The sequence below is a fragment of the Pecten maximus genome, chromosome 16 (assembly GCF_902652985.1).
Source record: "Pecten maximus chromosome 16, xPecMax1.1, whole genome shotgun sequence".
In the NCBI taxonomy this organism is placed as follows: domain Eukaryota; kingdom Metazoa; phylum Mollusca; class Bivalvia; order Pectinida; family Pectinidae; genus Pecten; species Pecten maximus.
Genome location: NC_047030.1, coordinates 29,039,768 through 29,165,290, shown reverse-complemented (window position 1 = coordinate 29,165,290; position 125,523 = coordinate 29,039,768). Strand labels below are relative to the sequence as shown.

General features: G+C 38.8%; 2 protein-coding genes across 5 annotated transcripts; both read right to left on the bottom strand.

Moving 5' to 3' along the window:
- Positions 1-7,926: 7,926 nt before the first annotated feature.
- On the bottom strand, positions 7,927-38,624 carry LOC117314817 (polyhomeotic-like protein 1). Of its 3 annotated transcripts, XR_004529610.1 has the most exons (14): positions 38,367-38,611; positions 36,339-36,627; positions 35,593-35,827; positions 32,664-32,827; positions 31,938-32,163; positions 25,749-25,801; positions 24,559-25,371; positions 24,013-24,210; positions 21,314-21,446; positions 18,371-18,535; positions 15,031-15,131; positions 11,857-12,030; positions 9,164-11,317; positions 7,927-9,046 (listed from the first exon to the last, which is right to left on the bottom strand). XR_004529610.1 is itself a non-coding variant. In XM_033868922.1 (13 exons), exons 2-13 carry the CDS (start codon positions 36,573-36,575, stop codon positions 11,120-11,122), a joined length of 2,646 nt encoding a protein of 881 aa, XP_033724813.1. In that variant the 5' UTR covers positions 36,576-36,627; positions 38,367-38,624; the 3' UTR covers positions 9,691-11,119. The 3 variants fall into 3 exon arrangements, 2 of the variants coding, with proteins under 2 accessions (XP_033724813.1, XP_033724812.1); XM_033868922.1 differs by lacking the exon at positions 7,927-9,046 and having other exon boundaries at positions 9,691-11,317; positions 15,082-15,131; positions 38,367-38,624; XM_033868921.1 differs by lacking the exon at positions 7,927-9,046 and having other exon boundaries at positions 9,691-11,317; positions 36,351-36,627; positions 38,367-38,622.
- Positions 38,625-54,233: 15,609 nt separating this feature from the next.
- LOC117344468 (procollagen-lysine,2-oxoglutarate 5-dioxygenase 1-like) lies at positions 54,234-123,106 on the bottom strand. Of its 2 annotated transcripts, XM_033907212.1 has the most exons (21): positions 122,840-123,106; positions 112,322-112,410; positions 111,138-111,274; positions 110,823-110,937; positions 80,765-80,816; positions 80,434-80,546; positions 79,152-79,215; positions 78,758-78,781; positions 76,385-76,482; positions 74,119-74,220; positions 72,059-72,190; positions 71,454-71,575; positions 69,206-69,307; positions 68,539-68,664; positions 67,912-68,044; positions 67,640-67,753; positions 67,202-67,270; positions 66,516-66,626; positions 65,587-65,733; positions 57,669-57,797; positions 54,234-55,629 (listed from the first exon to the last, which is right to left on the bottom strand). In XM_033907212.1, exons 1-21 carry the CDS (start codon positions 122,928-122,930, stop codon positions 55,474-55,476), a joined length of 2,226 nt encoding a protein of 741 aa, XP_033763103.1. In that variant the 5' UTR covers positions 122,931-123,106; the 3' UTR covers positions 54,234-55,473. The 2 variants fall into 2 exon arrangements, with proteins under 2 accessions (XP_033763103.1, XP_033763104.1); XM_033907213.1 differs by lacking the exon at positions 78,758-78,781.
- Positions 123,107-125,523: the final 2,417 nt, after the last annotated feature.

Here is a 125,523-nt window from a genome sequence, read left to right as displayed (position 1 = left end):
GTTCCTTAGTGCTGTTCTGTCATCTAAGCTTAGTATGTAAGTACATTAATTCTGCAAGGCCCAATATTTAGCAGATTTGATATATCTTGTGGGACTAAGGGAGTTGGAATTTTTCTGAAAGTTATCATCAGCACTAATATTGCAAAAAAAAATTAAAAAAAAAATTTAGAAGCATCAAAACCATTATGACTGAGCCCACAGCTTCATCATAAAGACAGGACCAAATCACAGCAAGTTTGTGAAAATGAAATTGGAACAGATATATTTCTTTCATAATGTTTTTCCTTTAATAAATTGGCAAGAAACTCCAAACAATTTTGGAACTCTTCTTTTTTTAAGCACATCAGAGAGCAAACAAAAGCCACCTTAATAGTAAATATTGCTAGGCCAACTGACAGTACAGGGTCGACATCTTAGATCTACACCATCCTAATTTCTGCTAAAACTTGTCTTTTTTTTTAATATCATTGAAAGGGTGGAAATATGATAGGGCATGTGAAGAGCTTTAGTGACCTAGTTTGTATATGAGTCATATAGACATCTGTTGCATGTCAGTGTGGCGAGGGATGTGCTAGGCAGGTGTATTGAGTTACAAGGATGCATGTTACATTTTACATAACTATTGCGTATCCACAGATATATTCATTATTTCATTGTGTTTAACTAATTTTTTCATTGGAGATTTGTGACAGAGTGATTTATCAGAATCTTTTTTTTTCATCAAATTTTTCATAGTTTTACCTGACATTTTATAAGGAGTCTTCATCTAACTCGGTATACTTAGGTAATCTTCACTATGGTAATCATCACTAAGGTAATCATCACTAAGGTAATCATCACTAAGGTGTCATCACTAAGGTAATCATCACTAAGGTAATCATCACTAAGGTAATCTTTACGAAGGTAATAGTCGTCCCTCCAGATAGTTTAACAATAATATATCCTTCCACTGGGACCAAGACTTTTATTTGGTATTTATGACCTGAAAGGTAATTATTCTAACATATTACACAGGCGTCAGGACAAACATTCTGTAGGTTCACCATGATTTGTTTTTATTACAAACAACATCAATATTTTGATATGAAGTTGTTTTTATCTGTTTTCGTTTTTGGAAATGTAAACTTATATATTTTCATGGTATTTATATTACTTGACCTAATTCTTTGACATTTTATCAGGGGTAATTTGAATGATATCACTGTGATGTGTAAAAACATTCAATAATACATTTTAAGAAAGCCTGATCAGAAGTAGCTCTAGATTGATAAAAACGGGACCAAATACTCGGCTTTACTGAGTATGTTTGTAGTAAGTACAATTTACTATCAACTTCAAAGCATAGAAGATCTAGGATAAAATTGATGAAGTGAAGTAGCCTTTGGCAAATGTAAGGGAATGATTATGGTATCTAACTGATAACTTTGATAAACAAAAATAGGTATAGTGTACTTGTACACCACTTTTTGTGTGTATTTCAGGCCTAGTTCTAAAAAAATTGTCAAAAGCAGGTACCATTTCTGAAACATTTATAAAAAAAAAAAAAAAAAATTATAATACAAACAAACTAAAATACATTGAAATCGATAGAAATATTTACAGCATTCCAAATATGATGGTATTTACAACGTGTAGCAGTGATTGATTCTGACTTGTCCTGACTTTGATGTATCAGTCCATTAGACTGCCAACCTTCTGACCAAGTTACCATTTAACTTTAAATGTCTAATTGTGGGATCTAAGTCAATGACCTGTCTTTTTAAATATAAAAAGAGCATACATTTTTACATCACACAAGGTGTTGCTAAATAAAACTAAATACAACAAAATTATCAGATTTGGTGCAGAGATCCTTATCATTTTATAAAACATCAAAGATTTGTATACATTACAATCTAATTATCCTTACTGAATATGATTCCAGCAACACACAATGATCCACTTTTGATATTATTACTGTCATAGTTTAAATTTAGAAACAATTTTCTCTTGTTTAATGTTTGTATCATACCCTCATTGTTTATTTTACCTTCTTATGATGAAAAGTCAAAACAAGACCATGGACTACCAAGTGATGGTGATTAAGTGGTATAACAGAAACTGGAATATTACTACCTATGTGTGATATTTTATTACTATAGTTTCACATTATAAGGACTCTCAACCTTCTCATTGTGATGTTTCACATAGGACTCTCAACCTTCTCATTGTAATGCTTCACATTATAAGGACTCGACCTCCCATTGTGCTGTTTCACATTATAAGGACTCAACCTCCCATTGTGCTGTTTCACATTATAAGGACTCGACTTCCCATTGTGCTGTTTCACATTACAAGGACTCCCAACCTTCCCATTGCAATGTTTCACATTATAAAGACTCTTAACCTTTTCATTACAACGTTTCACATAGGACTCGACTGTATCATTTTTTACCAACGAACTGGGACTTGTAATGTTTGATTTTTTTCTCTACTCTAAGTTGTTAAACCCTGCAGACATATACCGACATTGTGTCTGTACACCATAGAAAATGAAGCATGGGCAAGAATGTTTTTAGGTTTTCCTTATTCATTTTGTCCAGAAGTTTTTTTTTACAGTTTTGAACTGGATGAATCAAAGATGGTCACTTTCCATATATAGATTTTCAGTTCACAAATAGGGACCAAGGGGATCGTAATAGGAAATTTGGTCCGAGATATTCCTGGGTACATATACAAACTTCAACTGTAAACATCCAATTCAAGATGGTCATTGAAGATACATACGGGTAAAATGAAATTTAGCTATATTTTTCATGTGTTTCTATGGAAACAGTGATAACAACAAATACTTACGGATAGAAGTTAGACTTATAGACCACAGATAATGGGCAGTTTGAATAGCTAGACCAGCATCTGATGAGGGTACAAAATCTTCATAGTTATAGAGAAAACGGGATGTCACTTTCAACATTTGATTCATTAGAAAACATGGCAGGTTTGTGTTGTACAATGCTCAAATAAGATATTGTCACCATATTAAGTGTATAAAACGGTGTAGAATATGAAATGAAATCATAATTTAATGTCTGGTACAATCAATCATACATCAATGTTTGTCTCTTATTGACTTTACATTCATCTGTTATGAATTTGTATACAACTTCCACACATCATTATACATGTACAATAGATTACTGATACAGGAAACAGGAGGTATGCAAGGTAAATGTGGCATATATATCATTATACACAATGATAGGTTTCCAGATCGTTACTGACTTTTTCTAATGTGTCACAGATAACTTAATTGTTTGTAGTAAGTTTTAACATACGGGGGACCTAAAACACTGTAGATGGTAGGAATCAAGTTATGAATGCTCAGGATACATGTTTTACACTCTAATGTATATATTTATATCATTTGTATAACATACCACTACATTACTGTTTTATTTGCTACAACAACTCAATATAATCACATTTTGTATTTTGATTTTTTTTTCCATTAAGAAACTCTTGCCAGTATAATTTCATCTTATGATGTGACCAAACAACTCAGTTACAATGGTTACAAATGATGTCACTTCCTGTATTTGTTACACATTATGATGTCACTTCCTGTATTTGTTACACATTATGATGTCACTTCCTGTATTTGAACACTGTAGGTAGTATAGATACAATGTCTTCCTGTCAAGTTATGACTTCATTATCATAACCATGTTAATCTTATGTTTTCCATTTTAATTCACATTTTGTACTTAAGATCATATTGCCTTTTATTTTGTCAACATATGTTGTTATAATTAATATTCAATCACAATTAAACAAAATATACTGTGAATTCCTTTATTGTGTTGGGAGAGTTTTTCTTGTGTTTTTCAGTCGATTAACAACCCTTGAAGTGTTAAACAACACAGATTTCAATATTGAAATGCATGTGACTTAATATCTAACACAATGTAAATGTAGGATAGGACCTGGCACAGACTCGCTTAAAATATTGATATAGACTTATTGTTCAGGTATAGCCGTAAACAAGTTAGCACTGTAGAGGAGTTATGATCCAAGGGAGATAACCTTTACACAAAATCTTTGTGATACGTACACCTTGACTTGGAAGCGTGGCACCCAAACAATAAAAAAAAAACTGAAATAAAATGTATACAAATATACAAAGAGCAATGACAATTTCAACAAGTTATATATGTTTATATAATTAGCAACAAAAATTGTCAAATTAAATAAAGCTCAGGAAAACACTATCAAGTATCATAGAGATCCCGATTCAAATATGGTCCTAAAAGCAAAGGGCAGTTTTAACTTTTGCAAAAATAGTCTAATCAAAATGCCACCAAGGAAAACAATACAAGAGGCCCAATGGGCCTGTATCGCTCACCTGCCTCTACACAAAATTGCAGTTGATTGAGGTCATTTCTACAGATACTATGCTGATAACAACTTTATTTAAATATCAGAGTAAGCCAGGTTAATTCATGTCAATATATTTTCTAGTCCTTCATTCCAGCATACTATTGGCCTAAGATCGGTTCTTGGAGACTCTTGATTCTAAGCATGCTACAGACAGGCCCAATATCAAGTCCCTGGGCCTCTTGGTTATTGAGAAGAAGTTGTTTGAATATTATAGCCTATTTGACCCATGTGACCTTGAATGAAGGTCAAGGTCATCTATTTGAACAAACTTGGTAGCCCTTCACCCCAGCATGCTACAGGCCCAATATCAAGTCCCTGGGCCTCTTGGTTATTGAGAAGAAGTCGTTTGAAGATTATAGCCTATTTGACCCATGTGACCTTGAATGTAGGTCAACATCATTTATTTTAACAAACTTGGTAGCCCTTCATCCCAGCATGCTACAGGCCCAATACCAAGTCCCTGGGCCTCTTGGTTATTGAGAAGAAGTCGTTTGAAGATTATAGCCTATTTGACCCATTTGACCTTGAATGAAGGTCAATGTCATTCATTTGAACAAACTTGGTAGCCTTTCACCCCAGCATGCTACAGGCCCAATATCAAGTCCCTGGGCCTCTTGGTTATTGAGAAGAAGTCGTTTGAAGATTATAGTCTGTTTGACCCATGTGACCTTGAATGATGGTCAAGGTCATTTACTTGAACAAACTTGGTAGCCCTTCACCCCAGCATGCTACAGGCCCAATATCAAGTTCCTGGGCCTCTTGGTTATTGAGAAGAAGTTGTTTGAAGATTATAGCCTATTTGACCCATGTGACCTTGAATGAAGGTCAAGGTCATTTATTTTAACAAACTTGGTAGCCCTTCACCCCAGCATGCTACAGGCCCAATATCAAGTCCCTGGGCCTCTTGGTTATAGAGAAGAAGTCGTTTGAAGATTATAGCCTATTTGACCCATGTGACCTTGAATGATGGTCAAGGTCATTTATTTGAACAAACTTGGTAGCCCTTCATCCCAGCATGCTACAGGCCCAATATCTAGTCCCTGGGCCTCTTGGTTATTGAGAAGAAGTTGTTTGAAGATTATAGCCTATTTGACCCATGTGACCTTGAATGAAGGTCAAGGTCATTTATTTTAACAAACTTGGTAGCCCTTCACCCCAGCATGCTACAGGCCCAATATCAAGTCCCTGGGCCTCTTGGTTATAGAGAAGAAGTCGTTTGAAGATTATAGCCTATTTGACCCATGTGACCTTGAATGATGGTCAAGGTCATTTATTTGAACAAACTTGGTAGCCCTTCATCCCAGCATGCTACAGGCCCAATATCTAGTCCCTGGGCCTCTTGGTTATTGAGAAGAAGTTGTTTGAAGATTATAGCCTATTTGACCCATGTGACCTTGAATGATGGTCAAGGTCATTTATTTGAACAAACTTGGTAGCCCTTCATCCCAGCATGCTACAGGCCCAATATCTAGTCCCTGGGCCTCTTGGTTATTGAGAAGAAGTTGTTTGAAGATTATAGCCTATTTGACCCATGTGACCTTGAATGAAGGTCAAGGTCATTTATTTTAACAAACTTGGTAGCCCTTCACCCCAGCATGCTACAGGCCCAATATCAAGTCCCTGGGCCTCTTGGTTATAGAGAAGAAGTCGTTTGAAGATTATAGCCTATTTGACCCATGTGACCTTGAATGATGGTCAAGGTCATTTATTTGAACAAACTTGGTAGCCCTTCATCCCAGCATGCTACAGGCCCAATACCAAGTTCCTGGGCCGCTTGGTTATTGAGAAGAAGTTGTTTGAAGATTATAGCCTATTTGACCCATGTGACCTTGAATGAAGGTCAATGTCATTCATTTGAACAAACTTGGTAGCCCTTCACCCCAGCATGCTACAGGCCCAATATGAAGTTCCTGGGCCTCTTGGTTATTGAGAAGAAGTTGGTTAAATGAAAAAGTTGACGCCGGACGGACGGCCGGACAGACGGCCGGACGGACGGACGGTCGGACGGCCGGACAGACGGACGGACGACGGACGCCGCATCATGGCATAAGCTCACTTGCCCTTCGGGCAGGTGAGCTAACAATACACAATGTATGGTGATTATGTAGCCTACCCAGTACAGAGCTCCTCGGACTTCCTTCTTTGCTGACTGACCCTTTCTCTGTCCTATCTCCCTAGATTACTCATCCCAATTGGCAGAATCCTGCTACATTCAAATAACTGACGGGTTTAAATCCTGCTATTTTAACTGATAATCAGGATCAGCTTATCCTACCTCAACAACTAATTATGTTACAGACTCTGATCCTGCCTCCACCAGACAACATGCAATCACTTCATAGATCTCCGGTCAAGATCAAATGCCATACCCTTCTTGTAATTCCATATACAGTTGTACATGTATATACCAGTTTGAAATACATTTACCTTTATAAATTATAGCAATTAAATTTGCCCCAGGGCAATATCATATTTTAATAAAACACCACAAGACCCTTCCTTGTCATAAGAACATTTGAAGTCCAACATATTTACCTGGAGAAGATTCTTGAAGTTTCAAATTATTTCGGTCAATTCAATCTCTTACCTACCCCATAGCCCAGGAACACGGACCATCAAATTGACGCTTTTTGTTCCTTTCTGGCCACAGAAAAGGCCTAAAGGTCATACATTGCCCAGGAACACGGACCAGCAAATTAATCCTTTTTGTTCTTTTCTGGCCACAGAAAAGGCCTAAAGGTCATACATTGCCCAGGAACACGGACCAGCAAATTAATCCTTTTTGTTCTTTTCTGGCCACAGAAATGGCCTAAAGGTCATACATTGCCCACTGCTTTCATGATTCTTTGTCAGAAGCTACAATTCTTTTTGAACATATCTGAACCATGTGACCTGGACTATTTCTATTTTGCTGACTTTGTCGATGTCCATCAGGACCCTTATTGTAACAAGCAAAATATCTTTATCTAGGCATTTTGGTTTATCAAAAGTTGTGGGCGTTTTAACAAATCAGACCCACATGATCTGGGATGTGGTCAAAGTCATTTCATTTTGTAAACTTATTAAGTCAATCAACATCCCAGTAACCTACCAATACCCCGGTATCTGGACTCTAGAGCCGATATCAACATCCCAGTAACCTACCAATACCCCGGTATCTGGACTCTAGAGCCGATATCAACATCCCAGTAACCTACCAATACCCCGGTATCTGGACTCTAGAGCCGAAGTGTGAAACAGAAATGTGAGGTCAGGACTCTAGAGCCGAAGTGTGAAACAGAAATGTGTGGTCTGGACTCTATAGAGCCGAAGTGTGAAACAGAAATGTGAGGTCTGTATTCTAGAGTCGAAGTGTGAAACTGAAATGTGAGGTCTGTATTCTAGAGTCGAAGTGTGAAACTGAAATGTGAGGGCAGACAGACACCAATGGCCACCATACATAACAGACAGATTAGAAAAGGTCACCATAGCAACAGTTTCCCTGCAGTAAAACATAAAGGAACAACAGGATGAATATTCACATCAGTGTTTAATGCCGTTTCGTTGTGTAAATATTTTAAGTACATAGTTATTTCTCCTTGAATAATTCGGTCGGAGGTTACTTCATAATGAGAATATTTCTTCAGTCTGTTAACACTTTTGTACAAAAATAACATCACATTCTATATCTGACGGATGGTGCAATATCTCGGACAACCTCAACCTTGGAATTCTTATTTGTTCTTTTACGTCTTCTATTTATACTACGTTAAATATTCATCACTTACAATAACAAAGTCTGAATTTAATGCCCATGATTACTCTGTCCTGTCATTCTGTTTTAATGACAAGATGGCAAACCTTTTTAACATTAAAATATTGCTGGAAAAATAATGAGGATATGGAGATTTTATGTAATTACCAGATAACAGCATCGCTTCAATTGTTAATGAAACATTAACAAGAAAACAATGGAGAAAACTTGATTTATAGAGAAATCACGACTCTTGACAAAAAGTTTACTACAGCTAAGATTAATATTACACAATATACATACAGCACTTGAGTCTCACAGCAGCCATTCATTAGCCGCCTCACTATCAAAACTTGTAACACTTTTGTGTAGAGTCACGCTAAATCTTAACACTCACCATCAACCTGCAATAGAATTGGTCACAATAACACACACCTACATATACAAAGTGCACTAGGGCATACATATCAATATGGTAATTTTTCCACACTTTTTCTTTTTGAACCAAACCTTACTTTTCCAAAATGAAATCAAAACAACATTAGGAGCAAGCTTCCAATTTGAAAATTTGTCATTTTGAATTTCTAATTTTCTTCAAAATTTCATTAAATTAACATCTTTTCAATATTTGCAACTTTTCAATGCATTTTTCTTGAACATAATTCACATTGAATTTATAATATAGATGATTTCTACAGTGGATATGCAAATGAGAACAAAACGGTCAATATTAATTTTGAGAAAGGTTAAGTGTATTTCCAGAAAAAGAAGATCCCTATTTTGGAAAAGAGAAAAAATATCCACAACACCGCGGGGGATCTTAAATTTTCAATTTCCAACGTTCTAACAACTAAAAGTCCATATGGATAAGGAAAAAGGCATGGGGAAAAATCAGACCTATTTAAAGAGAAGTTTTTATATTCTATAGAAAGGAATAATATATCAACAATTTGTACGAAATTACAACTAAAAGTCCATATGGATAAGGAAACAGGCATGGGGAAAAATTCAGACCTATTTAAAGAGAAGTTTTTATATTCTATAGAAAGGAATAATATATCAACAATTTGTACGAAATTCTATGTGATTGATCTATATAAACTTTGTGCAGTCACCACCCACTGTGTGTCACATCAAATAATCAGCATGATATTTCAGGAAATGGAAATTCATGAAGAAAAATTGTTTTCTACTGTGGTGGTAAATCTTAGTACTTCTAATATTAATTAAAGCCAGAACAAAAATTGTTGAGGAAAGGGGACTGGCCTAACTTTTTGTTGACAATGAAATAACAGTATCATTGTACCACACCCACACACTGGTATTTACACAATCTATAGACATGTTATGACGGTTATCAATACATAGAGAATTTTATCATTATAGATAATAAGCATACGCTTCTGGAATTATAAACATTTACGAAACAATTAGTGTGCACGTGGAAAACAGATTGGTCTGTTAGGAGAGAACAGTACAGGACTGGTCTGTTAGGAGAAAACATATATATAGGACTTGCCTGCGTGGAAAAAGTTTTTTTCCAGAAAAAACAAAACCTTTCTGTTGAACATAAATCATCCATTAAATGAAGTAATATAAAACAGTTATCCAGTTGTGAACATACTACTCCATTTAAAAAAAAAATGTTTTCCATGATAAAATAAGTTCAATCCTGCAGAATAATTTCTGTTAATTAACTTCTAATATAAAAATATTTAAAAAAAATATTTTTCAAAATGGTTAAAAATCACTAAATTAGATATTATAATAAAACAATGCCAATCCAATTCATAAAAAACAAAAGTTTATCTTGTTTTTTTTGGTCAGAAGTTGATCTAATCTGTTTTGGTTAGATACATAATCCTAATATCTTGGGCATGTTACATGTTATATATTTCTCTTTTGCTCTCGTTTGCATCGTCTTTCAAATCTAAATGATAATTCGGCATATATATTAACAAGACACATGTTGACCGGCCATCTTTAGACATTCTCACTTGTTTTTATCATTGACTATATTTTATAAACACATGAAAAAATAAAAGTAAAGTGAGAGGGCCTGGGCTCACATATATATACCCCATCTACTTCATCAATAAAATAAACCTGTCCAAGAGATATCTTGTAAAAACAATATTTCTTTTTTAAAAGTGGCTAAGTGTCACTGTCAACCTTTAATCTTGACTGATGACCACCGAAATTTGATCATGTGTAGAACTTGGTGTAAATATGTCCAGGTGTTATGAGATACACACATTTTACACTGACACAAACACATACAACATGATTACTATATTCCCACCTCACCCCTTACTAAGTGGGAGTAAAACAATGAGTCAATGGCATCCCGAAATATTCAACTTAACTTGACTGTTACCACTAGTACACTTATAGAAACACTGGTGTATATCTAGTACTATAGAGAGGGCCACACATTCCACTGTTGTAGTGATCAACTTGACACTTCATTTTGTATTATGTATATAGATTATGAAATTATGTGGAAAAGATAATTGCACATTAGATTTTATGGTTGTTTCGAGATTGCTATGCAAAGATTTCATTATTGTGTACACAACCAATTGCTATTTTTCTTCTCATTTCTGCACCAAGCTATAAACAATTCTTCTATACGAAGTCTTTCAATGTTCAACATGAAATATCAATAAATATCACTGAAAACTGATGAATCGTCTACATAACGACAATGTAGACCTTAGTGTATTTAATGGCACATTCAGTATGAGCACTAAGCACTTGTTTAAGACATCCTCCTAAACATAATGAAAATGTAAGTCATATCTCTCTTGTTTATTTGGTGAAGACTTTTCACGAAACACCTGATGAAAGTTACCACATATCATCACACAATCTCACGAATAACACAAATCATCTAACATCTGTGAAACAAAGTTTTCCATCTGAAACTAAAACTATTCCATGAAAATTCACAATTATGCCGAGTCTTCCTCACACAGCCTCATCCCGGAGAGTGTTGATGCGAGCACAGATCTTGAGAGCGGGTCCGAGTTTCATACTCATGGCCGTCATTAGGTGGTCCTCCTTAAGGAGCATAAGTGCCTGTCCGTCAATCTCCTGGGACCGGAACTCTTCAGCGTACGGTGCACAGCCCGGCATGGACTTGATAAACTCGTATACTTCCACCACCTGTGTAGACAAAGTCAAACTTAGATAGACTCATGATATTTTTTTCAAATCATCAATTAAATAAAGTATTGTTCAAGAGGTCGAAGTGTGAACGAAAAAAAACAACAGATTCCTTTTTACTGTAAAGTTCTAACTCTGAATCAAGTATCACTGTTTCATATCACTTTCCCTTCTTTGTATTTTTCTTCTTTTTTTTTATTTTCGTTTTTTTTTTGGAAAGATAAAAAATTCGTTATCATCAACATAAGTAACAACAGTCTTATGATTAAGTCACATAAAAACATTATTTTGACACTATCCAGCCATTCTGTTCAGTTTGGGGTATCAGGGCTTTTCATCATTTTAGGGGGTTTCTAAAAAAGACCTCTATAAACCCCACATAATTATATTGTACATTCAATAATTAATAAATCTGTTAAAATTTAAAAGAATTCCAGTCAATTAATATATGACAATTTCTGTCAGCCACTTGACATTATGACAGATTTAGAGATTGAAGCGTCTATGAAATAAGAGATCAGCTAAGGTTTGACACCTACATTCCAACGAGCGGGGTTGGACTGGGGTGTATCCTGATAGTCCCCGTCCCCTTGTCCCTGGACAGTTGTCGGAGAGTCCGGAGTCATGCTGCTCTCGTTTTCTGAGCTCGGAGAACTGCTCTGTTCTGCATGGTCGAACTGGCTGTTGTCATCCATGTCCATTTCTCCAGAGAGCTGTACACAAAATATAGTAATTGTAAGTTCATGGATGTTTTAAAATATAAATAAAGAAGGTTATCAACATTTTCTCACCTATAATGGTTACTATACATTATCTGTACGCAAATCTGTTGGGATTAGCCAATGGATACATAAGGATCCATTTGCTCTTTACAATGTATGGCTACTTGGGTTAAATGCTGTGGTTACATAAGGATCCATTTACTCTATAATGTATGGCTACTTGGGTGAAATGCTGTGGTTACATAAGGATCCATTTACTCTACAATGTATGGCTACTTGGGTGAAATGCTTTGTTTACATAAGGATCCATTTACTCTACAATGAATGGCTACTTGGGTGAAATGCTGTGGTTACATAAGGGTCCATTTACTCTATAATGTATGGCTACTTGGGTGAAATGCTGTGTTTACATAAGGATCCATTTACTCTACAATGTATGGCTACTTGGGTGAAATGCTTTGTTTACATAAGGATCCATTTACTCTACAATGTATGGCTACTTGGGTGAAATGCTGTGGTTACATAAGGGTCCATTTACTCTACAATGTATGGCTACTTGGGTGAAATGCTGTGTTTACATAAGGATCCATTTACTCTACAATGTATGGCTACTTGGGTGAAATGCTTTGTTTACATAAGGATCCATTTACTCTACAATGTATGGCTACTTGGGTGAAATGCTGTGGTTACATAAGGATCCATTTACTCTACAATGTATGGCTACTTGGGTGAAATGCTTTGTTTACATAAGGATCCATTTACTCTACAATGAATGGCTACTTGGGTGAAATGCTGTGGTTACATAAGGGTCCATTTACTCTACAATGTATGGCTACTTGGGTGAAATGCTGTGTTTACATAAGGATCCATTTACTCTACAATGTATGGCTACTTGGGTGAAATGCTTTGTTTACATAAGGATCCATTTACTCTACAATGTATGGCTACTTGGGTGAAATGCTGTGTTTACATTAGGATCCATTTACTCTACAATGTATGGCTACTTGGGTGAAATGCTGTGGTTACATAAGGATCCATTTACTCTACAATGTATGGCTACTTGGGTGAAATGCTGTGTTTACATAAGGATCCATTTACTCTACAATGTATGGCTACTTGGGTTAAATGCTGTGGTTACATAAGGATCCATTTACTCTACAATGAATGGCTACTTGGGTTAAATGCTGTGGTTACATAAGGATCCATTTGCTCTTTACAATGTATGGCTACTTGGGTGAAATGCTGTGGTTACATAAGGATCCATTTACTCTACAATGTATGGCTACTTGGGTGAAATGCTGTGTTTACATAAGGATCCATTTACTCTACAATGTATGGCTACTTGGGTGAAATGCTGTGTTTACATTAGGATCCATTTACTCTATAATGTATGGCTACTTGGGTGAAATGCTGTGTTTACATTAGGATCCAAAAACTCTACAATGGATATAATGTTAATATGTACTGTATTTACAACTTCAATATATATTCATTTAAATTTCATTAAAAAACTTTTAAAGGTGCATTAAGCCTAAAATAAGATGGTTTGGTTTGTTTTGTTTAACGTCCTATTAATAGCCAGGGTCATTTAAGGACGTGACAGGTTTTGGAGGTGGAGGAAAGCCGGAGTACCCGGAGAAAAACCACCGGCCTACAGTCAGTACCTGGCAACTGCCAAACTCGCAACCCAGAGGTGGAGGGCTAGTGATAAAGTGTCGGGACACCTTAACCACTCGGCCACCGCGGCCCCAGAAATAAGTAAGAACCATTAAGACTGAATTATAATTTGTAATCTACAACAAGGTATTAGTCTTTTAGGACAGATATGTTGATTACACATTCCAAGTGATGGTGAAACAATGGGTCTGTTTACATAAACCTCAAAATTTACATCAACAAGATGTAGTTGATATATAATACTTGAACCTTACAACGCAGAAAACTGTGATGGATACCGACATTGTAGGACAACTGAGACCTTACAACACTGAAAACTGATGGATACTGACATTGTAGGACAAACGAGATCTTACAACACAGAAAACTGTCATGGATACCGACATTGTAGGACAAACTAGAACTTACAACACAGAAAACTGTGATGGATACCGACATTGTAGGACAAACGAGACCTTACAACATAGAAAACTGATGGATACTGACATTGTAGGACAAACTAGACCTTACAAAACAGAAAACTGTGATGGATACTGAAATTGTAGGACAAACGAGACCTTACAACACAGAAAACTGTGATGGATACTGACATTGTAGGACAAACTAGAACTTACAACACAGAAAACTGTCATGGATACTGACATTGTAGGACAAACTAGACCTTACAACATAGAAAACTGTGATGGATACCAACATTGTAGGACAAAAGAGACCTTACAACACTGAAAACTGTGATGGATACTGATATTGTAGGGCAAACGAGACCTTACAACATAGAAAACTGTGATGGATACCGACATTGTAGGACAAACGAGACCTTACAACATAGAAAACTGTGATGGATACCGACATTGTAGGACAAACGAGACCTTACAACACAGAAAACTGTGATGGAAACTGACATTGTAGGACAAACGAGACCTTACAACACAGAAAACTGTGATGGATACTGACATTGTAGGACAAACTAGACCTTACAACACAGAAAACTGTGATGGATACTGACATTGTAGGACAAACGAGACCTTACAACATAGAAAACTGTGATGGATACTGACATTGTAGGACAAACTAGACCTTACAAAACAGAAAACTGTGATGGATACTGAAATTGTAGGACAAACGAGACCTTACAAAACAGAAAACTGTGATGGATACCGACATTGTAGGACAAACGAGACCTTACAACACTGAAAACTGATGGATACTGACATTGTAGGACAAACGAGATCTTACAACACAGAAAACTGTGATGGATACCGACATTGTAGGGCAAACGAGATCTTACAAAACAGAAAACTGATGGATACTGACATTGTAGGACAAACGAGATCCACGTCCACCCTGTCGCCAACCCTTCCTCACCCCAAACATTGGCTTCTTCTTAATCACCTTACCACCAGTCGCCAGAGAAGCTGAAAAAACAAAACAGTCAATCATCATTATCTCACAAGCCTGATCTACGTGTGGTTATGTATATCAGTTGTCCAGGGACACATAAATTAGGCTCTTAGTAAGTGAATATCCAGTCTAACATAGCTAGTTAACAGATTATATCCCTTACGTAGCTAGTTAATAGATTCCATCCCTAAGATAGCTAGTTAATAGATTCCATCCCTAAGATAGCTAGTTAATAGATTCCATCCCTAACATAACTAGTAGACAGATTCCATCTCTAAGATAGCTAGTTAACAGATTCCATCCCTAAGATAGCTAGTTAACAGATTCCATCCCCAACATAACTAGTAGACAGATTCCATCCATAAGATAGCTAGTTTATAGATTCCATCCCTTACGTAGCTAGTTTATAGATTCCATCCCTAAGATAGCTAGTTAATAGATTCCATCCCCAACATAACTAGTAGACAGATTCCATCCATAAGATAGCTAGTTTATAGATTCCATCCCTTACGTAGCTAGTTTATAGATTCCATCCCTAAGATAGCTAGTTAATAGATTCCATCCATAAGATAGCTAGTTAACAGATTCCATCCCTAAGATAGCTAGTTAACAGATTCCATCCCTAAGATAGCTAGTTTATAGATTCCATCTCTAAGATAGCTAGTTTATAGATTCCATCCCTAACATAACTAGTCAACAGATTCCATCCCTAAGATAGCTAGTTAATAGATTCCATCCCTAACATAACTAGTTAACAAATTCCATCCCTAAGATAGCTAGTTAACAGATTCCATCTCTAAGATAGCTAGTTAACAGATTCCATCCCTAACATAACTAGTAGACAGATTCCATCCCTAAGATAGCTAGTTAATAGATTCCATCCCTAAGATAGCTAGTTAACAGATTCCATCCCTAACATAACTAGTTAACAGATTTCATCTCTAACATAGCTAGTTAACAGATTCCATCCCTAACATAGCTAGTTAACAGATTCCATCCCTAAGATAGCTAGTTAACAGATTCCATCCCTAAGATAACTAGTCAACAGATTCCATCCCTAAGATAGCTAGTTAACAGATTCCATCCCTAAGATAGCTAGTTTATAGATTCCATCCCTTACGTAGCTAGTTTATAGATTCCATCCCTAAGATAGCTAGTTAATAGATTCCATCCCCAACATAACTAGTAGACAGATTCCATCCCTTACGTAGCTACAGTCAAACCTGTCTATAGCGACCGCCCAAGGGGAGGCAGAAAAACGGTCACTATAGACAGGTTGCCTTTATAGACAGGTAAAAAGTATTGCACCAACCAATTTACTTAAAACTGCCATAAATAAATTGTCATTGAACAGGGCATTCAGAAGACCAGTCAGAAGTTAAATAAATGCATAAACTTTATAAATCTGAAGGGTTTAATATTTAATGATTTTGTGGACCCAAACACAAAATATAACTCAAAATGGTCTTATGGATAATTTTTTTAAATATTTTGTTCTGAAATAATGCTAAATGTATCCATCAAATTATCTCCCTTTCTTTCATAAATAAAGAAAAAGAATACACAATAATTAATTAATTAATTATATTTGTGTTACTTCTAATTATTTTGTGTTATAGTCTTACTTCTTAAAACCAAAATGGTTTTTTTTCTGACCCAAATTGAAATCCGGATATTTGTGTCAGTTTACGACTTTTTATTAGTATTGACTAATTAAAGATGCCGGCAGTACAAACGCTAGTACCGACAGCTACGATTAAGAAAGGCATTATTGGCTTTCATGTGAGTAAATATTGATGACAGATATGACCAGTGTTTGTTGTTGAAGTGATGTATCCTAGTTGTAATCACAAAATTAACTGACTGTGTCAAATGAAGCCACCTGTGCACAGTTGTAATGTAATACCGACACGCATGGTGGCCCGACTCCTCTCTTACCGAGCCCCAGGCCAGGGCACCTACAGTAATTATAGGCTAACAGGTGGTAGGGGTCTTTTGTTTCTATAATCAGGCCAGGGTTGTGGTGATCCTTTGTTTGTATAATCAAGCCAGGGTCGATGTGTCTGAATTTTCCGGGGATTTTAGGGGAATCTTAAAACCGGTCGTTATAGACAGGCAGTCGTTATATACAGGGGGTCGTTAGAGCAGGTTTGACTGTAGTTTATAGATTCCATATCTAAGATAGCTAGTTAAGAGATTCCATCCCTAACATAGCTAGTTAACAGATCCCATCTCTAAGATAGCTAGTTAACAGATTCCATCCCTAAGATAGCTAGTTAACAGATTCCATCTCTAAGATAGCTAGTTAACAGATTCCATTTCTAAGATAGCTAGTTAACAGATCCCATCTCTAAGATAGCTAGTTAACAGATTCTATCTCTAAGATAGCTAGTTAACAGATTCCATCTCTAAGATAGCTAGTTAACAGATTCCATCTCTAAGATAGCTAGTTAACAGATTCCATTTCTAAGATAGCTAGTTAACAGATTCCATCTCTAAGATAGCTAGTTAACAGATTCCATTTCTAAGATAGCTAGTTAACAGATTCCATCTCTAAGATAGCTAGTTAACAGATTCCATCTCTAAGATAGCTAGTTAACAGATTCCATCTCTAAGATAGCTAGTTAACAGATTCCATCCCTAACATAGCTAGTTAACAGATTCCATCTCTAAGATAGCTAGTTAACAGATTCCATCTCTAAGATAGCTAGTTAACAGATTCCATCCCTAACATAACTAGTTAACAGATCCCATCTCTAAGATAGCTAGTTAACAGATTCCATCTCTAAGATAGCTAGTTAACAGATTCCATCCCTAAGATAGCTAGTTAACAGATTCCATCCCTAACATAACTAGTTAACAGATTCCATCCCTAACATAACTAGTTAACAGATTCCATTCCCAACATAACTAGTTAAAAGATTTCATCCCCAACATAACTAGTTATCGGATTCCATCTCCAACATAACTAGTTAACAGATTCCATCCCTAAGATAGCTAGTTAACACATTTCATCCCAAACATATCAAGTTAAAAGATTTCATCACCAACATATCAGGTTAAAAGATTTCATCCCTAACATAACAAGTTAAAAGATTTCATCCCTAACAGAAGAAGTACATTTTATTCCATTTTTTTCTGGATTCACTACTCATTTTTCTCATTTAACCCCTACGATTTTCTTATGTGGTGGGCCCTGAACCCTGAACAAGGATATGTCAATAGGCAATATTAAACCCCTACGATTACTTACGTGGTCGGCCCCGAACCCTGAACAAGGATATACGCCGTGAGCAGGCAACATTAAACCTCTTGGCACATGGCATTGAACAAAACCTATTTGATTTCTTAAATCTCGAAGATTGTTCATCCTTGCCGCAGAACTCACACTTGACAAAAGGTCTTCTTGTGTTTTCCCCTGTGAAATAGTTAAACAATTTTATTGTTATCTTTCTTTAGCAATGTGTGATCTTATCGGTAATGGTAACCAACAACCTAATACTACTTTCATCAAATTTCATTTCAAATCAAATTTTCCATGATTTTAGAAAACTCGATGAAAATTCACAATGAAAATTTTATTTTATGTTATAACTAAATATACCTCACATGAAATGAATGAAAATTACGAAAACTATTTTTTCCAGAGAACAAAAAATATTGTATTGTTACATCTAAAAGGATTTAGCGTGTTACTGAAACAACATGATCAAAGTTATGTCAAACAACACAATACCAGTCTGATGTATTATAACACAGCACCGGTCTGATGTATTATAACACAACACCAGTCTGATGTATTATAACACAGCACCAGTCTGATGTATTATAACACAACACCAGTCTGATGTATTATAACACAACACCGGTCTGATGTATTATAACACAACACCGGTCTGATGTGTTATAACACAGCACCAGTCTGATGTATTATAACACAACACCGGTCTGATGTATTATAACACAACACCGGTCTGATGTATTATAACACAACACCGGTCTGATGTGTTATATCACAACACCGGTCTGATGTATTATAACACAACACCGGTCTGATGTATTATAACACAACACCGGTCTGATGTATTATAACACAGCACCGGTCTGATGTATTATAACACAACACCGGTCTGATGTATTATAACACAACACCGGTCTGATGTATTATAACACAACACCGGTCTGATGTATTATAACACAACACCGGTCTGATGTATTATAACACAACACCGGTCTGATGTATTATAACACAACACCGGTCTGATGTATTATAACACAACACCGGTCTGATGTGTTATAACACAGCACCGGTCTGATATATTATAACACAACATCGGTCTGATGTATTATAACACAACACCGGTCTGATGTATTATAACACAACACCGGTCTGTCTGATGTATTATAACACAACACCGGTCTGATGTATTATAACACAACACCAGTCTGATGTATTATAACACAACACCAGTCTGATGTATTATAACACAACACCAGTCTGATGTATTATAACACAACACCAGTCTGATGTATTATAACACAACACCGGTCTGATGTATTATAACACAGCACCGGTCTGATGTATTATAACACAACACCGGTCTGATGTATTACAACACAACACCAGTCTGATGTATTATAACACAACACCGGTCTGATGTGTTATAACACAGCACCAGTCTGATGTATTATAACACAACACCGGTCTGATGTATTATAACACAACACCGGTCTGATGTATTATAACACAACACCGGTCTGATGTATTATAACACAACACCAGTCTGATGTATTATAACACAACACCGGTCTGATGTATTATAACACAGCACCAGTCTGATGTATTATAACACAACACCAGTCTGATGTATTATAACACAACACCAGTCTGATGTATTATAACACAGCACCGGTCTGATGTATTATAACACAACACCAGTCTGATGTATTATAACACAACACCAGTCTGATGTATTATAACACAACACCGGTCTGTCTGATGTATTATAACACAACACCGGTCTGATGTATTATAACACAGCACCAGTCTGATGTATTATAACACAACACCGGTCTGATGTATTATAACACAGCACCGGTCTGATATATTATAACACAGCACCGGTCTGATGTATTATAACACAACACCGGTCTGATGTATTATAACACAACACCAGTCTGATGTATTATAACACAACACCAGTCTGATGTATTATAACACAACACCGGTCTGATGTATTATAACACAACACCGGTCTGATGTATTATAACACAACACCGGTCTGATGTGTTATAACACAACACCGGTCTGATGTATTATAACACAGCACCGGTCTGATGTATTATAACACAACACCGGTCTGATGTGTTATAACACAACACCGGTCTGATGTATTATAACACAGCACCGGTCTGATGTATTATAACACAACACCGGTCTGTCTGATGTATTATAACACAACACCGGTCTGATGTATTATAACACAACACCGGTCTGATGTATTATAACACAGCACCGGTCTGATGTATTATAACACAACACTGGTCTGATGTATTATAACACAACACCGGTCTGATGTATTATAACACAACACCGGTCTGATGTATTATAACACAGCACCGGTCTGATGTATTATAACACAGCACCGGTCTGATGTATTATAACACAACACCGGTCTGATGTATTATAACACAGCACCGGTCTGATGTATTATAACACAGCACCGGTCTGATGTATTATAACACAACACCGGTCTGATGTGTTATAACACAACACCGGTCTGATGTATTATAACACAACACCGGTCTGATGTATTATAACACAACACCAGTCTGATGTATTATAACACAGCACCAATTCGATTAAAATAACTTTGTGAAAGCCAGGTTACATTAACAACAGCTATCTGAATGATTAATTTTCAGGAAACTTCATATACAGTGAAACCGTATTTTATGACCTAGCCAATGTGTCAGATACGACAGTGTGTCGGTGAAGTTAGTGTTGGCAATGACAGCCGACCATGTGTCGTTCTGGTGGATATGGTCAGATGTTCCAGGACGTCGATAAAGTTAGTGGTCAGTAAAGACTGTATATTTAACTGGTAAAAATGTAATAATTGAATACTATTGGAGGTAGTTTCCTAAGCCTTGTATAATTGATTATTGTTTTGATAGCTATATAGAATTTACTGACCAGGCTTACTGACTAAAGACGAGTGACCACCTTCCATGGATGATTCTCCATCTAGGTCTGCCTGTTTATCCTCCGACAAGGTCTGTCCAGGTTTGGGTGGGATAAACTCTGTCAGGAGTGAGGAACGCTCCACCTAAACAACACAAATTTAAATCTAACAACACAAATTTAAATCTTTCAGGATTAAAGAACACTCCACCTAAACAACACAAATTTAAATCGTAAATCTCTATTAGGCAAATCTCTGTTCTAAGCGACCATTTCAATTCCCCCAAATTCAGGCCCCTCCTGCATGATAAAGCCCTCTATCACGTGGAGGTCAGAACACAGTTACTTACAGGGAACGGTTCAGGCCCCTCCTGTATGATAAAGCCCTCTGTCATGTGGAGGTCAGAACACACAGTTACTTACTGGGAACGGTTCAGGCCCCTCCTGTATGATAAAGCCCTCTGTCATGTGGAGGTCAGAACACACAGTTACTTACTGGGAACGGTTCAGGCCCCTCCTGTATGATAAAGCCCTCTGTCACGTGGAGGTCAGAACACAGTTACTTACAGGGAACGGTTCAGGCCCCTCCTGTATGATAAAGCCCTCTATCATGTGGAGGTCAGAACACAGTTACTTACTGGGAACGGTTCAGGCCCCTCCTGTATGATAAAGCCCTCTGTCACGTGGAGGTCAGAACACAGTTACTTACAGGGAACGGTTCAGGCCCCTCCTGTATGATAAAGCCCTCTGTCACGTAGAGGTCAGAACACAGTTACTTACAGAGAACGGTTCAGGCCCCTCCTGTATGATAAAGCCCTCCGTCATGTGGAGGTCAGAACACAGTTACTAACAGAGAACGGTTTAGGCCCCTCCTGTATGATAAAGCCCTCTGTCATGTGGAGGTAAGAACACAGTTACTAACAGAGAACGGTTCAGGCCCCTCCTGTATGATAAAGCCCTCTGTCATGTGGAGGTCAGAACACAGTTATTTACAGGGAACGGTTCAGGCCCCTCCTGTATGATAAAGCCCTCTATCACGTGGAGGTCAGAACACAGTTACTTACAGAGAACGGTTCAGGCCCCTCCTGTATGATAAAGCCCTCTATCATGTGGAGGTAAGAACCCAGTTACTTACAGGGAACGGTTCAGGCCCCTCCTGTATGATAAAGCCCTCTGTCATGTGGAGGTCAGAACACACAGTTACTTACAGGGAATGGTTCAGGACCCTCCTGTATGATAAAGCCCTCTATCACGTGGAGGTCAGAACACACAGTTACTTACAGGGAACGGTTCAGGCCCCTCCTGTATGATAAAGCCCTCTATCACGTGGAGGTCAGAACACAGTTACTTACAGGGAACGGTTCAGACCCCTCCTGTATGATAAAGCCCTCTATCATGTGGAGGTCAGAACACACAGTTACTTACAGGGAACGGTTCAGGCCCCTCCTGTATGATAAAGCCCTCTATCACGTGGAGGTCAGAACACAGTTACTTACAGGGAACGGTTCAGGCCCCTCCTGTATGATAAAGCCCTCTGTCATGTGGAGGTCAGAACAAAGTTACTCACAGGGAACGGTTCAGGCCCCTCCTGTATGATAAAGCCTTCTATCACGTGGAGGTCAGAACACACAGTTACTTACAGGGAACGGTTCAGGTCCCTCCTGTATGATAAAGCCCTCTGTCATGTGGAGGTCAGAACAGTTATTTACAGGGAACGGTTCAGGCCCCTCCTGTATGATAAAGCCCTCTATCACGTGGAGGTCAGAACACAGTTACTTACAGGGAACGGTTCAGGCCCCTCCTGTATGATAAAGCCCTCTATCACATGGAGGTCAGAACACAGTTATTTACAGGGAACGGTTCAGGCCCCTCCTGTATGATAAAGCCCTCTATCACGTGGAGGTCAGAACACAGTTACTTACAGGGAACGGTTCAGGCCCCTCCTGTATGATAAAGCCCTCTATCACGTGGAGGTCAGAACACAGTTACTTACAGGGAACGGTTCAGGCCCCTCCTGTATGATAAAGCCCTCTGTCACGTAGAGGTCAGAACACAGTTACTTACAGAGAACGGTTCAGGCCCCTCCTGTATGATAAAGCCCTCCGTCATGTGGAGGTCAGAACACAGTTACTTACTGGGAACGGTTCAGGTCCCTCCTGTATGATAAAGCCCTCTATCACGTGGAGGTCAGAACACAGTTACTAACAGAGAACGGTTTAGGCCCCTCCTGTATGATAAAGCCCTCTATCATGTGGAGGTCAGAACACAGTTACTTACAGGGAACGGTTCAGGCCCCTCCTGTATGATAAAGCCCTCTATCATGTGGAAGTCAGAACACACAGTTACTTACAGGGAACGGTTCAGGCCCCTCCTGTATGATAAAGCCCTCTATCACATGGAGGTCAGAACACAGTTACTTACAGGGAACAGTTCAGTCCCCTCCTGTATGATAAAGCCCTCTGTCATGTGGAGGTCAGAACACACAGTTATTTACAGGGAACGGTTCAGGCCCCTCCTGTATGATAAAGCCCTCTATCATGTGGAGGTCAGAACACACAGTTACTTAAAGGGAACAGTTCAGGCCCCTCCTGTATGATAAAGCCCTCTATCACGTGGAGGTCAGAACACACAGTTACTTACAGGGAACGGTTCAGGCCCCTCCTGTATGATAAAGCCCTCTATCACATGGAGGTCAGAACACAGTTACTTACAGGGAACGGTTCAGGTCCCTCCTGTATGATAAAGCCCTCTATCACGTGGGTGAGGATGTGGGGTTTTACAATAGCCCGCTGTTTCTCAACCACAATCGGTGCTACAGCGACTGTTTCCACTTTTTCATTGGTATCCATCTGGTCTTCTGATTGGTCTGTTGTTGAGTTCACCAGATGAGGATCTGAAGGGGGCAGTTCCTTAAAATCATAAAAATTTCAAGTTTAGTTTTCTCCATATAATTCACAATTTTAGTACATCTTTGGCAATGGAAATTTCTGACAAATTTTACAGGTGGAACATGACAATAAATAGATTTGACCTTACAGGTGACCCAACAATAATTATCTAAATCTTGACTGAAATACAATCTGAACATTTTCTATAACTCTACCTTAGTTTGATCGAAATCAAGATATGCTTCTGCAGTTATGACACTAAATTGGTTCACAAATTAAATAAAATTAAAATCATATTTTAAATTACCTGTACATGTATTGCAAAGTTGAAACACTTTCTTTTCAAATAATAAACAATGAAACCTTTACCTTTGGTCCGACCTCTGCCTGGCTGACCTCTGTGATTCCATTACTAGATGTTTCAAGTGGTGTGACTTTCTTTGCAGCTTCTAATTCTGAGTCAGACTGACTCTTTGCTGGTGTGGTCAGGTTCACAACTTGAGTTGTGGGTGTGGCAGGTTTTGATTGACTTGTTGCTGCAGCTGTGGCCTTTAAAGCTGATGCCACTGTATTTGTGGCAGCTGTGGCCGTCGTTACTGCTGTACTCTTGTTTTGGTTTCGTGGCCGGCCCTTTGGTGTACGAGGCAGACTTGGTATAGATAGCTTTGTCCGCTGTCCAACCATCTGAGTTGGAGGAATTTTGGCAGTATTACTTTTCCCCAATGACGGCAGGATAGCTTTGCCTGCTGACTGAGCCCCAGCTGCCTGCTTTGACAAGGCCACTGACCCGGGATTGGACTTGACCTGTAAGTTCTGTGGCATCTCCATACGACCACCCTTCATCGTTGGTCCGATTGTCTGGACACCAGTGGCAGTCATCATACCCTGTTGTGCTGGGATCTGGCTGGCAGGCCTTAGGAACAAAGACTGTCCTGCTGATAAGATAGTCGGTGATTGGCCTGGAGCAGAGAGGAGCTGCTGATGAGCCAATGGAATGCCCTGTTGCTGTAGACTAGCCATGGCCTGAAGGACTGCCTGATTGGCCAGCATGGGCTGGACATGAGATGAGATTATCTGACCAGTACTGGATACAATCTGGGGTTGAGAGAAGCGTATCGGTGCCTGCGTGTTGATGAGCTGCGACTGACCAGCCTGGCTCAGAGACATTGACTGTCCTTTGGTCTGAAAAATTAAACCACATTTTTTATGTAAATAATAGTCCAAACTCTCCTAAAAATAAACACACAAAACATGAATACATTAAAAATTCCTGATCTGTGTTGTAGCTTTTATATAACAAGAATAATTTTATCCTCAAATGGAAAAAAATTTGTTATCTTTTCCACAACCTCATTTAAATATGACTCCGTAGATCTGCACGTTGTATAGATATTTCAATTAATTATATATTGATAAATTCTGAAAAAAGGTCAACTCGGCAGAGTTATCATAGCATAGGCATATTGGTACAGCCCTATCATATACTAGGCAGAGTTATCATAGCATAGGCATATTGGTACAGCCCTATCATATACTACTAACATCGCACATTAACTTACATGTCCAGCAACGAATCCCTGCGTGTTAGCCACTGGTGGGTTCGGGAGTACACCTACAAATTTGTAAATGTTAAAAATCAGTTAAGTAAGATCTAAGCACAGTATTATACAACATTCATTAATACACGACGACTGATTCTGATACACTTTGTATACTAGGAGGGGATACTGCCATCTTTTCAATATGGCGACACTTTATCCATTGCTGCAATATTCTGGAATGGACTTTGAAAACAACTTAGTCATATCAAAAGGATATCTGCATAATAATTCAAGCAGTAATTACAGTTACAAAGAAATGGAAGATACAAGACTTTTAAACCTGATATTTTAATCTCGGTCATTGTCTGGAATGTAACCCCAGTAAACACTGGCTTCTTCCTATCAAATTGCATAGAGATAATGTTAGAGTGAGCTAGTGGTCCTAGTTTAGTGAGCCAGTGGTCCTAGTTAAGTGAGCCAGTGGTCCTAGTTTAGTGAACCAGTGGTCCTAGTTAAGTGAACCAGTTGTCCTAGTTAAGTGAGCCAGTGGTCCTAGTTAAGTGAACCAGTTGTCCTAGTTTAGTGAGCCAGTTGTCCTAGTTTAGTGAGCCAGTAGTCCTAGTTTAGTGAGCCAGTAGTCCTAGTTTAGTGAGCCAGTGGTCCTAGTTTAGTGAGCCAGTGGTCCTAGTTAAGTGAGCCAGTGGTCCTAGTTTAGTGAGCCAGTGGTCCTAGTTTAGTGAACCAGTTGTCCTAGTTAAGTGAACCAGTTGTCCTAGTTTAGTGAGCCAGTGGTCCTAGTTTAGTGAGCCAGTGGACCTAGTTTAGTGAACCAGTTGTCCTAGTTTAGTGAGCCAGTGGTCCTAGTTTAGTGAGCCAGTGGACCTAGTTTAGTGAGCCAGTGGTCCTAGTTTAGTGAGCCAGTGGTCCTAGTTTAGTGAGCCAGTGGTCTTTGTTTAGTGAGCCAGTGGACCTAGTTTAGTGAGCCAGTGGTCCTAGTTTAGTGAACCAGTTGTCCTAGTTTAGTGAGCCAGTGGTCTTTGTTTAGTGAGCCAGTGGACCTAGTTTAGTGAGCCAGTGGTCTTTGTTTAGTGAGCCAGTGGTCTTTGTTTAGTGAGCCAGTGGACCTAGTTTAGTGAGCCAGTGGTTCTAGTTTAGTGAGCCAGTGGTCTTTGTTTAGTGAGCCAGTGGTCCTAGTTTAGTGAGCCAGTGGTCCTAGTTTAGTGAGCCAGTGGTTCTAGTTTAGTGAGCCAGTGGTCTTTGTTTAGTGAGCCAGTGGACCTAGTTTAGTGCGCCAGTGGTCCTAGTTTAGTGAGCCAGTTGTCCTAGTTAAGTGAGCCAGTGGTCTTTGTTTAGTGAGCCAGTGGTCCTTGTTTAGTGAGCCAGTGGTCCTAGTTTAGTGAGCCAGTGGTCCTAGTTTAGTGAACCAGTGGTCCTAGTTTAGTGAGCCAGTGGACCTAGTTTAGTGAGCCAGTGGTCTTTGTTTAGTGAGCCAGTGGTCCTAGTTTAGTGAGCCAGTGGTCTTTGTTTAGTGAGCCAGTGGTCCTAGTTTAGTGAGCCAGTGGTCCTAGTTTAGTGAACCAGTTGTCCTAGTTTAGTGAGCCAGTGGTCCTAGTTTAGTGAGCCAGTGGACCTAGTTTAGTGAACCAGTGGTCCTAGTTAAGTGAGCCAGGGTTTGTTATAATTTTCACTAGCTACATACCAGCCTAGGCTTGTCAATTAACTGGTTACTTGTCTGTACGTCCGGTGTAGACTGACACACAAGATGGTACTTACTGAGTTGTGACAATACCAAGGGTTGAGTACCACTAGTCTGTACGTCTGTATCCTGTGTAGACTGACACACAAGACGGTACTTACCGAGTTGTGACAATACCAAGGGTTGAGTACCACTAGTCTGTACGTCCTGTGTAGACTGACACACAAGACGGTACTTACTGAGTTGTGACAATACCAAGGGTTGAGTACCACTAGTCTGTACGTCCTGTGTAGACTGACACACAAGACGGTACTTACTGAGTTGTGACAATACCAAGGGTTGAGTACCACTAGTCTGTACGTCCGGTGTAGACTTGTGACACAAGATGGTACTTACTGAGTTGTGACAATACCAAGGGTTGAGTACCACTAGTCTGTACGTCCGGTGTAGACTTGTGACACAAGATGGTACTTACTGAGTTGTGACAATACCAAGGGTTGAGTACCACTAGTCTGTACGTCTGTATCCTGTGTAGACTGACACACAAGACGGTACTTACTGAGTTGTGACAATACCAAGGGTTGAGTACCACTAGTCTGTACGTCCTGTGTAGACTGACACACAAGACGGTACTTACTGAGTTGTGACAACATAAAGAGTTGAGGACCACCAGTCTGTACGTCCTGTGTAGACTGACACACAAGACGGTACTTACTGAGTTGTGACAATACCAAGGGTTGAGTACCACTAGTCTGTACGTCCGGTGTAGACTGACACACAAGACGGTACTTACTGAGTTGTGACAACATAAAGAGTTGAGGACCACCAGTCTGTATGTCTGTATCCTGTGTAGACTTGTGACACAAGACGGTACTTACTGAGTTGTGACAACACCAAGGGTTGAGGACCACCAGTCTGTATCCTGTGTAGACTTGACACACAAGACGGTACTTACTGAGTTGTGACAACACCAAGGGTTGAGGACCACTAGTCTGTACGTCCGGTGTAGACTTGACACACAAGACGGTACTTACTGAGTTGTGACAATACCAAGGGTTGAGGACCACCAGTCTGTACGTCCGGTGTAGACTTGACACACAAGACGGTACTTACTGAGTTGTGACAACACCAAGGGTTGAGGACCACTAGTCTGTACGTCCGGTGTAGACTTGACACACAAGACGGTACTTACTGAGTTGTGACAATACCAAGGGTTGAGTACCACTAGTCTGTACGTCCGGTGTAGACTGACACACAAGATGGTACTTACTGAGTTGTGACAACACCAAGGGTTGAGGACCACTAGTCTGTACGTCCGGTGTAGACTTGACACACAAGACGGTACTTACTGAGTTGTGACAACACCAAGGGGTGAGGACCACCAGTCTGTACGTCCTGTGTAGACTTATGACACAAGACGGTACTTACTGAGTTGTGACAACACCAAGGGTTGAGGACCACCAGTCTGTACGTCTGGTGTAGACTTGACACACAAGATGGTACTTACTGAGTTGTGACAATACAAAGGGTTGAGGACCACCAGTCTGTATCCTGTGTAGACTGACACACAAGACGGTACTTACTGAGTTGTGACAATACAAAGGGTTGAGGACCACCAGTCTGTACGTCTGTATCCTGTGTAGACTTGTGACACAAGATGGTACTTACTGAGTTGTGACAACACCAAGGGTTGAGGACCACCAGTCTGTATGTCTGTATCCTGTGTAGGCTTGACACACAAGACGGTACTTACTGAGTTGTGACAACACCAAGGGTTGAGGACCACTAGTCTGTACGTCCGGTGTAGACTTGACACACAAGACGGTACTTACTGAGTTGTGACAACACCAAGGGTTGAGGACCACCAGTCTGTACGTCCTGTGTAGACTTGACACAAAAGATGGTACTTACTGAGTTGTGACAACACCAAGGGTTGAGGACCACCGGTCGGTACGTCTGGTGTAGACTTGTGACACAAGACGGTACTTACTGAGTTGTGACAACACCAAGGGTTGAGTACCACTAGTCTGTACGTCCGGTGTAGACTGACACACAAGATGGTACTTACTGAGTTGTGACAGCACCAAGGGTTGAGGACCACCAGTCTGTATGTCTGTATCCTGTGTAGACTTGTGACACAAGACGGTACTTACTGAGTTGTGACAACACCAAGAGTTGAGGACCACCAGTCTGTATCCTGTGTAGACTTGTGACACAAGATGGTACTTACTGAGTTGTGACAACACCAAGGGTTAAGGACCACCAGTCTGTACGTCTGTATCCTGTGTAGACTGACACACAAGACGGTACTTACTGAGTTGTGACAATACAAAGGGTTGAGGACCACCAGTCTGTATCCTGTGTAGACTGACACACAAGACGGTACTTACTGAGTTGTGACAATACCAAGGGTTGAGGACCACCAGTCTGTACGTCCTGTGTAGACTTGTGACACAAGACGGTACTTACTGAGTTGTGACAATACCAAGGGTTGAGGACCACCAGTCTGTACGTCTGTATCCTGTGTAGACTTGTGACACAAGATGGTACTTACTGAGTTGTGACAATACAAAGGGTTGAGGACCACCAGTCTGTACGTCTGTATCCTGTGTAGACTTGTGACACAAGATGGTACTTACTGAGTTGTGACAACACCAAGGGTTGAGGACCACCGGTCGGTACGTCCGGTGTAGACTTGACACACAAGATGGTACTTACTGAGTTGTGACAACACCAAGGGTTGAGGACCACCAGTCTGTACGTCTGTATCCTGTGTAGACTTGACACACAAGATGGTACTTACTGAGTTGTGACAACACCAAGGGTTGAGGACCACCAGTCTGCATGCCCTGTGTAGACTTGTGACACAAGATGGTACTTACTGAGTTGTGACAACACCAAGGGTTGAGTACCACTAGTCTGTACGTCCGGTGTAGACTGACACACAAGATGGTACTTACTGAGTTGTGACAATACAAAGGGTTGAGGACCACCAGTCTGTACGTCTGTATCCTGTGTAGACTTGTGACACAAGATGGTACTTACTGAGTTGTGACAATACCAAGGGTTGAGGACCACCAGTCTGTACGTCTGTATCCTGTGTAGACTTGTGACACAAGATGGTACTTACTGAGTTGTGACAATACAAAGGGTTGAGGACCACCAGTCTGTACGTCTGTATCCTGTGTAGACTTGTGACACAAGATGGTACTTACTGAGTTGTGACAACACCAAGGGTTGAGGACCACCGGTCGGTACGTCCGGTGTAGACTTGACACACAAGATGGTACTTACTGAGTTGTGACAACACCAAGGGTTGAGTACCACTAGTCTGTACGTCTGTATCCTGTGTAGACTTGACACACAAGATGGTACTTACTGAGTTGTGACAACACCAAGGGTTGAGGACCACCAGTCTGCATGCCCTGTGTAGACTTGTGACACAAGATGGTACTTACTGAGTTGTGACAACACCAAGGGTTGAGTACCACTAGTCTGTACGTCCGGTGTAGACTGACACACAAGATGGTACTTACTGAGTTGTGACAATACAAAGGGTTGAGGACCACCAGTCTGTACGTCTGTACGTCCTGTGTAGACTTGTGACACAAGATGGTACTGACTGAGTTGTGACAGCACCAAGGGTTGAGGACCACCGGTCTGTACGTCCTGTGTAGACTTGTGACACAAGACGGTACTTACTGAGTTGTGACAATACCAAGGGGTGAGGACCACCAGTCTGTACGTCCTGTGTAGACTTGTGACACAAGATGGTACTTACTGAGTTGTGACAACACCAAGGGGTGAGGACCACCAGTCTGTATGTCTGTATCCTGTGTAGACTTGTGACACAAGACGGTACTTACTGAGTTGTGACAGCACCAAGGGTTGAGGACCACTAGTCTGTACGTCTGTATCCTGTGTAGACTTGACACACAAGACGGTACTTACTGAGTTGTGACAATACCAAGGGTTGAGTACCACTAGTCTGTACGTCCTGTGTAGACTTGTGACACAAGACGGTACTTACTGAGTTGTGACAACACCAAGGGTTGAGGACCACCAGTCTGTACGTCCGGTGTAGACTTGACACACAAGACGGTACTTACTGAGTTGTGACAACACCAAGGGTTGAGGACCACCAGTCTGTATGTCTGTATCCTGTGTAGACTTGTGACACAAGACGGTACTTACTGAGTTGTGACAACACCAAGGGTTGAGGACCACCAGTCTGTATGTCTGTATCCTGTGTAGACTTGTGACACAAGACGGTACTTACTGATTTGTGACAGCACCAAGGGTTGAGGACCACCAGTCTGTATCCTGTGTAGACTTGTGACACAAGACGGTACTTACTGATTTGTGACAGCACCAAGGGGTGAGGACCACCAGTCTGTACGTCCTGTGTAGACTGACACACAAGATGGTACTTACTGAGTTGTGACAGCACCAAGGGTTGAGGACCACCAGTCTGTATCCTGTGTAGACTTGTGACACAAGATGGTACTTACTGAGTTGTGACAGCACCAAGGGTTGAGGTCCACCAGTCTGCATGCCCTGTGTAGGCATGATAGGTTTCCCTCCAACCAAAGCTGTGGCCTGTGCCTGTTGTATCTGTCCCATCCCAGTTGTCTGCCCTTTGTTTCCATTAGAACTCCCTTTTCCATTTGATGACTGTACATTGCTGTTGGACACTTGTGATGTGACTGCAGAGCTGAAATTCATTCCGGGGTTTTGCTGTAATTGAAACATAAAACACTTTAATTTAATAATGTCAACATTATAAACACAAAATTAGTGATTCAAGCATCTGAAAAGTAAATATCTTATCATGACTGAAAGACTTGCTCAAGATCAGCTTATGAAGAAAACAAGTGGCTTAGTTTGATAAGATCACATATTTCTTTGGTATGACTACTAATATGTGAAGATGCAGCACCAGTAATCTTGAATTTTGCCATATTTTCAAACAATCAACGTTCACTTGATGCCATTTCATATTGTATCTAAATATATAAGTTTGTTGGTATCTGTTGGTATATCTCTGTTTTTGTTTAGATTACCTGTGCTTGAACTCTTAATTTGATTGATGCCATTTGATAAAGCATTCGATACACTTTGATAAAAATACATGTATTGACATTTCAGAAACATGTGGTAAGCTGATGACCAACCAACTGGGGTTATTTTCAGACCAACAGCTAAAACAACTTTCTGCAGAAATATCTGATACTTACCTGGGTTGGGGTTGTTGGGCTTGGTGACAGGAGATTGCCAGGACTGCTTAGGTTGTTATTGACAGACTGTGGCTGTCGCTGCATTGCCATGGCAGCCATGTTCATGTTCATGTTAAGTTGCTGTGGGTTCAAGTTCATGTTCATAGCACTAGCCTGCATGGCAGCTGAAACAGTTAAGTTTAACTCTTAATTTTCATTACATATAATTTTTAATCTGTGTAAACTTTTTTGATTTCATTACCTTTATAGTTTTTTTACCCGTGAAATATTGTTTATTTTTACTTTCCAATAAACCAATAAAACAATAGTACCACATTGCTGAACAACATACACCCCTTGATTGCCACATAGTGTTAATATATATTATCATGCAATGAAATAAGATTTCTATCATATTTTGTGGTTGGGTCGACAGCTACAATCCTCATCTTTCACTACAGAACACAAATTGATATCATGATTATAAAGCCTACTAAGTTTAAAGGAAATTGGTTGCAAAATTGAAGGAGGAGATCCCCAATCAAAAAATTAAATACTGAAATAAACAAAGGGAAATAACTTTTGCCAAAAACAGTGGAATCAATTGTTACTGAGAAAAACAGTATTTTATATCATGATTATAGCTGGAACACTGCAGTGTACTCCTGACAGTTTTACCGGGTGTATAAAAAAGACCACTCCTAGAAATTCACTCTGATATTATAGACCACTTTTAAAATTCCCTGTGGCAGTCACTTTCATGTTAACTGTAGCTATTTCAAGAATGTTCTTCAGTAAGAGACCACTTAAGGGGCTACCAGATAAGATCTCTGAACAGGGGCTACCAGATAAGATCTCTGAACAGGGGCTACCAGATAAGATCTCTGAACAGGGACTACCAGATAAGATCTCTGAACAGGGGCTACCAGATAAGATCTCTGAACAGGGGCTACCAGATAAGATCTCTGAACAGGGGCTACCAGATAAGATCTGTGAACAGGGGCTACCAGATAAGATCTGTGAACAGGGGCTACCAGATAAGATCTGTGAACAGGGGCTACCAGATAAGATCTGTGAACAGGGGCTACCAGATAAGATCTCTGAACAGGGACTACCAGATATGATCTCTGAACAGGGACTACCAGATATGATCTGTGAACAGGGACTACCAGATAAGATCTGTGAACAGGGGCTACCAGATAAGATCTGTGAACAGGGACTATCAGATAAGATCTGTGAACAGGGGATACCAGATAAGATCTGTGAACAGGGACTACCAGATATGATCTGTGAACAGGGACTACCAGATAAGATCTGTGAACAGGGGCTACCAGATATGATCTCTGAACAGGGACTACCAGATAAGATCTGTGAACAGGGACTACCAGATAAGATCTCTGAACAGGGGCTACCAGATAAGATCTCTGAACAGGGACTACCAGATATGATCTCTGAACAGGGACTACCAGATATGATCTCTGAACAGGGGCTACCAGATAAGATCTGTGAACAGGGGCTACCAGATAAGATCTCTGAACAGGGGCTACCAGATAAGATCTCTGAACAGGGACTACCAGATAAGATCTATGAACAGGGGCTACCAGATAAGATCTGTGAACAGGGACTACCAGATAAGATCTCTGAACAGGGGCTACCAGATAAGATCTGTGAACAGGGACTACCAGATAAGATCTCTGAACAGGGGCTACCAGATAAGATCTGTGAACAGGGACTACCAGATATGATCTCTGAACAGGGACTACCAGATAAGATCTCTGAACAGGGACTACCAGATAAGATCTGTAAACAGGGACTACCAGATAAGATCTGTGAACAGGGACTACCAGATATGATCTCTGAACAGGGACTACCAGATATGATCTCTGAACAGGGGCTACCAGATAAGATCTGTGAACAGGGACTACCAGATAAGATCTGTGAACAGGGACTACCAGATAAGATCTGTGAACAGGGGCTACCAGATAAGATCTGTGAACAGGGGCTACCAGATAAGATCTGTGAACAGGGACTACCAGATAAGATCTCTGAACAGGGGCTACCAGATAAGATCTGTGAACAGGGACTACCAGATAAGATCTGTGAACAGGGACTACCAGATAAGATCTCTGAACAGGGACTACCAGATAAGATCTGTGAACAGGGACTACCAGATAAGATCTGTGAACAGGGACTACCAGATAAGATCTCTGAACAGGGGCTACCAGATAAGATCTGTGAACAGGGACTACCAGATAAGATATCTGAACAGGGGCTACCAGATAAGATCTCTGAACAGGGGCTACCAGATAAGATCTGTGAACAGGGACTACCAGATAAGATCTGTGAACAGGGACTACCAGATATGATCTCTGAACAGGGGCTACCAGATAAGATCTGTGAACAGGGGCTACCAGATATGATCTCTGAACAGGGGCTACCAGATAAGATCTGTGAACAGGGACTACCAGATATGATCTCTGAACAGGGGCTACCAGATAAGATCTGTGAACAGGGACTACCAGATAAGATCTCTGAACAGGGACTACCAGATATGATCTCTGAACAGGGGCTACCAGATAAGATCTGTGAACAGGGACTACCAGATAAGATCTGTGAACAGGGACTACCAGATAAGATCTGTGAACAGGGGCTACCAGATATGATCTCTGAACAGGGACTACCAGATATGATCTCTGAACAGGGACTACCAGATACGATCTGTGAACAGGGGCTACCAGATAAGATCTCTGAACAAAGTTTCGTAGATTAATATAAAACTATATCACACCAACATATAACTGCCTCAAAGCGATTCAACAATTGGGGAGCATAAAGTTGGAGCTACCATTTTGGCACCGACAGCTTACACACAATTCTTGCACTGCCCTACTACAAACTCATTTAGAGCCAAGTCTACTGGAACATACTTTTATTAAGCTTATACAATTACCCTGCATTGCCGCATTCTGAAGCATGATCTGTTGTTGGTTGTACGGGAACTGTGATATATACGGCGGACTGTGCATCTGAGGAATGACCTGAACCTGTGGAATAGGGTTTCTTATACCTGCTGCCACCATGGTGGCCATAGTATTGGTTGCCATGGAAGTCATCGCTACAGAATTTGAGGTTCCCATATTCGATACAGAATGCATGGATGTCTGTGGCTGGCCAGACTGTTGCACCTATCACAAAACAGAAAATAAAACACATCAGGTAGGCCCTTACCAGACCAGAAAATAAAACACATCAGATAGGCCCTTACCAGACCAGAAAATAAAACACATCAGGTAGGCCCTTACCAGACCAGAAAATAAAACACATCAGATAGGCCCTTACCAGACCAGAAACAGTCTTTTTTCTCGTGATTTGGATATTTTACCTCCCCCAGCACCAGCATATAATTATAACCAAATCTATATTGTTAAAGAAGCATATATTAATTTGATATGGAATATATGTACATGTACGGTCAATAAAGGAAATCTGTTAAAGTATTTTGTATTTTCTTGCGTCCCATGTGATGAAATAAATTGTTTTTAAAGGTCCCAGTGGAGTTATATTTTAATTAGCTTGTGTCAAAGATGCAGAAAACCTGCATCCTGGCAACCCCTGGGACAGAGTATGTATAGTGCTCCCTTCACACGCATAAAGCTGAAGAGAAACAAAGGGAGATAATTATGTTATAACACTTACGGCCAGCCGTACCTGAGGCTGAGAGGACTGGGGCTGCTGGTGCTGCTGGTTTTGCTGAGGAACATGCTGTTGCTGTTGCTGCTGTTGTTGTTGTTGTTGAGGATGTGTCTGTTGTTGTCCTTGACTGGATTGTTGTTGGGGTTGTTGATGCTGAGGTGCTGTAGAAGGTGCATGTTGCTGCTGTTGAGGCGGCTGTTGTTGCTGCTGCTGTTGTTGTTGTTGCTGTTGTTCTGACATTTTTTATTATTGTTGAATTCAAATTCTCGAGTAAAATTGACAGTTTGAATTGCTGAAAAGAAAATGAAAAGTATCAGAAATAAGATTGGTGTTGAATCTATCCACACTTAACATTTTGCAGCCTAGATAACAAACAAAATCCCACTAATATTGTCAGGTGTTATTAATGTTATGACTAGTGGTCCTACAAAGACTCATCTATTTAAACCATGCATTACATGCACCTCCCTTTCTGATTGATGTTTCCAGCATCAATCATGCAATGTTGTCAGTTATCTACAAAAGTTTTAGGTTATTTCATCTATATACACATGTACTATGAAATACAGGTAATTTCCATCAAAGCACAGCAAGATTGTATTTCATACCAGAAAATTATATTTTCAAAAAAATGCTGCATAGTTACAACACAAAATTTCTCAAAAGCAGGACAATGATAGCTCTACTGTGGGTACATTCGTGCAATACTCAGATGGGAGAAAGACTAGGAAAGATAAACACTAGCTATATATAGGGGGCACAGTAAGAAATTGTACAAGAGGCGATCGCAATCAAAACCAATCTACGGGGAAATTCCTTCTCTAACAGAGTAGTGAACAAAAGGAATTCCCTACCAACATCTGTAGTCAATGTGCCAACCTTGAATACCTTCATGTCAAGATTGAACAAGGCATGAAGTGAACATCCTGTGAAATTTAATCCAGTTTGCTACAGAACGGGAACCAACCGTGAGTCCATACAAGTGTAATCAGTAGACACATCGATCATGATCAGACAGTAGTAGTCTTAGACTAATTATGAAGTTAACAACGGTGAGTTACTGTATATGTAAGGCAGCAATGCATATATATTTTCAGCGAGGTGTTTGTTTATCATATGAGAGTTAATTATTGCTAAAACAACTGAAATATGCAGAAAACAATACAGGAAAGAAAAAGTATTGTTAACTCGTTAACACTGTCAAATTGTGATTCAAATCCAGGACCTCAAATACCAATTCATCAGTTTTATTTCATAAATACAACATACACAAAAACATCAATGTATGATTTTTTAAGAAACTTTTTATATATCTGGTTCCTTGGTGACTTTCATATTAGTCATTCAGTCGTTACTTTGCTAGGTCCTACAGAAAATTGGAAAATAACTTTTTTTTTCTCTATTGCTGCAGTAACGCTATGGTTCTGGAGATTTGATCCAGACCGCGGACATTTTGGACATAATGGTCTGGCCTAGGCCTACTGTACGGCCAGTAACGTTAGCTTGAATCCGTCAAAATAGGAGAGGTCGTGGGTGTACATGCAATGAGAAAGTGATATTGACGACTTATGAACCAATTTCAAATGTATCGCCTACACGACCACTGGTAACAAATGTATCCGTTTCTTATGTCCTACTGTAAATTGAAGTTTGTTTAATGTTCGGCCCTACTGGTCAAATTAACGAACGATGGTTTAATGACCTACTTTAAAATTTAGTCACAGAAATAGACTGCGGTCAAATGTAAACCGACCGGTATGGAATTCAGATGTTAGATAGGACTAGGATAAAGTCTTGAAACACAAAGTTAACTGCATATGCTTAGAAGAAGGTAGGCCGAACAGTTGTTTGCCAAGCGACATGTTGGACAACGTCGGGCCCCCTGTCATGAAGATCAGCCACTGTCACAAAATATTCTTTTCTTTGTGTACCAACATCATTGCGTAGAGATTTCCTTCAATTTTTCAATGTATTGCAGAAGTGCATTCACATCATTTCCTTACCAATATGAAACCTGCGTGGTATATTTACCTATATTTGACTCCCACTCGTCTCCAGAACAGGAACAATTTTCTCATTACTCGTACATCAGTGCCATGTCTCGTCGCCCGTCCATGTTGTTGTTGTCCTCGGTATTCTCCGGATATCATCGGACATTTTCGGTACATCCGTACCAACAGTGTCTAGCGCGGGAAATGGTCAGATCCTTTTGGTCTGAACTAAAGTAGGAGCTAATAAAAAATCCTAGCCAGATACCTATATTAGATGCTAATGATAGTTTTATCAGTCTCTGTCCAAGCTACTTTAATAAAAAAAATATATCCGGATGAATAAAATAAGTGATGTTCAATTAATAACACTAAATCAGAGACATATATACAGAGATAAGTAACATCGCTATTTCCCCGTACAAGTGGTGGCTCCCTTTATTTGTGACCACTCAAGCATATCCCTTATCGAGAGCGCCTTGTCCCCTATCAAACACACGCGAGCACAGGTAAATCGGGCTTTGCGCATGTGTGTATCGATGTACTGGAACTTGTTCGACATGTTCTGGTTAATCCGCCATTACGTCAGACCAAAACATCGTCAATTTTAAATACACACAAAAAGCACATCGTTTTATTTAGGCCGCTACAAAAGTTACCACATTAACAAAAAAACTATCATACTTATGGGATATAGTCTTATAGTCCGTGCACATTGTTGTCATTTATCCGTATTTTCGAAAATCCATTGGGTCCTATTCGACATGTCCAAGTTTTGTAATTAAGCAGCCATTACGTCAGACCAAAACATCGTCAATTTTAAACGCACATAAAAAGCACCTCGTTTTATTTAGGCCACTACAAAAGTTACCACATTAACCAAAAACTATCATACTTATGAAATATGGTCTTTTTTATCATGCACATTGTTGTCATTTATCCGTATTCTCGAAAACCCCATAGGGACTTTTCGAAAATTACGGATTCCCGCCGATCTTTCCTGCGGTGTGTTTGACTTTCATACTCAAAATACAAACACTTGGACAGCAAATTGTGATATATTTCATATTGATGACACTTCTGCACTTTGATATTAATAAAAATAAAGCACATAATTGGATCTTGGTGATGATTTCAAATAGAAATTATCGATAATTATGTGTGTGGTTTTCACGATTTCTCTAATCAAGTCAAGTGAAGACTGAACCGAGCGACCGCAAAGGATTGTGGGAAGGTCAGGGGCCACTATATGTTAACACAAGGCCAAATAGAGAGTGACAATGCAATCTCTCTGTATATATGTCTCTGACTAAATGCATAGAATTGTAATTCTAAAGATTTAAATATTTTGTTTAATACTTTTTTCATGACACAATACATGTAAAACTTCTGAAGCATATCAAATTGATATTATGAGAAATAAATGTATATTACAATACTTGGACCTATAGATCTACAGAGAATACACTAGCACGTAAAAAAATCAATCAGTAAAGTGCATTGTACGTGATATGTGCCTGAAATGAAAATACTAAAGTAAAAAGCATACTAAGAATATTTCGCACTCGACATTGGCTGATTGAAAACATGCATACACATCTAATGAAACCATCGTTATCACAGTAACTGTTGTCATGTACATGTAACACTATGTGATAAATAAAATGCTCTTGTACTTTATGACTAAATTGAGAAAATGGGATGCTACGTCGGCGTTTTGGATAACATCAACGGAACCGGTCTCCCAAATTGCAAGTGGTCCTTCAGTTAGTTAAGGCAGAGAAGTGTGGTCCTTCAGTTAGTTAAGGCAGAGACGTGTGATATATAAGGCAGAGACGTGTGGTCCTTCAGTTAGTTAAGGCAGAGACGTGTGATATATAAGGCAGAGATATGTGATATATTAGGGAGAGACGAGTGGTCCTTCAGTTAGATAAGGCAGAGACGTGTGATATATAAGGCAGAGACGAGTGGTCCTTCAGTTAGTTAAGGCAGAGACGAGTGGTCCTTCAGTTAGTTAAGGCAGAGACGTGTGATATATAAGGCAGAGATATGTGATATATTAGGGAGAGACGAGTGGTCCTTCAGTTAGATAAGGCAGAGACGTGTGATATATAAGGCAGAGACATGTGATATATTAGGGAGAGACGAGTGGTCCTTCAGTTAGATAAGGCAGAGACGTGTGATATATAAGGCAGAGATGTGTGATATATAAGGCAGAGACATGTGATATATAAGGCAGAGACATGTGATATATATGGGAGACACGAGTGGTCCTTCAGTTAGATAAGGCAGAGACGTGTGATATATAAGGCAGAGACGTGTGATATATAAGGCAGACACATGTGATATATTAGGGAGAGACGAGCGGTCCTTCAGTTAGTTAAAGCAGAGACGTGTGATATATAAGGCAGAGACGTGTGATATATAAGGCAGAGACGTGTGATATATAAGGCAGAGACATGTGATATATAAGGCAGAGACGTGTGATATATTAGGGAGAGACGAGTGTCCTTCAGTTAGTTAAGGCAGAGACGTGTGATATATAAGGCAGACACATGTGATATATAAGGGAGACACGAGTGGTCCTTCAGTTAGATAAGGCAGAGACGTGTGATATATAAGGCAGAGATGTGTGATATATAAGGCTATATAAAGCAGAGACATGTGATATATAAAGCAGAGACATGTGATATATAAGGCAGAGACGAGCGGTCCTTCAGTTAGTTAAGGCAGAGACTTGTGATATATAAGGCAGAGACATGTGATATATTAGGGAGAGACGAGTGGTCCTTCAGTTAGTTAAGGCAGAGACGTGTGATATATAAGGCAGAGACGTGTGATATATAAGACAGAGACGTGTGATATATAAGGCAGAGACGTGTGATATATAAGGCAGAGACGTGTGATATATAAGGCAATATAAGGCAGAGACATGTGATATATAAGGCAGAGACATGTGATATATAAGGCTATATAAAGCAGAGACATGTGATATATAAAGCAGAGACATGTGATATATAAGGCAGAGACGAGCGGTCCTTCAGTTAGTTAAGGCAGAGACTTGTGATATATAAGGCAGAGACATGTGATATATAAAGCAGAGACATGTGATATATAAGGCAGAGACGAGTGGTCCTTCAGTTAGTTAAGACAGAGACGTGTGATATATAAGGCAGAGACGTGTGATATATAAGGCAGAGACGTGTGATATATAAGGCAGAAACATGTGATATATAAGGCAGAGACATGTGATATATTAGGGAGAGACGAGTGGTCCTTCAGTTAGTTAAGGCAGAGACGTGTGATATATAAAGCAGAGACGTGTGATATATAAGGCAGAGACGTGTGATATATAAGGCAGAGACGTGTGATATATAAGGCAGAGACGTGTGATATATAAGGCAGAGACGTGTGATATATAAGGCAGAGACGTGTGATATATAAGGCAGAGACGTGTGATATATAAGGCAGAGACATGTGATATATAAGGTAGAGGCGAGTGTCCTTCAGTTAGTTAAGGCAGAGACGTGTGATATATAAGGCAGAGACGTGTGATATATAAGACAGAGACGTGTGATATATAAGGCAGAGACGTGTGATATATAAGGCAGAGACGTGTGATATATAAGGCAGAGACGAGTGTCCTTCAGTTAGTTAAGGCAGAGACGTGTGATATATAAGGCAGAGACGTGTGATATATAAGGCAGAGACATGTGATATATAAGGCAGAGACGAGCGGTCCTTCAGTTAGTTAAGGCAGAGACGTGTGATATATAAGGCAGAGACGTGTGATATATAAGGCAGAGACGTGTGATATATAAGGCAGAGACGTGTGATATATAAGGCAGAGACATGTGATATATAAGGCAGAGGCGAGTGTCCTTCAGTTAGTTAAGGCAGAGACGTGTGATATATAAGGCAGAGACGTGTGATATATAAGACAGAGACGTGTGATATATAAGGCAGAGACGTGTGATATATAAGGCAGAGACGTGTGATATATAAGGCAGAGACGAGTGTCCTTCAGTTAGTTAAGGCAGAGACGTGTGATATATAAGGCAGAGACGTGTGATATATAAGGCAGAGACATGTGATATATAAGGCAGAGACGAGTGGTCCTTCAATTAGTTAAGGCAGAGACGTGTGATATATAAGGCAGAGACGTGTGATATATAAAGCAGAGACATGTGATATATAAGGCAGAGACATGTGATATATAAGGCAGAGACGAGTGTCTTTCAGTTAGTTAAGGCAGAGTCGTGTGATATATAAGGCAGAGACGTGTGATATATAAGACAGAGACATGTGATATATAAGGCAGAGACGAGCGGTCCTTCAGTTAGTCAAGGCAGAGACATGTGATATATAAGGCAGAGACATGTGATATATAAGGCAGAGACGAGCGGTCCTTCAGTTAGTTAAGGCAGAGACGTGTGATATATAAAGCAGAGACATGTGATATATAAGGCAGAGACGAGTGGTCCTTCAGTTAGTTAAGGCAGAGACGTGTGATATATAAGGCAGAGACGTGTGATATATAAGGCAGAGACGTGTGATATATAAGGCAGAGACATGTGATATATAAGGCAGAGACGAGTGGTCCTTCAGTTAGTTAAGGCAGAGACGTGTGATATATAAGGCAGAGACGTGTGATATATAAGGCAGAGACGTGTGATATATAAGGCAGAGACGTGTGATATATAAGGCAGAGACATGTGATATATAAGGCAGAGACATGTGATATATATGGCAGAGACGTGTGATATATAAGGCAGAGACGTGTGATATATAAGGCAGAGACGAGTGATATATAAGGCAGAAACATGTGATATATAAGGCAGAGATATGTGATATATTAGGGAGAGACGAGTGGTCCTTCAGTTAGTTAAGGCAGAGACGTGTGATATATAAGGCAGAGACGTGTGATATATAAGGCAGAGACGTGTGATATATAAGGCAGAGACATGTGATATATTAGGGAGAGACGAGTGGTCCTTCAGTTAGATAAGGCAGAGATGTGTGATATATAAGGCAGAGACTTGTGATATATAAGGCAGAGACGTGTGATATATAAGGCAGAGACGAGTGTCCTTCAGTTAGTTAAGGCAGAGACGTGTGATATATAAGGCAGAGACGTGTGATATATAAGGCAGAGACGTGGTATATATAAGGCAGAGACGTGTGATATATAAGGCAGAGACGTGTGATATATAAGGCAGAGACATGTGCTATATAAGGCAGAGACGTGCGATGTTTCGGTATCATTTGGCTCTGGGTCTGAGTAGTCCCCCGAAAGCGTTTTGGATGCGCATTACCTTGTTGGTGGCCTGGTCTCCTTGAAAACGTGAATGATGCTAACTTCAGTTAGTTGTGCCACCCTTAGATGAGGTTAGTTGTCCTTGACCCCAGTCTCATAGTGGTTCCAGAGTTGTTGGTTGTCCTGGGACCCCCAGTCTCATAGTGGTTCCAGAGTTGTTGGTTGTCCTGGGACCCCCAGTCTCATAGTGGTTCCAGAGTTGTTGGTTGTCCTTGGGCCCCCGGTTTCACAGTTGTTCCAGAGTTGTTGGTTGTCCTGGGACCCCCAGTCTCATAGTGGTTCCAGAGTTGTTGGTTGTCCTTGGGCCCCCGGTTTCACAGTTGTTCCAGAGTTGTTGGTTGTCCTGGGACCCCCAGTCTCATAGTGGTTCCAGAGTTGTTGGTTGTCCTGGGACCCCCAGTCTCACAGTGATTCCAGAGTTGTTGGTTGTCCTGGGACCCTCAGTCTCATAGTGGTTCCAGAGTTGTTGGTTGTCCTTGGGCCCCCGGTTTCACAGTTGTTCCAGAGTTGTTTGTTGTCCTGGGACCCCCAGTCTCATAGTGGTTCCAGAGTTGTTGGTTGTCCTGGGATCCCTCTGTCTCATAGTGGTTCCAGAGTTGTTGGTTGTCCTGGGACCCCCAGTCTCATAGTTGTTCCAGAGTTGTTGGTTGTCCTGGGACCCCCAGTCTCATAGTGGTTCCAGAGTTGTTGGTTGTCCTGGGATCCCCAGTCTCATAGTGGATTCCAGAGTTGTTGGTTGTCCTGGGATCCCTCGGTCTCATAGTGGTTCCAGAGTTGTTGGTTGTATTCTATCGGCAACCTCCACGCGGTCCAATGGAACAAGGGGCAGTACAGCGGCTCACTCTACCAGTAACATGACGTTGTCACTGTTAATTAGTATCTAGAGAAATACCGGTGATATCTATGATAATTTAGTAATTATGATTTACTCATATCTACCAAATTAGCTCTTCCAAAATAATGACCTTATTTGATGTTGTTTCACAGTATTTAATCATTTAAAACAGTGAAATATCTTTATCATAAATACTTCTTTTACCCAAACTGTCTTCTGCAAATCTAGTTGATGGAAATGGTATATGGTTTGAAAAAAAATGATTAGATAGTGATGGAATTAGATGAATTCAAATTTTATTTTAGGTAAAAACATGTGATGTAGGAGATTACAGGTAAATTCAATGTTATGTAGGAGATTATAGGTAAAATCAAGGTAAAGTGGGAGAACACAGGTAAAATCAAGGTAAAGTGGGCGAACACAGGTAAAATCAAGGCAAAGTGAGAGAACACAGGTAAAATCAAGGTAAAGTGGGAGAATCCAGGTAAAATCAAGGTAAAGTGGGAGAACACAGGTAAAATCAAGGTAAAGTGGGAGAACACAGGTAAAATCAAGGTAAAGTGGGAGAATTCAGGTAAAATCCAGGTAAAGTGGGAGAATCCAGGTAAAATCCAGGTAAAGTGGGAGAATCCAGGTAAAATCAAGGTAAAGTGGGAGAATCCAGGTAAAATCAAGGTAAAGTGGGAGAACACAGGTAAAATCAAGGTAAAGTGGGAGAACACAGGTAAAATCAAGGTAAAGTGGGAGAATCCAGGTAAAATCAAGGTAAAGTGGGAGAATCCAGGTAAAATCAAGGTTAAGTGGGAGAATCCAGGTAAAATCAAGGTTAAGTGGGAGAATCCAGGTAAGGTATATATGAAGCAGACTATAATGACTGTCACAACCTGCATCTATGTTATTTTTTAAAAAGTGGGAGAAAGGAGAACACACTGATAAGACATGATCAGGAAATAATGAACCGATTGTCATGGAAAATGACAGGAGTGATCTATGAACCACTATTTACTTTGTTGCATAAAATATTTTGCATTTCCATGCTAATTTTCTCAGCATGTAGACATTTTGGAGAAAACATGCATTAAAAAAACAACAAGAAACCCATGACAGCCGTTCACCCCAACATGCCATAGACCCATTATCAGGTCTCTAGGCCTCTTGGTTAGGGAGAAGACGTTATTTAAAGATTTTAGTATATTTGACCCCTGTGACCTTGAATGAGTTCATGCAATGTCATTCATTTTAACAATCTTGATATCCCTTCCCCAAAGCATGCTGTACGCCTAATATCAGGTCTCTAGGGCCTCTAATTTTAGCATATCTGACCTTCATGACCTTGAATGATGATCAAGGTAATGTAATGTCCACTCTCCTTACACACGGGACGTGAAAGTTCTTTTTGGGATGGTTGTGGTGCGATAAACATAATTCAACACAGGATATAAGATTTACTTATATTTAATAATCCACATGAAAATCCCGAAAGTACAATTTAATCCTATGACGTTTCATCCATCTTCCATACTATCGCCGGCGCATTCACACTCATGTACATCCAAACGGCACTAAGTCCGCTTAGTCTGAAAACTACTGAAAAACTGCGTATGCGAAACGGCCAAGTCTTTTTATATCCCCTGAGAGTTAATTGAAATGTATTATTTGAAGATGTGGTCAATTGACCAATCCTGACCATTTTACCCTGAAATATGGGCGTCTCTAAACCCCTATAACGTCATTTCTAATTACAGCTCTAGTCACTGATCACTGGTCCCACGGACCGTGTGCTACATAATAACGACTGACTTTCAGGTGCTACCGTTTGCTTGTAATTTACTAATGAATGCATGGTGTAAACTTAACACGGGTTAATTAAACTACTAATCTAAGGGAAGCAACTCAAACGTAGGCTTTCTACTCTAGGTAACTTTGAACACATCACATATAAAACTTGTCTATTTCCTAGTTCACTACAGTAATTCATTTCAGCAATATTGATAGCCATTCACCCCATCATACTATATAGGCTCAGGTCTCTGGTCCTCTTGCTTAATGAAAAGATGTTGTTTAAAAATTTCAGCATATATGACCTCTGTGACCCTAATGGTAAAGAACTCTTTAGGGAAAAAAAAACCACTGTAATTTGTCATGAATGAATAATATAACATTTCTTGTAGTAATATATTAAGTTTTAGATGAATAAAAACACTAATTAGAATTAGACTTGTAATTTCCCCTAACATTAATTAGATTGAATAAAACATTACCTTGATACCATGAATATAACAAGAGGCCCAATGGGCCTATATCATTCACCTGATTCTACAGCAACTTTGAAGTTGATCTAGGCCATTTCATCAGATACTAAGCTGATTACCATTTTATTGAAATAATAGAGAGTAGATCTAGCTAGGGTAGGTTTATTCAAGTCAAACAATTTTCAAGTCCTTCGTTCCAGCATACCATTGGCCATCAGATCTTGAAGTCTTTTTGCTATCGAGAAATCATTGTATAAAAATTTTAGCCTATTTGACCCATTTGACCTTGAATGTAAGTCAAGGTCATTCATTTACCCCTTTACCCCAGCATGATACAGGGCCAATATTTAGGTTTAAATGGAAAAGTTGCTGCCGGATGGATGGCCAGACAGTCAGACGCTGAGCCTCATCATAAGCTTACTTGCTCTTCAGGCAGGTGAGTTAAAAATAATACAACACATTGTTATTTTTCTTTTTATCACACGAAGGGGAGTTATCTCCCCTATATATTTCATCACATACCTCTGACTACATCTAATACCTATCCGTGCTGAAGGGCAGGAATGGGTGAGGGGGTGTTTAACACTTCCAAGGTATAGGTCTGACGTTTGATTGGAAATCTTTTTTCTTGGGAGATAGCATTTTATGAGTATTTCATATCCCATTAAAGAGGACATTCTGGGAAATTTTATATTTAAACGATTATTTAGTTTGAACCTAGTTTGAATTAATTTGTTTTTCCTGAGCAAAATTCCAGGAAAGGTGCATACACTCATTTGTTTTCTATTTAATTGGTGATAATTAATTGGTTAAAACCTATCATAATCAGAATTCATATGTTTACAAGGTAAGTAAATAGTTTGATGTCAATAACCTTATGTTAAAAGCTATATATGATGTTGTCACCTTGTTAGATTTTAGTTAATTTTACCATTGATTGTAAAGGACATTGACAAATCATGTGATACAAGAGGCCCAATGGGCTTGTATCATCATCATTTAATGCAACTCTGAAGTTGACCAAGGTCATTTATGTGGATTCTAAGCTGATTACCATTTTATTCAAATGTAAGAGTATGGTAGTTTTATTCATTCAGATACATTTTAGGTCATGGTCAGTCATTTGAATAAATCTTGACACCTTTATTCCAAATATTTACTAACCCTTGGTCTCTTGGTTGATCAGTTAAAATATTTGAAGACATTTGACCCCTGTGATCTTGAAAGTGTTGGTTATTGAGAAGTTGCTTAAAGGGAAAGTTGAATCTAGATGGATGCTGTACCACAGAATACAGATCGACCTTCTCAAATAGGTTCAAAAGATATCGTATACACACTTACTCAGTATAAGTAGGCCAGTAAACAAGAGGCCCAGAGGGCCTGTATCACTCACCTGGTTTCATGAGATATGAAACAAGAATGATGCTTAACTATATTTGTTGCTGGTATTGCTATATCAATATATATCATAAGCATTTTATATGGGTACATGTACATTGGTTTTATTTTAATACTAAAAATGCCAAAAAGTGCATTAATCCATGAAATAAAATCGACTTTTGGCGCGACCCCATAGGGATTCTACCACACAAATATGAGTGATATCCATTGCTTAGTTTCAGAGAAGAACTTGTTTAGACCAATTGACCCCTTTTGACCCTGCTCTCTGCCCCCTGGGGGGTCAGCTTCTTCCTTTATACAATTTTGAATCCCTACCCCAATAGGATGCTATCAGTCAAACCATTGCTAAGTTTCAGAGAATAAGTTGTTTAAATCAATTTAGCAAAATTGACCCCTTTTGGCCCAACCCTCAGCCCCCTGGCGGCCCGGGTCAACCCCATCATTTGTACAATTTTAAATCCCCACCCCATAACCATGCTACCATACAAATGTGAGTAATATCCATTGCTTAGTTTCAGAGAAGATGTTTTAACAAATTGACCAATTTTGGCCCCGCCCCTCAGGCCCCTGGGGGGGGGGTCAGCCCCATTATTTGTACAATTTTGAATACCCACCCCATATTGATGCTACCAGGCAAATATGAGCGACAGCCATTGCTCGGTTTCAGAGAAGAAGTCGTTTATATCAATATAGCCGAATTGACCACATTCAGCCCCGCCCCTCAGGCCCCTGGGGGGTCAGCCCCATCATTTGTGCAATTTTGAATCCCCACCCTTCGGACCAGGTGAGCTAATAAAAGGTTGATAGACAACAGACAGAATGTAGAGTGGTTGTCATGGAACAATTCCCCGACAGGTATAGGATCACCTAGTTTCCTCGTTCTCCTGTTCCCTCCCACAGACCTCTCACGTGCTTCGATCAGGGCCAACAAGTGTGATTAATATAAGTTGATATAACAACTAAAGAAATCCAAGACTGCAGCCTTTCAAAAACTTTTGAAAATGCACAGGTCAAAGGTCAAAATTTAGGTCAAAGTGACCACTTTTGATACATGACACACTATCTCTCTATGACGAATGATGTTACAGTGACTATAATAGGATGACTTTGGTTTGGACTCGAGCATCAACTATTTACTATTGTCAAGCTGTTCCTTCTAATGTGTTTAAACAACAACCAATCACTGCCATGCTTCCAAATGGTGAGGCATGTGCAAACGAAGCATAGTTGCTGTAGTCGGAACTCTTCTAACTCAGGGTCGGCATGGGTTGATGGAGTCGGGTTATATGACGTCACTATAGTCGGAACTCTGGATGATCGATTGTTATAAGAGTAAGTCAAATCTCAACTTGAGTCCCAACCAAAGTCGCCCGTAGTGCAGGAGATAAAACCCATATATACTTTTTCTTTGATGTAGGTCAAAGGTCAAAAAGTAGGTTAAAGTGACCACTTTTGATACATGACACACCGTCTCTCTATGACGTATGTAGTTACAGTGACTTGTAGTGCAGGTGATATAAAGCCCATATATACTTTTTTTTTTTATGTAGGTCAAATGTCGAAAAGTAGGTCAGAGTGACCTATACATAAGGACAAGCTGAAGTGGGGAAGGAGGGAATGACGGACAGTTCCCATTTGGGGACTATTCACCAAGAGGTGTATTTTCAATCAAGTATGAAATCCAAAACTTTGATGTTTTATATTAGGTGTAGTCAATCATAAACAAGGTTGTCTCTCATCAAGACTTTCCAAGAGAGTTCCCACCCTGTCCTCTTCTTTCATCTTCCTTCTGTTCCTTTTCCTAACATTATCATACTCTCGCTCAAACATCATCTTCTGCTTGATCATGTGGTCCGTATTTGTAGAGATTGTCTGAAAGTTCTGAATAACAGGAACTCGAATACATACATAATGTATTAACATTGTCATATGATTATTGATAAAACAAAACATTTTTAAATGAAATAACATTTTATTCTGCAAAAATATGACAAAATTTAGGCTTGTAACATCAATCAACATGGCACCAATTTTCATGAACCTTCTCGAAGATCAATGAACAAATATTCAAATTGAGATTCATTTTAAAAAAATAACAATACTTTGACTAGATATATAAATTTGACAACTGGACCCAGATAAATACTGACACATACTTAGTTCAAAACCTACAGTACTCTGTACACAAGATTTCTGGCATCACAATGTAAGATTAACGAAATTTACAAAAAAAAAAAAAAAAATCCAGAAAAACTTATTTTTCAATATCTGTTATTACATGAAAGACATTTGATATAATCATATCACACAGATGTAATTTTCATTCAGATTAATGTTCATTGATCTACTGAAGAAATATATACTGACCCCTCAACATTCAGCAGTTCTCCGACAAGAATTCTCTTATCAATAACAAATATAGCGGGGGTAACTGTTAACAGGACGACTATAATAATGTCCACTCCCACCAACACAGACAACCCAAAACATGTAATCAGTCAGAATTGAAATCCATAATTAATCATTAGATCTTCTATAAGCAGTAAATGCTACATAAATATTGCATATATTTCTTAGATATACAGTTTATTGAAACATCTGGCTATTAAAACATCAATTATATGTTAGCAGGTAATGCATGAGAGGTGAGCAGATTCACCTTTAAAACAGTTGTCTTCATGTGAAGTGTGAGATGGAATTCAGGCAAACAGGAAAATTCCTGTTAAGTATCGGATAGAATTCAGACAAACGGAAAAAAATCCTGTTAAGTGTGAGATAGAATTCAGACAAACGGAAAAAATTCTTGTTAAGTGTCAGATAGAATTCTGACAAACAGGAAAATTCTTGTTAAGTATCGGATAGAATTCAGATAAACAGGAAAATTCTTGTTAAGTGTCAGATAGAATTCTGACAAACAGGAAAATTCTTGTTAAGTATCGGATAGAATTCAGATAAACAGGAAAATTCTTGTTAAGTGTCAGATAGAATTCAGACAAACAGGAAAATTCTTGTTAAGTGTCAGATAGAATTCAGACAAACAGGAAAATTCCTGTTAAGTATCGGATAGAATTCAGATAAACGGGTAAATTCCTGTGAAGTGTCGGATAGAATTCAGACAAACGGAAAAAATTCCTGTTAAGTGTGAGATAGAATTCAGACAAACGGGAAAATTCCTGTTAAGTATCGGATAGAATTCAGACAAACTGAAAAATTTCTGTGAAGTGCGGGATAGAATTCAGACAAACTGAAAAATTCCTGTGAAGTGCGAGATAGAATTCAGACAAACTGAAAAATTTCTGTGAAGTGTCAGATAGAATTCAAACAAACGGGAAATATTGCACCAACCTAATGATCAGTTATATAGAAATTACCTCTTATAATAAAATTCAACATTATTCTTTTTTTGCCTGAGAAACAAAACTCTGTCAAAGAAACTATTAAATACAACTACTGTATTACACTTAAAGTGCATGGGAAAGTAATTTTCATGTGAATTAATAGTCTGATTCAGGAACTAGGTCATTCACAAATATGAATTATATTACAATACCCGCGGTAACTAAGCACCCTCTCCATTATTGAGGCAATTATCTCACAAATCAATAACATTATATTGGGGAGATCAACCGTCTCAATGTAAATTAAATCTTAAGTGAATTAAGTAATTTATGTAAATGTAAATTTTTTTTTTTAAAAATCTGTTTATGCTTGGGGAAAATAGATCATTTAGACCAATGCCAGTTCTAATGATAATACCTCCTGTATAAAACTACCTTGAGAGAGATTAACATCAGAACCTCATGGTACCCTGTAAACATTAATGATCGAAGCCACAGCAGAGTAAGCCATAATAAACTTAAGTATTACTGGACGATACACCTTTATTATAAACATGTAAATATAATTACAATGCACCATATCAATACTATATATTATCACTATTAGATTTTGACCAATCAGAGACTGTGGCAGCTATCTTTGATTTTTTTGGGGAAAAAAAAGTAGGAAGAAGATATGGGGACTTAATAAACTGATGGAAGCTAATTATGACATTGTAAATAGAAAGATGACAAATATCATACCTAGCTTGTGAATTATGTTAACTAGTACATTTATACAGCAATAAGCACACCCAATTCTGTAACCATTGTAAACAAATATTTTAGCATTGTCCTCCGATAAGCCCATCCCCACAATTTAGATCCTTGTATTAGTGTCTGTGCTTATTACATGATAAATACTGCTAATTAAATGAGATTTTGATTGCTACCGCACATATTAATTCTAAAAAATCTACTGTATGCTATATACATATCATCTGGCAGACAACAGCAGCTTTTACAATTTGTAATTATAAAATGTTTCTAGTAAGTATTTGAATAGTAAACATGTCACCCAATGCCTTTACAACATGTCCAATATCTTGTGGGATACTTTGTGAAAATAATAAACTTTATTTAATTTATTACTAGGCTAGTACCCAATACAAATAGTAAACGACAACATGGAAAGCATTAATTTGTGACAAATTTTTGATATGAAACCAATTGATTGAAAAATATGAAAATTCAACTAAACATTTTACACAATATAATTTTGTTTCAGAGACACCACAGATCACTGATTATTTCAGTAAAATATGAAGAGATCCATAAAACTAACAGCAAAGACAATTGGTGGGGAAATGTTATCAGCCAATCAAAGTAAAGTCCTACAGTGGATGTCTGTAAAGTCCTACATCAGAGGTCTGTAAAATCCTACATCAGAGGTCTGTAAAGTCCTACATCAGAGGTCTGTAAAGTCCTACATCAGAGGTCTGTAAAGTCCTACATCAGAGGTCTATAAAATCCTACATCAGAGGTCTAAAATCCTACAATGCCGAGAGGTCCTGGTAAAGTCCTACATCAGAGGTTCTGTAAAGTCCTACATCAGAGGTCTGTAAGTCCTACATCAGAGGCCTGTAAAGTCCTACAGTAGAGGTCTGTAAAGTCCTACATCAGAGGTCTGTAAAGTCCTACATCAGAGGTCTGTAAAGTCCTACATCAGAGGTCTGTAAAGTCCTACAATCAAGGGTCTATGAAGTCCACAGAGTCCTTAAAGTCACATCAGAGGTCTGTAAAGTCCTACATCAGAGGTCTGTAAAGTCCTACATCAGAGGTCTTATAAAGTCCTACATCAGAGGTCTGATAAAGTCCTACATCAGAGGTCTGTAAAGTCCTACATCAGAGGTCTGTAAAGTCCTACATCAGAGGTCTATAAAGTCCTACATCAGAGGTCTATAAAGTCCTACATCAGAGGTCTGTAAAGTGCTACATCAGAGGTCTGTAAAGTCCTACATCAGAGGTCTGTAAAGTCCTACATCAGATGTCTGTAAAGTCCTACATCAAAGGTCTGTAAAGTGCTACATCAGAGGTCTGTAAAGTGCTACATCAGAGGTCTGTAAAGTCCTACATCAGAGGTCTGTAAAGTCCTACATCAGAGGTCTGTAAAGTCCTACATCAGATGTCTGTAAAGTCCTACATCAGAGGTCTGTAAAGTCCTACATCAGAGGCTTCTGACTGGAGGTCTGTTTGGTCTCTGAGTGGAAGTCTGTTTGGTCTCTGAGTGGAGGTCTGTTCTGAGTGGAGGTCTGTTTTGAGTGGAGGTCTGTTTTGAGTGGAGGTCTGTTTGGTCTCTGAGTGGAGGTCAGTTTGGTCTCTGAGTGGAGGTCTGTTCAGTCTCTGAGTGGAGGTCTGTTCTGAGTGGAGGTCTGTTTTGAGTGGAGGTCTGTTCGGTCTCTGAGTGGAGGTCTGTTTTGAGTGGAAGTCTGTTTGGTCTCTGAGTGGAAGTCTGTTTGGTCTCTGAGTGGAGGTCTGTTCGGTCTCTGAGTGGAGGTCAGTTTGGTCTCTAAGTGGAGGTCTGTACGGTCTCTGAGTGGAAGTCTGTTCTGAGTGGAGGTCTGTTTTGAGTGGAGTTCTGTTTGGTTTCTGAGTGGAGGTCTGTTCAGTCTCTGAGTGGAGGTCTGTTCTGAGTGGAGGTCTGTTTTGAGTGGAGGTCTGTTTGGTCTCTGAGTGGAGGTCTGTTCTGAGTGGAGGTCTGTTTTGAGTGGAGGTCTGTTTGGTCTCTGAGTGGAGGTCTGTTCTGAGTGGAGGTCTGTTTGGTCTCTGAGTGGAGGTCTGTTTGGTCTCTGAGTGGAGGTCTGTTCGGTCTCTGAGTGGAGGTCTGATAGAAATGTCAGCAGCAGAACCTGCAAGGTCAACCTGAATATGGTGAGCAGATTAGGAAATATATTCAGGTTTCCATTACAACAGGTAGATAGTGATGGACGGCAGATATAGGTAGCATTAATAAAACATCTATATATGGCAGTGAAAAATCTACAATATACATATATATGGTGTGTTAGCTAGAAACTTCAAAAACAGAATGTACCACTTCTGTAGAAATACTGCTGTGTGTATATACATATACAGAATCTATCTTTGTAAACACTTGATACTATCTTACTACAGCTGTGTGAACAGCCTCTAACTAGGTATATTACATACATATACAAGACAGAAATATATCTCTGTATATATATATGGTTTGTTTTTTGTTTTTATGGTTTTTTGACAAATGTGGTCTATTTCAAGAATAAAAATTCCCTACAGAATCTTTAAAATATCAAAATTAACACTTTTGAAATCTACTGTAGTAGTTGTGACTCTATATTGACCAGTATCTAACATCTTACACTCTATCACTTCACTTTCATCATATTGCAAGATAATACAAATTTAATCATTATCTCTTTTATATATCAAATAAAATCAGACATAAACAGCAGAAAAATGATTTCACAAATATCACATTCTTAACTGAAATTTTTATAAAAATATAATAAACGATTGTAAACATCAGTGAACACTTGTCCACTGTGTAGATATTGTATTTGATGGTAAGTATTCTTAATAAATAACCTCCCGACAAGTTAATCTCTCTCTTTTCCAAGACATTTTTATGACACATTTCATTTAGTGCAACATATGGTACATCTGTGTAAAAAGCAAATACATATTGATGTTTCTTAAGTCAGCTATATTTACTACATAGAGAAATTCAACCCCAAGCTGACCAGTTTATAGTATAGAGATTGACGCAATTTACCAGAAAATGTGAAACTTTATTTATGGTCCGATTATTACCTTTTAACTGTGATTAATAATTTAAGACATTACATATGAAAGCTTGTATTTAAGGGTCTATGAAAAAATAAGCAGTTTATGAATGACACCATGACATTATGTTGTTAACAGATCTATGAATGACATCATGATGTCCCGTTGTTTATGGTTCTATGAATGACACCATGACGTTATGTTGTTTATGGGTCAATGAATGACACCATGATGTAACGTGTGCCTTTTGTGGTATGCAGTCCTTCATGGTAATGTGTCAGCCTTCCTGGGTGCATCAACATCCAGCCTTTTTTTGTTGATTGGACGCTGCAGTTGTACCGTATAAATCTACAGCCACCTCCCTGTGGAAACAGAATCAGACTTATAAACGGCCACAAACAATATATGTAACTAGAGATCAACAACGCCCCACCAGGCTACTGTATAGACATTCCTAGTATCAACAACGCCCCACCAGGCTACTGTATAGACATTCCTAGTATCAACAACGCCCCTCCAGGCTACTGTATAGACATTCCTAGTATCAACAACGCCCCTCCAGGCTACTGTATAGACATTCCTAGTATCAACAACGCCCCACCAGGCTACTGTATAGACATTCCTAGTATCAACAACGCCCCTCCAGGCTACTGTATAGACATTCCTAGTATCAACAACGCCCCACCAGGCTACTGTATAGACATTCCTAGTATCAACAACGCCCCACCAGGCTACTGTATAGACATTCCTAGTATCAACAACGCCCCACCAGGCTACTGTATAGACATTCCTAGTATCAACAACGCCCCACCAGGCTACTGTATAGACATTCCTAGTATCAACAACGCCCCTCCAGGCTACTGTATAGACATTCCTAGTATCAACAACGCCCCTCCAGGCTACTGTATAGACATTCCTAGTATCAACAACGCCCCACCAGGCTACTGTATAGACATTCCTAGTATCAACAACGCCCCACCAGGCTACTGTATAGACATTCCTAGTATCAACAACGCCCCTCCAGGCTACTGTATAGACATTCCTAGTATCAACAACGCCCCACCAGGCTACTGTATAGACATTCCTAGTATCAACAACGCCCCACCAGGCTACTGTATAGACATTCCTAGTATCAACAACGCCCCACCAGGCTACTGTATAGACATTCCTAGTATCAACAACGCCCCACCAGGCTACTGTATAGACATTCCTAGTATCAACAACGCCCCACCAGGCTACTGTATAGACATTCCTAGTATCAACAACGCCCCACCAGGCTACTGTATAGACATTCCTAGTATCAACAACGCCCCACCAGGCTACTGTATAGACATTCCTAGTATCAACAACGCCCCACCAGGCTACTGTATAGACATTCCTAGTATCAACAACGCCCCACCAGGCTACTGTATAGACATTCCTAGTATCAACAACGCCCCACCAGGCTACTGTATAGACATTCCTAGTATCAACAACGCCCCTCCAGGCTACTGTATAGACATTCCTAGTACATGTAAAGAGAAACACAGAAACCTGTGTTTATTGATTCCATTTCATTATCACATTCTTATTATATAAAATTTGATATTGTCACACAAATATGGTTTATAAATACAAAACTTTAAAGTTTTGATGAAATTCTACTTTTAGTTACAGGGCAAGAAATAAAAACAAAGGCTAGATGGCCCAGTTGGTTTGGTCTGTGGGCTAGTAAATATTGGTGATTACTAACCCGATTGGCAAGTGCAATTTTTTTTTCCTTTCCTTAGAGTACATGTAATTTAAATACTACTAATTCAGTTAAATTGGCCCACTATGATTCTTTTGAATGCAAACGTAACTCTGACATTTTTTCCTGTCTTAAGTTACAGTGACCTTGACCAATGATTGACTACACTGATTTGGTTTGTTTTTGTTTAACGTCCTATTAACAGCCAGGGTCATTTAAGGACGTGCCAGGTTTTGGAGGTGGAGGAAAGCCTGAGTACCCGGAGAAAAACCAACGGCCTACAGTCAGTACCTGGCAACTGCCCCATGTAGGTTTCGAACTCTCCAACCAGAGGTGGACGGCTAGTGATAAAGTGTCGGGACACATTAACCACTCTGCCACCGCGGCCCCTCGACTACACTGATATTTTAAGCATCCCTATATCCAATGTTAACATATGTGTAAAGTTTTATCTGTCAATAGATACAGCCACTAGAATAATGTCAAAAATGTGATGGACAGACAGACAGGACATAAACATTGTAGCAGGGTATAAGTATCACAGGGTCCTGATGTACTACTGGACCCTGTGATTGTCCCAGCATGTAAGTATGAGTACATTTTCTATTAATAACCGACAAATGATACTGGGTGCTGATAACATCCGACAAACTGTAGGTCCCAGTTCCTTACCTCGAAGTCTACGTTTGGTGTGTTGAGAGCTACATTAATGGTAAATGTAGATGAATCGTGGTGAGGTCTAAGGAACGGCTGCTCTTCAGGACGGTAACGTACCACAAAGTTCATGATTGCATGTGGAGGCTGTCAACAACAAAAAAGTCAAACTTTAGCAGAATCTTAGAGAAAGTTTGGGAGGAAGATATCACTAACCTTTTATCTATGTGTACTGTACTGTTATACAGAGTAATGAAATGCTTTATAAAAACTAGATTTTCTAAATTTTTTAATTCCAAATGAGGAAACGGAAACAATTCACTTGTGAATACTTCACTTATCTAGTGTTTGAAATCACCTTAACAGGAAACATAAAACTCTGGTAGGTATAGGAAGCTCCCCTGTCTTCTAACGTAGGAAATATAAAACTGGTAGGTATAGGAAGCTCCCCTGTCTTCTAACGTAGGAAATATAAAACTGGTAGGTATTGGGAACTCCCCTGTCTTCTAACGTAGGAAACATAAAACTGGTAGGTATTGGGAGCTCCCCTGTCTTCTAACGTAGGAAACATAAAACTCTGGTAGGTATTGGGAACTCCCCTGTCTTCTAACATAGGAAATATAAAACTGGTAGGTATAGGGAGCTCCCCTGTCTTCTAACGTAGGAAATATAAAACTGGTAGGTATAGGGAGCTCCCCTGTCTTCTAACGTAGGAAACATAAAACTCTGGTAGGTATTGGGAGCTCCCCTGTCTTCTAACGTAGGAAACATAAAACTCTGGTAGGTATTGGGAACTCCCCTGTCTTCTAACGTAGGAAATATAAAACTGGTAGGTATAGGGAGCTCCCCTGTCTTCTAACATAGGAAATATAAAACTGGAAGGTATTGGGAGCTCCCCCGTCTTCTAACGCAGGAAATATAAAACTGGTAGGTATTGGGAACTCCCCTGTCTTCTAACGCAGGAAATATAAAACTGGTAGGTATTGGGAACTCCCCTGTCTTCTAACGCAGGAAATATAAAACTGGTAGGTATAGGGAAGTCCCCTGTCTTCTAACGTAGGAAATATAAAACTCTGGTAGGTATTGGGAACTCCCCCGTCTTCTAACGTAGGAAACATAAAACTCTGGTAGGTATAGGGAGCTCCCCTGTCTTCTAACGTAGGAAATATAAAACTGGTAGGTATTGGGAACTCCCCTGTCTTCTAACGTAGGAAACATAAAACTGGTAGGTATTGGGAACTCCCCTGTCTTCTAACATAGGAAACATAAAACTGGTAGGTATTGGGAACTCCCCTGTCTTCTAACGTAGGAAACATAAAACTGGTAGGTATTGGGAACTCCCCTGTCTTCTAACGTAGGAAATATAAAACTCTGGTAGGTATTGGGAACTCCCCCGTCTTCTAACGTAGGAAATATAAAACTGGTAGGTATTGGGAGCTCCCCTGTCTTCTAACGTAGGAAATATAAAACTGGTAGGTATTGGGAACTCCCCTGTCTTCTAACGTAGGAAACATAAAACTGGTAGGTATAGGGAGCTCCCCTGTCTTCTAACATAGGAAATATAAAACTGGTAGGTATTGGGAACTCCCCTGCCTTCTAACGTAGGAAATATAAAACTGGTAGGTATTGGGAACTCCCCTGTCTTCTAACGTAGGAAACATAAAACTGGTAGGTATTGGGAACTCCCCTGTCTTCTAACGTAGGAAACATAAAACTGGTAGGTATTGGGAACTCCCCTGTCTTCTAACGTAGGAAATATAAAACTCTGGTAGGTATTGGGAACTCCCCTATCTTCTAACATAGGAAATATAAAACTGGTAGGTATAGGGAACTCCCCTGTCTTCTAACGTAGGAAACATAAAACTCTGGTAGGTATTGGGAACTCCCCTGTCTTCTAACATAGGAAATATAAAACTGGTAGGTATAGGGAACTCCCCCGTCTTCTAACGTAGGAAACATAAAACTCTGGTAGGTATAGGGAGCTCCCCTGTCTTCTAACGTAGGAAATATAAAACTCTGGTAGGTATTGGGAACTCCCCCGTCTTCTAACGTAGGAAATATAATACTCTGGTAGGTATAGGGAGCTCCCCTGCCTTCTAACGTAGGAAACATAAAACTCTGGTAGGTATTGGGAGCTCCCCTGTCTTCTAACGTAGGAAATATAAAACTCTGGTAGGTATTGGGAACTCCCCTGTCTTCTAACGTAGGAAATATAAAACTGGTAGGTATAGGGAGCTCCCCTGTCTTCTAACGTAGGAAATATAAAACTGGTAGGTATAGGGAGCTCCCCTGTCTTCTAACGTAGGAAATATAAAACTCTGGTAGGTATTGGGAGCTCCCCTGTCTTCTAACGTAGGAAATATAAAACTGGTAGGTATAGGGAGCTCCCCTGTCTTCTAACATAGGAAATATAAAACTGGAAGGTATTGGGAGCTCCCCCGTCTTCTAACGCAGGAAATATAAAACTGGTAGGTATTGGGAACTCCCCTGTCTTCTAACGCAGGAAATATAAAACTGGTAGGTATAGGGAAGTCCCCTGTCTTCTAACGTAGGAAATATAAAACTCTGGTAGGTATTGGGAACTCCCCCGTCTTCTAACGTAGGAAACATAAAACTCTGGTAGGTATAGGGAGCTCCCCTGTCTTCTAACGTAGGAAATATAAAACTGGTAGGTATTGGGAACTCCCCTGTCTTCTAACGTAGGAAACATAAAACTGGTAGGTATTGGGAACTCCCCTGTCTTCTAACATAGGAAACATAAAACTGGTAGGTATTGGGAACTCCCCTGTCTTCTAACGTAGGAAACATAAAACTGGTAGGTATTGGGAACTCCCCTGTCTTCTAACGTAGGAAATATAAAACTCTGGTAGGTATTGGGAACTCCCCCGTCTTCTAACGTAGGAAATATAAAACTGGTAGGTATTGGGAGCTCCCCTGTCTTCTAACGTAGGAAATATAAAACTGGTAGGTATTGGGAACTCCCCTGTCTTCTAACGTAGGAAACATAAAACTGGTAGGTATAGGGAGCTCCCCTGTCTTCTAACATAGGAAATATAAAACTGGTAGGTATTGGGAACTCCCCTGCCTTCTAACGTAGGAAATATAAAACTGGTAGGTATTGGGAACTCCCCTGTCTTCTAACGTAGGAAACATAAAACTGGTAGGTATTGGGAACTCCCCTGTCTTCTAACGTAGGAAACATAAAACTGGTAGGTATTGGGAACTCCCCTGTCTTCTAACGTAGGAAATATAAAACTCTGGTAGGTATTGGGAACTCCCCTGTCTTCTAACGTAGGAAACATAAAACTGGTAGGTATTGGGAACTCCCCTGTCTTCTAACGTAGGAAATATAAAACTCTGGTAGGTATTGGGAACTCCCCTGTCTTCTAACATAGGAAATATAAAACTGGTAGGTATAGGGAACTCCCCTGTCTTCTAACGTAGGAAATATAAAACTCTGGTAGGTATTGGGAACTCCCCTGTCTTCTAACATAGGAAATATAAAACTGGTAGGTATAGGGAACTCCCCCGTCTTCTAACGTAGGAAATATAAAACTGGTAGGTATAGGGAAGTCCCCTGTCTTCTAACGTAGGAAATATAAAACTCTGGTAGGTATTGGGAACTCCCCCGTCTTCTAACGTAGGAAACATAAAACTCTGGTAGGTATAGGGAGCTCCCCTGTCTTCTAACGTAGGAAATATAAAACTGGTAGGTATTGGGAACTCCCCTGTCTTCTAACGTAGGAAACATAAAACTGGTAGGTATTGGGAACTCCCCTGTCTTCTAACATAGGAAACATAAAACTGGTAGGTATTGGGAACTCCCCTGTCTTCTAACGTAGGAAACATAAAACTGGTAGGTATTGGGAACTCCCCTGTCTTCTAACGTAGGAAATATAAAACTCTGGTAGGTATTGGGAACTCCCCCGTCTTCTAACGTAGGAAATATAAAACTGGTAGGTATTGGGAGCTCCCCTGTCTTCTAACGTAGGAAATATAAAACTGGTAGGTATTGGGAACTCCCCTGTCTTCTAACGTAGGAAATATAAAACTGGTAGGTATTGGGAACTCCCCTGTCTTCTAACGTAGGAAACATAAAACTCTGGTAGGTATTGGGAACTCCCCTGTCTTCTAACATAGGAAATATAAAACTGGTAGGTATAGGGAACTCCCCTGTCTTCTAACGTAGGAAATATAAAACTCTGGTAGGTATTGGGAACTCCCCTGTCTTCTAACATAGGAAATATAAAACTGGTAGGTATAGGGAACTCCCCCGTCTTCTAACGTAGGAAACATAAAACTCTGGTAGGTATAGGGAGCTCCCCTGTCTTCTAACGTAGGAAATATAAAACTCTGGTAGGTATTGGGAACTCCCCCATCTTCTAACGTAGGAAATATAATACTCTGGTAGGTATAGGGAGCTCCCCTGCCTTCTAACGTAGGAAACATAAAACTCTGGTAGGTATTGGGAGCTCCCCTGTCTTCTAACGTAGGAAATATAAAACTCTGGTAGGTATTGGGAACTCCCCTGTCTTCTAACGTAGGAAATATAAAACTGGTAGGTATAGGGAGCTCCCCTGTCTTCTAACGTAGGAAATATAAAACTGGTAGGTATAGGGAGCTCCCCTGTCTTCTAACGTAGGAAATATAAAACTCTGGTAGGTATTGGGAGCTCCCCTGTCTTCTAACGTAGGAAATATAAAACTGGTAGGTATAGGGAGCTCCCCTGTCTTCTAACATAGGAAATATAAAACTGGAAGGTATTGGGAGCTCCCCCGTCTTCTAACGCAGGAAATATAAAACTGGTAGGTATTGGGAACTCCCCTGTCTTCTAACGCAGGAAATATAAAACTGGTAGGTATTGGGAACTCCCCTGTCTTCTAACGCAGGAAATATAAAACTGGTAGGTATAGGGAAGTCCCCTGTCTTCTAACGTAGGAAATATAAAACTCTGGTAGGTATTGGGAACTCCCCCGTCTTCTAACGTAGGAAACATAAAACTCTGGTAGGTATAGGGAGCTCCCCTGTCTTCTAATGTAGGAAATATAAAACTGGTAGGTATTGGGAACTCCCCTGTCTTCTAACGTAGGAAACATAAAACTGGTAGGTATTGGGAACTCCCCTGTCTTCTAACATAGGAAACATAAAACTGGTAGGTATTGGGAACTCCCCTGTCTTCTAACGTAGGAAACATAAAACTGGTAGGTATTGGGAACTCCCCTGTCTTCTAACGTAGGAAATATAAAACTCTGGTAGGTATTGGGAACTCCCCCGTCTTCTAACGTAGGAAATATAAAACTGGTAGGTATTGGGAGCTCCCCTGTCTTCTAACGTAGGAAATATAAAACTGGTAGGTATTGGGAACTCCCCTGTCTTCTAACGTAGGAAACATAAAACTGGTAGGTATAGGGAGCTCCCCTGTCTTCTAACATAGGAAATATAAAACTGGTAGGTATTGGGAACTCCCCTGCCTTCTAACGTAGGAAATATAAAACTGGTAGGTATTGGGAACTCCCCTGTCTTCTAACGTAGGAAACATAAAACTGGTAGGTATTGGGAACTCCCCTGTCTTCTAACGTAGGAAATATAAAACTCTGGTAGGTATTGGGAACTCCCCTGTCTTCTAACATAGGAAATATAAAACTGGTAGGTATAGGGAACTCCCCTGTCTTCTAACGTAGGAAATATAAAACTCTGGTAGGTATTGGGAACTCCCCTGTCTTCTAACATAGGAAATATAAAACTGGTAGGTATAGGGAACTCCCCCGTCTTCTAACGTAGGAAACATAAAACTCTGGTAGGTATAGGGAGCTCCCCTGTCTTCTAACGTAGGAAATATAAAACTCTGGTAGGTATTGGGAACTCCCCCGTCTTCTAACGTAGGAAATATAAAACTCTGGTAGGTATAGGGAGCTCCCCTGCCTTCTAACGTAGGAAACATAAAACTCTGGTAGGTATTGGGAGCTCCCCTGTCTTCTAACGTAGGAAATATAAAACTCTGGTAGGTATTGGGAACTCCCCTGTCTTCTAACGTAGGAAACATAAAACTCTGGTAGGTATTGGGAACTCCCGCCTTCTAACGTAGGAAATATAAAACTGGTAGGTATAGGGAGCTCCCCCGTCTTCTAACGTAGGAAACATAAAACTGGTAGGTATTGGGAACTCCCCTGTCTTCTAACGTAGGAAACATAAAACTGGTAGGTATTGGGAACTCCCGCCTTCTAACGTAGGAAATATAAAACTCTGGTAGGTATTGGGAACTCCCCTGTCTTCTAACGTAGGAAACATAAAACTGGTAGGTATAGGGAGCTCCCCTGTCTTCTAACGTAGGAAATATAAAACTGGTAGGTATAGGGAGCTCCCCTGTCTTCTAACGTAGGAAATATAAAACTGGTAGGTATAGGGAAGTCCCCTGTCTTCTAACGTAGGAAATATAAAACTGGTAGGTATAGGGAAGTCCCCTGTCTTCAAACGTAGGAAATATAAAACTGGTAGGTATAGGGAAGTCCCCTGTCTTCAAACGTAGGAAATATAAAACTGGTAGGTATAGGGAACTCCCCTGTCTTCTAACGTAGGAAATATAAAACTGGTAGGTATAGGGAACTCCCCTGTCTTCTAACGTAGGAAATATAAAACTGGTAGGTATTGGGAACTCCCCTGTCTTCTAACGTAGGAAACATAAAACTCTGGTAGGTATAGGGAGCTCCCCTGCCTTCTAACGTAGGAAATATAAAACTGGTAGGTATAGGGAGCTCCCCTGTCTTCTAACGTAGGAAATATAAAACTGGTAGGTATTGGGAACTCCCCTGCCTTCTAACGTAGGAAACATAAAACTGGTAGGTATTGGGAACTCCCCTGTCTTCTAACGTAGGAAATATAAAACTGGTAGGTATTGGGAACTCCCCTGTCTTCTAACGTAGGAAATATCAAACTGGTAGGTATAGGGAGCTCCCCTGTCTTCTAACGTAGGAAATATCAAACTGGTAGGTATTGGGAGCTCCCCTGTCTTCTAACGTAGGAAATATAAAACTCTGGTATGTATTGGGAACTCCCGCCTTCTAACGTAGGAAATATAAAACTGGTAGGTATTGGGAGCTCCCCTGTCTTCTAACGTAGGAAACATAAAACTGGTAGGTATTGGGAACTCCCCTGTCTTCTAACGTAGGAAACATAAAACTGGTAGGTATTGGGAACTCCCCTGTCTTCTAACGTAGCAAATATAAAACTGGTAGGTATAGGGAACTCCCCCGTCTTCTAACGTAGGAAACATAAAACTGAAACATAAAACTGGTAGGTATTGGGAACTCCCCTGTCTTCTAACGTAGGAAACATAAAACTGGTAGGTATTGGGAACTCCCCTGCCTTCTAACGTAGGAAACATAAAACTGGTAGGTATTGGAAACTCCCCTGTCTTCTAACGTAGGAAATATAAAACTGGTAGGTATTGGGAGCTCCCCTGTCTTCTAACATAGGAAATATAAAACTCTGGTAGGTATAGGGAGCTCCCCTGTCTTCTAACATAGGAAATATAAAACTGGTAGGTATAGGGAGCTCCCCTGTCTTCTAACATAGGAAATATAAAACTGGTAGGTATTGGGAACTCCCCTGTCTTCTAACGTAGGAAATATAAAACTGGTAGGTATAGGGAGCTCCCCTGTCTTCTAACGTAGGAAATATAAAACTCTGGTAGGTATTGGGAACTCCCCTGTCTTCTAACGTAGGAAATATAAAACTCTGGTAGGTATAGGGAGCTCCCCTGTCTTCTATACAAACTAAAAACAGAAATTAGAATAAGTTAAGGAAGTTTTTCATTGATGATAATTTTAATCCATACAAAGAAAAGAGATGAAAACGTGAAAACACATATTCTTTTCAATTTTTTCCAGTGCCCCTTCAAAAAATCAAGCCCTGAACCGATACAACACATGAAACTTACATCATGAAAATAGCCCTCGTATGCGCGCTGTTGTAACTTTGACACGTAGATCTTTAGGAAATGCAGCCAGTGTCTCTCAAACCCGATCTGATTCATATGGATGTCAACCGTTGGTACATTCTCATAGCCAGTAGCCAGTCTGTCATCCTGTAACACAAGATCAAGTACACTGTATAACAAGCATACTGAGTATTGTCCTTTACATGTCCCCTACCGCCCTCCCGCTAGCTGTTATGGTCCTTTACAAGCGTCTGAAGCCGAGAAGGATTTTCTAAAAATAGTAAGGTGATTTTGACACAACAATCCTAAAATTGAAACTCAAGATATTATGGTCCTTGGTAATTGTGTGAAGTTTGATAAAAATTCCTCAAGGAATTAGGCCGCTAGAGCGCCCACAACTTTGGTGCTATCTATTTACATAGAGACGGAGAGGAAAACTATACAACTCCTAGGTTTCACCGGAAGGGGACTAAATTACATTCTGTGTAGTGTCATGAGTCGAGAACATCACAATAACATAATTATCTACATTCACATCTGTGGTGAAATCTGTTGTACCATTACTATCTCAAAATGACGGGCTTCAATAGACAGACGGTTACTCCTCACCCAAACCTATTTAGCATTAATTTACAATTTGATTCTCATAGAATGGCTATGTGTATTCTATATCATAATCGACTGTTGCGCATGATGAAACTTTTTCTAAAGCCTCTCCAAACAAGCTGATAATTACCCTTATTTCCTGGTGATAACTTTAATATCATAAACATATTGTTTTTATCCTGTCATAAAGTGTCTGACAGCCAGCCATTGAATGGAGCCAATTTATATACTGTCTGTAGTAAAATACTTTGCTAGGCCATCTGAATAATCTACAGGCAATAATTAAATGTGGTCTGATTGACCTATTAACCATTGATACTGACCTTGTGACTGTTACGGCCACCGGACCAACCACCATGATTCTCCATCTCCGAAATGAGTTGATCACAGAAGTCATCAGTGACAATCGGGAACCAGAACACATCAGGACAGGGCTACAGGAAGTTACAGTCAGATTAGTACAGAGTTATCTCCCATATCTGTGTGTAGTATAGAGTTATCTCCCATATCTGTGTGAAGTATAGAGCTATCTCCCATACCTGTGTGTAGTATAGAGTTATCTCCCATACCTGTGTGTAGTATAGAGTTATCTCCCATACCTGTGTGTAGTATAGAGTTATCTCCCATACCTGTATGTAGTATAGAGTTATCTCCCATACCCGTGTGTAGTATAGAGTTATCTCCCATACCTGTGTGTAGTATAGAGCTATCTCCCTTACCTGTGTGTAGTATAGAGTTATCTCCCATACCTGTGTGTAGTATAGAGTTATCTCCCATATCTGTGTGTAGTATAGTTATCTCCCATACCTGTGTGTAGTATAGAGTTATCTCCCATACCTGTGTGTCAGTATAGAGTTATCTCCCATACCTGTGTGTAGTATAGAGTTATCTCCCATACCTGTGTGTAATACTTAATAATCCAGATATTTTAAGATGTCAATTTTTTGAGACCAATAAAATTTTATTTGAATTCTGTTCGAACAGGAACCTATTGGAGAATATTACTCACCTCGGGAAGTGTGTAGTTAGGGTCTAGACTGATGGAATAGTTTTCATTGATATACTTCAGCTCCCAGTCCTGAAACAAACGTCAGACGTCTCTATCATAGGACACCATGAACTCATAACTTTGTAAATAAATATAGATAATAGGTCTTACTACAGCATGAACTCATAACTTTGTAAATAAATATAGATAATAGGTCTTACTACAGCATGAACTCATAACTTTGTAAATAAATATAGATAATAGGTCTTACTACAGCATGAACTCATAACTTTGTAAATAAATATAGCTAATAGGTCTTACTACAGCATGAACTCAAAACTTTGTAAATAAATATAGATAATAGGTCTTACTACAGCATGAACTCATAACTTTGTAAATAAATATACATAATATGTCTTACTACAGCATGTAGAAAGGTGATCAAAGAAATAAACATACCCAGGGGTTGTTGAAAATTTCAAACAGGTCGTTATGTTTGTGAGTTGTCTCGTAATTATCTGGATCGGTCTGGTGTCCGTACATAAACATGTTTGATACGAACATGAATGTTTCCTGAAATAAAAAAAAAATGAATCAAGAATTAATTAATGAATTGACATAAAATGAATCAGGAATTAACCAATTAATTGACAAAGCTCATTAAAATTCAACATTTATTGGTTTGTGTCACTCAGTTATGAGAAGTGATCAACAGCAGGGTAAATTCTCACCTTTTCACGAATGACTTTACAAAATGCCATATCGGGGTCAAGGTCAGGGTGGGTGTAGGCCCCGAGTAAGGATGGTACCAATGATCCGTGGACAAGGTATGTCCCAGTGATAAATGGAACATTCCATAAACCCCTGGAAATGAATGTCATTAAGAGTTCAATATTTAGACATTGTCTCTAGATGAAGCTAACGTGACCAAATGTGTGTAATTATCAATGTTGCTGATCAGACTTGAGTAAGATTACCAGACACAAAGCTAACAAGTAACATTTCAAAGTAAATATAAAACATTGATTGAATTATTTTCTCTTCACACTATTTTGTTTACTGCTGTCGTCATTCATACCGGTAAACTTTGTCTATTCTTTTAAACTCACCGTAACATTGTGTAAAAGGTTATTCATTTTTGAAATAATGTGGTTACCAAGTTTAAATTTATGATTTTGTTTTTATTTCTGGTACCTGGAAACAAATAATTTTTACATTGAGTTATTTGCAGAAGGAATGTTTTGTTGTCATATTTTCATCCAAAAATTATCCATAATTAACAATTGTTCAGCTAGAATTATCCATAATTAACAATTGTTCAGCTAGAATTATCCATAATTAACAATTGTCCGGCTTACATTTTGGTATTCTGTACAATGTCCATGTAATCATCTGAACGGGCGTAGAATCCATTCTTATTGAGATTACCCCACCAGTTAGACCAGAGTTTGTACGGCCGTGTCAGCATCGGTGCTAGTACAGTCCTGTAAGAACAGTGTAAATAGGTTGTAGGCCCTAACAGAGCATACATGTATGTGATATTGTAGGCCCTAACAGAGCATACATGTTTATGATATTGTAGGCCCTAACACAGCATACATGTTTATGATATTGTAGGCCCTAACAGAGCATACATGTTTATGATATTGTAGGCCCTAACACAGCATACATGTTTATGATATTGTAGGCCCTAACAGAGCATACATGTTTATGATATTGTAGGCCCTAACACAGCATACATGTTTATGATATTGTAGGCCCTAACAGTGCATAGGAATGCAAGTTAGAAAGGAGGATAACGACTACTTATATAAGGGAAGGGAGATAACTCTTGTCATATTATAAGTAGCTACACTCATTACATTGTAATGGAGTCATAGCAGGTAAAAGTATTGGTCAATAAGCTTCAATACTTAATGTTATGACATACATAGGTGGAATTTTCTTCTGCTTTGTATTATATCATATGGTTCTGATGTGGTCTACTGGGTGGTCAAACTACAATGAATAGCAAAATCGCTATACCTGTTGGTCTCGATAAGAATGTGTAATCCCCCATGGTGACGAAGCTGGGAAGTGGAATCAACATTGAAGAAGTACTGACACTTTCTCTTGGCACACTCCTCGCTGTAAACAAAAACAATAACCATCATACAATTGAGAATATCCACTGTGTAAAGGACAATATTCACTGTGTAGTGGACAATATCCTCTGTGTGAGGGACAATATTCAGTGTGTAGTGGACAATATTCAATGTGTAGTGAACAATATTCACTGTGTAATAGACAATATTCACTGTTTAATGGACAATATTCACTGTGTAGTGGACAATACTCACTGTGTAGTGGACAATATTCACCATGTAGTGGACAATATTCACTGTGTAATAGACAATATTCACTGTGTAGTGGACAATATTCACTGTGTAGTGGACAATATTCACTGTGTAGTGTAGTGGACAATATTCACTGTGTAGTGGACAATATTCACTTTGTAGTGTAGTGGACAATATTCACTGTGTAGTGGACAATACTCAGTGTAGTGGACAATATTCAACATGTAGTGGACAATATTCACTGTGTAGTGGGCAATATTCACTGTGTAGTGGACAATATTCACTGTGTAATGGACAATACTCATTGTGTAATGGACAATATCCACTGTGTAGTGGACAATATTCACTGTGTAGTGGACAATATTCACTGTGTAGTGGACAATATTCACTGTGTAGTGAACAATATTCACCATGTAGTGGACAATATTCACTGTGTAGTGGGCAATATTCACTGTGTAGTGGACAATACTCACTGTGTAGTGAACAATATTCACCATGTAGTGGACAATATTCACTGTGTAGTGGACAATATTCACTGTGTAATGGACAATACTCATTGTGTAATGGACAATATCCAATGTGTAGTGGACAATATTCAGTGTGTAATGTAGTGGACAATATTCACTGTGTAGTGGACAATACTCACTGTGTAGTGGACAATATTCACTGTGTAGTGGACAATATTCACTGTGTAGTGGACAAAATCCATCATGTAGTGGACAATATTCACTGTGTATTGGACGATATTCACTGTGTACTGGACAATATTCACTGTGTAGTGGACAATATTCACTGTGTAGTGGACAATATTCACTGTGTAATGGACAATATTCACTGTGTAGTGGACAATATTCACTGTGTAGTGTAGTGGACAATATTCACTGTGTAGTGGACAAAATCCATCATGTAGTGGACAATATTCACTGTGTATTGGACGATATTCACTGTGTAATGGACAATATCACTGTGTAGTGGACAATATTCACCATGTAGTGGACAATATCACTGTGTAGTGGACAATATTCACTGTGTAATGGACAATATCACTGTGTAGTGGACAATATTCACCATGTAGTGGACAATATTCACCATGTAGTGGACAATATCCTCTGTGTAGTGGACAATATCCACTGTGTAGTGGGCAATATTCACTGTGTAGTGGACAATACTCATTGTGTAATGGACAATATCCACTGTGTAGTGGACAATATTCACCATGTAGTGGACAATATCCTCTGTGTAGTGGACAATATTCACCATGTAGTGGGCAATATTCACTGTGTAGTGGACAATACTCATTGTGTAATGGACAATATCCACTGTGTAGTGGACAATATTCACTGTGTAATGGACAATATCCACTGTGTAGTGGACAATATTCAGTGTGTAGTGGACAATATTCACTGTGTAGTGGACAATATTCACTGTGTAGTGGACAAAATCCATCATGTAGTGGACAGTATTCACTGTGTATTGGACGATATTCACTGTGTACTGGACAATATTCACTGTGTAGTGGACAATATTCACTGTGTAGTGGACATATTCACTGTGAAGTGGACAATATTCACTGTGTAGTGGACAATATTCACTGTGTAGTGGACAATATTCACTGTGTAGTGGGCAATATTCACTGTGTAGTGGACAATATTCACTGTGTAGTGGACAATATTCACTGTGTAGTGGACAATATCCACTGTGTAGTGTAGTGGACAATATCACTGTGTAGTGTAGTGGACAATATCCACTGTGTAGTGGATAATATTCACTGTGTAGTGGACAATATTCACCATGTAGTGGACAATATTCACTGTGTAGTGGACAATATCACTGTGTAGTGGGCAATATTCACTGTGTAGTGGACAATACTCACTGTGTAGTGGACAATATCACTGTGTAGTGGACAATATCTGCCATGTTACTACTGGAGTACTTACAGCGCCCAGTTGCGGGCCTGGACCTCTGTCACCTGATCGTCTGCCCGTAAGTGGTTTATGGAGTGGTACTCATCTTTGACATTCTCCAGAAAGTCTGACACGGTCTTATCATGGAGCTTCACCTAGAAGTAGGCAAGGTCAAGGTCAAGGTCATGTTGTATTCAAGATTACAATGGGTCTGATACTTTCATATTAAATTTTATGTGTTTTAAGTTATCAAAAGCAGATAGAGTCAAATCTATAATAAGAGAAAACTTGAGGGAAGTTGAAAAACAGTCTCTTAAAGGAGAGTGGTCTCTATTTAATGAGAGATGGTATCTTAAATTTTAAAGGAGATCTGAATTAGCTTTTCATTCCTTTTATAAAATGGAGATAATAATGAATAATATCAATAAAAAAACAACATGTCCATCTGATCAAAACAAATAATGTAAAGGATTTTTTTATGTTATTATTTTTGATCATATTTTTTTTTGTAAATCTTTAATACAGCAATGCATATTGATTTCAAATAAAATATTTTATTAGTTAATTTGATTACTTCCCAATGCCTGTATACAATCCATTGATAAAAACTGAACTGATGAGAATATAAACCAACTAACCTTGTTATGAACAAAAAGGTCAATTTTTTGTTTTGGGTAGATTTGGTCTCGTATATGTCCCAGGAACTCATTGAGGAATGGTGTGGGCTGTTCTATCATCAGAGCAATCAGTACTGTGGGGAAATCGTCAGGCTGTACAAAACAATAGAGGGAATTCAAATCATTACAGGAAAATAAAATAAAAAACTATTAATAATTAAGAACTACACAGAGGTGTTCCACATCACTGCAAACAGAGGTGTTCCACATCACTACACACAGAGGTGTTCCACATCACTACACACAGAGGTGTTCCACATCACTACACACAGAGGTGTTCCACATCACTACACACAGAGGTGTTCCACATCACTACACACAGAGGTGTTCCACATCACTACACACAGAGGTGTTCCACATCACTGCACACAGAGGTGTTCCACATCACTACACACAGAGGTGTTCCACATCACTGCCGACAGAGGTGTTCCACATCACTACACACAGAGGTGTTCCACATCACTACACACAGAGGTGTTCCACATCACTTCACACAGAGGTGTTCCACATCACTGCACACAGAGGTGTTCCACATCACTACACACAGGGGTGTTCCACATCACTGCACACAGAGGTGTTCCACATCACTACACACAGAGGTGTTCCACATCACTACACACAGAGGTGTTCCACATCACTGCACACAGCGGTGTTCCAAATCACTACACAGAGGTGTTCCACATCACTTCACACAGAGGCGTTCCACATCACTACACACAGAGGCGTTCCACATCACTACACATAGAGGTGTTCCATATCACTACACACAGAGGTGTTCCACATCACTACACAGAGGCGTTCCACATCACTACACACAGAGGCGTTCCACATCACTATACAGAGGCATTCTACATCACTACACACAGAGGTGTTCTACATCACTACACACAGAGGTGTTCTACATCACTACACAGAGGTGTTCCACATCACTACACAGAGAGGTGTTCCACATCACTACACACAGAGGTGTTCCACATCACTACACAGGTGTTCCACATCACTGCACACAGAGGTGTTCCACATCACTACACACAGAGGTGTTCCACATCACTACACAGAGACGTTCCACATCACTACACACAGAGGTGTTCCACATCACTACACACAGAGATGATCCACATCACTACACACAGAGATGATCCACATCACTACACACAGAGGTGTTCCACATCACTACACACAGAGGTGTTCCACATCACTACACACAGAGGTGTTCCACATCACTACACACAGAGGTGTTCCACATCACTACACAGAGGTGTTCCACATCACTACACAGAGAAGTGTTCCACATCACTACACAGAGAAGTGTTCCACATCACTACAGAGAGAAGTGTTGTATGTGTGTTGATTTACATTGTCACCTTTAATGAGAATCACCTGTGATTTACATTGTCACCTTTAATGAGAATCACCTGCGACTTACACTGTCAGTTTTAATGAGAATCACCTGTGATTTACACTGTCACCTTTAATGAGAATCACCTGTGATTTACATTGTCACCTTTAATGACAATCACCTGTGATTTACATTGTCAGCTTTAATGAGAATCACCTGTGATTGACACTGTCACCTTAAATGAGAATCACCTGTGATTTAACACCTTAAGCTTTAATGAGAATCACCTGTGATTTACATTGTCACCTTTAATGACAATCACCAGTGATTGACACTGTCACCTTTAATGACAATCACCTGTGATTGACACTGTCAGCTTTAATGGGAATCACCTGTGATTTACACTGTCAGCTTTAATGAGAATCACCTGTGATTTAACACCTTCAGCTTTAATGACAATCACCTGTGATTTAACACCTTCAGCTTTAATGGGAATCACCTGTGATTTACACTGTCAGCTTTAATGAGAATCACCTGTGATTTACATTGTCAGCTTTAATGAGAATCACCTGTGATTTACACTGTCAGCTTTAATGAGAATCACCAGTGATTTACATTGTCAGCTTTAATGAGAATCACCGGTGATTTATAAACAGTAGAGTTTCCCTGTAGTTGACATTACCTTTACATCTCTCAGAATGATGAAATCTTGTCCACATGACTGACAGCCCATGCTCTGTGTCCAACCGTCACCAAGGTAGTTGGCAATCCGATTAAACTCCACCTGAAAGTTGCATTCATAATTAAATAGTAAGAAAAAATCTTTAATGTGACTTATCATCTGCGATCTCCGTTACTGTCTGTCTCTCCATTTATTACTTTCTCCGTTACTGTCTGTCTCTCCATTTATTACTTTCTCCGTTACTGTCTGTCTCTCCATTTATTACTTTCTCCGTTACTTTCTGTCTCTCCATTTATTACTTTCTCCGTTACTTTCTATCTCTCCATTTATTACTTTCTCCGTTACTTTCTGTCTCTCCATTTATTACTTTCTCCGTTACTTTCTATCTCTCCATTTATTACTTTCTCCGTTACTTTCTGTCTCTCCATTTATTACTATCTCTGTTACTTTCTATCTCTCCATTTATTACTTTCTCCGTTACTTTCTGTCTCTCCATTTATTACTTTCTCCGTTACCGTCTGTCTCTCCATTTATTACTATCTCTGTTACTTTCTGTCTCTCCATTTATTACTTTCTCCGTTACTTTCTGTCTCTCCATTTATTACTTTCTCCGTTACTGTCTGTCTCTCCAATTATTACTTTCTCTGTTACTTTCTGTCTCTCCATTTATTACTTTCTCTGTTACTTTCTATCTCTCCATTTATTACTTTCTCCGTTACTTTCTGTCTCTCCATTTATTACTTTCTCTGTTACTTTCTATCTCTCCATTTATTACTTTCTCCGTTACTTTCTGTCTCTCCATTTATTACTTTCTCTGTTACTTTCTGTCTCTCCATTTATTACTATCTCTGTTACTGTCTGTCTCTCCATTTATTACTTTCTCCGTTACTTTCTGTCTCTCCATTTATTACTATCTCTGTTACTGTCTGTCTCTCCATTTATTACTTTCTCCGTTACTTTCTGTCTCTCCATTTATTACTTTCTCTGTTACTTTCTGTCTCTCCATTTATTACTATCTCCGTTACTGTCTGTCTCTCCAATTATTACTTTCTCTGTTACTTTCTGTCTCTCCATTTATTACTTTCTCTGTTACTTTCTATCTCTCCATTTATTACTTTCTCCGTTACTTTCTGTCTCTCCATTTATTACTTTCTCTGTTACTTTCTGTCTCTCCATTTATTACTATCTCTGTTACTGTCTGTCTCTCCATTTATTACTTTCTCCGTTACTTTCTGTCTCTCCATTTATTACTATCTCTGTTACTGTCTGTCTCTCCATTTATTACTTTCTCCGTTACTTTCTGTCTTTCCATTTATTACTTTCTCCGTTACTTTCTATCTCTCCATTATTGCTATCTCCGTTACTGGCTGTCTCTCCAGTTATTGTTTCGATTCGCATTTAACTTTATTCGTTGTGAACAACATTACACGTTGAAAGTATAGTAAGTTGAAGGTCATTTTTTTAGAACTGAATACTGTAAACGTGGTTATCTTCGCAGCAGGGTTAATTCCGCGATTTCGATTGGTAAATTATATATGTGGGGTTAATTTCAGCAATCGATCCACCTTCCTTTGTAGTTGGAGATGTGCATGGGGAAATTTTTTGTGATCACAAGATCTCCGCTTCATTAGCCTAAATTTTCCACATTTAGTGTGGTAGTATTGTTTAAGAAATCCAGTAAATTGGCCTAAAGGTATATATAAAAATAATATCTTTAAATTAGTTTTAATGTACAGTTTCATCAAACATTTCTAGGGCGTATTTATTACCTTGATACGAACATTTCATCCAACATTTCTAGGGCGTATTTATTACCTTGATACGAACATTTCATCAAACATTTCTAGGGCGTATTTAATACCTTGATACGAACATTTCATCCAACATTTCTAGGGCGTATTTATTACCTTGATACGAACATTTCATCAAACATTTCTAGGGCGTATTTAATACCTTGATACGAACATTTCATCCAACATTTCTAGGGCGTATTTATTACCTTGATACGAACATTTCATCAAACATTTCGAGGGCGTATTTAATACCTTGATATGAACATTTCATCAAACCTTTCTCTAGTGTTTTACCTTGATACGAACATTTCATCCAATATTTCTAGGGCGTATTTATTACCTTGATACGAACATTTCATCCAACATTTCTAGGGCGTATTTATTACCTTGATACAAACATTTTTTGAACATTTCTAGGGCGTATTTATTACCTTGATACGAACATTTCATCAAACCTTTTTCTAGTGTTTTACCTTGATGGGACCGTTTCCATGGATTACAATAGGAGTGGTGCCAGTCTTAGAGTTGTACAGATAACTCCTGGAGCCAACAAACTTCAGGTCAACATTTCCTGTTGTCATAGAAACATGTTTTATTATAAAATCTTGCTTACATTTCTCCAGTATATACGGTAAACCTCCGGTTAGTTCGAACAAAATTAAATAAATATTGATGAACCTGTTTAAATTATTCGAAATTATGCTTCAGAAAACAAGCGTGAGTTCGAACTATTCGAGTCAATATTCGAGTAAAACCATTAGACACAAACACATCCATTGTAAATCTGATACGTAACAACGGCAGCCTGAACAATGGCACATTTATAAGCAAGTAAATCATAGAATTTTATTTAATTCAATGTTAATTGATCGTTAAACGTTCTTCATTTCGCGATAATTATGATGGTTATTGCACGAAGCCGCTCGGTTAATGCGTAGCTACAGTACAGTACATGTTTCATTTGTGACACAAAAGTTAAACATTTGTAGAGTATAATCTTTGCATGGTTATATATTTTATCTGAATCAGAAACTATCGCTATATAATATTATTGTAATAAATGGTCTCTTCAATATATCAAAAGCAGTCTGCATAACCTGTTGCGTTTACGAAAGCACTACTGTAAAAATAGGCGATATATGTTGGTAAAATTAGGTCAGAACATCAACATGTCTGTTTTTAAATATGCCCAGTCGTATTATCTACCAAACTTGTTAATACCTGCAAAATTATCCATCACTAATTTGGACACCTGTGGATTGTTTTGACTGGATACAAATTCTTTTCACGTCACTCAGCACAATCGGGCAGCCGATCCTTTCAACTTTACCGCAAGTGACACCTCGCGTGGCCTGCTTACCTAGCGTGAGGTCGCAGGTTCTCAGGTAATACCTTGATTGCCAATACTTAAGAGATGTCCAGTCACAATTAAATTATCATAATGCTAAGTTAACACTAGCTATATGTGAAAATACACGGACGATTTCTTAGTTTGCCATACGGCGTGAATACAAATATCGCATGTTATTTATACATTATCGAGGCCTAAATTTGCAATCAGCTGTCTCGTGCGTGGTGTATTTTGCAATGTAAAAAACTGAAATAACGCTAAAATATGTGGCATATATTAAATCACAGACGCATTCTAATGATCACGCATACAATCTAATAACATAAACATGCTTGCTGATCAAATTTAAATCTTGGCATTTTTTCAGGGCCGGTCATCGGGGCCGAGTCGTCGCGAGCTTTCAATGGAGTTTGCCGAAAAAAATCTTACTTTGCGTTCTTCATTTGACAAGTTCGAACTATTACTAGCTAAAAAAATATTGTTTTTCTAGGAAAAAATGTGTGTTGGAACTATCCGCGTGTTCGAATTAATTGGAGGTTTACCGTAGTTCAAATAAAGCTAAGTATGATATGTCCCTCTGTGCCCTTTTGGGTATTACCATTCCACCCTCCAGGGAGACAAACCCTTGATTTATAGAACATTGTCTGCTTCACTAATAATCCTCTGGTCAAAATCCACCATGCCGTTCAGAGGAAGTACTTCAAAGGTTTAATCTTTAACATCAACTAGGTCAAGGTCATTCATTTAAACAAACTTGATAGCACTTCACCCTAGCATGCAGCAGACCCAATATCAGGTCTCTTGTTTATTGAGAAGTCTCTAAACAATTTGAACACATTTGATTCCTATTACAGATTGTGAATGTAGGTCATTTGACCAAACTTGGTAACCTTTCACCCAAACAGCTACAGGCCCAATATTTGTTCATCCTAGCATGCTACAGGCCCAATAACAAGTATCGATCTGGACCTCTTAGTTATTCAGAAGTTGTTTGAAGAGGAAGGTTGATGCCATGTGGACAGACAGATAAACAGAAGATAGACGCTGCACCAAGGCACAAGCTCACTTGCCCTTCAGAAGGTGAGCTAAAACAGGAGTTTGGGTCAAAGTTCAAAACATCAACCAATCATTGCTGGTTTATCAATGAACTTATACTAACCAGCACATTCACACAATAGTCCGAGAATAACATGGCATATTTTGGTAGAAAACAGGTTTGATGATAATAAAACTTGTTATTATTTAACAACTTGGAGTTTAACTCTGATGCCAGAAATTATTGGAGCCTACATCAATATACGATCATAGGCTCCATTCACTCATATCAGGATGTTATTAACAACGGCTTCCCATCCCAGAACATGAAATGTTAGTAGAAACTACAGAGAAACCTCAACCAAACGTGTGACCTATAATAACATTAGTACAACAGAATGTCTTACAGACAGTTAGGGACTAATAGTGTAACAGTGTAACCAGGTCACCTAACACTTACCACTCGGCCTAATTTCTCTTCCACCTGTCACAATTTTAATGATGAAATATAATGGAGGCTTCTTGTTTACATTATACAGAGTAAAATAAATTGTTTACACTTGAATAAGTTATTATAGTCTAGTGAAGAAAACATGTCCCAGAGTTAGAGAAAAAACAATATGACGTATCAGTTCTCACCTAAAACACCGTGAAGGTTCTGAAATGCGTCCCAGAGTTAGAGAAAAAAACAATATGAGTTCTCACCTAAAACACTGTGAAGGTTCTGAAATGCGTCCCAGAGTTAGAGAATAAAACAATATGACATATCAGTTCTCACCTAATTAAAATAAAAACATCGTGAAGGTTCTGAAATGCGTCCCAGAGTTAGAGAATAAAACAAAATGAGTTCTCACCTAAAACACCGTGAAGGTTCTGAAATATTTCTGATTTGGTGTCCAACTTGATGTTCCATTTCTCCTAAGGAAAAAAAAATTGTAATTAGGCAAATACCCTTATCTGCATAAAAAAATCATCCAAATTTCTATCATCTTATTCAAATGAAGATCAAAAGGACACTGCTGAGTTTGTTTTTTTTTTTACATTCTTTCATCTCAAAATCTTTTTCACAAACATTTTGGAATAATGGCATAATCACTTTTAAATTTCATAGGTATATATCGCTGGGTGTATAACTGCATTTATTGTGTAATCAATTACGTTCCACAAGTTGACACACACTTCTGAGAATCTTTAATCTTTCCAATAACTTGACCAGGAAGAGACACTTGATTACCCGTATATGTAGAACGTTTAAATGCCAGCCATGTAAGAACATGTAGAACGTTTAAATGCCAGCCATGTAAGAACGGATATTTTGTATGACAATGTGGCATGGGTCCAACTTCTAGGTAGATCTGATATGATAGAATTAACTGATAATAAATTGCTGTTCTGGAGCAAAAATTAAACCTCTTCTCCTAAACTGCAAACTAAGAATTAAACAGCTTGTGTAAGGCTGACATACAATGATTGAGGTCACAGTGCAAGTTCTTCAAACTGAATGAATTATTGCCAGCTCACTAGTCTTTTGTATGTGTTAGAATTCTTGGCAATAATCCAATGCTAGATAAATACAACAAACGTACCACAGGGCAGAACAACATACACCCATCCCCTGTCCCAAAAATAAACACCATCCCCTGTCCCAAAAATAAACACATCAATGGGAATGCACAGATTGAAATGCAAAATTTATTGTCTTATCAATATGCCACTGAGAAAGTACAATTTTAGACCATAAAAAAGTTTTTAAAATTTGAAAGAAATTGGTTTAAAACTGAGGGCAAGGATCTACAGATATAAATATGTAAGGCATTAACTTTTGCAAAAATAGTTTTATCAAAATTCTGTTCAAAGAAACAAAACTACAAAGCATGATTATAACACCTTGCAAGTTTCAAAGAAATAGGTTGAAAAATATAGGAGATCTCGGAACAAACAAAAGTTTATACCAGACGGACAACAACATACCATAATACTCCAGTCAATACTTGACAGGTGTATAAAGATATATCCTTAGAAGTTTGATATTGATTAACATACGGTAAGTAATTTTGCATACTTAAAAACAGTGAAAAAAAATCTTGGAAATAGTCACAGTATTAGCCAGTTTCAATAGAAGTAACAGTCACTTACTCGGAGGGTTTTATCTAGGAAGATTTCTGTGTAGTATAGTTGATCATCGTCTTGGTTACCGATCACCTTGTGGTTGACAATTTCAACAATATCTTTGGCATAACCAATGAATCCTGCAGAACAAAAAACAGAAATATGCATGTTTCAAAGAAAGTAAAATCACTGTTTCTCAGCTTCCCAAGACACAAACTGACATGGCCGGTATTGAGCGCTGAACCACACACCTCGGATCTTCACCTATGATTATGTAAGCTGGTGCTTTAACCCCCAGTGCTATTACTGCCCTTTGAATAGAGGAACCAACTTTTCTGTGTTAATAAAACAAGCTTACCTCCAGAATTGAGGAATCGGCTTTCCTGAGCTTTGACTTCTGGGTAACGTGCCTACAAACAAACAGAAATATGGTTAGGAAACATCTACAAAATCAAATCCGATCTATGTTAATCAAATTACATCCATAGAGGAGAGGGATTCATAAAATTATTTCTTCACAAGTTTATGATGTATTTCAAATGTGGTCAAGTATAACCTTTGACCTTAAATGACCAACCAAATCAATTAAGGTGTAAGTTAGGGAGAGAGACATAAAGACGGTAAATAGAAACCCAAAAGAGAATTGTATATATCGGTCCTAATTCACACAAGTTACTGATAGACATAAAACAGAGAATTGTATATATCGGTCCTAACTTATTAAACCCAAAAGAGAATTGTATATATCGGTCCTAATTCACACAAGTTACTGATAGACATAAAACAGAGAATTGTATATATCGGTCCTAACTTATTAAACCCAAAAGAGAATTGTATATATCGGTCCTAACTTATACACAAGTCACTGATAGACATAAAAACAGAGAATTTTATATATCGGTCCTAATTCAAACAAGTCACTGATAGACATAAAACAGAGAATTGTATATATGGGTCCTAACATATACACAGGTCACTGATAGACATAAAACAGAGAATTGTATATATCGGTCCTAACTTATACACAAGTCACTGATACACATAAAACAGAGAATTGTATATATGGGTCCTAACTTATACACAAGTCACTGATACACATAAAACAGAGAATTGTATATATGGGTCCTAACTTATACACAAGTCACTGATAGACATAAAACAGAGAATTGTATATATCGGTCCTAACTTATACACAAGTCACTGATAGACATAAAACAGAGAATTGTATATATCGGTCCTAATTCACACAAGTCACAGATAGACATAAAACAGAGAATTGTATATACGGGTCCTAACTTATACACAGGTCACCGATAGACATAAAACAGAGAATTGTATATACGGGTCCTAACTTATACACAAGTCACCGATAGACATAAAACAGAGAATTGTATATATGGGTCCTAACTTATACACAAGTCACTGATAGACATAAAAACAGAGAATTGTATATATCGGTCCTAACTTATACACACGTCACTGTGCTGCCAACAGTCCATTCTTCAGTTTTAAAACAAAGTAACACAGAGCAGGCACCATATCCAGTTCTTTGTATTAATTAAATACAATAGACATTTAAATGTCGGGACCATGGGCAGTAAAATCTCTCAACTTACAATCCCTCAAATCAAAGGTTTCAAATGATTTTATTTTGATATGTGTTGGAACATTGGTAATTTTGAAAACTGTGTTTATATTTTCTATATACATGTTTTGTTTTCAGTTTATTACAAGTTAGTATCCAGGTGGTACAGTTTCCTATCTGTCTTGTTAAGATGACAACACTTCATACAATGACATCTTCCAAACCATGTCAGCTTAAAAATTATTTTCAAAATGTTTACATCAAAATGAATATCTGAATATTTTGACATCTTCTCTCCAACTGGAGTGATGGATTTTCTCTCTAACTGGAGTAATGAATTTTTATATAAGTCTTTAATACCGGTGTTCAAATATTTTTGAAAAATTGCAGTTAAAATGCCATTATTACTTTTTCCTTTAAACCAATCATGCTAATACGGTAATTGATATTGACAGGTATATATATATATATATGTGTAATTATGAGCCACTGCTATAGAAGAACACATAGATACATGTATGTGTCCAATCCGGTATATATTTGGACACATAATGTATAACCAGTCTAATACCATAGCTGTAACTAGGTGAGGATATAAACACGTAGACATTAACCGATAGACCAAACACAGGCTGAACATGAACCAGCGACAAATGTCTTCAAAATCAACAGTGATCCAATAATCAACAAATGACTTCAAAATCAACAGTGATCCAATAATCAACAACTGTCTTCAAAATCAACAGTGATCCAATAATCAACAACTGTCTTCAAAATCAACAGTGATCCAATAATCAACAACTGTCTTCAAAATCAACAGTGATCCAATAATCAACAACTGTCTTCAAAATCAACAGTGATCCAATAATCAACAACTTTCTTCAAAATCAACAGTGATCCAATAATCAACAACTGTCTTCAAAATCAACAGTGATCCAATAATCAACAACTGTCTTCAAAATCAACAGTGATCCAATAATCAACAACTGTCTTCAAAATCAACAGTGATCCAATAATCAACAACTGTCTTCAAATCAACAGTGATCCAATAATCAACAACTGTCTTCAAAATCAACAGTGATCCAATAATCAACTACTGTCTTCAAAATCAACAGTGATCCAATAATCAACAAATGACTTCAAAATCAACAGTGATCCAATAATCAACAACTGTCTTCAAAATCAACAGTGTTTCAAGAATAGAGTATCGGAATAAAAGCCAGGAGTCAACAACGTTTGTAATCATAATCAGTTTCTGGAGTATTGGAGTACAAGCCAGGGACTAATAACGTTTGTAATCAGTTTCTGGAGTATTGGAGTACAAGCCAGGGACTAATAACGTTTGTAATCAGAGTATTGGAGTACAAGCCAGGGACTAATAACGTTTGTAATCAGTTTCTGGAGTATTGGAGTACAAGTCAGGGACTAATAACGTTTGTAATCAGTTTCTGAAGTATTGGAGTACCAGCCAGGAGCCAATAAAGCTTGTAATCAGAGTAGAGTATTGGGAGTACAAGCCAGGGACAAAAACAAACACCAGCAGATAGGATTAATCATATTGCATCAATAAAAACAAAAGTGTAAGCTACTTTTCTTCATTGCCATGGGTTTTTTCACAATAAAAACCATCCAAATTGATGGACCACATCCTCATTTCATTGAGGTGGCCGTCGTGGATTTGACATTACGTGTGATGCAAATGGCTAGCAAAAAGTCACTCATCATCAACTTCATGCTACGAGTGCTGGTGTCGTTCCTGTTTGATGTAGCTGCAGTTGTGTTCCTCCTCGTTTACTGGGATTGTGGTGGATTAAGTACATTCTTTGTCTACGTGTTTCTGCCTATCTACCTTGCTGGACTGCTAGGATTTTGGATTGTATTTTATTTACTTTATTTTTGCTGTGTAAAGTGTTTTGACGGCTGTTGTTATTGTAACATAGCAGCCCACTACCAGAGATTCTTCTTCCTCTACAAGGTCACTTCTCTAACCCACGCTTCAGCCATCTTTATTTACATGCTTGCTTATAAATCGGCTGTTTTTAACACCATTGAATCTATACTTATCATCATGGTATCCATTGATTTGTTCCTTATATTAGTTGTCATGGCCATCTTCATATATGAGAACTGTAAAAGTCATCGTGGTGGAACAGTATATCCAACCTAATACATCAAATCTACACCTCAAGGTCAAATCTACACCTCAAGGTCAAATCTACACCTCAAGGACAAATCTACACCTCAAGGTCAAATCTACATCAAAAACTTCACCTCAAGGACAATTCTAATTCAAAATCTATATATCTTTACAACAAATATACATCAAAATATACATCTCTACAAAAAATTTACATCAAAATCTACATCTCTTCAAAAAATCTGCATCAAAATATACATCTTACAAGATCTACACTTCTAGGAGGACAAATCGACACTTCTAGGAGGAGTAGCATTTCAAACTATTAAACTTCAGCTACTTTTCCAGGCTCTATAGCGGTCCCTTCGTGTTGAACCAGTCCTTGTATAGAATGTTATAACCAAATATGTTTGACCTTTGACCCAATGACCTTTGAGTTTTTATCAGGAGACTGTGTGCACCTGTAATGCATTTATGTTTCTAGTTTTAATAAGATATCATTACAGCTCAAAAGTATTTATCCAAAATTATCTGGATTGTAAGTTTAAACTATCAGATTTCGTAAAATTACAGTTCAAAACAGAGTTGTGCCCCTTGATTATAATGATAATAATCGGGATGTGTTTATTATATCAAGACACAGGGATCTAGGTGAACACCATTTAATACGTCCTCATGTTTACCTACATTGTTGACAACAAATTACAGTACTTTTATATTACTAGTTCTTCAGTCTTAATACTGAACATGTAAAGCGACAAAGATATTATAAATGACATAGGAAATACTCATTAAACTTCAGTGATAACAAATTTAACTTCATCTGTCAAATTCATAGATGGCAGTCTGTTGGCCATATTGATTTCAGATTAGTCTCAAAAACTAACATGCTGCAACTAGGGACCAAAGGGAAGCTACATATGAAATTTGAGAATTATTTCTTGAGTACTTTCTGAGAAGTAGTGGTAACAAGGATTGTTTACGAATAGAAAGAGGAATGGAAGACAAAGCACAGGCAAAGGGCAATTAGAAAAAATTCTTAATTGAGCCTGTTATTAGCTATAAATATTAAAATGTTACTTTGTGATATTACGTTTTAGTGTGTATTCTTTTAAATAACAAATTACCAAAGACTTATATTTACTTGCCAATTAAAAGTTACCATAGTGAAAGTCTTTCACTTTATTTGTTAATTTAATCGCTAAACACATTTTGTTGATCCGAGTTACTGGAGTAATGATGAAGGATATTCCACCAAAGAGTTCACAAAATCTGGTGAAACCCATGGCTCTGTTGAGAGTTCACAAAATGTCGTAAAACCCATGGCTCTGTTGAGAGTTCACAAAATGTCGTAAAACCCATGGCTCTGTTGAGAGTTTTCATAACGTTTTGTGATCCCTAAGGTTGGAATATCCCTATCCGACATCCCCATGTATATGAGAGTATTCTAGTATTCTACTCTCATTTCTCTTTCTAAAATACTGCAAAAATGAACTTATGTCATTAACAAGAGGCCCAGAGGGCCTGTATCGCTCACCTGGTTTCATGAGATATGAAACAAGAATGATGCTGAAGTATATTTGTCGCTGGTATTGCTATGTCAATATATATCATAAGCATTTTATATGGGTACATGTACATTGGTTATATTTTAATACTGAAAATTCCAAAAAGTGCATTAATCCGCGACCTCAGAGGGATCCTACCACACAAATGTGAGTGATATCCATTGCTTAGTTTCAGAGAAGAACTTGTTTAGACCAATTGACCCCTTTTGACCCTGACCTCTGCCCCCTTGGGGGTCAGCTCCTTCCTTTATGCAATTTTGAATCCCTACCCCAATAGGATGCTACCAGTCAAACCATTGCTTAGTTTCAGAGAATAAGTTGTTAAAATCAATTTAGCCAAATTGACCCCTTTTGGCCCCACGCACCCCTCAGCCCCCTGGCGGCCCGGGTCAACCCCAACATTTTTTACAATTTTGAATCCCCACCCCATAACCATGCTACCATACAAATGTGAGTAATATCCATTGCTTAGTTTCAGAGAAGAAGTTGTTTAAACAAATTGACCAATTTTTACCCCACCCCTCAGGCCCCTGGGGGTGTCAGCCCTACCATTTGTACAATTTTGAATCCCCATCCCATAGGGATGCTACCCGGAAATATGAGCGAAATCCATTCCTTAGTTTCAGAGCAGAAGTCGTTTATTTCATGTCATCTGCAGCCCCATCATTTGTACAATTTTGAATCCCCACCCCATAGTGATGCTACCAGGCAAATATAAGCGATAGCCATTGCTTGATTTCAGAGAAGAAGTCGTTTATATCAATATAGCCAAATTGACCACATTCGGCCCCGCCCCTCAGGCCCCTGGGGGGTCAGCCCCATTATTTGTACAATTTTGAATCCTCACCCCATAATGATGCTACCAGGCAAATATGAGCAATAGCAATTGCTTGGTTTCAGAGAAGTCGTCGTTTATATCAATATAGCCAAATTGACCCCTTTTGGCCCCGCCCCTCAGGCCCCTGGGGGGTCAGCCCCATCATTTTTACAATTTTGAATCCCCACCCCATAATGATGCTACCAGGCAAATATGAGTGATAGCAATTGCTTGGTTTCAGAGAAGAAGTCGTTTATATCAATATAGCCGGATTTACCACATTTGGCCCCGCCCCTCAGGCCCCTGGGGGTCAGCCCCTTCATTTGTACAATTTTGAATCCCCACCCCATAGTGATGCTACCTGGCAAATATGAGCGATAGCCATTGCTTGGTTTCAGAGAAGAAGTCGTTTATATCAATAGCTCCAAATTGACCCCTTTTGGCCCCACCCCAGAGGCCCCCAGGGGGTCAGCTCCATCATTTGTACAATTTTGAGTCCCCTACCCATAGGGATGCTTCTGACCAAATTTGTTCAAATTCTGATCAGCGGTTATGAAGAAGAAGTCAAATTAGTCAATTGTTGACGGACGCCACGGTATGGCATAAGCTCACCTTGGTCTAACAATGAACCATCTATGACACCATACTGATAAAACCATGTCTTTTTATTAGACAAATTATATAAATTATAGACAAAATGATGCAAAAAGTGAATTCTCCAATAAAAAGGTTTAACTAGCTGCTCTGGGAAGTGAAAAGTATTAGGGCAAGTATGTTTTAATATTCTGATAATTTAATATTTGCTGCGTTATATTGTACGTCATGATCATGAATATTCTTAGACACCAATGATTAGCAGACGTCGGCCAATTCTGGTGCGTTTTATAACTCTTTTTCCGTTTGGTTTGGGACTAATGTACATGTGAAGTCTTATTTTTCTTGCTGCAGTTGACGCTACACATTGACATTTATTTTCTAATACATGCATATAAGCGGGAGTCAGTGTTTAAGTCGATGCAAATACATCGGATTGAAATACAAAGATAAAGAAGAAAAAAATTGGGACCTGAGAATTTTATGCAAATAAGCGGGATATTCAAATAACCGATATGCAAATAAGTGGGCCCCTCTGTATATAGAGAACAAAGATGTTCTTTTTCAATCTTATTCAGTCAATTACCGATTTGGGATTAGGAGCACAAAGGACACTAATCGCATAAATGCTCTTTTCTGGTAATATACATGTACCTGTACATGCTTTGTGTTATTTGGCAAAAACAGTTTAGTATTCCCAGTTGGTATAGCCTGATTGACCATTCACAAAAAATTCTTCTGTTTTTAGTTAGAATACCAGTGTAGTCACTGTAAATGACAGAAAAAAGGGCAAAGGTCATAAACTATATATCACATGACTCAACCACATACAATGATAAAACTCGAGAGAAAACATTTCGTGGAAACCTCTTGATAAAAAATTATCACAGTAAATCAATAGAACCCCAAACTGTTGTAGCAACCATGCATGCCTAAGCTACCTTCATTCTGATAAAACACCAACACCAAGGAGGATCAGAAATTTCTGCTGCCCGGTCGTCAGCTCAACTTTATTGGGAGTTTCATTGTTACTTTAAAAGTAAGACTGTTTCTGGAAGATTTGACACATTAGGAATTACACTGAAAGCAGCCAGGTGAAAAAAGTGAGATTCCGATTTCCATTTGGAATGTGAATTTGGAATAAAAAGAATTTGGAAAAGTCCAAATAATCAAATTCAACTAAAAGTTTAAAGAAAACAATTTCAAAATTTTGCGGAAAAATACAACTTCATTTACTGAAGAAATAACAGGAAGATTGAATGCATTAAAAGTTTGAACTGCACTATTTAGAAAATCAGGTGAAGACAGGTCTACAACAAAAACTAGGAAAACTTGCCTACAAACATCTAGGTATAGTAAAACGTTGCAGTTCTGTACCTACAGAAGTTGTGGAAAACCTACTTCATATCCATACAGAGGAAATACAACATCAGACTCATTCCTAAATTTGGGAAGAACACATGGTATTCTGTACGCCTCAAATAAACCTGTGACTAATATATATACCACACGAAACATTTCTTATCTACAAATGATGACAATTCATTCAATTTTGAAATAGTAACAGTTAATACATGATACTGTGTTCTTAAACAAGAGGCCCAATGGGCCTGTATCGCTCACCTGGCTCTACAGCAACTTTGAAGTTGATTGAGGTCATTTCTAAAGATACTATGTTGATTACCTCTTTATTCAAATATCATTGTAAGCTAGTTTTATTCATATTAAAAATTTTCTAGTCCTTCATTCCAGCATTCTATTGGCCTAATATCAGGTCTTGGAGGCTCTTGGCTATCGCAGAATTATTGTTTACAGATTTAAGCCGATTTCAACCCTGTTACCTTGAATGTAGGTCAAGGTCATTTATTTGAACAAAATTGGTAGCCCTTCACCCCAGCATGCTACAGGCCCAATATCAAGTCCTTGGGCCTCTTGGTTATTGAGAAGAAGTCGTTTGAAGATTATAGCCTATTTGAACCATGTGACCTTGAATGAAGGTCAAGGTCATTTATTTGAACAACTTTGTAGCCCTTCACCCCAGCATGCTACAGGCCCAATATCATGTCCCTGGGCCTCTTGGTTATTTAGAAGAAGTTGTTTGAAGATTATAGCCTATTCGACCCATGTGACCTTGAATGAGGGTCAATGTCATTTATTTGAACAAACTTTGTAGCCCTTCACCCCAGCATGCTACAGGCCCAATATCAAGTCCCTGGGCCTCTTGGTTATTTAGAAGAAGTTGTTTGAAGATTATAGCCTATTCGACCCATGTGACCTTGAATGAAGGTCAATGTCATTTATTTGAACAAACTTTGTAGCCCTTCACCCCAGCATGCTACAGGCCCAATATCAAGTCCCTGGGCCTCTTGGTTATTGAGAAGAAGTTGTTTGAAGATTATAGCCTATTTGACCCATGTGACCTTGAATGAAGGTCAAGGTCATTTATTTGAACAAACTTTGTAGCCCTTCACCCCAGCATGCTACAGGCCCAATATCAAGTCCCTGGGCCTCTTGGTTATTGAGAAGAAGTTGTTTGAAGATTAAAGCCTATTTGACCCATGTGACCTTGAATGAAGGCCAAGGTCATTTATTTGAACAAACTTTGTAGCCCTTCACCCCAGCATGCTACAGGCCCAATATCAAGTCACTGGGCCTCTTGGTTATTGAGAAGAAGTCGTTTGAAAATTATAGCCTATCTGACCCATGTGACCTTGAATGAAGGTCAAGGTCATTTATTTGAACAAACTTTGTAGCCCTTCACCCCAGCATGCTACAGGCCCAATATCAAGTCCCTGGGCCTCTTGGTTATTTAGAAGAAGTTGTTTGAAGATTATAGCCTATTTGACCCATGTGACCTTGAATGAAGGTCAATGTCATTTATTTGAACAAACTTTGTAGCCCTTCACCCCAGCATACTACAGGCCCAATGTCAAGTCCCTGGGCCTCTTGGTTATTGAGAAGAAGTCGTTTGAAGATTATAGCCTATTTGACCCATGTGACCTTGAATGAAGGCCAAGGTCATTTATTTGAACAAACTTTGTAGCCCTTCACCCCAGCATGCTACATGCCCAATATCAAGTCCCTGGGCCTTTTGGTTATTGAGAAGAAGTTGTTTGAATGAAAAAGTTGACGCCGGACGGCCGGACGGCCGGACGGACGGCCGGACGACGGACGCCGCACCACGGCATAAGCTCACTTGCCCTTCGGGCAGGTGAGCTAAAAAATCAGAAGTTCAACTGACTAAATAAAGAGTTGGAAGTCCGACTGACTAAATAGTGTTGGGAAAAATGGACTTAATCCTCAGGATATGACAGAAGATTCCTTATGCTGGAGACAACTAAATATCCGTAGTACAGAAAACAACTAAATATCCATAGTTCTGGGAACAACAAACAACAAATTCTGTAATGCTAATGAAACAACAGTACATCTAGTTCAGGAAACAGCAAAATATTCATAGTTCTACATCTGGAAACAACTATTATAAACAAGAGATCCCAGAGGGATCTTGGCGCCCACCATTGAATGATCTTTATAGGTTCCATGTCAGATTGATCTTTTCTCTACTTTTCCCTTCTAAGTCTTACTAATCTGTGTAAATTCAGAAACAGCCCTCTAGTACTTTTCAAACAAGGGGTACCTATATATAAAATTTAAGATTTAGCGATAATGGCTGTCTGTCCGCCATGTTGCTTTCGGATTGGTCCCAAAATGCAACACCAGGGACCAAGGGGAACCTACATATGAAATTTGAGAAAGATCCCTTCAGCACTTTCTTAGAAAGAGCGATAACAAGTTTCAATTGTCAAAATCTAAGATGGCTGCCTATCGGCCATGTTGTTTTCCGATTAGTCTCAAATTGCAATATGCATAACTAGGCACCGAGGGGAACCTACATATGAAATTTGAGAAAGATCCCTTCATTACTTTCTGAGAAATAGCGATAACAATCTTCAATTGTCAAAATCCAAGATGGCTGCCTGTCGGCCATGTTGTTTTCCGATTGGTCTCAAAATGCTTTATGCATAACTAGGCATCAAGGGGAACCTATATATGAAATTTAAGAAAGATCTCTTCCTTACATTCTGAGAAATAGCGATAACAAACTTCAATTGTCAAAATCCAAGATGGCTGCCTGTCGGCCATGTTGTTTTCCGATAGGTCTCAAAATGCTTAATGCATAACTAGGCACCAAGGGGAACCTACATATGAAATTTGAGAAAGATCACGTCAGTACATTCTGAGAAATAGCGATAACAAACTTCAATTGTCAAAATCCAAAATGGCTGCCTGTCGGCCATGTTGTTTTCCGATTGGTCTCAAAATGCAATATGCATAACTAGGCACCAAAGGGAACCTACATATGAAATTTGAGAAAGATCCCTTCAGTGCCTTCTGAGAATTAGCAATAACAATCTTCAATTGTCAAAATCCAAGATGGCTGCCTGTCGGCCATGTTGTTTTGCGATTGGTCTCAAAATGCGTTATGCATAACTAGGCAGCAAGGGGAACCTACATATGAAATTTGAGGAAGATCTCTTCAGTAATTTCTGAGAAATAGCGATAACAAACTTCAATTGTCAAAATCCAAGATGGCTGCCTGTCGGCCATGTTGTTTTGCGATTGGTCTCAAAATGCGTTATGCATAACTAGGCACCAAGGGGAACCTACATATGAAATTTGAGAAAGATCACGTCAGTACATTCTGAGAAATAGCGATAACAAACTTCAATTGTCAAAATCCAAGATGGCTGCCTGTCGGCCATGTTGTTTTCCGATTGGTCTCAAAATGCAATATGCATAACTAGGCACCAAAGGGAACCTACATATGAAATTTGAGAAAGATCCCTTCAGTGCCTTCTGAGAATTAGCAATAACAATCTTCAATTGTCAAAATCCAAGATGGCTGCCTGTCGGCCATGTTGTTTTGCGATTGGTCTCAAAATGCGTTATGCATAACTAGGCAGCAAGGGGAACCTACATATGAAATTTGAGGAAGATCTCTTCAGTAATTTCTGAGAAATAGCGATAACAAACTTCAATTGTCAAAATCCAAGATGGCTGCCTGTCGGCCATGTTGTTTTGCGATTGGTCTCAAAATGCGTTATGCATAACTAGGCAGCAAGGGGAACCTACATATGAAATTTGAGGAAGATCTCTTCAGTAATTTCTGAGAAATAGCGATAACAAACTTCAATTGTCAAAATCCAAGATGGCTGCCTGTCGGCCATGTTGTTTTCTGATAGGTCTCAAAATGCTTTAAGCATAACTAGGCACCAAGGGGAACCTACATATGAAATCTGAGAAAGATCCCTTCAGTACCTTCTGAGAAATGGCAATAACAAACTTCAATTGTCAAAATCCAAGATGGCTGCCTGTTGGCCATGTTGATTTCCGATTGGTCTCAAAATGCAATTTTCATAACTAGGCAGCAAGGGGAACCTACATATGAAATTTGAGGAAGATCTCTTCAGTACTTTCTGAGAAATAGCGATAACAAACTTCAATTGTCAAAATCCAAGATGGCTGCCTGTCGGCCATGTTGTTTTCCGATAGGTCTCAAAATGCAATATGCATAACTAGGCAGCAAGGGGAACCTACATATGAAATTTGAGAAAGATCCCTTCAGTGCTTTCTGAGAAATAGCGATAACAAACTTCAATTGTCAAAATCCAAGATGGCTGCCTGTGGGCCATGTTGTTTTCCGATTGGTCTCAAAATGCAATATGCATAACTAAGCAGCAAGGGGAACCTACATATGAAATTTGAGAAAGATCCCTTCAGTACCTTCTGAGAAATAGCGATAACAAACTTCAATTGTCAAAATCCAAGATGGCTGCCTGTCGGCCATGTTGTTTTCCGATTGGTCTCAAAATGCAATATGCATAACTAGGCAGCAAGGGGAACCTACATATGAAATTTGAGAAAGATCCCTTCAGTACTTTCTCAGAAATAGCGATAACAAACTTCAATTGTCAAAATCCAAGATGGCTGCCTGTCGGCCATGTTGTTTTCCGATTGGTCTCAAAATGCAATATGCATAACTAGGCAGCAAGGGGAACCTACATATGAAATTTGAGAAAGATCCCTTCAGTACTTTCTGAGAAATAGCGATAACAAGAATTGTTTACGGACGGACGGAGGGACGGACGGACGGACGGAGGGACGGACGGACGGACGGACCACGGACCACGGACGCAGGGCGATTTGAATAGCCCACCATCATCAGATGGTGGGCTAAAAATCATCGGCGGTTCAGGAAACAACAAAATATCATCAATTGTTAAGATTCCGACAGCTGGATCACCAAACAGCTAAAATTAACAGATTTTGTGTGGAATCTTGTAACTTTGAGTTAATAAACTGTAGTGTTTTTAAAGGAGATTTAAAACCAACTTTAGATCTGCCAACAGAAACAAGGTAATTAAAACACTATCAGAATTTACATCTGAATACAAGTGTTTTAGCAGATTGATGTTAAAAGACCTTCAAGCTGAACTTTAAATCACCTGAAAAACTTCAAGCTGGGTCAAAGGAATGCAATTATTAGAAATTCAGATATAAGTTAATAATTTTTAACAATTGCTTGTAACATCATCATTTCATAATCTGAAAAACATTCTTCCATTATATGATATGAACAATCTCTAATTTTCAGGAATATAAACCAGAAGACCAAATCATATAACTTCCCAATCTAATAACAAATATAAAGTTTATTATAATCCCTTCTCAATATGATCAACCAGACAAACACTATTGCCGGGAGTCAACAGAATCAGAATAACATCAATGCTCCTAACGCTCAAAATGTCGTGGTTAATCAAAGTATCCAACAGAACCAAACTAACATAATACAAACAACAAACACTGCTGTCATCGCCGAGACAGAAGACGACTGGGAGTGCATCTTAATCACAAAATGTGTCCTTGCCATCATTTTCTTTGCAATTGTAATAATTGGGGCAATCTTGTACGGTTTATTCCTTGCCTGCCAGTTTTTAGTTTTGTTCATGATTTTGGAGGATGAGATTTATCTGCTAAAACCCGTCGAAGACTACATTTCGTACCCCATCCTTGACCTCACCCTGCGGGTTTTCTACAGTCTCAGTGATAAGATTCAAAAACTTAACAGCCCGATTCAAGACAACTTTGTGCTGTTGTTTTTTCTACGAGCGTTGTTCAGTCTGTTGTTTGACCTGGCTATATTTATTACCCTACAGGTACTGTACATAATACCAGGCTACTTGGCTCTCTTTGTCTGCCTTTTCACTGTAATCTCCACTCTATTGACAGTGTCTGTTATCATGAACTTCTGTGCTAGGAAAGGCCTAAGTTCTACTTGCAAATATCTTGATGCTGTCAAAAACTTTAGAGCACTGTTTTTTCAGTATAAATTGTTCTCCTTTTTGTTGTCGATTATCTTGTTTGCAAACCTGCTCACCATTACGGCCCAAAGGATTTATTCCAGCCCTGCTCTCGACTTTTTCACCTTTGTTGTCTTCTTAGATATCTTCTTTGATGTTCTCTGCTTCATTGCAATGATTTTCAGTTCAACCAAAAAGATCCGGCCAACTATTCATGTCCAACCTGATCAAGAGTCTCAGATAGGTTCTGTAGCACAGCCTGGACCTCCAGGGCCATTGGGGCCACCAGGACCACCTGGGCCTCCACCTCCAGGGCCATCAGGGCCACCAGGGCCACCACGACCACCTGGGCCTCCACCTCCTGGGCCATTTGGACCATCTGGGCAGCCGCAGCCCTCTGGACCATATCCTCCACAGGCAAACCCTGGTGAACCTCCAAGTTATGCTCATGCAGTATCAGAGGTCAAGAAATATTGAATGACGAAAAAAAAACTGAAAAGTTATAAATGACTATTATAGTACCATTTATCATACTGAAATGTCCCTATTTCTAGACATGCATCATTGAATTGTCTTGATCAGTTCTCTGGAAAACATCATTTCTCTCCTTCCTCTTAATCAACCGATTACCAGAGGAACCTACATATGAAGTCCAACAAAAATCTTGGAAGAACTTTCTGAGAAATATTGAAAACTTTCAACTGTCAAAATAAAAGATGGCCACCTGTTAGCCATTTTGATTGCCAGGTAAAACTTTAAATTGATTTGGTACAAGTAGAAACAGATGACAACCTACATGTAAGTTTGAGATAAGAACTTCAGGTTCTACAATTGTCAAAATCAAAGATGGCTGCCTCACAGAGTCAGCCATTTTGTTGCCTGAACAAGACTAATATTTTTGATTACTAACTCCTCAAAATTAGAGAAATATCTTTGTAGTACTTCAAGAAACATAGATAACAACAACCAAATGGACAAAGCGCAATTTTAAAAGCCCACCATCATCCTTTTATGGTGATCCAAAAACAATCCTTTTTCATATGGGCTAATAAATTTTCTAAAAATAGCGTATTACTTTTATCATTTTATGCAATTTATATATCATAAAGTAACTTGTTTCACATTTTTTGAGGAAAAATAGAATTACCATCATTGTTAATTCAACATATCAGAGAAATGATATAATTTTTATACCCACTGCATGGCATGATGTTTTACCCACAAACATGTTCATGTAAACATCAGCATCCTACCACTGAATACATGAGGAACTCTGCAAAATTTTGTGAAAGAGGTCTTAATGTGAATTATGCCCGAAATCTCTTCCTGACAGACAAGCGACATAATACAGGGATACTGATCCTATCCTAAAATCTTATCAGGTATATATACATGTACAACGTTGGACCTGATCATTATATGGGCTGAATGGATTGTTCACAGGTGCATGACATATTTTGCACACAATTATTATTTCTCCAATTGTCAAGAATCGCTTTTGTCACTTTATCTTGATCAAGTGTAGAACTTGATGTTATATGATACTATGGTGTGAAAATGAACAAAAAAAAAGGTCAAAATCCAAGATGGCGTCTGTTAGTCATCATGTTTAAACCTGCTATTTCTTGTACGTACATTATAGTTATATTATATATGAACTGCATTCTTACATATCAAACACATCCTTGGTAAATATTCCACAGTTTGTCTGGATGTTTTCTTATATATAGCATCATGCTCATTACACTATATATATATATATATTTTCATAAAAGTCACGGTTTGCTTCTGTGTAAATCAAGATTTTAATTTGTCCTAGTTTGACATAATTATAATTTGACATGCATTTCCAGTTTGCGTTTATCAATCATTGCACAATGTGGTATATTTCAATAAATAGAAAGACAAAAGGAGATAGAAACTCTCTACTTCTCCTTACACCTTATATACCTATAGTCGACTGCTGTATGGTTTTGTATAGTCGACTGTTGTATGGTTTTGTACAGTCGACTGCTGAATGGTTTTGTATGGTTATGGTCGACTGCTGAATGGTTTTGTATGGTTATGGTCGACTGCTGAATGGTTTTGTATGGTTATGGTCGACTGCTGTATGGTTTTGTATGGTCGACTGTTGTATGGTTTTGTATAGTCGACTGTTGTATGGTTTTGTATGGTCGACTGTTGTATGGTTTTGTATAGTCGACTGTTGTATGGTTTTGTATGGTTGACTGTTGTATGGTTCTGTATGGTGGACTGTTGTATGGTTTTGTATGGTTGACTGTTGTATGGTTTTGTATGGTGGACTGTTGTATGGTTTTGTATGGTTGACTGTTGTATGGTTTTGTATGGTCGACTGCTGTATGGTTTGTATGGTCGACTGTTGTATGGTTTTGTATGGTTGACTGCTGTATGGTTTTGTATGGTCGACTGTTGTATGGTTTTGTATGGTCGACTGCTGTATGGTTTTGTATGGTGGACTGTTGTATGGTTCTGTATGGTGGACTGTTGTATGGTTTTGTATGGTTGACTGCTGTATGGTTTTGTATGGTCGACTGTTGAATGGTTTTGTATGGTGGACTGTTGTATGGTTTTGTATGGTGGACTGTTGTATGGTTTTGTATGGTCGACAGTTGTATGGTTTTGTATGGTGGACTGTTGTATGGTTTTGTATGGTCGACTGTTGTATGGTTTTGTATGGTGGACTGCTGTATGGTTATGTATGGTGGACTGTTGTATGGTTTTGTATGGTTTTGTATGGTGGACAGTTGTATGGTTTTGTATGGTGGACTGTTGTATGGTTTTGTATGGTCGACTGTTGTATGGTTTTGTATGGTCGACAGTTGTATGGTTTTGTATGGTGGACTGCTGTATGGTTTTGTATGGTCGACTGTTGTATGGTTATGGTCGACTGCTGTATAGTTTTGTATGGTGGACAGTTGTATGGTTTTGTATGGTCGACTGCTGTATGGTTTTGTATGGTCGACTGTTGTATGGTTTTGTATGGTTATGGTCGACTGCTGAATGGTTTTGTATGGTGGACTGTTGTATGGTTTTGTATGGTCGACTGCTGTATGGTTTTGTATGGTAGACTGTTGTATGGTTTTGTATGGTCGGACTGCTGTATGGTTTTGTATGGTCGACTGCTGTATGGTTTGTATGGTCGACTGCTGTATGGTTTTGTATGGTTGACTGCTGTATGGTTTTGTATGGTGGACTGTTGTATGGTTTTGTATGGTGGACTGCTGTATGGTTTTGTATGGTCGACTGCTGTATGGTTTTGTATGGTCGACTGCTGTATGGTTTTGTATGGTGGACTGTTGTATGGTTTTGTATGCTTGGCTATATAGCTACTTAATCATCTTGTAGTTGTTGCCCCCAAAAGTTCCAAGTCAATGATGTAAAATATATAATTAACGCATTTGTAATAAGTGATGAATCAGAAAATACATGTATAAAGGACCTGTCCTAGACACAGTGATGACTGACAAGAGGATTTGTGATTCTTTGTATCTTTAAATCTAAGATTTAATAAACTTAGTTTGCTGTGAATTGTTTGAGAGTATTTCTAATATCAATTCTGATGTTGACATGAAATTATTAGCTGAAACAGAAATACAACACTTGCTTCGATTGGTGGTCTGTAGACCCCAGTGATCCTAGCTGTATCAGACCTCCTGGTCTCTGTATCAGACCTCCTGGTCCCTGTATGACAGACCCCCTATGACCCCTTCATCAGACCCCGTAAGATCCCTGTCATAGACCCCCTATGGTCCCTGTATCAGATCTAGACCCCCTATGGTCCCTGTATCAGACCCCTTATGACCTCTGTATCAGACCCCATATGGTCCCTGTATCAGACCCCCTATGACCCCTGTATCAGACCCCCTATGGTCCCTGTATCAGACCCCCAATGGTGACTGTATCAGACCCCCTATGGTCCCTGTATCAGACCCCCTATGGTCCCTGTATCAGACCCTCTATGGTCCCTGTATCAGACCCCCTATGGTCCCTGTATCAGACCCCCTATGGTCCCTGTATCAGACCCCCAATGGTCCCTGTATCAGACCCCCTATGACCCCTGTATCAGACCCCCTACGGTCCCTGTATCAGACCCCCCTATGACCCCTGTATCAGAACCATTATGACCCCTGTATCAGACCCCCTATGACCCCTGTATCAGACCCCCTATGGTCCCTGTATCAGACCCCCTACGATCCCTGTATCAGACCCCCTATGGTCCCTGTATCAGACCCCCTATGACCCCTGTATCAGACCCCCTATGACCCCTGTATCAGACCCCCTATGACCCCTGTATCAGACCCCCTATGGTCCCTGTATCAGACCCCCTAAGATCCCTGTATCAGACCCCCTACGATCCCTGTATCAGACCCCCTATGGTCCCTGTATCAGACCCCCTGAGATCCCTGTATCAGACCCCCTATTGTCACTGTATCAGACCCCTTATGGTCCCTATATCAGACCCCCTATGGTCCCTGTATCAGACCCCCTATGACCCCTGTATCAGACCCCCTATGGTCCCTGTATCTGACCCGCTATGAACACTTTATAAGACCCCCTATGGTCCCTGTATCAGACCACCTAAGACCCCTGTATCAGACCCCCTATGATCCCTGTATCAGACCCCTATGACCCCTATATCAGACCCCCTACGGTCCCTGTATCAGACCCCCCTATGACCCCTGTATCAGACCCCCTATGGTCCCTGTATCAGACCCCCTTTGACCCCTGTATCAGACCCCCTATGACCCCTGTATCAGACCCCCTTATGACCCCTGTATCAGACCCCCTATGGTCCCTGTATCCGACCCCCTATGATCCCTGTATCAGACCCCCTATGACCCCTGTATCAGACCATCTATGGTCCCTGTATCAGACCCCCTATGGTCCCTGTATCAGACCCCCTACGGTCCCTGTATCAGACCCCCTACGGTCCCTGTATCAGACCCCCTCAGTCCCTGTATCAGAACCCCAATGGTCACTGTATCAGACCATCTATGGTCCCTGTATCAGACCCCCTATGGTCCCTGTATCAGACCCCCTACGGTCCCTGTATCAGACCCCCTACAGTCCCTGTATCAGACCCCCTACGGTCCCTGTATCAGACCCCCTATGGTCCTTGTATCAGACCCCCTATGACCCCTGTATCAGACCCCCTACGGTCCCTGTATCAGACCCCCTATGGTCCCTGTATCAGACCCCCTATGGTCCCTGTATCAGACCACCTACGGTCCTTGTATCAGACCCCCTATGGTCCCTGTATCAGACCCCTACGGTCCCTGTATCAGACCCCCTATGACCCCTGTATCAGACCCCCTATGACCCCTGTATCTGACCCGCTATGTTCCCTGTATCAGACCCCCTATGACCCCTGTATCAGACCCCCTATGACCCCTGTATCAGACCCTCTATGGTCCCTGTATCAGACCCCCTACGGTCCCTGTATCAGACCCCCTACGGTCCCTGTATCAGACCCCCTATGGTCCCTGTATCAGACCCCCGACGGTCCCTGTATCAGACCCCCTATGGTCCCTGTATCAGACCCCCTACGGTCCCTGTATCAGACCCCCTACGGTCCCTGTATCAGACCCCCTATGACCCCTGTATCAGACCCCTATGGTCCCTGTATCAGACCCCCTATGGTCCCTGTATCAGACCCCTACGGTCCCTGTATCAGACCCCCTACTGTCCCTGTATCAGACCCCCTATGACCCCTGTATCAGACCCTCTTTGGTCTCTGTATCAGACCCCCTCGGTCCCTGTATCAGACCCCCTATGACCCCTGTAGCAGACCCGCTATGACCCCTGTATAAGACCCCCTCTGTCCCTGTATCAGACCCGCTATGACCCCTGTATCAGACCCCCTACGGTCCCTGTATCAGACCCCCTCTGTCCCTGTATCAGACCCGCTATGACCCCTGTATCAGACCCCCTCTGTCCCTGTATCAGACCCCCTATGGTCCCTGTATCAGACCCGCTATGACCCCTGTATCAGACCCCCTATGGTCCCTGTATCAGACCCCTACGGTCCCTGTATCAGACCCCCTACTGTCCCTGTATCAGACCCCCTATGACCCCTGTATCAGACCCTCTTGGTCTCTGTATCAGACCCCCTCGGTCCCTGGATCAGACCCCCTATGACCCTGTAGCAGACCCGCTATGACCCCTGTATAGACCCCTCTGTCCCTGTATCAGACCCGCTATGACCCCTGTATCAGACCCCCTACGGTCCCTGTATCAGACCCCCTCTGTCCCTGTATCAGACCCGCTATGACCCCTGTATCAGACCCCCTCTGTCCCTGTATCAGACCCCCTATGACCCCTGTATCAGACCCCCTATGGTCCCTGTATCAGACCCGCTATGACACCTGTATCAGACCCCCTACGGTCCCTGTATCAGACCCCCCTATGACCCCTGTATCAGACCCGCTATGACCCCTGTATCAGACCCCCTACGGTCCCTGTATCAGACCCCCTATGGTCCCTGTATCAGACCCGCTATGACCCCTGTATCAGACCCCCTACGGTCCCTGTATCAGACCCCATATGACCCCTGTATCAGACCCGCTACGACCCCTGTATCAGACCCCCTACGGTCCCTGTATCAGACCCGCTATGACCCCTGTATCAGACCCGCTATGACCCCTGTATCAGACCACATAAATCTAGCTGTGATGCCCCTTATAGATCCATGTAAATTTGGTGTCTATCTGTGATGCCACTTATAGATATATACAAATATAGCTGTGATGGTAAATATAAAATTTACTTCCTTGTTGTCAACCTGTCATCACATTCTGCCCCTTAATAACTACCGTCTTCCTAACATGTACAATGAACATGGTGTTCGCTGGACAATATAAATCTATATTAATTCAGTAATTGAATGGAATAATGTCTGCAAAATTGAAGTTTGTGGGGATATAATTGCCAATTCATGTACCTTGTACATATTTAAAAGAAAATTTTAATGCACAAGTATACAATTGGAGCTATAATAAGCTGAACATGAAAATGCTAAAAAAGAATTCAACACAATTTAATCAAATGGATTTTCCATAAAATCATACAGCATAGCCAGTATCGATACAAAACATGTTGGTTATTTGCAGTAGAACAAGTTCCCAGTCTGTAAATCGCAGACAATTAAGGCCGTACGCGTAGTAATTCTGTGAATTGTTAACCTTGGAAGAAATATTTGTGGATAAACAGTGGAGTCAACAAATAACATTCAAGAAGTTGTAAAACAACATTCCTGTGATATCCCTGAGACAGAAAACAACATTCCTGTCGTCAGAAAACAACATTCCTGTGATATTGAGTCAGAAAACAACATTCCTGTGATATTGAGACAGAAAACAACATTCCTGTGATATTGAGACAGAAAACAACATTCCTGTGATATCCCTGAGTCAGAAAACAACATTCCTGTGATATCGTGACAGAAAACAACATTCCTGTGATATCCCTGAGTCAGAAAACAACATTCCTGTGATATTGAGACAGAAAACAACATTCCTGTGATATTGAGACAGAAAACAACATTCCTGTGATATTGAGACAGAAAACAACATTCCTGTGATATCCCTGAGACAGAAAACAACATTCCTGTGATATTGAGACAGAAAACAACATTCCTGTGATATTGAGTCAGAAAACAACATTCCTGTGATATTGTGACAGAAAACAACATTCCTGTGATATCCCTGAGTCAGAAAACAACATTCCTGTGATATTGAGACAGAAAACAACATTCCTGTGATATCCCTGAGTCAGAAAACAACATTCCTGTGATATCGGGACAGAAAACAACATTCCTGTGATATCCCCAAGTCAGAAAACAACATTCCTGTGATATCGAGACAGAAAACAACATTCCTGTGATATCCCTGAGTCAGAAAACAACATTCCTATGATATCCCTGAGTCAGAAAACAACATTCCTGTGATATTGAGACAGAAAACAACATTCCTGTGATATCGTGACAGAAAACAACATTCCTGTGATATTGAGACAGAAAACAACATTCCTGTGATATTGAGACAGAAAACAACATTCCTGTGATATCGTGACAGAAAACAACACTTCTGTGATATCGTGACAGAAAACAACATTTCTGTGATATTGAGACAGAAAACAACATTCCTGTGATACTTAGACAGAAAACAACATTCCTGTGATATTGAGTCAGAAAACAACATTCCTGTGCTATCGAGACAGAAAACAACATTCCTGTGATATCCCTGAGTCAGAAAACAACATTCCTGTGATATTGAGACAGAAAACAACATTCCTGTGATATTGAGACAGAAAACAACATTCCTGTGATATCCCTGAGTCAGAAAACAACATTCCTATGATATCCCTGAGTCAGAAAACAACATTCATGTGATATTGAGACAGAAAACAACATTCCTGTGATATCGTGACAGAAAACAACATTCCTGTGATATTGAGACAGAAAACAACATTCCTGTGATATTGAGACAGAAAACAACACTCCTGTGATATTGTGACAGAAAACAACATTCCTGTGATATTGTGACAGAAAACAACACTCCTGTGATATTGTGACAGAAAACAACATTCCTGTGATATCGTGACAGAAAACAACATTCCTGTGATATTGAGTCAGAAAACAACATTCCTGTGATATTGAGACAGAAAACAACACTCCTGTGATATCGTGACAGAAAACAACACTGCTGTGATATCGTGACAGAAAACAACACTGCTGTGATATCGTGACAGAAAACAACACTGCTGTGATATCGTGACAGAAAACAACATTCCTGTGATATTGAGACAGAAAACAACATTCCTGTGATATCGTGACAGAAAACAACACTGCTGTGATATCGAGACAGAAAACCACATTCCTGTGATATCGTGACAGAAAACAACATTCCTGTGATATTGAGTCAGAAAACAACATTCCTGTGATACTTAGACAGAAAACAACATTCCTGTGATATTGAGTCAGAAAACAACATTCCTGTGATACTTAGACAGAAAACAACATTCCAGTGATATTGAGTCAGAAAACAACATTCCTGCGATATTGAGACAGAAAACAACATTCCTGTGATATTGAGACAGAAAACAACACTCCTGTTTTATTGAGACAGAAAACAACATTCATGTGATATTGAGACAGAAAACAACACTCCTGTGATATCGTGACAGAAAACAACATTCCTGTGATATTGAGACAGAAAACAACATTCCTGTGATATCGAGACAGAAAACAACATTCCTGTGTTATTGAGACAGAAAACAACATTCCTGTGATATCGAGACAGAAAACAACATTCCTGTGATATCGTGACAGAAAACAACATTCCTGTGATACTTAGATAGAAAACAACATTCCTGTGATACTTAGATAGAAAACAACATTCCTGTGATACTTAGATAGAAAACAACATTCCTGTGATACTTAGACAGAAAACAACATTCCTGTGATACTTAGACAGAAAACAACATTCCTGTGATACTTAGATAGAAAACAATATTCCCTGAACACAGGTCATGGTCTTTCCAAACATGATTTAAATACAAGCCTAAAGATATAACTGGATCTCCTATATGAAGTGATACTTTAAAACTCAAGCTAAAGCTCAGGATTACAATTTTACATTGGATGTTATAGTAAGTCGCCACTTTCCTATTTTACTACAGTGAACTTTAATTAACATTAATTAATTGATTTGATTGTGTATTACTTTAAAATTCCACACATATTTTTTAACGCAAACAGAATTTTTGCAAAAAGTTTTATTTTCACAAATTTTGCATTCATCTAAATTTTTTTATAAATAATTTCCTGATTTTAAAAATTGATTAATCAAAAAATGGCTTCTGATCTAACTGCTGTTGGCAATCCAGAAGAAATTGAAAATGCTTTTGTTATGCAAAACTTACATGTACAACAACAGCAAACAAATATTGTTTATATTTTACCGATGGTTCAACATCCTATACAAGCTGAACAAACCAACACTGCAGTCAGAAATGATAATGAGGCTGAGGAGACTCCAGTAGAGGTAGATCTTTTCTTTATTATCGCAGCCATCATTTGCCTTTCCTTCACTCTAGTTATCGGACTTTGCTATTTGGTGTTCATTATCTGCCGGGGTTTAGTTAGATGGATGATACTAAAAGAAAATATTGATGTCCAAAAACCAAATTCTGGAACCATCACTTGTCCAGTTCTGGACCTCTCCTTGCGTTTTCTCTTTTTCCTCAGTACCAAATTTGAAAATCTGACCAGTAAAATCCAAGATAACATGATCATCATTTTCTACATTCGAGTTATGATCACTCAAGTGTTTGACTTGGTTGTCATTATGTACTTAAACATTGTGGCTCCAAACACAATCTACTGGGTGCTTTACATGCTTGTTGACCTAGCTTTCTGCACAGTGATGATTGTTACTGTTATTGTTAACTTCTGTTGCAGACAAAGACTCGATTCTACATGCAAACGGCTTGATGTGATTCAAAACTTTGATACAGTGTTTTTCATTTTCAAGCTGTATTCTTTTGCATCTTCTCTGATTCTGCTGAGCAATGTCATATATTTCAATGCTAGACTTGGTTCAAATCTACTTGTCGCATTCTTCTTCTTCGTCACGGCTGTGGATTTGTGGTTGCTAGTTCTTTCTTTCATTGCGATCACAGTAAAATTTAAAAAGAGTCAAAATAATGTTCGTAACATTTCACAGGAACAATAATCTACATGATTTAAGATTCCATCAATCACAATAAGTACCTGTACTAATAAACATGTCAGTAACTGTTTACCTGTCACTATGTACACCTGTATTAATTATGTACATTTAAACCACAGCTGTGATGTCATCCATTGTTATTTGTGTACTATATCCAGTAAAATACCTGTAACTGTCCAATACGTTACATGTAACTGTCCAATACGTTACATGTAACTATCCAATACATTACATGTAACTGTCCAATACGTTACATGTACCTGTCCAATAAGTTGCATGTACCTGTCCAATAAGTTGTATGTACCTGTCTGATAAGTTGACTGTAACTGTCCAAAAAGTTACCTGTGACTGTCCAAAAAGTTACCTGTAACTGTCCGATAAGTTGACTGTAAATGTCCAAAAAGTTACATGTAACTGTCCAATAAGTTACCTGTAACTGTCCGATAAGTTGCATGTTCCTGTCCAAAAAGTTACCTGTGACTGTCAAAAAAGTTACATGTAATCATAACTGTCCAATAAGTTGGATGTACCTGTCCAAAAAGTCACCTGTACCTGTCCGATAAGTTGCATGTACCTGTCCGATAAGTTGACTGTAACTGTCCAAAAAGTTACCTGTAACTGTCCGATAAGTTGACTGTAACTGTCCAAAAAGTTACCTGTAACTGTCCGATAAGTTGACTGTAACTGTCCAAAAAGTTACCTGTAACTGTCCGATAAGTTGACTGTAACTGTCCAAAAAGTTACCTGTAACTGTCCAAAAAGTTACCTGTAACTGTCCAAAAAGTTACCTGTGACTGTCCAAAAAGTTACCTGTGACTGTCCTGTCCGATAAGTTGACTGTAACTGTCCAAAAAGTTACCTGTAACTGTCCGATAAGTTGACTGTAAATGTCCAAACAGTTACCTGTAACTGTCCAAAAAGTAACCTGTGACTGTCCAAAAAGTTACCTGTGACTGTCCAAAAAGTTACCTGTGACTGTCCAAAAAGTTACCTGTAATTACTGTCAAATAAGTTACCTGTTACTGTCCAATAAGTTACATGTAAATGTCCAATAAGTTGGCTGTAGCTATAATGTCCAATAATTTGACTGTAACTGTCCAAAAAGTTGACTACTAAAAGTTGAGTGTAGCTGTCCAATAAGTTCATTAAAGAATGCACTTGTTGGACAACTAAAGGTAACTTGTTGGACAACTAAAGGTAACTTGTTGGACAACTAAAGGTAACTTGTTGGACAACTAAAGGTAACTTGTCGGACAACTAAAGGTAACTTGTCAGACAACTGAAGGTAACTTGTCGGACAACTAAAGGTAACTTGTCGGACAACTAAATGTAACTTTAATTGTTGGACAACTAGAGCATCAAGTTACACATTTCCAATATTATTTTTATTTCCTTTGAATTTACATTTTTGGACACTAACATTTTGTAGTTGCAGTTCAAATCTTGCATTTTCCCACAATTTATGAGAACAAAATTTCTTTGGACCCTATCCGTCGAGATATTCATGTGTAATCCTAGATATATAACTTATATACGGTATATCTTTGATGAAAACATTTAGGAAGTCCATGGTGTTGAAAGTTTACTTTTTCACACTTGAATTGTGTGATTGGTTCATAACATTCTCTGAAGATACATGTCTATTACATTTTTACCAGTGAAATATTGAAAATTATACATTCTATAAAAGTGATATTTTCCACTAGTGAAAAATATCACTTTTCTGATTTGACCAATCAGGACACTGCTTTCAAACTACAATGGGGAAAATAAGGATTTGCATGTAGCCCTATGACATAGTATATGACGTCATAATGCAAGACAGAATTGCATTGGTCAAAGGGTACATTTGTGAGTCAATGATAGGGGATCACAATGAATTCTGGGAGAAATTGAGCTGCCTTGGTGTATTTTACAATAAATTGTGACAAACAGAATATGTAACATTATCTTTAGTAATACCAAATATATTTCAACAGTAAAGCCAATATTTTCCAATTTTTCCCTCGTGCTACGCACTTGTGAAAAATGGCAAAATGTTAGCCATATATACTCATGAAATATGTTTGGTATTACTGAAGACACTGTTAAATATATATCCTCTTTATATTCCAAGAAGTATCACTTTCTTGCTTCTGTATGTCTTGGGTGTATCCTATGACCTGTTGGGAGATGTTAACTGTTACAACAGGCCCCATGGGCTCGAATGGTAAAATATTATCACCTTCCCCCCATGATGTTACAGACCTTTGGTTGTAATGTGGACAATTAAGTAGAAGTGGCATTTTAGTTAAGTTCTAATTTTTGGGGTCCCATGCCTCTGTCCCTAGGGGTCTCATTTATATAAATTATGGTTGCCCGCACCCATGATATTTCCCTCCATGTTTGGTTGAAATCCACTTTGGCGTTAAGGAGGTGTAGCGATTTGAACATGAAAGTTTAGGCAAGACACAAGAAGCATGGCACATGACGACGGCCAAACACAATGGCTATATTCTTAACATTACAGGTTGATCACAATATTTGAATTTAATCCAATTCAATACTGGATGTTGGGAACTCATTGATGACTGACCATGGTATTAATTAGTCAACCACAGACTGTAATGAGGAAACCTAATCCCTTCAAACGTGTCATAGTTTACAGTTTAACTTTGATTTTCAATACCATTATACAGTTTATTTAAATCGCCATAAGACAAGTTTAGACGGATCCCTGTCTTTAAGGAGGTCTAATACATTTGTAATATCTACCAAAGCAGATAAAGGGTTTCAAAGAAATTTAAAATTCATATTAGATCGAGATGAACACTTGGATCCCATCCATTTCCTTTATAAAGGCCATATTTGTTACATATGTAGACTGACCAGAAACAGTTACCATAAAGGCCATTTTGTTACATATGTAGACTGACCAGAAACAGTTATCATAAAGGCCATGTTTGTTACATATGTAGACTGACATGGAAACAGTTATCATAAAGGCCATGTTTGTTACATATGTAGACTGACATGGAAACAGTTACCATAAAGGCCATGTTTGTTACATATGTAGACTGACCAGAAATAGTTATCATAAAGGCCATATTTGTTACATATATAGACTCACCAGAAACGGTTATCATAAAGGCAATGTTTGTTACATATGTAGACTGACCAGAAACAGTCATTAAGTTGATATGTTATTGGTCTATGCGGACTGATTTTGTTTGATTTTATTTGTATACTTTTTGTTAACGTTTTAGCTTTATTTTACATATATGAAAATATATTTCACTACTTGATAATCACTTTAGTTATTATATTTGTGAAGAAGTTGATCCGTTTCTTTAGAGGTATCACTATAACCGTACATTAGAGATAAATCTATAGATAATATAAACGAACCCAATGTTTTTAGTCTGTACATACATTATATATACATCTCCAACAGCATTCCTCATATATCCTACATTACATTGCACCGATACTCAAATATAGACGCCTCCCGTCGTCAACTTTTCTCCAGGGTCCTGAACAGTCTGTAGTGTATCCCATAGTGACATTTCGGCACTCATAAATTTTTGTTTGTACAGTCCTGTTAAATTTGTTCACATAACTTTGCTGTCAGGGCCAATTTGACTCTTTACGGGATATTTAGAGAGTTCTCCAGACTCTATACACAATGTATCTATTATATCCATCATCATCTCATGGACAATAATAACCAAGTTTTTATGTAATATTGTCCACATGTATCCATATTAAATCATTTTTGGACGAGACGTCCCTTAACACTTCGGCATTTGCACAGGCGGGATATTTTCAAATGTCTTTGCTGTTTGTCACATAGCATTCCATCATAGAGCAAGGCTGTGTACATGTCATGGTAGCCACCGCCTTTGACCCACACCAGCCAAAGGGTTCATGGTTATTTCAACGTCTTCCAAAATACAAGTATTACTGTACCTTATTGTATTTTCTAGTACTATTTATATATTATGTGATTGTATTTGTATTCTTGTGTCTTTATAAAGGGGCGGATTGCCTCGAAAATTTGACATTTTTCATGTCCACACTATTAGAATTACTTCTTTGCCCCGTATATATATATATATATAAGAGAGAGATATTCTATTGCTTGAAAAAACTTGCTTTAAATAAATGTAAGTAAACTTTGAGTTTGCGTTGTAATGATCAGAAACACACACCAGAAATTCTGAGCCTGATATAGTCATATAAACAGAGGAATTACACAGAATTACATATCTTAACATCAATGAATTTTTACTGCAAAGATAAAATTAAATGGCTAGCACATGCTTCAAGGGAGAGAACCCAAAGAAAGACCATTTTACAACAGCCAATCAAATAACATTTTCCATTTTCATTCATTGAAAAAAAATTTACCATTACATTAAGAAAAAAAAAATTTGTTAGAGTAAACACTACAGTACTTGTTGACATTTATAACGTCAATAAATAATAATTTCTATAGTAATGTCAAACTGTCAATTTTATAGGCAATAAATAGTAATTTCTATTGTAATATACAACATATTCATCAGTACAAATTGTTTGATTTTATATTTATTTGAGGTATAAATAATATCATTTTGACAAATCACTTTCAATATAATCAGGTTTTTTTTTTTAACACAAAATCAAATATTGACCAAAGGGATTTACAGACAACATGGAGAAGATAACAAGATCTTCGAAGTGCATGTAGTATTACTCACTTTTTGTATCTTTTGTTCATTTATGACCCCATGAACTGCCAGAGTCATTTTGAGGCAGGGCCTAATTGTAGCAGCTGGTGGTTACCTCACTGAACAACATGCAGAGGCCCCTCATATGCCATCCAGAACCATTATGGTAAAATGTCATGACCTAGGACAAAACCATGTCAGCACACAACTTTCAGAAACACAAACCGACACAGGTATGGATCATCATACCATGCACCTTGGATTTTCACCTGAGGTCACATGGGCCAAAGCTCTAACAGACTGAGCTATCTCCCTTGACAGCTGTACCAAGCGACAGGTATTAATCAAGGTCATCAACAACCTTGACACCAGTACCAAACAACAGGTAACAATCAAGGTCATTAACAACCTTGACAGTTGTACCAAGCAGCAGGTAACAATCAAGGTCATTAACAACCTTGACACCAGTACCAAGCAACAGGTAACAATCAAGGTCATTAACTACGTTGACAGCTGTACTTTGGTTTGTTTTTGTTTAACGTCCTATTAACAGCCAGGGTCATTTAAGGATGTGGAGGAGAGCCGGAGTACCCAGAGAAAAACCACCGGTCTACAGTCAGTACCTGGCAACTGCCCTACGAAGGTTTCAAACTGGCAACCCAGAGGTGGAGGGCCAGTGATAAAGTGTAAAGACACCTTAACCACTCGACCACCGCGGCCCAGGACAGCTGTACCAAGCAGCAGGTAACAAATCAAGACTCCATCCTTCATGGATCTCAAGAATTTTTTTTTTCATAGAAAACCTTACTGTGAATTAAGAGCTTTGTGACTTCCGAACCCTTGTTGACAGGAATGTTTATTATCGACAGGTAGTTCTGTGATAAAAACATGAAGATTTATACTCACAGCGTACTCGTGTCTCGGCCAGCAGAATCCTTCAGCAGAAAACACGACTCGTGCATCAAATTTCTTAAACTTTTTCATCAATTCTTCATCAGTGTTGGTAAATACAACATCGTAACTGAAATCAAGCATTTGTTCAATTTGTTTACCAAGACAGTTAAATTAAAAAAAAACTTTGTTTACAGACTTCCATTGTTTTGATCTTTAATATAGACATTTCAATTCTCTATCTTTGATCCGTTTGATAGCACTTTTTAACTGCGATATTTTTTTATATTTTACATCAATATGACCTTGACCTTTGATAACCAAACAAACCTGTCTGTAAACATTAAGAGGAGATCTTCCCGTCCAGCAAACTCCTCAATTCCTTCTTTCATCAAGTTGATTTTGTGACCTCCGCCAATACCTTTTTCCATATCACCGCCATCCCACTTCTGACCAAACCCCAGGACCTGTATATGACAGAGCACATTTACAGAACACTAGAGACTTGGAGTCTTAGAGACAAAATTATATTTCAAACCTTATTTGCTGGAAAGTAAATCTGAGATAGCCAGAGAAATATCATCTTTTTTGATATGATAGTGATGACCATCTTTTTTTGATATAATAGTAATGACCATCTTTTTTTGATATGATAGTAATGACCATCTTTTTTGATATGATAGTAATGACCATCTTTTTTGATATGACAGTAATGACCATCTTTTTTTGATATGATAGTAATGACCATCTTTTTTGATATGACAGTAATGACCATCTTTTTTGATATGATAGTAATGACCATCTTTTTTTATATGATCATCTTTTTTGATATGACAGTAATGACCATCTTTTTTTGATATGATAGTAATGACCATCTTTTTTTGATATGATAGTAATGACCATCATTTTTGATATGATAGTAATGACCATCATTTTTGATATGACAGTAATGACCATCTTTTTTCATATATCTCTGACCATCTTTTTTCATATGACAGTAATGACCATCTTTTTTCATATGACAGTAATGACCATCTTTTTTCATATGACAGTAATGACCATCTTTTTTCATATATCTCTGACCATCTTTTTTCATATGACAGTAATGACCATCTTTTTTCATATGACAGTAATGACTATCATTTTTGATATGACAGTAATGACCATCTTTTTTCATATGATAGTAATGACCATCTTTTTTGATATGATAGTAATGACCATCTTTTTTGATATGATAGTAATGACCATCTTTTTTGATATGATAGTAATGACCATCTTTTTTGATATGATAGTGATGTATAATAAAGGAGATCAGACCAGTGATATAATCATACACCTCTGCCTAAGCCAACATATATAATTACCTGGTATATAATGAAGCATTCAGAATTTTCAATGCATGAGAACTGTTAAATATTCTGACAAGCAGCCCAATGGGCCTGTTCACTTGCTCCTACACATGACTGAAGAATAAGACCAGACTAGGTTTATTAATTTTCTTATCCACTTCTTACCTTGACATCAAATCCATACTTCTGTGCAGACTTCATGTAGCGTCGGAGACCATCATTGGCATGTGTTGCCACAGTGACCACTTGAATGTCTGAAAGAAACAGGGAAAATGTAAGTTACATTATATATATATATTGTATGACTAATGTACTAATATGCTTCTGTTTAAATTTGAAGGAACAGATCTCACACACACACAAAGGGACAGATCTCACAAACAGAGACATATCTCACATACATACACAGGGACAGATCTCACACACACAGGGACAGATCTCACACACAGGGACAGATCTCACACACAGGGACAGATCTCACACACAGGGACAGATCTCACACACACAGGGACAGATCTCACACACACACACAGGGACAGATCTCACACACACAGGGACAGATCTCACACACAAAGGGACAGATCTCACATACAGGGACATATATCACACACAGGGACAGATCTCACACACAGGGACAGATCTCACACACAGGGACAGATCTCACACACACAGGGACAGATCTCACATACAGGGACATATCTCACATACATACACCGGGACATATCTCACACACAGGGACAGATCTCACATACAAGGACAGATCTCACACACAGGGACAGATCTCACACACAGGGACAGATCTCACACACAGGGACAGATCTCACACACAGGGACAGATCTCACACACACAGGGACAGATCTCACATACAGGGACATATCTCACATACATACACCGGGACATATCTCACACACCGGGACAGATCTCACACACACAGGGACAGATCTCTCACACACACACAGGGACAGATCTCACACACATAGGGACAGATCTCACACACAGGGACAGATCTCACACACAAAGGGACAGATCTCAGATACAGGGACATATCTCACACACACAGGGACAGATCTCACATACACAGGGACAGATCTCACACACACAGGGACAGATCTCACACACAGGGACGGATCTCACATACAGGGACAGATCTCACAAGGACAGATCTCACATACACACAGGGACAGATCTCACACAGGGACAGATCTCACATACAAGGACAGATCTCACATACACACAGGGACAGATCTCACACACAGGGACAGATCTCACACAGGGACAGATCTCACACACAGGGACAAATCTCACATACAGGGACAGATCTCATACACAGGGGCAGATCTCACATACAGGGACAGATCTCATACACATAGGGACAGATCTCACACACACATAGGGACAGATCTCACACAAAGGGACAGATCTCGCACACAGGGACATATCTCACACATAGGGACAGATCTCTCACACAGGGACATATATCACACACAGGGACAGATTTCACACACAGGGACAGATCTCACACTCAGGGACATATCTCACACACACATAGGGACAGATCTCACACATAGGGACATATCTCACACACACACATAGGGACATATCTCACACACATAGGGACATATCTCACACACACATAGGGACAGATCTCACACATAGGGACATATCTCACACACATATAGGGACATATCTCACACATAGGGACATATCTCACACACACAGGGACATATCTCACACACACATAGGGACAGATCTCACAAAGGGACAGATCTCATACACACAGGGACAGATCTCACACACACACACAGGGACAGATCTCACACACACAGGGACAGATTTCACACACAGGGACAGATCTCACACTCAGGGACATATCTCACACACACATAGGGACAGATCTCACACATAGGGACATATCTCACACACACACATAGGGACATATCTCACACACATAGGGACATATCTCACACACACATAGGGACAGATCTCACACATAGGGACATATCTCACACACATATAGGGACATATCTCACACATAGGGACATATCTCACACACACAGGGACATATCTCACACACACATAGGGACAGATCTCACACACAGGGACATATCTCACACACAGGGACATATCTCACACATAGGGACAGATCTCACACACATAGGGACATATCTCACACACACATAGGGACAGATCTTACACAAAGGGACAGATCTCGCACACATATAGGGACATATCTCACATACAGGGACAGATCTCAAATACACACATAGGGACAGATCTCACAAAGGGACATATCTCATACACACAGGGACAGATCTCACATACAGGGACAGATCTCATACACATAGGGACAGATCTCACACAGGGACAGGTCTCACACACAGGGACAGATCTCACACACAGGGACATATCACACACACAGGGACATATCTCACACATAGGGACAGATCTCACACACATAGGGACATATCTCACACACATAGGGACATATCTCACACACACATAGGGACAGATCTTACACAAAGGGACAGATCTCAAACAGGGACAGATCTCACATACACACATAGGGACAGATCTCACACAAAGGGACAGATCTCATACACATAGGGACAGATCTCACATACAGGGACAGATCTCATACACATAGGGACAGATCTCACCCACAGGGACATATTTCACATACACAGGGACATATCACACACACAGGGACATATCTCACACACACATAGGGACAGATCTCACACATAGGGACAGATCCCACACATATAGGGACAGATCTCACACATATAGGGACATATCTCACACACACATAGGGACAGATCTCACACATAGGGAGATCTCACATACATAGGGACATATCTCACACATATAGGACAGATCTCACACACACATAGGGACATATCTCACACACACATAGGGACAGATCTCACACACACATAGGGACATATCTCACACACACATAGGGACATATCTCACACACACATAGGGACAGATCTCACACAGGGAGATCTCACACACACAGGGACATATCTCACACATAGGGACAGATCTCACACACACATTGACATATCTCACACACAGGGACATATCTCACACACAGGGACATATATCACACACAGGGACAGATCTTACACACAGGGACATATCTCACACACAGGGACATATCTCACACATAGGGACATATCTCACACACACACAGGGACAGATCTCACACACAGGGACAGATCTCACACACAGGGACATATATCACACACAGGGACATGTATCACACACAGGGACATATATCACACACAGGGACATGTATCACACACAGGGACATATATCACACACACGGACATATATCACACACATAGGGACAGATCTCACACTCAGGGACATATATCACACACATAGGGACAGATCTCACACTCAGGGACATATATCACACTCAGGGACAGATCTCACACACAGGGACAGATCTCACACTCAGGGACATATCTCACACACAGGGACAGATCTCACACATAGGGACAGATCTCACACACAGGGACAGATCTCACACATAGGGAGAGATCTCACACACAGGGACATGTATCACACACGGACATATATCACACTTGGGGACAGATCTCACACTCAGGGACAGATCTCACACACAGGGACATATATCACACACACAGGGACATGTATCACACACAGGGACATATATCACACTCAGGGACAGATCTCACACTCAGGGACATATATCACACACACAGGGACATATATCACACAGGGACATATCTCACACACAGGGACAGATCTCACACACGGACATGTATCACACACACAGGGACAGATCTCACACTCAGGGACATATATCACACACAGGGACATATCTCACACTCAGGGACATATATCACACACAGGGACATGTATCACACACAGGGACATATATCACACACAGGGACATATATCACACACAGGGACAGATCTCACACACAGGGACAGATCTCACACTCAGGGACAGATCTCACACACATAGGGACAGATCTTCTCTCCGTAGTCATAGATTGATGTCCACTTGTACACACTCTACACACTTATAACCTTGTAACACAGCTATCATTGTCTATCAATGGTTTCCATAACTATACAGAGTATGTAAAACAGTGCATGCCTCACTATATAGTCATAAATAACTGTATTGTTGATCCACACGAGACACTTCCCGGACAAATTCTCACCCTATCACACATAAATGACAAATACCAAATACACATGACATGAATGTACAAAGGAGAGTATTTATGATAGGGCTGGACCATTGGTATTCAGATTACTGCTCCTCATTAAGATCGCCCCAGAAACAAAGGTTAAACGTCTACTGTTTTTTAATGTAAGGCTGTGAATAAAACTATCTTTTAACGTTCAAAAGGAAGCAATATTAATTTAATATCCCATGTGACCTTAATCAGTGTTGTTACTGTATTTATCCTCATATAAACCCCTATAGGCCTAGTGTAAATGTTTTTTTTATTATATATACCTTGATATTTATCCTCATTAAACCCCTATATATATAGCTACTAGTGTAAAAGTTTTCATTGTACCATGATATTTATCCTCAAACACTCCCCCCTCCCCACAGTATTAAAGTTTAGTACCATATTTATCCTCAAATAACTCCCTACCCCAGTATAAAAGTTTAGTACCATTACTATCCTCAAATAACCCCCTACGCCAGTATAAAAGTTTAGTACCATATTTATCCTCAAATAACCCCCTACCCCAGTATAAAAGTTTAGTAACATATTTATCCTCAAATAACCCCCTACCCCAGTATAAAAGTTTAGTACCATATACTTATCCTCAAAAACAAAAGCTTCCCCAGTATAAAAGTTTAGAAAAAACAAGGATGGATAGTACTGCAACAGCAATACAAAGTCCCCTGCCTGACCTAGGAGTGCGCCTATTTATTTCCCATTTTTTAAACTACGTTATACTGATCACGTATACCAAGTTTCGTTAAAATCGGAATAGTATTTTAGGAGTTGTCCGGACACGCCTTAAACCAATGAGAAGCTGGTGGCCATTTTGAAAAAAGTTTTTTTTGAAAAGAAAAATTGGGATGCACAACTACATGTTATACTGATCATGTATACCAAATTTCGTTAAAATCGGAGTAGTACTTTAGGAGAAGTTGTCTGGACAAGTCTCAACCAATGAGAAGTTGGCAGCCATTTTGAAAATTGTTTTTTCAGGAAAAAAGATGTGTGATGCACAACTACATGTTATACTGATCATGTATACCAAGTTTCGTCAAAATCGGAGTAGGACTTTAGAAGGAGTTATCCGGACAACTATTGCGTGACAGACAGACGGACGGACGGACGGACGGACGGTAAACCTATAGTCCCCCCCGTTTTTCAAACGGCAGGGGACTAAAAATGTTTTTAATTCATTTCAGCATAATTACAATATGTACTTTTTTCACAGTAGATATTTCTGAAGAAAAAGTAAGCACTTGCAGTTGGAATTGCAATAATGGGAAAAAAATCAAAATTTGTTGAAATGGTAATTTTACTGTAAAATTCTACATATTCTGTTATGCCTGAGAGTTTTGTCTGGTCTTGGGCAAGAATTAGAAATCAACTTATATTATTGTCCTCCAGTATTTTGCAATCTGTTGACAGCTCGCTGAGGGAAGCATATGTATGCTTCCAATAGAATAGTTTGTTCAAATATTGTATCATAACCAGCATCACAGACAATACAACTCAATCAGTCCAATAACTGATCAGTGTAAATTCATTTTAATTAACAAACCATATCTAATCACAGACATTTTTGGTAATTATAAATTAAATAATGATATACCAGGTACCTAGTTAAAGTCTTTATGTCAGGGTGAGATGACAGTCATTTGGTGAAAATTTAAAAGTAGTTTTACCTTGATCTAACAGTTGTTTGAAAAAATAATCCATGAACATAATCATATCAATATTTGTGTAACATTAGATTATAACTATTCATAGGAATAGAGTTATATAGGTGTCAACTTTGCTTATTTGTTATTTGTACTGTTACAGACCTGTCGCCCACTATTTAAAACACTAAATCTGTTTACAGTAAAAGTGATCTCAATTTTGATCCCATATGGTTGAAATGCAAACTTGTACAAGAAATGATTGTTGTGAGTTATAATTATATATAAAATACTGTATGAAGTTTCAGAAGAATCAGAATATTGATGAAGGCAATAAAACAAGGCCAACAATTCAACATCTAATTACATTGTATATAGTAACAGTGACCTTATTTAAACACTGTCAAATATATACAATATATATGGCCCCAGTCCTGATGAGCCAGCAGGGGTTGTTCAGAAGCATTATAATGTATAATTATCTACAACCACAGAGTCATCACTATGTTTCACTGGTTTGACCCGTAGGAACACTGGCTTGAAAACCTTTGGATTGACATAAATATTCATATTTTTATTGGTCAATCATGATCAAAATGCTTCTTTATTAATGAAGAACTTCAATTCTCAATCTGGAAAATAGAAACGGTATACCAAGATGGCTGGGCCCATTGTCAGCATTATTTATTAACTGCCAACTTGACAAACAAACCCAAGAACATATAACAAGAGATCCCAGAGGGATCTCGGCGCCCACCATTGAATGATCTTCATAGGTTCCATGTCAGATTGATCTTCTCTCTATTTTCCCTTCCTCTGACTAATCTGTGTTAATTGAGAAACATCCCTCCAGTACTTTTCAAACAAGAGGAACCTATATATGAAATTTAAGATTTAGCTATAATGGCTGTCTGTCGGCCAAGTTGTTTTCAGATTTGTCCCAAAAAGCAATACAAGGGACCAACGGAAAACCTACATATGAAATTTGTGAAAGATCCCTTCAGTACCTTATGTAAAATAGTGATACATTGTAACAAACTTCAATTGTCAAAATCCAAGATGGCTGCCTGTCGGCCATGTTGTTTTCCGACTGGTCCCAAAAGGAAATATGCATAATCAGGGACCAATTTTAAGGGGAACCAACATATGAAATTTCAGAAATATCCCTTCAGTGCTTTCTGAGAAATAGCGATAACAAGAATTGTTTACGGACGGAGGGACGGATGGACGGATGGACGGACCACGGACGCAAGGCGGTTTGAATAGCCAACCAACTGATAATGGTGGGCTAAAAATGCTGTTTCTTATTGGCAAGATTTTCCATAGCCATTTTCTCTCGAACAAATCAGAATCAGAATTTAGTTCATGATTTCAAGCTAGACTCTTTGCGCAGATGCCCCATGGGGATTGATCAGAGCTATGGGAAGACAGATCATGTGAGTTTACAGTACAGTATCAGACTGCTTGGAGGTACATGGCATGTTGGTCAAATCAATTTATAGTCCCAATATGACCTCACAAAGATATATCCAAGACCATCTTGGTTAATATAATCTTTTCAACATAGTCCTTGAGAAGAATTTTTGCTTTTATCAAAATACCAGCAAATCTAAATCACAGATCTGTATAAGATGATATACTATATGGCCATTCTAGCCAGATTTGCTAATTTTAAAAGTACACCCTGTTCTGACAAAACAAGAACCTTGACAGACTTGTTACATTTGCAAATATTGACTTAAATTATTTTCTGATGTCCCATTAAAATTGAATCATTTTTTATGTTTGTTATGTCAGGTTTCACTGAGCTGAGATATATGACTCGGTCACATCTGCCTCGATGTAAAATTGAATTATATTCTAGGGAACTGTTTGTATATACGTATACTAGCATCAACAAATTCAATCACAAACTTCAATAATTGTGAAGCTCACCAGCGACAGTCACCACAAAATGTTTATATATATGTATATAATAATTAGGATATAATTATATAAATTAATTCTTAATGTCAATTACCACATCTGAAACGTGAACATAAAATGTTTTTGTGAACTCGATTCAAATTATCCCAACATATACAAGAAGCCCATGGGGCCTGTATCACTCACCTGATTGGATTGGACCAAATGTCAAAATAATGTTCATGTTCAATTCTTTTATTTGTAAATCTCAAACAATGCTATGCATTTTATGTATATGGTTATAATGTGGGGATCTCAACAGCTTAAAGAAATAATGAAGTCCAGACTCTCTAAAGTCTGAAAGATCTCAAGAATTGAGAGTTTTTAGAACATGCATTCATCACTTTATGAATAGATTTAAGATGAAGTACGTTTATTTCTTCTATTGAGCCGGGCCGGCCCTTTGGGGGTCAGAGTCACCATTTATGCAAAATCTGTTCCCCTTCGAATTCCCCCAAGGATGTTTCTGACTAAATTGGGTTCAAATCCATTCATAACTTTATGACTAGTAGCGATTTAAAAGAATTATACCTCTATTTCCACTATTGGGCCCTGCCCCTTTGGCCCCTTGGGGGTCAGTCACTATTTATGCAAAATCTGATTCCCTTCCGTCAAGGATGTTTCTGACCAAATTTGGTTAAAATTCAATAAGAGCTTTTTGACTAGTGGCGATTTGAAGCAAATGTTGATGGACGGACGAAGGACGCAGGGCCATAACATAAGCTCACCAGACCTTTGGTCTAGGTGAGCTAATAATTAGAGCTGATGAACAATTAAATCCAAGATATGTGAAAACTCATCAGAAAAAAAAATTAACATTCAATTTATCATACCAATACCTATAATGACTCAATGATGACAAAGTTTTTGTGTGAGTGGACATTTTCAGGTATCAATGCTATCTAGGTAGACTAGAGCTTAATCCAAGTTTCTTAAAAAACTGAAATATTTCTTATTCAAAGACAACATTTATAACTGACAACATACATATAACATATATTTAATATACTGTGGTCAGCATGATATGCCTTATGGTCAGTGTGTTAGAGCTCCAATGTCCTAGGGTCAATGCATGACCATGGCCAGAGGCTATAGGACTTAGGAGGCTATATGGCTGGGGTTTATGGGCCAGGAAGCATGTGTAGACCAGGAAGGAACATAAAAGGTCAATTTGTCATTAATCTGTACATTTGTATACATTTATAGATCTGATATATTATCTATCTTCCTGCCACTACCGACACATATAAACTTTTTTTCACAATTTTTTACCCCACAAATTGTACAATTTTACGGATGTTTCTTCAAAGTTTAATCCATGGTAAGTTGGGAAAAAATCAACGAAGATATTTTGTTCTAGATTTTTGAAAAATAAATGAACTAGTCTTCAGACTCAAATAGTATACATACTATATATATCTTATATTACTATAATTACATAAATGAGGTCATGATCAATAAACAGTTTAGTCTTAACATTTCAACAGGGAATACATATATGTATATTGTACCTGTAAAAGTAAAATCAGTATTTTATAAAGCTTTATCAAACTTGTTTCCCTTACTTTGAAGATCTTGTTTCAATAACCCAACAAATGAGAAAATTAAAAATTGTCTCATTAACTGATCATGATCTTTTTCACAAATGAAAACTATTTATAAATCATATTATGAAATCAAACATGTATGAATTACCAAAATTTCCCAATTCTTCATAATTATTCAACAGAATGGACTAGTATATACTACTCCCTTTTTGTTACTTAGGTCGAAATATCAATTTTTCTCATGAGTTGTGATAGTTCCAATTTTCAAAATGGTAATTGGTATTTATTTGGTATTTAAAAAGCTCAGTACTGAATCACACAAGGAAATCCAATGTACAATCATAAAGTTACCATATACTGCAGATATAAACAGACCTAACAAGTGTACATGTGAGTACCTTAGGCTATGAGTTTACCCTCTAGTACTAATGTATGTAAAATGTCAAATAGTAAATGGTGACACTGATCCACATTAACATTTTGATGATGGACGATCTTAAGACAGGTGATAACTGCTGGCATGATAAGTATCATGACTTTCTATCTAACCTAATAATACATTAATAGATATATTATCACCATCATTAATTAAACATTAACTCATTATCATATATACTGTACTTACTGTCACATACCTCCCATCAACAGAATTGCCAAATCAATTAAATATTATAAATAATTCATCATTAAATTTAACACATACCAAACTGACCACACAACAAATGTATTTAAGTCTACAGTACTTCAGGTTGGATTATAAAACAAGGACTTCCAGAACTCCTTACGCTACGACTCCACTACAGGTTCTCATTAATAGTTTCTTTGTCTCAGATCTGGACTCTTGTCTTATTTTAATTTTCCTTTGATCATGATCAGCTGGCATTGGCAAACCGACTACTGCTACACACAGGTACTTGGGGTCAGGAACTAAAGTTATAATGGAATTGTCTAATTTTAATTTGTAACATCATTTCATGTCTATTTATGCACCGATACAACGTTGGTGTCTAAAAAGTATGAGTCCGTGATTATATATATATAGCAAATCACATAAAAAGATGAGGGTATTACTATGAAAATATATCAAGAATTTACTAGCAGAATTCTATATATGGGTAGAATTTTGAGATTGCTGCACAATGTTACAGAAGCTGGACAGCTGTGACTTGGAGGATGGAGTTGGGGAGCTGGAGTAGGAGGTCCTGAGGTCCCCTAAACATCCAGAAAGCTACACATACGTATACGTAACTTCGTAAGCTAACTCTGAATGTTTCAATTCAACTTACCTGTGCAAGAAACCACTGTCGTCCCAAACCAAAACAAAACCAAGCCAAACATCGATAACCTAAAGAAAGTCTGCATATTCTCACGGCTCATTGTGGAAGTTCAGGCTTTCAATGGGCTGTATTATAATAGTGTCGTCCACAGTATAACTCAAAATGCCCAGTTTTAAAAACCTTTCTCAGCTATGGCAGCAGTTTGCACGAGCGGTGCCACATCACACGTTCAGTTCTTAGCAGAAATCTGATACTTCCAGTTTGACCTATGACCTCCACATGTTGATTTCGTAGTTGCACTACGCCTGCGCAATGGAGATTTCCTCTGGCTGAATGCAATGTTATTAGTTCACGCACTCCAATACAGTATTATGATTTGCGATTTTGCTTACAATGATTACGACTGGCGGACAAAAGCTAGGTTACAATAAGTATGAGCCTACGTGATTTTTTTAACGTGCACTCTCAGATACAGGGTTTATCTCCCCTCAAGTTAAATGGTTATGTTCCAAATGTTTATAATTGTTTAAATAGCGTATAGTGAGGTTAATATTGGGTTATGTGATGCTAGGCCAACCGACTGAAGTTGTTCTGACATCTCCTTGTCACTGCCCCAAGTTGAAGCACTGCCTGAAGTCGGTCCGGCCCCGATGGTTCTTAATATATATATATATCCTGTTTTATCAAAGTTATTCGGCATAGCCGTCTAATTTTGTTTTGGCCCCGGATATGACGCGACAGGTGGCGTTACTGGTCAAGATGAAATATGTGATTGGTCAATGTTGCGGTCAATGCAAAATGCAGATATACAGTTAAAAACGAAACAAAGTTAAAGGAACCTCACGGTAAACCAATATTTATTTTGTATTTTTCGGCATAGCCGTATAATTTTCTTTTGGCCCCGGATATCACGCGACAGGTGGCGTTCCTGGTCAAGATGAAATATGTGATTGGTCAATGTAGCAGTAAATGCAAAATGCTGATATGGGGTAAAAAACGAAACAAAGTTAAGATTGAATGCAAGCTTAATAAGTAGATGTATCAATGTATGTGTTTTCAAATGACACATTAATAAAATTATCTTCCTGATTCAAATGCAGTCTTATTATTACCAAAAATGATTCAAACTGATATAATTTTGTTCGGCATAGCCGTCTAATTTTGTTTTGGCCCCGGATATGACGCGACAGGTGGCGTTCTGGTCAAGATGAAGTATGTGATTGGTCAATGTAGCAGTCAATGCAAAATGCAGATATACAGTTAAAAACGAAACAAAGTTAAAGGGACCTCACGGTAAACCAATATTTATTTTGTATTTTTTATCATATTATTGGGTATATCTTTTAAAAAAAATAACCTTCTGAACAATAACCATTCGAATTCGATGATGTAGGCCTATGTACATAAAAACATCAATTATCAATTATTAAAAGGTTATCAAACAATCTGAATATGCAAAAAATTTGTGACATATACGATAAACGCATGCGCACAACAAAATAAAACACATGGAAACAAAAATTAAATTTGTATTATTTAGAATTAAATTTGGGAAGCAGTACAATAGACTGTAACAGTTCAAACATGAAAACAGCAGTAATACGGACGCCGCTCTATTCTGCTTGATTGTTTGATAGTAGGTCATGACAATCTCGGTAATATTTACACAAACTCGGTAAGATTTCCACAATCTCGGTAATATTTACACAAACTCGGTAATAGTTCCACAAACTCGGTAATATTTATACAGTCTGTACCAGTACATCGCTACATGTACTATCAGTATACTATATGAACAATGTTTACACTTATTTACACATAAATATGTGTGCCGTAATATATACAGAACGTGTTATTTAACATTTAAACCACTGTATAATATCGTTATCCAACTAACCCAGATGGAATATAGATATCGCCTTGTAAACTATCGTGTGTTTGTGCTGCCACGATTTCAAAACAGTCACGTAATGATTTAAAAATAATTTCCGCGCTAAATTTAGAGGGGGATTCCCAACTAAATCGAGTGGTCAAGCTGGACATAGGGATTGACGGTGAACATTGGGACAGCACAGAAACATAACTGGAAAGGAACAAAACGCGTACATTCAGTGAAAATTGCAACGTTTTTACCGTGATGTCCCTTTTAAATTGAATGCAAGCTGAATAAGTGGATGCATCTATTCAAATGACACATTTGCAGTCTTATTATCACCAAAAATGATTCAAACTGATATAATTTTGTTATCCGTGCTGAAACTGCGCATTTATTAATTACAATGTAGTTCGTTAACTTATTTCACCAGTAGTTTTACATTATAACCACCAGCATTAAAACTATGCCGTTTATCTTTTTTAAAGATATTTCTTGTTTTGTTTTTGTTTTTGTTTTTTTGTTTTATTATTAGTCGCTACGGTCATTAACATAAAAATTCGGATTATTATATAAATACTTATTTAATTATTCCATATATATATAGAGCTAGGGTAGAATCTACATAAGTTCGCACAACTGACGATTTTTTTGCGTTTTTCCTCAAAGAAGTCGAGGATCCGACTGTTTTTTTTGTTTATACATTATATTGTGACTGGCTTTTGCCATTTTAAATATATCACTCCGATTAACTTCGTTTTGGAAAAAAAATTTAACGGATACAACTCTTTTCCGATAAAATGGATACCGGGTGAATAAA

Bases quoted from the DNA above. Each gene is read 5' to 3' on its own strand.
- LOC117314817 (XM_033868921.1), bottom strand. From the start codon at position 36,575: ATGTCAGAACAACAGCAACAACAACAACAGCAGCAGCAACAACAGCCG. The intron at 32,828-35,592 runs GTAATTGTATAA...TAACTGTTTCAG, and splicing joins TCAGAATGCGGCAATGCAGG to CTGCCATGCAGGCTAGTGCT. The intron at 32,164-32,663 runs GTAAGTATCAGA...TTTCAATTACAG, and splicing joins GCCCAACAACCCCAACCCAG to CAAAACCCCGGAATGAATTT.
- LOC117344468 (XM_033907212.1), bottom strand. From the start codon at position 122,930: ATGAGCCGTGAGAATATGCAGACTTTCTTTAGGTTATCGATGTTTGGC. The intron at 57,798-65,586 runs GTAAGTTTCATG...TGTTGTTGACAG, and splicing joins ACGAGGGCTATTTTCATGAT to CCTCCACATGCAATCATGAA. The intron at 55,630-57,668 runs GTAAGGAACTGG...CTGTTTCCACAG, and splicing joins CACCAAACGTAGACTTCGAG to GGAGGTGGCTGTAGATTTAT.